This window comes from Pelodiscus sinensis, chromosome 3, assembly GCF_049634645.1.
Source record: "Pelodiscus sinensis isolate JC-2024 chromosome 3, ASM4963464v1, whole genome shotgun sequence".
NCBI classification, from domain to species: domain Eukaryota; kingdom Metazoa; phylum Chordata; order Testudines; family Trionychidae; genus Pelodiscus; species Pelodiscus sinensis.
In genome coordinates this window covers 100,759,121-100,881,016 of record NC_134713.1, presented here as the reverse complement: position 1 = coordinate 100,881,016, position 121,896 = coordinate 100,759,121, and the positions used below count along the sequence as shown (strand labels likewise).

Genomic DNA, 121,896 nt, shown 5'->3' with positions numbered 1-121,896 from the left:
CCCACTGTCTCAGTAGCAGCCCGAGGATTAAAAGGGAGTTGCAAGCATATAACTGGAGGCAAATTTTGACCGATGACAGCATACATGCACATACAGAATGCAGCATCTTGTTAGATGACTTAAGTTAGATCTTGACCAGTGTCTTACAAGATCTATTCAATCAGATGTCAAGAGCAAACTATTTGGTTTTGTTTAATGTTCGCCAGTCCTAATGTATCTGCCATTATTGCTGTCCATACTCGAGGACGATCTTAGCTGTTTCTTTAATAGCTTAAGTAAGTTGTTCATCAACAGAGATTCAGCTACAGGGATATGCAGCAGAATATGCTGGCTGCATGCTGTCATGAGTAACTGAAAGGTGTCATAGAGAGATGAACAGTAAAGAAAAAGAATGATGTGCCTAACACATAAATGTCTGCATAGGTAGGTCTTACCTGCTCTGAACCCCACATTATCATCACTGGAATCTTTGTTCCTGACAGTTCAAATCCCTGTTCTTGTATTTTCATTTCATTGTTAGTGAAAGATTTTCTGGTCCTAACCTCTTCTTACCTGAAACAAAAAGACAGACAAATGAAACTGCTGAAGAGCTGATATCAGAGATGAAAGCAAGTGGGTACGCTCGGGTGCACAGCTCTGACAAGAGCTGGCTGAGCTGTAGCAAAAGCCAGCAGGGAGCTGGCAGGGACCTGATTTGCAATTGGATGGTACCTGTAAGAAATTTTAGGTTACTTTCACCGCTATCTGATAGGATGCATCTACACAGCAGGGCTTAACTTGAAATAAGCTACCCAATTGCATAGCCTATTTCAAAATAGTTTATTTCAAAATTGGGAACATCTGCTCAGCATTTATATCAAACTAGCGCATTCTTCCTCCGACTTCTCTTACTCCTTGTACAATGAAGGTTACAGGAGTCAGAGTAAGAAGTCCTCCAGCTTGACAGTATTTCAACATTATTTTGAAATAACAGTAGTTATTTTGAAGTAATGTTTCTGTGTAGACATACCCATATAATCACACACACTGGGAAGCTGGAAGTCAACATTCATGTATTAGCCTCTGTACCAGAATAATTCTGACTAAGTTTGTTACCTTCCTCTTTTGTTGGGTGACAAGTACACTGTGGACAAATCCGATGGGGTGGGGAGGTGGGGATAACTACCTGAATGCTGAATTTATGCAAATCTATAGAGCCCTGTAGAAATCTATAGACCAGTGATAGCTGTGTATTTTAGGTTAAATGAGTTCTTGAAATGTGTGCATTGTTTATGCATGCCATTACACAAATTACTCCCAGCCACTTTGTTTAATGTGGTGTAATTAAAAAATTTCAAAACCAGACAAAAGTCCTGCATATACTGTACTAATTCTTTTGAAGCCACTAAATAAAGATTTACTATATGTTTAAATGCCTGTGGAACCAATTATAAAGTCACAGATAAAGCATTCTCCACCCCTTACCTCCAAGTTAAAACAGAAATCTATAACTTTTCATTTATCCTATGTCTCCACTATAAAATGAGATTTAAAAAGCAGCAATTGAGAGGGTTGAGTCTTCCACCATTGTAGAAGTCGTTCTTCACATAAATGTATCTCTCTTATTCTGGCTCTGCTTGCAAAGACAAATTAATCCCTGGTGTTAATCCATTGTGTTCAGTAGAATTACATCACATAAGGGTTTAGCTCAGGCAGCTTTTCCCTCCCTACATTTTATTGTTTTGAAATTTCAAACATACAGAACATCTGTTTTCTATTATGTCTAGCAAGAGACAAACATATCCATTACACTGAAAAATACCAACTCTGTTGACACACATAAAAATTACAGTGCATCTTCATTTTATTAAAATGTCCACATGGCAGAAAAATAAATGAAACCTCCAATAACGTAACTAACAGAGAGCATCAAAAAAAAGAAAGCAAGGAGGGAGGGAAGTTCTATATTTGATAGAGGAGACATTAAAAAGACAGGTGAGAGAAAACATTCATTTTGGTTCTGTTGTGAGTAAATGGAGATCTAATCACAGTACATTTCCTAGACAGAACGCAGCTCAAGATATAGGTTATGAAAGATGAAACTGGCTGCTCTTTCACATGACTCAACTTCAGAATTTGGGTTTAGTTTCTTTTTTCCATCCATCTTCCTTCAGAAATTCCTGTGCAGAGCATACATTCCAAAATAAAGTCTTGTTATTGTACATTCCCCAGAGTTTGGCTGAACAGAAGGCTAGCTGTGGAGACCCACTTCATCAATAAAGGCTTTTGAATGCCAGTACATTCAGTATATGGTTTTTTGCTGGCTGCAAAATTCTGACCAGCAAAAACTCATATCACTGTCCTTTATTTTTTCTCTCTGCTCTTTTAATTAAATCGTATCCTAGGAATCAGGAAGAATGAAATGACAGCACTTTTGGCAGTAGAATTAACATATGGTATAAAGTCATTGTATCCTGTGTTGCACCTTGGCAGCAAAAGTGGCAGTCATATTGTGCGTAAAAAGGTAACTCAATGCATCCATGCCACTTCAGAAAGATTGAAGGATGTGAAGTCTTGGTTTTCTTGGAAAAGTTTAGATAAATTGAGAAAAAGATTATCTTGGTTTTTTATTTAAAAGTGTCAGAAGTACCCAGCTCTTTCTAGTAGGAAATATTCCCAAATCAAAGAAAAGCCAAAGCCTCAGTGATATGGTGCTCTAACCACATGTATTTCATTAGCACCCGCACAGTGGAAGAACTGGCAACACAATGGCTCTGGAACCAAAAATCCCTTTGTCACTAGTCCAGCTATATGTCATTACACAAAAGTAATCTGCCTCTGGCCAAATTGTTAGACCTAAATCCTACAAACACTTAAGCAGCAAAAGTAGTCCCATTGAGTTCAGTAGGACTTTTCGCATGGGTAAAGTTTCTTCTAGAAACATTTGCAGGATAGAGGCCTGCTGTGTGTAGAGTTTATGTTATTAATGCCCTGGTGAGTTAAAATGCAGTGACCGTAAGTAGTTGCATGTATGTTTTGCAAATACAAATTTGTTGTTAATATCTACATTAAAATAAGAGACTTTGCCCAAGATTTCTTTGATACACTTCCTGGCTATGATGAGTCTGAAATAATCTATTGTCTGTTATCTGCCAATGGTTTAGATGAACAGAAAATGCTTGTCGTTAGTTACAGTACCTTCTTGGGTGGCTAAATATTTACTAACTATTGGTCTGGTCCTGCAAACCTTTACTCACATGGGTAGATATTTCCTAAATTGTGATCCACATTGTGCTTCAGAAAATTACTATTAATAGACTGGAATACTGAGAAAAAAGATTTGTGAGACTGGGCATTCATGTGTCTATTAAAGATATTTTCAAGGCCCTTTTTCCTGACACCATATGTAGGGCCCTACGAAATTCAGTCATGTAAAATGAGTGAAATCTGGTGTCCTCCTATGAATCTGGCCTTTTGTGTGCTTTTTCTCTATACTATATAGACCTCAAGGGGGAGCCCACCATTTCTCAAGTTGGGGATCCTGACCGATCACAAGGGCATTTTAGGAGGGTCACGGTATTGCCACCCTTACTTCTGTGTTGCCTGCAGAGTTCAACAACTGGAGAGTGGTGGTTGTAATGTTGGCTGGGTGCCCATCTCCAAAGGCAGTACCTCATCAACAGCAGCAAAGAAGTAAGGGTGGCAATACCATACCCAGGTCACCCTAACATCTATACTGCTGCTTTCTGAGCTGGGTAAAAATAGCAGCTGCCACGGGCCCTGCTCTGCAAGCTGCAATGCAGAAGTAAAAGTGAGAATCCCTCACCATGACATCCTTACTTCTGCATGGCTGTTGGTGGTAGCTTTGCTTTCAGAGCAAGATTCCTGGTCAGCAGCCACTGCTCTCCAGCTACCCAGCTCTGAACGTAATGCTGCTGCCAACAGCTGATACTGCAACCTCCATACAATAATCTTGAGACCCTCCCACACAACTCCCGTTTGAGTTAGGACCCCAATACTTCAACTCCATGAAATTTCAGAATTAAATATCTGAAATCATGAAATTTACCATTTTTAAAATCCTATGACTGTGAAATTGACCAAAATGGACCATGAATTTGGTAGGGCCTACCTATATCCAATGCAGATAGTGTGGCACTCATGTGTCTCTTAGGGTTGGTCTATAGTGCAGCTTTGAGGTCTGATAGCAGTGTGGATGCTGTGGCTGAGGCAGAGGCTTGGGCTTACTACCTAAGCTTGGGTCCAGGGGGGTCAGGTTGCATGTGACTCATGCAGCTAGCCCCCCCTCCCCCACGCTGCAATATAGACATATCCTCAGTGTGGGGCACCATTTTAGCCATCCCTGTTGATTTTGCATAATCAAAACTCAAATAACTCAAAAGTCTCTTTTTCTAAGGGTATGTCTAGACCCATGGTCACCAACCAGTAGATCGCGATCTACCGGTAGATCTCAGAGGCTCTAAGAGTAGCTCTTGAGCCTTCTCCGAACTGCGCATGCCTGCGCAGTACATTTACATTAGATTTCCTCATTTGAGGAGCAGCTACTCACGGAGCAACAGCACAGGTGAGTAGCTGCGAGGAATGGTGGGAATTTTTTTTTAAAGTAGCAGTATAAGGATTGGGGATAGCAAGTGATGGAGAAGAGGAGAATAGAGAGGGCGGGGCTTCAAGGAAGGGGCGGAGCAGTAGATCTTGGCTTGGTCTGTCATTTAAAAAGTGATCTTGGGTGTAAAAAGGTTGGAGACCACTGGTCTAGACTGAGTCACTATTTTGGGATACCGGAGGTATCCCAAAATAGCAACTCCGCATCTTTAAAAGCTCCCACTATTTCCTGAAATAGCGGGCACACTATTCTGGTGTCCCTGTAACCCTCGTTCCATGAGAGTTAAGGGATTTTTCAGAATAGTGCTTTATTTTGAAATTTGGTAGTCTCTACAGTACACCACCAAATTTCAAAATAAGATCGTTTCAACCTAGACTCGGAATAAGCTATGCAAGTTCTATGGCTTGTGTTTTGCAGGCAGTCAGACTAGATGATCATAATGCTTCCTTCTGGCTTTGGAATCTATACATTTTGCAGACAAAAAGCACAGGAAAGCAGCATGTTTCCAAGGTACCGTAAGATATATTTCTTATTACTTTGCCAGCTAACAGTTTACTGTTTTACAACAACTGATTAATTTCTTAAGATGTTTTTCAGTGGGCTTTTTTGGGGGGGGGGGGTGGAGGTAGTAGTGTTTATTTTTTAGAAGACATTCTTTCAGCCATATGTTGCCTCAGTCAATTATCAAAATGGTGCTTTTCAATTTGCTTGCTTACTTTTTGCACTAAAGGTATATTTTATGGGATTTACTCTTCTACATTTGCGTGCAGGGATCAACGTATCTTCATGGCCTGGAGCAGGGGTGTCCAACCCATTACAGATGAAGTACCAAAATAGTGGTGGATAGAGTGCAAAGAGCCATGTATGGGGGGGGGGGGCGAGGAAGAGTTATTGAGCAAAAAAAAAAAAGCCATGCTGGGGGAAAATAGGCACCGGTACACCATTCTGGGGCATACCATCACACAAAAAGCACTGGGAAGGGGTGAGAGGGACAGGGGTGAGAGGTGGGGAATTTGGGTGCAGGAGGAAATAGAGAAGAGGATGCTGGCTCAGGGAGGGGACTCCAGGCTGGAGAGTGTTGGGGTCAGGTGGAGTATTGGGGTGCTGAGCAAGACGCAGGTTTGTGGCTGTGAGGGTGCAGGAGTTTGGGCTGGGGTACATGAAGGGCTCAGAGCAGGGAGGCTGGGAGTATGATGGGCTCAGGACATAGCTTTTCAGTATGTGGAGGGTGCAGGAGTGTGTGGTAGAAGACTGGGGATGTGGGGGTGCAGGAGTTTGGGGATGTGAGAGGCTCAGGACAGGGGGTTCCAGTGTATAATAGGCACAGGTTTGGAGTCTGGGGTGGGAGGGGGGTGCAGGAGTGTTATGATGCTGCAGCCAGATGGGGGTTTGGCCCCAGTTGGCCAGGATTCATTTTTAAATAAAATATCATGTCAAACACAACATGTTTCAGCATTGTCTTTATTTATGAGAGGGGCAGGAAATCTGTTTTGAGTCAGGGGCTACTGACCCACAGAAAAGTCAGTTGGGGCCACACAAGTGAGATACAAAAAAACTACCCCTCCAAAATCCCCCAAGCCTCACTAATGTGGCCCCAACTGTGCTAGTGGGAGCAGGCACAGGATGCTGGGGCAGGAGGCTGGAGCATGTGACGGGGTGCTGGTGGTTGCTAGGGCAGGTAGCAGGGTGCTGGGGCAGGGGACAAGGTGATTTGTGGGTGCTGGGACAGGGGACAAGGTGCTGGGGCAGGGGGCCAATGGGTGCTGAGGCAGGGGCCTGGGGCAGAGGACAGGGTGCTGGTGGATGCCAGGGTAGGGGACAGGGTGCCGGGGCAGGGGGCCAATGGGTGCCAGTGGGTGCTGGGGCAGGGTACTTGTGGGGGTCTGGGTGGGGTGAGGGGACAAGGAACACTGGTACCTGGGATCCTGCAGCTGCACACCAAGGCCCAGGAAGTGCCCAGGAAGTGCACGGATTGCTCCCGTCCCCCAAACAGCACCTGAAATGCACAGTACCTGAAGTGCTGATCCATTGCGTGCCTGATGCCTTCCTGCACGGGGGAGGAGGAGGAAGAAGGGGGAGAGGGAGTCCTGGACTGCACCAGCAACAAATGCTCAGGCAGTAAGTGCCTTTTCCCTCCGCTCCCCATAGCAGCGCATGCCGCCCGAGCAGCTGGAGCCAGCACTCTGGGGACTTTATTCCCCTGCTGCCTTCCTGCGCGCGGGGAGGGGGGAGTCCTGGCCTGCTCCAACCCCAAACGCTCGGGCAGTGCGTGCTTTGCCCCTCCACTCCCCATGGCAGCGCACGCCACCAGAGCAGCCAGAGCCAGCGCAGTCCCGGACTCCCACCCCCTCCCCTGCGCACAGGAAGGCAGCAGGGAACAAAGACCGCAGCGTGAGACGGACTGGCATTTTAGGTACTGCGCCAGTTGTTGAGGGGGTGGAGGAGAGCAGCCCGCGTACTTCCGGGACCTGGCACGCAGCTGCAGAACTCCCCCCACCCCGCAGAAGCCTGCGCTACCTCCATTGTCCCTGAAGGTAGCATCAGCATGGCGTTCATCTTGGGGGTGGGGAGCAGCACCGATGAGCACAAGGGAGCCAGGGGCTGTTGGGGAGGGTGCAGGGGTGGCTTCATGAGCTGAACTCCCCAGCTGATCCCTGGTTCCATGGAAATGCCATGCTGGAGCCTGGGATCAGCTGGAGTCCCCAGCTAACCCCAGGCTCCATGTGCAGCAGTGCCACACAGCTGATCCCAGGCTCAGCTGTGTGGCACTGCTGCTTGGAAATACCCTCTCTTCACTCCCCTTTGCTGCCTCTATCTATTAGAGACAGGAAGAGAGGGACTTGACTAGGCGACTGACTATCTGATAAGCACTTGCTTATCAGATAGTTGACTAGTCCTTAATATTCTTACTGTAAACCCCAGTCATGGAAGCACAGTTTCATGGTGAGAGTGAGTTTCTGGCTGATGGAGACAGGGGCTACTGTGGGAGGAGGAAAGAAGAGGAGGGGACAAGCAAGGATAAGAATAGGGTTCCTGCTGAGGGAGGTGACTAGAATTTGCTATTCCATGAAGAGATATTTGACACTGCTGCTGTTCCTTACTCTTGGAGTGGTCATTTCTTCTCTTTCCCTCCACCTCTCCCAAATACTTTCCTTAAAATCCACATACTCTGTACATATTGATACAATTGTTGCACAAATAAAACCTTCATAGGACCCTCCCTCACTTTATTTATCACATCTTTTCTTGCAGCATTAGCTTGTAAATTCTTCATGGTGTGGATCTTGTCTCTTTCTCTATTCTGTAATTTGTCTATACTGGGGACAGAGGAGGAGAGAAGGAGATCAGGAAAGAAATTCTGGCAGCTTTCAGTGCTTCCAGCCATTACATTTTTACAAAATTTTCCATCAGTTGTTGAGCCTGCTCTCTCACATCTCCTCTTTAGAGACTGAGGCTTTCGCATTTGCCTTTGTGGAGAGCCTGAAGTAATAAACCCATGGCTTTGGTATTTGATTTGAAGCAGTTGTTACACCCTGTGTTGTGTGTATGCCATGGGAAGGAGCAATCCAAAGAGTTGAATAGTTAGAGAAGTGATGTATTTGGTATATATGCTGCTGAAAGCAGTAATATTAATGATGATTAAACATTTAGTAACAATGCTCAGTAGTGTTGTTATATTAAATGTTTGTCTCAAAATGGATGACAGGAGTGAGTTCACATGAGGATTACCTATTGTGTTCCCTCCCTCTGGGGCATTTGGTAATGGCCACTGTCGGTAGGCAGGATACTGGGCTAGATGGACCTTTGGTCTGACCCAGTATGGCCGTTCTTACATTAAAATGGTTCTTGAATTGTTAACCAAGCTTAGGCATTTACTTCATGATAAAAGTCTTTTTGACATTTTAAATTGTCAAAGAGAACATGGTTCTGGATTTTAGTGTACTCAATTTAAGGCTTAAGCATGCTTTATATTTTCAAAGCACAGTGTCAACATTAAACTATCAGTAAATAATCCTCAATAGTTTTGTGATATGGTAAGTGTATATATCCCCATTTTACACGAGATAATTAAGCCAAGGAAAAATTAAGTGATTTGCCTCACACATCACTCAAGTTAGTGTCAGACTTAGGACTGGAATCCAAAGTCTTGATGGCCAAGCTTTTCTCTCATTCACAAGAACCAAATGCTTCACTCTCTTTAACGTGACCTGTATTTAATCAATGGTGACATGTAAATTACAAGCTTTACCAGCAGAGCTTCTAACTCAGGGGCCTACAAGCTGAATTTAGCCCACTAAGCCTTTAGATCTGGCCCGTGGTCCACCCTCAAGCAGGCTCTCTGCCTGTGAAGCCCCAGGATACTCAAAATGGTTGGCTGCTGGGGCCATGTGCCTCTATGTGCCATGCACCTTTTGGGGGTAGGAAAGACTTTGAACATCCCCATCACAATCATTGTAGCTCCCATTCACCCCCCCATCAAATATTGCCCATCCCTGTTCTAACTCCACTACCTGTAAGAGTATTTCTCAAGAAAGGATGTAATTTGCTTGTGTCTGGTGTGAGCAGAAATGATCATATGAAGCCTCATGGAACTAATTCAGTTCTCAAATACACTACAGAACTCGCAACCTCCAAGAGTCAAGCTTTAGATCTCACTCAAAAGTTATCATCTCGGCCAGCAGAGACAGACAGCATCAGAAGTTCTCCTACATTGTGTTTTCTGGCAGAATTTAGTTTAAAACTCAAAGATTCCCAGTATCTGTTAAATATGCTTCATTTCGAGGATATCACTCATTTTATTCCCCAAGTTAGCAATGGTCCACAAGTTTGCTGGCTTCTTGCACTTATTGTTGAATATTATTTGTTCCAGGAACACAGAATGAAGGAATACAGGCGATAGAAAATCACACAAAACTTCAGATTTCCTTGTAAGCTTAATATTTTGCATTTCTCATTTTCATCTGCCATGTAGTGCCTATATTTAGGCCTGAGCAAATGACCAGAAAGTATAGCGCTTTTATAGATTTATACATCAGTTTGCTAAAACCGGCAGCTTCATAATGCATTATTTAGTGACCCCTAATTTTAATCATGTATGTGACTAAAATTGTTCTCATGGAAGAGTGCACGGTGAGAGAGGCCAGAGATGTCCAATATGGCATGGTAGTCTAACATGGTATATAAAACCATCCAGAAAATCTCCCAACAGACTCAAATGGTGGCTCAAAACAGACATGGATGGAATCTGCTCATAACCTCAGCCTAACCAACCCTGGAGTTGGAAAAAGAAGAGAGAGGAATGCAGCAAATTGCCTACTTTCTCCTCCCTCCCTGATGAAGGGGAACAGCCAGCAATGTTTCTATATGAAGGGGGGTGGGGACTTCAGCTCTCCTCCATCCTCCCTAACAGGCATTTGGAGCGTGGGGCTAGGGCAGTCATGGGTGGGGACAGGGAAACTTTAGCCAGCCCCTTCACCTGGTTGGTGATTCTATGCAACCCCATACACATTGCAAGAGGGGGTGAGGAGCTTCAGCAGCCCCTCCACTGCAGAACCAAAGGAAACTGCATACCGAATTCAGTGGTCCTAGCTCCTACTGTTTAGGAGCAGTTTTTGAACAGACAGACAGACAGACAGACAAACTTGCTGGCTCAGATAAATAAACAAGGACTCAGATAAATAAACAAGGAATCTCCGGCCCAGCAACATCCATGATCTGGCAAGACCATGGATGTTTCTGGAGCAGAAAGCCCTAGACCAGGAGACCAATGGCAGGGGGGCTGGCAGCAGCGGGGCTGTTGTCCGGAAGCCCATCTAGAGCCAGGGCCAGAACCAGTGGTGGCAGTGGGGCCAATGGCTTGCAGCCCATCTGGAGCTGGGGCCGAGGGCAGAGCCGCTGGAGGCAGCAGGGCCAGGACCTGTGTCTGGCAGCCCGGGTGGGCATGGAGCTGGTGGCAGCAGTAAGGCTGGGGCATTTCCTAGCTGGAAATGGCAGCCTAGACCGGCTGATAGAGGGGTGGGGATGGGCTGGCTACAGCTGGTGGTAGGGGGACTGAAGTGAAGCCAGTAGCAGAAGCAGTGGGCTGGGGGGGAAGGGTACCTTCCCTGGTCCGGAAAATTCCCTCATTCAGGACCAGTCAAGGTCCCAAGGGTGCCAGGGAGGTCCAACTTAAAGATATTTAACACGTGCCAAAATTATCCACCTATTTACCTCAGATTTTATTTTTACATGGGGTAGGAGATAACTGTGATGACTTTTGGGGTTGGTATTTTTAACTACAACCACTATATTTACATTATAATATTCTCTGTATTTATCAATCCATCACAATAAAATAACCTTTCTTTGTACATAGTTTCTGTAGATGAAAATCAAAATAGGAAGACTTTCTCAGACTGAGACTTGTGATAAGATTACAGAACAGTCTTGTGTAGCCAAGATATAAGATGGTTTCCTTTAAGAAATAAGTAGAAATTAGATTTTGACCTAAATTAGCTTAAGTGTAGAGGCATATGAGAAATCAAATATGATAATGTGAGAAAGTTAGATACATGTTGGAGACAGTATGATGTGAAAAACTGAAGTTAGCAAGAACATGACACAAGATCATATTACAGTTATGTTTTGGTTATAACTAACTTAAGTAAGGTTTTAACGCCTAGACTGTGTCTAGACTGGCATGATTTTCCAGAAATGCTTTTAACTGAAAAGTTTTCCGTTAAAAGCATTTTTTGAACAGAGTGTCTAGATTGGCACGGATGCTTTTCCACAAAAGCACCTTTTGCGGAAAAGCGTCTGTGCCAATCTAGACGCGCTTTTCCGCAAAAAAGCCCCGATCGCCATTTTCGCGATCGGGGCTTTTGCGCGGAAAACAAAGCTGAGCTGTCCACACTGGCCCTTTTGCGCAAAAGTTTTGCGCAAAAGGACTTTTGCCCGAACGGGAGCAGCATAGTATTTCCGCAAGAACACTGACAATCTTACATGAGATAGTCAGTGCTTTTGCGGAAATTCAAGCGGCCAGTGTAGACAGCTGGCAAGTTTTTTCAGGAAAAGCGGCTGATTTTCCAGAAAAACTGGCCAGTCTAGACACAGCCCTAGAGTTTTAGTCCCTATACTTATTTGAGAATTCTAAAATGTTTTATTAAAATGCTATCTATATTGGTAATATGGGAAGGACATTGGTACTGATGTTATTTTAAATAATGGGTAATGTAAAAAAAGCCAAAAAGGTGGTAGAAATATAATTATGGTAAAAATAGTTTAATATAAATTAGCATCCATTACAATAGATTACAAAAGGAATAGCTTTGTTAATTTGGAGAGATTGTCAATAAAGTACAGGATTATAAGGCTGTACTTGACTCTGTTGTAAGTGTACTGATTACCCACTGATAAACTCTCTCTTGAAAGTGTAAGCATTATTGTAGTACTGTGTAAATAATATTTGCATGTTCAAATATTTTCTCTTTAATAAAGCTTGGTTTTATCATTCCAAGTACTGCATAGGGGTCCTTTGCTAAATACATTGTCTGTAATCAACCCAAAGGCTCAAACATGAAAACTGAATTGGGTGTCATTGCAACCTTATCTTTAACAACTTATTAAGTGGGAACATTTCAATATAATAGTTACATATGACCCTATAAAGTTTCACCTACACTGGTCATCCTTGAAACTTTCCCTCAGCTGGAATGATTGCAAGAATTCAGATGCTCTGTTTCCAGGACTGGTGGAGTCTTTCCAAATGGTGGCACTTCTTAAGGGTTCCCGCAGTATCATGCGGAGGATTTCTTGCCTTGCCTTGCCGAGCCGACCGCTTGTGTTCCTGAACTACAACTACTGTAAAACAAATTTTCTACCTACTGAACAGGCGGAAGTTTAAACCTTAGAATGCTAAAAGCTTTAAAAAAATCAGTGCTATTGAAATAAGATTGGTACTAATTAAAACATTTTAATAAACGTATTATTCTGAAAGGATTTAATAGCAAAGGTGAACCTAGGATAAGCAAGACACTATTTCTGTTTTCTACATTCTATAGTACGTGGGTTGTTTGCGCAAGCTAAGCAGGGCAAGGCTTGCCTGGTATGCAAATAGAGTCCCCAGATATAGTTGCAGCATAATTGTGTATGACTCAGCAAGTGACACTCCTGGCTGAGTCAGTATTAAACTAATTCCCAGCATAGTGTTTCAGGGAACTGTGGGTGGAGATATCACCTTTCAGATAAAATGCAAAGTGAGTTCATGAACGCTTATTAAAAACTCTCATGCTACTTAAATCAAGGCTGCTAGTTTCAATGCCTGTGCCAAATTCCAATTAGGTTAATTATATTCTACTTATCTCAATCCTCCCTGAATCAATTAGATACAGCAATTTCACTGCTCTTAAACTGTTGCGTAACATTAATGTAGATTTTTGAAATAGCTGTTACATTAAGCTGATTCCAGAAATGATTTTATTTCAGGGAAATATTCATAAATTTTAAAGCTCATCAGCTTGGAATAGAAGCACCAGATAGAACATTATTTATTCATAAACAAAATGCTTATTACAAACATCACTTTTTCTTTTGTCTGAGGTTTAGGTTGGACATTAGGAAAAACTGCCTGTGAGGGTGCTTAAACACTGGAATAAATTACGTAGAGGTTGTGGAATCTCCATCATTGGAGATATTTAAGAGCAGGTAGGATAGACAGCTATCAGGGATCAGGGATTTTTTTCAAACTACAGGTCTCAATCCAGTATGGGGTCATGGAATGTCAGGCACTGGATCTTGCTGCTCCAGGGTGATCGGGCAACCAATAGGGGAATTAGGACAGGCAAACTGCAGATTGTGCTGCGCTCCAGAAGTGGCTGGCAGGCCAGGCTCCTAGATGGGAGGGGGAGAGTGCACAGGGCTCTATGCACTGCCTCTGCCCTGAACACTAACTCCACACTCCCACTGGCAGCAAACCTGCCACTGGCTGCTTCTAGGCCACAGCATGGTCTGTCTTAGCCTCCACCGCTGACTGGGAGCCACTCAAGATAAGCCTCTCCTGCTCCAGTCCTGACCTCACCCAAAGCCAAAGCTTCCTCTTACACCCAAAGCAGTCATCCTTTAGCCCACTCCAGAGCCCACACCAGTCAAATTATGTTTGGTCATGGGCATCAACAATTTTCTTCAACTTGGTCATAAGAAAAAAAAAGTTTGAAAACTACTGGTCTTGATGGTGTTTAGCCCTGCCATGAGGGCAGGGAACTAGACTTGACTTCTTGAGGTCTCTTCCAGTTCTAGTATTCTATGGGCCAAATTCAGTTACACAGATGCAAAACAATCTCTAATGAAGTCAGTGGGAATGGCGCACAGAATTCAGTTGTGTGGGGATGAAAAAAGGTAACATACTACATATAAAGCTAGTAGAAACTGAAATATCTCTAGCAGCTGTTTCAGAGGGATAGCTATGTTAGTCTGTTTCAGCAAAAACAATAGGAGATGTGTGGTGCCTTAAAGACTTACAAATGTAATTAGGCTAAACTTTCGTGGGCTGGAGTCTACTTCCTCAGGTGCACGAAACAGAAACTTCAGTTAGTCAGGGATATATATGCCTATGTAAAGATGAGAGTGTTACCTTACTATATGGAGAACCAGTGACAGCAAGGCCAATTTACTCAGGGTGGATGTGGCCCACTCCTACCTGTTGATAAGGTGAGAATACCAAAAGGGAGGGAAATTACTTTTTGTAGGGAGCTGGCCACTCCTATTCTAGAGTCAGACTCATTTTGATAGTGTCAAGTTTGCATATGTATTTCAGCTTGGCACTTTCACGTTGCAGGCAGTTTTTGAAGGTTATTTTGTTGAGTATGGCAACTTTCTGTCTGTTAAGTGTCTAAGGAGATTGAAGTGCTCTCCCACTGGTTTCTGAAAGTTATCATTCTTGATGTCTGATGTGTGATTTATTCTTCTCTGTAGAGACAGTCAGTTTGAAGAGGGACATTGATGACACATGACAGAACATATCACACTAGCAGTATAGCTACTAATCTAATAGCTGCATTTCTAACAGTTGGAAAAGAACTGTTGCTGAAAGGGAAAGAACTTTTTTGTACTACAAAATGCCTTGATACATTTAAAAAATATAAAGTTCAGCATTAGCTTACTTTTGAATTTACCAGTAACAGAATACTACAGTAATCTGTAGTTTGATTTAAGAACAAATGCTACTGAGACCCTCAAACAGCTTTAGGAACCTTTTAGTTCAACTCATTTTAAATTTCCCTCATTTTAAGTTTCCTTCACAGACACAACCATGATTTTCAACAGATTGGAAAAGGTAGGTGCTGCAACCACTGCTCAGCGCTGCTACACTGATGATGCTTCCTGGAGATCTTATATCTTGTCTGAATAACTTATAAATACAGTGTATAAATCTCTCAATTATTTCCTTCTAATCTAATCCATTGCATTGGCTCACAAAAAAAATTTCATGGAAGAATTTAAAGTTAAAAAGCCCCATTAGCACTGTACTTGTTTAAGGAATATTATTAAAACAAACATTTAATTTATAAGTAAAACTAACAGTAACACTTAGCTTCTTCCACGGGGTATTCTGAGGGTTTATTCTTTAATATTTATAAGTAGTTGTGTTATCCGCAGATGGAAAGTTCTACACCAATTTATATATTTTTATAGTCATTTCTAAATCACAACAGATTTCTCTAGATTGATAGTTCAACACTACATCATTTTTGTTAAAATCCAACTTTTCTAGTGACAAGACAACCCCTTCATATTAAAATACATGGTAGAATTTACCAGGAGCTTATCCTGATAGTGAGAAGGGTCTGTTCAACAAACAAAGAACTCTGATCTGCTCAAAGTACTGTAATGAAATATGAGCTCATTGCCAAGAGCTACAGAAAATTAGTCAGTAATATTTCAGAACTGTTTGATCTTAACATGCAATAATATTACTTAGACAGATGAACATTGTCTGTGATTGTATCCCATACTGGAAACATATAGTGAACTTGTTTGCTGTATTACTTTTTACTCAGTTAAAATGCTGAAGAATACACTACAAATTCTCACACTTCCTTTTCAAATATGCTATTAAATAGAGCTTGCAGTCTTAACAGGATGTGCCTTGTGCACCATATTTTACATACCATTAGGCTGCTTTTATGTACTTTAAATACATATATTTCCATCACTGGAAAATAGTGTGGGCATGAACAAATGTGCCCATATGATTTGGTATTTTGTAAAGAAAGAGGTGTATCAAGTTGTCTATCAATGTGCAGAAAGAATTAAGTTTGGCTTAACAGAGAAATCCTCAATGATCTTAAACACAAAAAGGAAGCTTATAAGAGGAAGAAATTTGGACACATGACTAAGGAGGAATATAAAAGCATTGCTCAAGCATGTAGGGGTATAATCAAGAAGACCAAAGTGCAATTGGATTTGCAGCTAGCAAGGGATGGAAAAGTAACTAGAAGGATTTCTACAGGTATGTTAGCAACAAGAAGATCATCAGGGAAAATGTGTGGGACCCTTACTGAATGGGGAAGGCAACCTAGTAACAGATGATGTGAAAAACAGCTGAAGTTCTCAATGCTTTTTTTGCCTGGGTCTTTTCAAAGTCAGTTCCCAAACTGCTGCACTGGACAATACAGTATGGGGAGGAGGTGAGCAGCCCTCAGTAGTAAAAGAACAGGTTAAAGATTATTTGGAAAAGCTGAACAGGTACAAGTCCATAAGGCTGGATCTAATGCATCTGAAGGTGCTGAGAAAGTTCGCTGATGTGATTGCAGAGCCACTGGCCATTATATTTGAAAACTCTTGATAACTGAGGGACATCCCAGAGAATTGGAAAAAGGGAAATGTAGAGCCCATCTTTAAAAAAAAGGGGTGGGGGGAGGGGAGGAGGAGGATTCTTGGAACTACAGACCAGTCAGCTGTATGCAGCCCCTCATGGAATCAGAGCAGGTCCTCAAGGAATCTATTTCGAAACTCATGGAGGAGAAGGTGGTGATCAGGAACAGTTAGCTTGGATTCACCAAGGGCAAGTCATACCTGACCAACCTAATTCCCTTCTATGATGAGAAAACTGGGTTAGTGGATGTAATAAATCTTGACTTTAGCAAAGCTCTGGATATGGTCTCTCACAGTATTCTTGACAGCAAGTTAAAGAAGTATGGCCTGGATGAGTGGACTATAAGGAGATTAGAAAGCTGGCTAGATCATCAGGCTCAAAAAATAGCAATCAACGACTCAATGTCTAGTTGGCAGCCGGTATCAAGCAGAGTACCTCAGGAGTCGGTCCGGGTACTAAGTTTGTTCAACATTTTCATTAACAAATCAGGATGATGGCTTGATTTGCAAGTTTGTGGCTGACACTAAGCTGGGGGAAAGGTAGATATGCAGGAGCATAGTGATACGGAACAGAGTGATCTAGGTAAATGGGAGGATTGGGCCAAAAGAAATCAGATGAGGTTCAAGGAGGAAAAATGTAGAGTCCTACACTTAAGATGGAAGACTCCAAAGCACTGATACTGGCTGGAGACCTGACTAGGCAGCAATTGTCCAGTAAAGGTCCTGGGAATTACAGTAGCAGAAAAGGTGGATATGAGTCAACAGTGTGCCATCTCTGCCAAAAAGGTTAATAGCATGTTGGGCTGCATTAATAGGAGCATTGCCAACAGGCTGAGGAAAGGGACTAATCCCTTCCTTTCAGAACTGGTGAGGCCACATATGGAGTACTGCATCCAATTTCATGCCCTCCACTACTGAAAGGATATGGACAAATTGGGGAGAGTCCAGCGGAGGCAATAAAAATGATTATGGGGCTGGGGCACATTTATGAGCAGAGATTGAGGGAACTGGGTTTATTTACTCTTCAGAAGAATGATGGGGATTTGATAGCAGCCATTAGCTACCTGAAAAGGGGGAGGGGATTCCAAAGAACATGGTAGTGGTGGCAGATGACAGAAAAAGCATCAATGGTAGTAAGTAGCAGCGGGGGAGATTTTGGTTGGATATTAGGGAAAAAATTAGTTCACCAGGAGGATGGTAAAATACTGAAATAAGTATTTTAAGGGAGGTGGTAGAATCCCTATCCTTAAAGGTTTTTAAAGCAAGGTTTGACAAAGCTCTTGCTGGAATTATTTTGTTTGGGTTGGTCCTGCTTTAAGCAGGGGATTGGACTAGATGACTTCCCGGGATGTCTTCCAACCCTAATCTACAGCCACTCAGAAATGTATTATACAAATCCGCAGACTCTATAGTGTACTAATATAAAGTTGTCATAATAATTTAAGAACATTTTATTCATTTGTTTTTATACAGCATGGATGCAGTTTTAACAATCAATAGTTCCATTATTCCCCATGACAAAGCTTATAAAGTGTTCAGAGTTCAAATTCCAAAATATTTTCATCAATTCTAAAATCTCCAAAGTCTCCACCAGAAAGAAAGCAGGCGAGGGAGAATACCAGCTCTGTCGCATTAACACTAGAGATGAACCTGAGCTGCAGAGTTTGGATCTAAATAGAGACTATGCAGGTATCCAAGTCCAGGCATTTGGTGGAGGGGACGTTTGTTGGTCAAAGAAATGGGGCAGCTCTGAAGCTTAAATCTAGATGCAAATGTCCTTAAAAATTCACAGTGTTAGGATGTGGGTTTTGGATTTAATTTTGGTTAACACCAATACCTTCTTTTAACCACCCTTAATATATACAATTTAAATTGTCCATGCAAAATGAGTATGAATCATTTACCAAAACTAATATTTAGCAGTTTGCAATGTGTGTAGGGGGACATCCAAATGTTTTTGCCCAAAGATTTTGGAGTTGAATGTTCCAGTACAATAATTTATCAATGCAATCTCAGTATTTTTCTCTTCAAACTTCCCACACCTTTAATATGATCTCAAGTAATATCAAAACACTTTAATTGTATATTTAAGTTGCATTTTTTTAAAAGGACTTTTCTGGATGTACATTAAGATCATTTCATGGCCTATCTAAATTTCAGCAATCCTAAAGCCATTTTTCTTTTTAATTTTTATTAACAGTGATAAATTCAGATTCAGTGCAAGTAGAGCACATTATTTTGCTTTTTCCAAAATATTGTAGCATTAATTGTAACTCTTAAACAGTGTTTGGAGTACATTATCCAGTATCTTGATCAAATCACTGTGCTCATATATTTCCAGTTCCACTGTGTGGAAAATGCAAGCAGGCTGAGGCTGCTGGTTAGTGTTACATTAGGGATCGGATATTGAGACACAGATTTCATAGTCATGGCCAATGGAATTGAGAGCTTTTATATAATTGCATTCTCCTGATAGGCAGAAGGTAAAGTAATGGACAGTTAGTTCTTTAGGCAAAAGACACAAATCTGTTGGATAAAAGATGTCATTCTCTGCCTGTAGTCAGTAACTTGAGAGCCTTCTGTAGATTCTCCACAGCAGTGCTCACATCTTCATACTGCAAAGCACTACCAGCATATTTGCAATATTTCTGAGCTCTGGCAAAGTCTTCTGGGGTCAAACGGATTTCCCCTGCAAAAACAGGATAATTAAAGTAAAAATCTGATCAAGCATTATGTTTAACTTAAAATGTTTGAAGTAATCTATTTATATTAGCAGACAGAGCATAAAAGGAAGTTCCGGTCATAGTTCATTATTTTAAGCTCATTTTTATGTATAACTGCCACTTTCTTTGGTATCATTCTAATACTATATGTGGACCTACAAACATGGACATTTATGTGCTCAAGTGCTTTTTATAAGTAAACCAATACCTTTGAGAAAGATCTGCCCTTTATCTGAGGTAGCTCAGAAGAGCTTTCAAACTATACTAAGTTAACTGTAATCATGTTACAACCTTCATGAAACAAGGACAGAGGTTTATGTGTTTATTGTGTGATTGCTTTACTCTCAGCACTCGCAGCTGAAGCCTCTCTTCCCCGTCTGTTATTTTTCCTAATACAGAAACATAGCCTATTGAGATATTTGCACAAATACGTCAGTTCTGCTTTTACCTCTTGACAAACAGGCTATCAACACAGCCACAATTTTTTTCAGTTTTATGTAATTACAGAAAACAAGACTGTTCTATTAATTCACCTATTTTTGAGAAACACCAGCCAAAAGTTGTCTTGTAACAAACCCAAACATTGAGCTGTACAGACTTCTCAAAAAACATACTGTCCTACTTTTCAAAGAAATGTTGGAGACATAAACCTTGATTTAGCAGAACACTTGAGCATGTGAAAAGCCCCTTGATGTGCTTAAAGTTAAGCATGTGCTTAAATGTACTGCATAGAGGGCTTAACCAATTCAATGAAAGTTAAAGCTCATGTAACCCTAATAATTTAAGGCCAGATTCTGAAATCTGTACTCATACTAAATAATTTATCTTTAAATAATCCCACTGCTATCAATGCTACTCAAGGTGAAACATGGTGGCCCTTAAGGATATACTCTGGCATATTTGCAAGAAATGTTTTGTTTATAAAACATGGGTTACATTGGAAATTAATGTGAATGTATTTAGGTCGGGGCTCCCATACTGCCTGCTATAACAAGTCATAATATTTTCCAATTTAACATGTCTATTTAGCATCATTTCATGTACAAGAGGGATTTAGTAATAGAAAATCTGCTTAAACTTGTAGTAAACATTGTAAACTTAATTATTTGAAAGTTTATACTAGACAAACATATGTTATAAGTTTTATCCTGTACAGTTCTGTTCAGAGAAAAAGATGTGGCTGAAACTCAAACTTTGTAGTTGATATTACATGAATATTTACTTCATGTAAGAGTAAGGGAGGGTGCATTGTGTGGCCAGGAAGGAGGTTGCAGGAGCAATGATGGATGCTGGGTGGGAGTTGGTGTCTGGACAGAGGGGAGGTACAGGAGCAGGGAAATGCGGGGGTCTGGGCATGAAGGGGTTGCTTTCTTGGCTTTGCACCCCTGTTGCTCCCAAACACAGCTTCCTACTGCTCCCACAGGCCAGCCAATGGGAGCAGTGGGGAAAGCCTCTGGACAGTGTGTACCTGTGCTGCCAGAGGGGGGTTGGAGTAGGGTACCTGGCTGGGGGGGAAAGGGGAGGAGGCGCAGGAATGGGGGAGAATGCAAGAGCAGGCTGGGTGTCTGGCCAGAAAGGAGGGTGTTTGGCCACAAGGAAGGGTGCAAGAGCAAGGGAAGGTGCAGAGTCTGGCCAGGAGCGAGGGTGCAGGAGCAATGGTGAACACAGAAGCAGGGCGGGGGGAAGATGTCTGATGGGGGAGGGGACGAGAAAATGAGCTCAAGGCGTGGACCACTAGTTGTTTGCAGACTGCACTTTGAGAACCATTGATATAGATGGACAATGCATATCAGCCAATCAAAACAAGTTATAAAAATAAGATTATTTTGGGAATATTAGCATCCACATAATAGACAAATCCAGATGATAATTACTACTGCTGTACAGGTTTCAGAGAGGTAGCTGTGTTAGTCTGTTTCAGAAAAAAACAACATGGAGTTTGGTGGCTCCGTAAAAAGTAGCAAATTTATTAGGACATAAGCTTTCGTGAGAGAACTCACTTCCTCAGATGCTTGAAGTGAAAAGGCAGGGATACACAGATGGGAGTGTAATATCAGTACTAATTAAATCAGGGTGGATGTGGCTCACCTCCAACAATGATGAGAAGGTGAGAATACCTGAAGGGAAATTATTTATTGTAACGAGAGAACTATTCCATGCCTCTTTCCAGACCCATTCTGATAGTGTCAAATTTGCATATGAATTCCATTTCAGCAGTTTTTCATTGCAGTCTGTTTTTGAAGGGTGGGTTTTTTGTTTTTTTTTTGATTGAGTAGAGACAGTCCGGTTTGGCAAAAGTACATGGCAGAGGGGGATTGCTGGCACGATATATGTGCAGGTGAACGAGCCTTTAATAGTATTAGCTCAGTGTTTCTGAAAGTGGGCTATGGGCCTGTGCTGCTTTGTTTACCTAAAGGGTTTGTAGCCACGCTGCTTCCCACAGCTCTCCCTAGCTGGAAGTGAAGAATTGGAGCCAATAGGAGCTGCAAGACTCCCTCGCTATGGACTCTCTAGGTAAACAAAGTGGTGCAAGCCTGCTAGCAGCTTTCCTACAGCAGGCTCAGGGCCCACTTTGAAAATCACTGGTATAGCTAATGTGGTTAGGTCCTGTGATGATGTCACTAAGGTGGATGTACAGACAACAGTGTTTGTTGCAGAGATTGCTTCCTGGGATAGTTTCTCTGTTATGGGGTGTGAAGTTGGTGGTATTTGTTTCAGAATGGGGGACTGTCTGTAAGTGAGGACTTCCCTTCCCCTTCAGGTATTCTCACATTCTCATCACTGTTGGAGATGAGCCACATCCACACTGATTTAATTAGCACTGATATTACATCCCATCTCTATTCCTGCCTTTCTTGCATTTTAAGCATCTAAGGAATTGAGCTGTATCTCATGAAAGCTCATGCCCCTTGTTAATCTTTAAGGTACTACCAGATTCCTTCTTGTTTTTACTGTTGTACAATGCGTAAACATTTAGTATCGTTGACATTTACCGTTAAATGCATGTCAGTGAAACAATCAGCCTTTCAAAACAAATAGCATATGACCAGGAAAGAAGCTCTTGAGGTTTAATTATATCCATAATGAAAACACACTCCACACCTGCACTTACTTTCATCTTCAAACTATAAAGCTTGTGATAGAATACCTGTTGAATATTCTGGCATCTGGTACCTGTCAAACCTGTAAGATTACTATATGACAGCAGTATACTTCAGGGCTTATTAGTGAATCATTAGACACAGTTTACACCTTTTAAAAAATGTACTCGTACATACACGGTATGTATACATTTGGCCATATTTCATAGCTTACGTGACATTTAACTAAGTCAAACCAGTTGGGCTGAATACCACCACACAGTGTGTTACAAATTTGAAAATTAAAAGAACAAGTTCCCCTAGACCATTTTTGTTTCATATTATAATGCCAAAAGAAACTAGAAAATCATTCTTTAGAAAACAGACAAGGCATCATTCCAGTATTCAAGTAATTTATTGGAAGAAAGCCTAAATTTGCAAATCTAATCTTATTTTTACAGCACCAGCTCTATTAATGTTTTCTTGGCAGGAAGCTTTATTTTTTATGATGCCTCCTTCAGATACCAGCATATCAACATGCCAGGAAAACGCTCTAGCAATTTTAAGTTATATACCAAAGTTTACCCAGTAAGGGCCTCATCTTACAAGGTGATGAGCAGCCTTGGGTCCTATGAAAGTCAGCATCTCACAAAGGAGAAAGAGTATAGAAAAAAGTCAAGTGTAATTTTCATAAGATATTTCATTTATTTGAAACGCTGTGGAATTCTAGAACTTCAATATTTACAGTTATTTCAAAACTGCCATTTAGATAGCTGGTCCATTTAGTAACTAATTTCAACCTATATAAAATGTAAAGGCCCCTCAAAAAATATTGAGACATGGGAAAAGCTGTGATGTTCCAATCCTGAAACAAACCAGACTCTGTGTTAATCCAAAAATAATATTAGTGTAGTAGTTATATTCATTTCTGAAATGTGATAGTCATTTCCAATCCAAAGCTGACTTCCACTAGTCACTGGATTCTTTTAACTCAGCAATTATGAACATGATACAGAAACTGAAGGGCATTTTGAGGAGGGATAAGAAAATCACATAGTAAGAAAGAAAAACACCGATATATTATTTAATTTTTATGGCTATTCACAAGCCTGGACAAGTTTAAGTAAACTGGTTTAAAACCGGAGTTTTAATGAAACCTGTGCATGGTGTACATAGACAAGGTCTTAGATGTATCCTACAGAAAATGAAAGTGGGGACTGTAATTAAAATGATTAGTATGTGTTAGCAGTGCTTTCACCATTCTTTAAATGTACAATCAATATTTATGGTTCAAAGATTCCAATTACTGGAAAGGAGTGAACATATCTTTTCCTATTAAAAAGAAAGTTAAGATATTAAAAATGTAACTAGACAATGTTTTTACTTATATCATTTGAATTAATATAGATTCATAGATTACAAGACCTGATGAAACCACTGTGATCATCTAGCCTGATTTCCTGGATAACACAGACCATAGAACCTTTCCAAAATAATTCTTAGACCATGTTTTTAAAAAACAAGAACAAACCCATCAGATCTTGTGATTTAAAAATTGCCGGTAATAAAGAAACCACCATGACTCTTGGTGAACTATTCCAATGGAAAAATATGTATATCCTATTTCCAGTCTGAATTGTCTAGATTCAACTTCCAGCCACTGGATCACGTTATATAAGATCAGAGAGATCCCATTTGTTCCTGAGTAGGTTTCCCATAGACTACAATCAAGTCACTCCTTAACCTCCTTTTTGTTAAGCTAAATAGACAGTGCTCACTAAGGGTATGTCTACACTACAGTTTTATTGGGGAAAAAATGGCAATTTCCTGACAAAACTTGAGTAATGTCCACACTGCAATTGCGTTCTTCTGCAAGATAATCAAGAGAACAGAGAGTTTTTTCCTGGCATTGGTAATCCTCATTCTATGAAGCAGCAGCCTTTTTGTGAAAGAGCTCTTTCGCAAAAAGGCGTGTGTGCACGGGGAAAAGGGAGTTCTTTGGAAAGAAGAGGAATGAGGAAAAAGCACAGGTACCCTGCTAGCCATTCTGTCCGTAGCAATCACAGCTTACACGCGTCCATTCAGTCTGGACGCTCTCTTTCGAAACAGCAGATCGCTTTTTCAATGCACTTTTGCAGCATGGATGCTCTCTTTCAGAAGAAGTTTTCTCAGAAGTTCTCTTCTGAAAAAGGCTTCTTCCGAAAGAAGCCTGCAGTCTAGACATAGCCTAATACTTCAACCTAACTTGTGCCTCTTCTCTCCAATTTATCAGCATGCTTCTTGAATTGTGAGCACCAGGACTGGAAGCAGTATTGCAGCAGCAGTAAAAATAGTGTCAAAGTAATCTCTTTACTCTTTCTTGCAATTTCAATTTATGCATCCAAGAATTCCATTATCCATTTTGCCACAGTGTCTCACTAGAATCTCATGTTCAGTTCATGATCCATCACAATGCTCTATTCTTCCCTCCACCCCCTAAGTTTTTCCTTCTTGGTATTCCCCCCTCATGTACATTTAGCCTACATTCTTTGTTCCCAGATGTATACATTTATTTAGCTATCTTATACATGTAATTATTTTTATGTTGCATAAGAAAAACCAAAATAATTATTAATTTCAAATATGATCACTTGTACAACAGGAAGGTATAGGTGGCTTCATTACATTATACCACTGGCAAAAGCAGTTTATTGGAGCATACACAGTTTATATAAAATGTCACATAACACTTCACTAACTCATTCACAGGTTAACAAAAACAATGACTAAACTAATGCATGCAGATGATGTACAAAAGTGGTATACAGTTCTGGCTTATTTGTACCAAGAAACTAAGTCAGTTTGATGATGTTTGACTATAGGAATCGGAAGTTTTAGATGTTAACGCTAAGCTATGTCTACATTAGCACTTACGTCCGTATAACTATGTCTCTGAGGTATGAAACCCCCTCACCCACCAAGAGACAAAAGTTACAATGATTTAAGTGCTAGTGTGGACAAAAATATGTTGACAGAAGAACTCCTTTCACCAATATAGCTATAGCTGCTTGTGGGGGCTGGAGTAATTATGCTGATGAGAGCTTGGTTCCATCGGCTTCAAGTAGCCACATTATACAGCTCACAGTGGCACAGCTACACTGGTTCACTGGTGCCACTGTAAATTCTCTACTGTAGCCTGTCACATTATTGGTTTTTAATGTGAGTAAGTAAATCACTGTTGCACCCACTATTGTGAGTGTTCCCCAAATTCGGTGCAAAGTGGGCCATGCGAGGTATCAAATGAAAACTTATGCTATGCTGGCTTTGTCTGGGCTACTCATATGCTTGTACGATCTGTGTGTGTAAAGTTATGAATAAGGGCTTTGTATTTATGTTTTAAATGTTTTCAGTCTGGGAGACAGCAGTAGGCATTGACCACCTATTGTGAAGGGTGGTTGCTCAATGCTGCATGGACAATGGCTCTTAAGGGTTGCCAATCGATACCTGAGGAGCACAGAGCCCCTTGCCTGAGAAAGACACACCTGGATATTCCATGGTTCCTTACCAAGAAAGGTCATAAATTGGTTTGGTAGTCATGACCAGCTCCATTTTGGGAGGTACCAGCAGCTAAAAGAACAATGGATTTCCCTCCACATGGGCAAGATTATAAAAGTATCCTGAGGGTGCCTCCATCTTGTCTTCACTCTTGCTCTCCACTTCAAAAGCACCTTTGCTAAGGACAGAAGGCCAGGAAGGAACATAGGATGTACTACAGAGACTTTTAAGCTGGCAGTTTGTTACATCTCTGCTAAGAGCCTACATCAAGAACTTGGCAATAGATGTATATAATGGATTTTCTTTAACAATCTTACTCTTGACCTTTTCTTTCTTTTATTAATAAACCTTTAGATTTTAGATTCTAAAGGACTGGCACAGCATCCTCCTTTGGAAGAAGATCTGAGGTATAAATTGACCTGAGGTTGTGGCTGGTCCTTTGGGATTGGGAGAACCTGTCTGGAGTTGGTGAGACTGGTTTTCATAACCTCTCATCAGTGTAAGTTGAGTGCTGGTTGTGGCGCAGGTAAAGCTGGAGTGTCTAGGGCAGTGTTTCTTAAAGTGTGTTCTGCGGCACACCGGTGTGCCACGGAGAGAACAGAAATCAAAATGGCCACCCTTAAAGGGACAAGTCTCACTTTTTTTTAATTGTTATTTTTTTTTGTTTGTCTTTTGCTCAATATCTTTTCTCTGGGGGCTTTTTTTGGTCAACAACTTTTCCCTGGGGAATGGCTGCCCTCGAAGGATTAAGCCTCCCCCCCTCCCCCCCCAACAAAAAAAAATCCTTGGTGTTCCCTATAAAAAAAATTGTTTGGTGTTCCTTGGTCTTAAAAAGTTTAAGAAACACTGGTCTAGAGGGATTTGCTTGTGCAACTTCTTGCTGGCTAGGATTGGCAGCTGGAGTGCTGTGTGAGACTGGTTTGGTGCCTTATAGAGGAGAACCCTGTCTTGGGCAGTAAGTAGCCCTGGTTCTAAGCAATTTGCCCTGATTTGACCCTCTCAGCAATGCTTCAGATTACCTGTTATATTACATAGCCATAACTTAAGACACTGACACTCCTTCCCTCCAAACTATGGGAGGATCCACACAGACACTCCAGCTGGGGGCACAGAAGTAACCAAAGCAATTTTGCTTTGTTCTGATAAACTCTGCCAGCCCTCTCCTCCTCCTACCTTCCCATCTCTTCACTTCATTTCATTTCACTTCACATCTAACCCTCCTGACTTCTCCTCCCTTTTTTGTTTCCTTTTTAGCGTATTACAACGCAAGTGAACAAGACTGATTCTCACCCATCTGTAAATAGTCATACTCATGATATTTGCATTTGCTGCCATCATAATGTTCATTAACATTTGCTTGTTTGTGGGAGGTCACTTTGTCAGAGTGTGAATTATAAAGGTAGACTAAGGGAAGCAGAGAGGCCAAGTGAAGGCAAAGGCTAAGTCTGGTTCCTTGAGGGCTGGGTTGCAGTTCCCTGTGGGCTGTGTGTGCACCACCTGCTCTGCTTATGCAATTATGTAGAGTGAGCTGAGGCAGGAGCCTCGTCTACATGGCCATGATGTTGGAATATAGCTAAAACAAAAATGATCAACATTACATCAAAACATACAAAGTATCCATCCTTAAATCAAACTATAATAAGTTCCCAAGCAGCATTTTTTTTTAAACTTTGCTTACTTGTACATTTTGATTCTTATTGATGGAAATATTTTTTCAATTTCTCTATTGATATTTCCTGACATTTGCCTACAAAAATCAAATCCTTCCAAGTCTAATTATACTCAAAGAGCAGACTGCAAAGTATTCTTTTAATATCCCATAGAACAATGTATTTTAAATTATTAATGTACCACAGAACCTTTAATTAGTTCTTTCTTGATAGAATTACAATATCAAAATTATATTTCCCCAAGTTTAATAAAATTATACTAACCACACAGAAATGGCAACATAACCTTTCTTACTATACCTCACTTTTGTACATGGAAGTACTCTGGCAGAAAAGTTAATGGACTTGTTCAGTGGCGTGTCAGTGCTAGGATTAGAATTTAGGAGGATTCTGGCTTTTGGTCAGACACCACCTTTCTCTAATTATGGTTTTTTTGCTAAGGTTAATTGATATGTATGAGAGAAAAATGAGATTATGAACAGAGAAATACTGTGGCAATGTATTCTAATATAATATCACAGACAGCAGCACTATATAAGAAAACATATTTTGGATTCAAAGCAAATTTTAAGTGATGGGTAATAACAGGCAGGCAGCATCATTAGACATCATATTAAGTTACCTCATTTGATACAGGGATTACCTACAAATCACGTATGCTGCCTCTGGCAGGTATTCTACAGCTGAGATACTACAGAAACACTATTATTATTATTAATTATTTATTACTGTTATTGTTATGTTATTATTTTAGGAAGGAAGTGAACAACAACTTTACACTGACCTTGTAGGAGCCATCTTAGGTAGAATGTCCAGTGATTAGTAAACACGGAATTTAGCAACATCACCAGACTCATCATTTTTACTGAACTGGATGCTTTTAAATTTCATTTGAAAAATAGTAGCACAGAGTCTATCACTGTAATAGTTCAATACCAAATCAGAGGAAGAGTATTTTGTGGATTATAGCAAACTGGGAGAGACTGCAATTGCTTTGTAGGAGAGGATTAGAATTCAAAATGATTGGGACAAACTGGAGAATTGATCTGAAGTAAATAGGATGAAATTCATTAAGGGTAAATGCAAAGTACTCCATGTAGGAAGGAATGATCAGTTTCTCATATACAAAATGAGAATTAACTGTCTAGAAAGGAGTACTGCAGAAATGGATCTAGTGGTCATAGTGAACAAGCTAAATGTGTGTCAATAGTGTGACACTTGCAAAAAAAGCAAACATCATTCTGGGATGTATCCACCAGGAGTATTGAAAACAAGACTCTTGAAGTATTTTTTCTGCTCCACTCTGTATTGATTAGACCTCAACTGAAGTATTGTATCCAGTTCTGGATGCCATATTTCAGGAAAGATGTGGAGAAATTGGAGAAGGTCCAATGATTAAAGGAAAACATGATTTATAAGGAAAATTTTAAAAATTAGGTTTAGTCTGGAAAAGAGAAGATTGAGAGGGGACAATATAATAGCTATCAAGTACCTAAAATGTTGTTATACGGAGGAAGTAGAAAAATTATTCTCTTTAATCTCTGATGACAGGACAAGAAGCAAGGGGCTCAAATTGCAGCAAAGGAGGTTTAGGTTGGGGTGGTTAAGCACTGGAATATACTGCCTAGGGAGACTGTGGAATCTCCATCACTGAATATTTTTAAGAGCAGGTTAGACGAACACCTGTTAGGGATGGTCAGATGGTTCTTGGTCCTGCTATGAATGCAAGGGACTGGACCTGCTGACCTCTCGAGGTCCCTTCTAGTTTTGTTTCTATGACATTGCCTATCTAATCACGTAAATCTACTTTCTGCACACCTGGGCTTTTCAGAAAACAAGATTCTAAGTACAGATCATGCTTTGGTTAGCTACGAAATTTAAGTAATAGCCAAATAGCTTATATCTCAGCATATTAATAACAGTTATAAAACCATTTCCATGTAAGTAACATTCATAATGTGCTAGATATTTACAAATGCAGAAAGACAGTCCAAGCCCCAAAGAGCAATACTCTTTATTAGTAAATTGTCAGCATTACTGAAATTTTATGGCTTTTTCCTCAAACTATTTGTTGTCAAAGCAAGTCGTAAGGAAAAACATACAAGCCAGCACCTTACCTGACGATTGAGCTTTATAAAGAGAAGGATCTACAACTGGGATATTCTGTGGAGCGGGTTGAATGGTATTACTTGTTTCACCTGCAAATCAGTGAAACAATGTGAAATTACACAATGTTATTTTAATTATAGATTTAAAAAGCAAATTGATTTGTTTACATTACTGTGTTAATAATCCAAAATGGGCCTTTAATGTAAATAATGAGATGGAAGGAAAATGTATAAATATTTCTGAAATTCTCCTAATCTACTTTTAAAAATAATTTATTGGCTATAAAAGTTTTAATATCTCTGTATAGCACCCTTCATAAAGACTTACATCAAGAATTTCACACAACTAACTGTGACATAGTAGGGGTGCTGTCTGCTCTGAAACCCGGGATTCCCTGCGCTGTGATGTGCAATTCCCACTGACTCACCCACATGTGTATTGGACCAGACACCTAGTCCCAGCTTGAGCAGATAACAAGTCTTTTCCCAGAGGGAGAGACAAAGGAAAGGAGGTTGAGACGGCCACCTGGTTGGGGGGCAGGGTCTGGGAGTGAGGCAGTTTCTGGCTGGGAAACATGAAGGGAACAGACTAAGCTGAGTGCTGAGGGGGCGATGGATCCCCTAACCCAAGGGGTCTGAGACACCCTGGCCCTGACTCCTGTAACCACATCACACCTGTGTTGTGCTATGCTGTATCCTGGAGAAGAAATAAACCTTCTCTATTCTACTGGCTGGTGGAGTCTGTTCTGGGTGTTACGAGTGTGCAGGATCGGGGAATCCCGAAGCGCCGTCACACTAACATTCACAAGTATGGAGAAGTTGGTGTGAAAAAAGGTCTAATGAGAATAAGTTGGTTACCATATTTAAGTTTTAAAACAAAATTAGTACAAGGAACTAGGAGAAAGCAGGGGAGAAGAGAACAAAAACAACGTTTGTTTATTTTCAAAGACATTATAATTTCATCTGAAAAAGAAGAGTTAAGCCATGATGAGATATAGAAAAGTTGTTCCACATGATGGTGACATCATGAAAGTGAACTTTTTTAAAATATGTGACTGTGCTCCTTTGAAAATACAATTTTCACTCCAGTGTCTTGTGCACTCAGTGAGAGAGACAGCATTTTTCTATCACGTCTTTCTCAGCTCTCCGAGATAAAGGTAGTTCTACATGAACCCAACTTCCTCCCATACATGTAGACAATCTCTTGTTACCATACAACCATGTCATTTACCTGGGGCATCCTAAATTACCAGTTGTGTCCCTCAGATAGTGAATCAGGGAACCCCATATGTTTGGTATAGGCTGCTCTGAATAGAATGGATAAGAAGTCATGAACCTATGATTGAGAGTCAGACCAACTACCTGTCCATGTAAAAAAGGTGTAGCTATAGAAAAACTCAGATGAAAAAAAGAGTGTCCACCTCAGTTAGCCAAGTTGAAGGAGCCCATGACCTTTTCGAATCACTGAGGTCAAACTGAGGTATGATGGTAGTAGATAAAATGTCTGAAGGAATTCATCACCAGAAATGAGAGATCCAAATAGCTAAAACAAAATCTAAAATTATGTGCTGGAATGTGAGAACTACGTGGGGCACTGGAAAACTGAGTCAAGTAGTCATTCAGACCTGGTCCAATATTAGTAATCCTGGTACGAGCAATAAGATGGACTGAATGTGGAATACTCTATTCAGATCGTATCACAGTACTCTATTAGTGATATTCCCGAAGGAAGAGTTGGAATACTCCTCAACCAAAAAGCAACCACAAGCTTTAAAAAAAAAATGGGAACCAGTCGACTCACGAGTTATAAGATATTTTGTTACAAATCATGCTAACTACCTACTACCCAATGTTACACGGTTACCAATGACCGTGATGAACAAGCAAAGGGAATATTTTGTAATAAGCTGTGAGACTTACTAAATCAAGGTTTATGCTAATGATGTAGTTCTGGTTATGAGGAACATAAACGCCCAAGTTGGTAATGACCATGTTGGATACAAACATTTCATAAATTTCTTGCTCTGGGGCAAGATAAATTTAGATATAAAGCATGTATAATTTGTGCCATTTGTGGGAACACTCTTCCATTGTCTCAGGGAATACAAACTAACATGGAAGTCAAATGACGAAATTGCTGAGAAACAACTGGATTATGCTGCCTAAAAGATGGTAGAGAAAAATCACTGCAGGGTTCAAGATCTTTTACAAATGTTGACATAGAAAGTAACCACTACCTTGTCATTGGAACAGTTAGAAAAAAAGCTGAAAAAAACCCCTAAAGAGAGATAGTATTTGATGTAAAGAAACTGTCTGACCTGGGAATCAGGAGGGAGTTAAAAATCGACCTCTCCAATTAATTAGAAAAGCTGCAGGTGACAAATGATGGTACAGAGGAAAAATGGGCTTTCTTTAGAGATGTCTGCTGGTAAGATGCAATAATTTCATTTGGACCAAGAGGATCAACGACAGAAAAGTGGATACAGCTACGTGCATGGAAAACAAAAGAGGAAAGAAAAGTCTTTAAAAAAAGGGAGGTAAGCATGGGTGTCACAAGCAGAAAGAAAAATGCATTCTGCAAAGGGTTCATGTACAGGAAGATAAAGAAACAAAGAAGTTATACCAGAAAGGGGTAGGTATGTGTGTGTGTGTGTGTGAGATTGAGGGGGGCATTGGTTAAAGATGACACTAGATAACTCTTTCAGACGTATAAGCAATTGTTAACATAGCTCCTAAGCTACATTAAAATGATAAAATAAAAAAGATGGAAGATTGCTAATGGAAGCAGAACAAAAGGAACAATGGTAACAACACTTTAATGAACTACTATACCAACCAGAGACTACAATTTGTATTGATGGACGTGAAGAAGGTGAATAATTAAATATTTCACTGCTAGAAAATTCAGAAACAGAAAGAGAAAGATATTAATCAGCTAAAAATGACAAAAGTACTTGCTAAGATAAGAATACTGCTGAAATGCTTAAAGCTAATGAGTATGTGGTAGTAATCTTTGTAATATAGTTTGGGAGAAAGAATGTTACAGAACAAAATCAGAAAGGTCATAGATAAAAAATATGCATAACAAGCAGTCAAGCCTTAGACCAAAAAGATAGTGTGTGAACTACTTCTTTACCATCAGATGAAACTGGGAGGAGTGGAAACTGCTTTGGAGGATAGGGTCATAATTCAAAATGACCTGGTCAAACTGGAGAAATGGTCTGAGGTAAATAGGATGAAGTTTAATAAGGACAAATGCAAAAGTACTCCACTTAGGAAGGAACAATCAGTTTCACACATACAGCAGACTGAGAAGCGACTGTCTAGGAAGGGATCTAGGGGTTATAGTGGACCACAAGCTAAATATGAGCCAACCGTATGCTGCTGTTGCAAAAAAAGCAAACATGATTCTGGGATGCATTAACAGGAGTGTTGCGAGCAAGACACGAGAAGTCATTTTGCCACTCTACTCTGTGCTAATTAGGCCTCAATTGGAGTAGTGTGTCCAGTTCTGGGCACCACATTTCAAGAAAGATGTGGAGAAATTGGAGAAGGTCCATAGAAGAGCAACAAGAGTGATTAAAGGTCTAGAGAAAACGGCCTATGAAGAAAGACTGAAATAACTGGGCTTATTTAGTCTAGAAAGGAGAAGACTGAGAAGGCATGATACCGGTTTTCAGATATCTAAAAGTGTGTCACAAGGAAGAGAGAAAAATTGTTGTCCTTGGCCTCTGAGGATAGGACAAGCAGCAATGGGCTTAAATTGCAGCAAGGGTGGTTTAGGTTGGACATTAGGAAAAACTTCCTGTTAGAGTGGTTAAACATTGGAATAAGTTGCCTATGGAGGTTGTGGAATCTCCATCTCTGGAGACAGTTAAGAGCAGGTTAGATCAGGGATGATCTATACGGTACTGGGTCCTGGACTCAATGACCTCTCGAGGTCCCTTCCATTTCTAGTGTTCTATGCTTCTATGAAATGTCTAACTGAGCAGGGGTTCACTTACCACAGAAGATTAATCTTGAACTTTGTATATTTAACGAAAGCTTTCGACTACATTCATAGAAGTCCTGTGGCACCTTATAGACTAACAGATTTATTGGAGCATAAGCTTTCTTTTATCTCATGAAGTGGGTCTTTGCCCACCAAAGCTCATGCTCCAATAAATCTGTTAGTCTATAAGTTGCCACAGGACTTCTCATTGTTTATGCACATTACGACTAACACGGCTACCCCTCTAATACATTCATAGAGTTACTATGGACAACTTTGTGACAATATAGACTTCCTAGGAAGAAAGGTCAAGATAATATATGAAGGTTCAAAATGGACAGAATGTGAAGAGAATGGTTTGCTATCATTACTGGAGTGCAGTAGGGTTGCATTTTATCACCTCATCATTTCTGTTCTGTGAAAAACAACATGATGCCAAGAGCAACATTAAAGGAAGATATAGACGTTACGTGTATTACAGGAAAACTTCAAAGATGACATTGTTCTCTTGGACACAAATGATGATGCTATGAAAAAGAGTCTCAATGTCAAATGTGAGGCTGCTAAAATTAGATAAAGGATAAGTAAAAAAAAACAAAAGTCATGATCATTGAATAATGGTCAGTAATAAAGGTGCATGTATTATTGATAGACAAGAATATGGAATAATTAGCTAGACTGGGGATGGGGAACCTAAGGCCTGGGGGATCCAGCCCTTGAGGCTTGGGGCTCTCCCTCCAGCACTGGGGAGTCCACATTGGTGCTCCAGCCCTCCTGCTATCCCTCTGTGGGGTAGGAGCACACAAAATCTACTAGTCTGGAGCCCCTTAAAATTCTGGTGTGTGAAGGGAGTGTGGGGAGTGTCTTTCTCCTTCTCAGTCGGGGGTCACATCAGTGAGCCCCGACCCAAAAAAGACTGAACTAGACCCTGAACTAGACTGTGTATCTTGGATACAGAATGAGTGTTAATGACCAATTCCATAAGGAGATGGAAGCAAGAACTGGGATGGTAAGAGGGGCTTTTTCAATACTGGTAAAGATGCAGAGGAATACGGTGGGATAAAGTAACTAACACTGACTTGTTACCAAGGACTGGCAAACTGATTGTAGAGAATGAGCAAGGGAAGAAAAAAAAGCATATTCCTAAACAAGCCCTTGTCCTTGATGGACCAGGACAGCTATAACCCTATGTGATTGAAGGGGGCAGGAGTGGAGAAAGGAATAGCTAGCTACTCTATATAAGAAAGTTTGTGTCTGCCTCTTTGTCCCACCTGTTCCTGCTGAAGCTGAAGCTGCCATCTAGAGGTACTGCTCCCCAAATCCCAAGCCACTGTGCCACTGCGGTGGAGAGGACTGGGGTAGAACTACCTCTCTTTCCAGAGCAGCCTGCACACTGCTGGGTAAATCTTCTAGCATACAATATTGCAGCTTATTATACTTCATACATAACCAGAGAAGAGGTTACTGTGGAATGACAAAGCACCTTACAAGTAAAAGTAAATCTGTGTTCTTGGATATAAACACAACATACCTGTGCTCTTGGATATAAACACAACATACCTGTGCTATGAGGTACTTCAGCTGGAGTGTTGGCTGGAGCATGTGCACCAGGTGGAATATGTATGCCAGTATAATTACTAGCTGGCATGTTTGGATCATATGTAGAAGATGATGGCTGAGGTACCTGCGTAGGTAGAACAGATGAGCCAGCTTTTTCATTTTGAGCATCTGTTAAAAATACAGAAAAGGACTCTAAATTCTTATTTTATGCAAGAATATAAACTGCCATTTATGTCTGCAACAATAAGCCTCCTTGACTTCTCTATCTGGATAACATCTTATAAAGTTATAAAATGAATGGTTTAACAACTACAACAAAAATCAAATGATGACCTACAGAAGTATAAGTATATCATGGGATATATTCTGGAAGCTCACAAACACCTCTGTACTGTCTCTCTCTGTCTCCATTCTGGACAAGAGTATTGCCGCAGGGCTCCTTTCCTGGAAGCAAAGTCTTTGTCCTCTCAGGGCCTTTCTGGTCCCAGTTCTTCCACTATGCCATTATAGTTCAATTGCCCCCTCTGGGGTACCTCAATGTCCAACTCACTTCCCCCAGTTACTAGTGAGGGCGGAGGTGGACCCAGACCCACACTCTATTCTTTCGCAATTCAATCAGACAGAAAGTCGTGCTTTGCCCCAGGCTGGAACATACTCAGTGTGCACAGTATTTTCAGAGATTTTAGCTGGAAAAGGTTTCACAAGTCTCCAGGCATTTGTGAACTGTAATTTTGTTTTGTTTTTACAAGGCATGTGGCTTGGCCAAATTTGGATAGTTTTTCATGGGGAAGGCAAATGGCACATACCTGACACAAAGGCCATCTTCCACTGACAAATCTGAATCCAATCTAAAACATGGGGGGGGGGGGGAGGAGGGAGGAGGGGGGGAGAAGGGGAATACAGCTTTTCAAAGAAAAAGCTACCGGAATTTTTTGAAACACAGGCAAAGCAAAAACAAAACAAAAAAATGCTAGCTTCATTCTCAGAAGTAGCCGAACCATTTTGGATGAAATTATCTAGAACAATTCAGTGAGAGAAAAACACGTAACACAGAAAATTTCAAGCCAAATAGTTAAAGTTCGCAAAGTTTTCCACTACAGATTTAGGTCAATGTAAGGGGGCTTATGTCAATCTAATTATGTCAGTGTACACATTATAGCCTGGCTTCCACTGAGATAAGTGCCCTATTATACCAACCTAACAACTAGGGATGTTAAGGACTAGTCAACTATCCGATAAGCAAGTCCTTATCAGATAGTCAACAAGATAGTCTACGAGTTGCTTCTTCAACTCCCCCCTTGCTGCCTATCACAGGGGTGGACAAAAAGGCCTTTGTGGGCCTGGGGATGGGGGAGTGTGGGAAGTCTCCCAGCCAGAGGCATGGGCACCTAAGGGAAGGGGGGGGGGGGGGCAGATCAGCAAAGACACTCCCCCACCCCAGACCCTTCATAGTCTGGGGGTGGGGAACCCGGAAGTATTGTGGTCCTGCCCCTTCCGCTTGAGACACTGCCCATTCCCGAACGGCCCAGACCACTTCAGAAATTTTTAGGTGGCACTTGGCAAAAATTTATTGTCCACCCCTGCTCTACCAGATAGAGGCAGCAAGCGGGAGGGGGGGAGAAATGGGGGTACTTCAAAGCGGCAACGCCATAGGCAGCCCAGAGTCAGCTGGACTTCCCAGCTAACCCCCAGGCTCTGTGCAACGCTAAGCCCGGGATCAGCTATGTGGCACTGCCCCTTTGAAATGCCATGGTGGCATTTCAAAGGGGCAGCGCCGCACTATCAGCTAATCAAATAGTTGTTGCAAAAATGTATCGACCATTCAATTAGTGAAATGCATGGTACTTAACATCCTTACTTATAACAAGAGACACCAGTGTAGTTAGGAAAATGTAGCACCTGTGTAGACACTGCGGGTAACTTGTATTGATTCTAAGCTATCATTCTTGTCAAGTTCCACACTAGGGCGATGAAATTGACAAGAAAGTAGCTCACAGCTTAGGCTGTTACCTTCAGTGAGTGGGGTATTCCAACTAGAGCCCAGCTGCCTCCTGCTAGGCACTTTGGTTTCAGCCAGGCTGCTGCCCAGGTTCCCTGTTCTTACCCCATGCCACCAACCCTAACATCCCTAATGTATACCTCAAGCAAACCACACATACACAAACAAAAACACACAAACACCCAGTAAGAGGACTAAAAAATGTCATCATGTCTAAACAACTGGCAAAAAGTATCTTTAAGTGGAAGTCAAATCCTACTAAATAAAATTTAAAAAGTGCGTAAACTCTGACAGATCAAGTGTAATCGTATAATTAGGCAGACAAAAAGAATTCAAAGAGCAACTACCAAAAGAAAAAAAAAACGATGTATTTTTGTGTAAGTACATGAGAGCCAGGAGGACTGCTAAAAGTTCAGTGTGGCAATTGGCCAGTAGATGATAGAAGTGCTAAAGTAACACTGAAGGAAAACAAGCTGTTGCAGAGACCTTAAAGCAGTGGTTCTCAAAATTTATTTTTTGCAGACCATTTGAAAATTGCTGTAGGTCTCAGAGGACCACTTAATGATCTTTCCAAATGTTGTTTGTACCAGCTAACTATTGTAATGCACTCTAGATAAAATCGCTATTTATAAATACTCCTTAATAATAATTAACCCTTTTTGTTCACATAACTCATTTTAATTACGGATGTAAGCGAGTAGTCAAGTAGTCGACTTATCAGGTAGTTGAATCAACTACTCGCTTCTCCCTTTCCCTTATTGCCTCTGTATTAGAGGCAGCAAATGGGGGAAGTGCAGGAATCTGTACTGTGGGAAGCTGGCTTAAAAGCCAGTTCCCCCAGCATCGCTGCTTCTTCCCCAGCCCCTCCCCCTCACAATGCAGTGAAGCAACAGGAGAGACAGCACAGCAAAGGGGTACAGAGACAGCAGCACCTGCTGAGACATTAGCACGAGGTGGGGGTGGCAAGGGAGGCTGCCGCGAAGCAGCCCGTCTGCGACGACCCAGGCTAGCTGTGGACGGAGGCTGCTCCGGCACCAGCCCCTGTCTGCAGGAGATCCTTAGCCCCCGCCCTGGATCCACTGCAGATAGGGGCTGCTGGACCCCAGGTGAACAGGGACTGAGCCGGGCTTGCTCAGTCCCAGCTCACGCCGGGTCCGGGACTTACATCTGCTGCACTACTGCAGTTTAAATGTAGTAGGAGCTCGGCTGCTTGCATGCCCAGCTCTTCCTACATTTAAATTGCAAATTTGCAGCGGTGGTAGCTCCTGGACCAAACCAGAGCCAGGACTGAGCTGGGTTTAATTAGTCCCAGTTTGTGCTGGTTCTGGGACTTTCCCCAGCTGTGGCTCTGTAGTTTAAATGTAGCAGGAGCCAGGCTGCCTGCACACTTGTCTCTTGCTACATTTAAACTGCAGAACCACAGCTGGGGTTGCTCCTAGACACAGCACGAGCTGGGACTGAGTAAGTGTTCCCTTATTGACTAACCCAGTAGTTGATAAAAATTTTACCCACGTCTTAACATTCTTAATTTTAATATTAGTAGTCTTACTTTTAATGTGATGCATGTGCTTGTTTTTGTGGATACCAATTTAAATAAATATACATTTTGCTTCTGGATTAAATGTATACATTTATAGTTCTACAGCCAATGCGATTAAAATACGATTATTCTATATTTGTTGTCTTTAAAAGTCACATTTTTATTGCCAATAAGGGTTGTTAATGGTTAACCCATAAGCCTCACCCTTAATGAGCAAGGCTTAGCAGTTATGGTTAATTGGTGGGAGCTGAAGCACCTCTCCCCCCACATTTAACTAGTTAATTAGTTAAATGGGATTTTTACAACCTAATTGCCACATAGTGTTGAATCTAGATTTATACACAGTGGCAGCAACAATTCCATCGATATTACATATTGGCAAATATAATAAGGATGTTAAGGTGTAGTTGACTCTCCAATAAGCAAATAGAGGCAGCAAAGGGGGTGGGGGAGGAAGGAGGATAATTCAAAGCAGCAGCACTGCACAGAGCCCAGGGTCAGCTGGGACTCCCTAGCTGACCCAGGCTCCATGTGACATTTCTGCAGAACCCCAGAGTCAGCTGGGGACTCCCCAGCTGATCCCAGGCTCCATGTAATGCTGCCGCTTTGAAATGTTGCGCAGCTGACCCCATCTTTGCGTGGCATTTCAAAGCAGCAGCGCAGCATGGAGCCAGGGATCAGCAGGGGATTCTGATGCCCCGCTAACCTTAGGCTCCATGCGGGCACTTCCACTTTGAAATGCACAAGAGCCCCTACCGGGGCTCTTGTGCATTTCAAAGTAGGAATGCTGAAGTGCCTATCAACAAGTCAAGTAGTTGATGGAAATTCCATTGACTACTCGACTAGTAAATTAATTGATATTTAATATCCTTAATATAAACAAATAACTTTCTGCTTTGAAGGTAGTGATCTATATTTTAAGCAGATCATAAAAATAACAGAATTCTGGAACACTGCCATAAGTGTTTGACACACAACAAGTTTTTAATTAAAAGCATATACCATATGAAATGCATGCATACAGCTTAGGATATCATATTGAATATAGGTATAGAAACCATATTTTTGAGTTGTCAGGAACTCCCAACTGAAACTCTAAAGGCTATCTCCTCTTTCCAAATGATCATTTAGTAAGTTCAGTTTCCATATACATTTTATTTTCTTATCTTGGTGCACTGTTTAACTCCAGTTTACCACAAAATATAGTTCTAAAAACATTTAAACCCATATTTTCATCCATGGCTTTGTCTACTCTGCAACTTTTATTGTCAAAACCTGCCTTCTGGCGACAAAACTGTGAGAGCATATACACTGCAATGGGACTTTTGTCAAGAAAAATGCCCAATTTTGGTGACAAAAAACTTCCACCCCTAGGAGAGACTTTTTCCTTTTCCCCTTCCTTTATTGTCGACAAAGACCCAGTGTGGACTCTGCTGTTTGTTTTGTGGACAGAACTGCCTTTGGACAGTATCCCATAACGCCTGCACTGATGGCTGCGCTCAGCTTTGATCACTGTTGCCCTGCAGGCATCCGCCTCTCCTATTTCAAAACTCCAGGAAGTATCTGACAGCTGAGTGAGCTGCTCCATTTGGGGAACAAACCAAGAGCAAATCATTGGATTGCTCCTGTTCTTCCCTGCACTAGGAACACAGCAGCAGGCAAACTGCTGCTGCAGTGGGAGGAGGACAGATTGCTGTGTTGTTTTGACAATCCTTAGCTGGGAAAGCTCACAGAGCTATTCATAATGCCACTCCTGGCAGCGGAAGCGACTGTGGGAGAACTGAGGGGGAATCCCAAGATGTTCAGGGATCAACTCTGCCTTCCCACAACATGACACTGTGAAATATATACCCACAGTGCATTGCTCACATTGTCAATGATCGTGCTCACAGTATGGATGTGATCTGTCAACAGAAGGAATAAATGTGCACACCCTCTAACCATTTTTGGTGTTTTAATTTTTGGAAGTTAACAATTTCGGTGACAAAACTTGGCAGTGTAGACACATCCTAAGTCAGGCAAGAAAGGTGCTCAAGTACCTTTTCCTCCCAGAGGAGTTAAAGTTTACTGCTTCTACAAATTGCTCCTTATTCTAACAAAGACTGCAAAGTCTCCTTGGAACTTTCTAATGTCCATGTCAGTAGTTCATGGTATTTTATAGTATTTATACCTTATTCAAAGAGGATTTTTTTAAAATTTGTAAATATACAGCTTTTAATTATGTTTTTCTTGACTGTTATAAAAGTTTAATAGATGACCTACAGGTACTCCTGAATGACCTTCATATGTACTCCATGACTCGTATTCTAACCACATTGTTACGGGGTCCGTGAGCCCACCCCGTCCTGGGCAGTCACACTCCCACGGTTGCCGTCCCGGAAGGTCCCAGTCTCGGTGCCGCGGCGCCGGGTCGGCCCTCCCGGTGGTTGCCCCGAGGCTCCCGCGAGCGAGGAGGTGAGGGGGGTCCGGGCCCTCCCTCTCTCCAGACCCCAGCCCAGGGCCCTAAGGCAGGGGAGATGCTCTTCTCTCCCCCGACCTGGCTGATGGGGCACAGAGCCGCAACGCATCAACCCTCGGGCTCCAGTACACCCGCCCTGGGCTGCTTCCTCACGCCCTCGCTCGTCCGCTCACCAGCTGGCTGGTCTCGCCGCCTCCTCGGTGTCTCTCAGTCTCTGCCTCCAGCGTCCTCCTTCTCCTCCTCCCCTGCTTCTGCCTCTCCTGACTTTATACCTGGGGAAGGTGCCGCCCCGCCCCTCCAGAGCACTCACACCTGTGCTCATCCACGGCCCCAGCTTCTCCTCCCCAGCTGTTTCCCCTCACCCCCAGCGTTCTCTCCCTCTCCTGCAGCTGTGGGGCATAGGGCCGGCTGGGGCGCCCGCGGGGCTGCCCGCCCCGAGGCTGGTGGGGTGCCGTCCCTGCCCGGTTGTCCCCACTAACCTTGCCGGGGGGGGGTTCTTCCCCCGCGCTGTCCCGGGCTGCGTCCCTGGAGCCGCCAGCCTGGCGGCATGTCCCGGCTGCCCTGCTGCCTGCGTCCCCGGCGGCAGCAGGTCCAGCCGTGGCGTCTCTTCCTGCCCCGCTGGGGGGGCCCTCCTCGGTGCGGGGTTGCCTCACCCCGTCACCGCCCTCCCCTGTGTTGCTCGGGGTCCCGCCCGCTCGCCCGCCTGCCGAGCGGCGTGTCCCGGTTACCCCACCGGACGCGTCCTCGGCAGCGGCGAGACAAGCCGCGCCGCTTTCCCCTGCCTCGCTGGGGGGGGCCCTTCCAGTGCGGGGTTGCCTCACCCCGTCACACACCTCCCCCCGTAAGTCGAGCTCTGGGGGTCCTTTCGTCCCCTCAGCCTCCTTTATACTTCGCGATAGGAAGTCCGCGTTCTGGTGCGCCGCCCCCGGGCGGTGTACCACTTGGAAACAGTATGGTTGGAGAGCTAAATACCACCGCATTATTCGTGCATTAGTCTCTTTCATCGACTGGATCCACTTCAACGGTGCGTGGTCTGTGATCAACAGGAACCGGTCCCCTAGAAGGTAATAACGTAAAGCCTCAATGGCCCATTTAACTGCCAGGGCCTCTTTCTCAATAGTCGCATAGTTCTTTTCCCGATTGAACAGTTTGCGACTCAGGTATAGTATGGGATGCTCCCCCCCTTCGACTTCCTGCGCTAACACTGCCCCGAGCCCCACCTCTGAGGCGTCCGTCTGCAGGATGAATGGTCTTGAAAAGTCGGGTTGTCGTAATATAGGGGCGGACACCAGGCGTCGTTTGATCGTGTCAAATGCCTGCCTGCCCCTTTCGGTCCATCTTACTTTTTGGGGTTGGTTGTTCCGCGTCATGTCTGTCAACGGGGCCGCTAGGGTGGCGAAGTCGGCTATAAATCGTCTGTAGTACCCCGCTAACCCCAGGAACTGACGTATCTGTCTCTTGGTTGTGGGTAAAGGCCAATCCCGTACCGCACTCACCTTGTCGACTAAGGGCTTTAGGCGCCCTCCCCCCACGGTGTAGCCTAGATATGACACTTCCCGGCGTCCGAATTTGCATTTCTTTGGGTTTGCTGTTAAACCCGCCTCCGCTAAGGTTTTGAGGATGGCCTGCACATGTTTCAGGTGTTGCTCCCAGGTTGTGCTAAATATGACGATGTCGTCAATATACGCGACGGCGAAGGCCTGGTGCTGCCGCAGTATTCGGTCCATGAGCCGTTGGAATGTTGCCGCGGCGCCATGGAGCCCGAATGGCATCGTCACAAATTGGTACAGCCCAAAGGGAGTGGCAAAGGCGGTCTTTTCCCTGGCTCCGGGGGTCAGAGGAATTTGCCAGTAGCCTTTCGTGAGGTCAATCGTGGAGAGGTACTGGGCTTCTCCAATACGCTCGAGCAACTCCTCCACCCGGGGCATGGGGTAGGCGTCGAAGCGCGAGATCGCATTCACCCCCCGGAAGTCTATACAGAACCGTAATGTCTTGTCTGCCTTTGGAACCAGCACTATCGGGCTCCGCCAGTCACTATGCGATTCTTCTACCACCCCCCACTGTAACATCAGCTGTAACTCCTGTTTCACGGGCTCCCATAACTTCCGTGGTAATGGCCTGAGCGGGTTGCGGACTCTCTTCCCGGGCTCCGTGTCTATCTCACGGGCGGCGAGGGTCGTCTTACCTGGATGGCTTGTTAGTACGTGTGGAAACGTCTGTAGCAGCTGTTCCATCTCTTTCCTCTGCGCGGGCGCCAGTTCTCCCTCTATCCAGGGTTTTTCCTCTGGCTCACACCAAGGGCCGAGGTCTAACTCGAGGGGCCGCGGATCCACCAATAGTGCTTCTCGGGGCTTCCACCTCTTTAAGAGGTTTACATGGTATATTTGGGTGTCCTTCCTTTTTCCTTGTAACCTCAGTTCATAGTCCACCTTCCCAACCCTCCGGAGAACCTCAAATGGGCCCTGCCACCTCGCCATCAGCTTGGAATCTCGGTCTGGCAATAGCAACAGGACCCGATCTCCTGGTGCGAATTCCCTCAAACGGGCCCCCTGGTTGTAGCGTCTTTCCTGGTGCTCCTGAGCCCTTTCTAGATTGCTTTTCGCTAACTCCCCCAGTGCTCTCAACCTTTCCCGGAGTTGCAGCACATAGTGGACTGTCCCCCGGGCCCTCGACTCTTGCTCCTCCCAGTTCTCTTTCACCAGGTCTAATATTCCCCATGGTTGCCGCCCGTACAACAATTCAAATGGGGAATACCCCGAGGAGGCCTGGGGCACTTCCCTGACAGCAAACAACAGGGCCGGCAACATCTTATCCCATTCCCGGGGGTCGTCATGTATAAACCGTCTTATCATTGCTTTCAGCGTCTTGTTAAATCGTTCTACTAGGCCATCCGTTTGGGGGTGGTACACGGAGGTGCGTAAGGTTTTAATCCGCAGCATCCGACAGAGTTCGCTCATTACCCGGGATGTGACATTTGGGCCCTGATCCGTTAACACCTCCCGAGGGAGCCCTACCCTCGCGAAGATTTTTACCAGCTCTCCCGCGATCACGGACGCCGTGGTGGACCGCAATGGGACGGCCTCGGGATACCGAGTTGCGTAGTCTATTAAAACCAATATAAATTGGTGCCCCCGTCCTGACTTCTCGACCGGCCCTACCAGGTCGAAAGCCACCCGCTCGAAAGGGACACCCACCACCGGGAGCGGGATGAGCGGGGCCCTCGGGATCCCTGCTGGGGCCGTCAGCTGGCACTGTGGGCAGGAGTCACAAAAGTCCCGGACAGCCCGATATACCCCTGGCCAGAAGAACCTTTGCAGCACGCGCTGTTGGGTCTTCTCCCGCCCCAGGTGCCCGGCCCAGGGGTGGGCGTGCGCCAATTCCAAGACCCGCCACCTATACCTGGTGGGGACTAATAGCTGGCGGACCGTCTCACGCCCCTCCCTCTCCTGGGTCACCCGGTATAATCGATCCCCGCGTACCTCAAATCGGGGATTCTGGCCATAGGTCTCCTGAGGCCCGTCTCCTTCACCCGGGGCCGTAGCTTGGTCCCAGGCTCGCTGAAGCGAGGGGTCTTCCCGCTGAAGCTGGATGAAGTCCCCTTCGTCTACCTCCAGATTAGACAGCTGGGTATCCTCTCCGGTACCGGCCGGCGTAGCCCCTCCCGTAGGGTGCCCGCTAGTCGGGGCCTGGGCTTCTTCCCCCTGCGCCACCTCCGGCACCCTTTCCCCGGGGTCGTCCTCGGGTGATGTCACGGCCTGCCCCCATTGTCGGAGCAAGGGGCCCAGGCCCGGCCAGTCGTATCCCAGCAGGGCGGGGTACGCCAGGTTTGGGGCTAACGCCACTCGCCACGTCTCGGTATGCCGTCCGTCCTCTATCTGGACCCAAGCCGTCGGATAAGGGCGGACGTCCCCGTGGACACACTGCATCCAGATGGGCCCTCCCGTAGCTGCTCCCCCTTCGACCAGGTCTGCCCGTACCATCGTCTGTCCGCAGCCGGAGTCCACCAGTGCCTCCACAATACGGCCCCCCCACTTTTACCCTGGCCATCACCTTACTCGGCAGGGGTTTCGCCTTCTGGGCCTCCGAGGTCATCACCCTTCCGAAAGTACAGTCCATTACAGGGCACTCCCGGCGGAAGTGGCCCTCCTGCCCGCACTGGAAGCAGACCAGCTTATTAGGTGGCCCCACCTTCCGTCCGTTGTCTCCCTCGGGGGCGAGCCCCCTCTTCTCCGCCCTGGGTTCTTCTGCTGGGTTCCGCCATACGGGTGCTAACTTCCGTCCCCAGACGGGCCCCGGTTCCGCCGACTGCCTTCGCTCTCCCCTCCCGGCGGGGCCCTTACTTGCAATTGACGCTCTCCCGGGCGGACCACTCACCGGATTCTTCCCGCGCTCCTCCGTTCCTTCTGCGGCCACAAAATCCTCCATCAACGTCACTGCTTCAGCTAACGTGGAGGGCCGGTGACGCCGAACCCACCTCTGTCCTTCCCCCGGGAGCACCTGTATAAACTGTTCCAAAATGACGAGCTCCGCCACCTGCATCCCCGTCTTGGGCTCGGGTTCCAGCCACCGCATCCCGGACTCTTTCAGGCGATGGGCCACTGCGCGGGGCCGGTCTCCTGGCCGGTATCGTTCTTGCCGGAACCGCTGGCGGTACGTTTCGGGGGTTATCCCTACCTGGTCTAATATGGCCTCCTTCACTTTATAGTAGTGGAGCGCCTCCCTCGCGGGCAACCCCCGATATGCCATCTGGGCCGGTCCGGACAAGTAGGGAGCTACTATAGTCGCCCAGTGTTCTTCCGGCCATCTTGCCGCCGTGGCCACTCGCTCAAAGGTTACGAGGAAGGCCTCCACGTCATCCGCTGGGCCTAACTTAGCTAAACGAACGGGCGGCTGGACCCCTCCCGCTGTGTCTTCTTCCCCTGGCCAGGGGGCTTCCCCTCTCCCTCGGCGGGCCCCTACCGCCTGTTGGTGTTCCGTGAGCTCTCTAACCAGTTGCCGTTGTTGCTCTTGAAACTGCGCCGCCAGCTGTTGCACGATCTGCGTCTGTTGTTGCTGCTGCTGCCGCTGGTTTTCCATCACCCACTCCAACACCTTTGCCGGCTCCATCTGGGCGGCCCCCTTAGAGAGAAGACCACAAACCTCCACCCTTATCCGTGCCCACGAGCCACCCCTGCTCCGCTAGCGCCCCCCTTCCGTTCGGGGGCCCCCTGCCCACGTTCTCCACCACGTGTTACGGGGTCCGTGAGCCCACCCCGTCCTGGGCAGTCACACTCCCACGGTTGCCGTCCCGGAAGGTCCCAGTCTCGGTGCCGCGGCGCCGGGTCGGCCCTCCCGGTGGTTGCCCCGAGGCTCCCGCGAGCGAGGAGGTGAGGGGGGTCCGGGCCCTCCCTCTCTCCAGACCCCAGCCCAGGGCCCTAAGGCGGGGGAGATGCTCTTCTCTCCCCCGACCTGGCTGATGGGGCACAGAGCCGCAACGCATCAACCCTCGGGCTCCAGTACACCCGCCCTGGGCTGCTTCCTCACGCCCTCGCTCGTCCGCTCACCAGCTGGCTGGTCTCGCCGCCTCCTCGGTGTCTCTCAGTCTCTGCCTCCAGCGTCCTCCTTCTCCTCCTCCCCTGCTTCTGCCTCTCCTGACTTTATACCTGGGGAAGGTGCCGCCCCGCCCCTCCAGAGCACTCACACCTGTGCTCATCCACGGCCCCAGCTTCTCCTCCCCAGCTGTTTCCCCTCACCCCCAGCATTCTCTCCCTCTCCTGCAGCTGTGGGGCATAGGGCCGGCTGGGGCGCCCGCGGGGCTGCCCGCCCCGAGGCTGGTGGGGTGCCGTCCCTGCCCGGTTGTCCCCACTAACCTTGCCGGGGGGGGGGTTCTTCCCCCGCGCTGTCCCGGGCTGCGTCCCTGGAGCCGCCAGCCTGGCGGCATGTCCCGGCTGCCCTGCTGCCTGCGTCCCCGGCGGCAGCAGGTCCAGCCGTGGCGTCTCTTCCTGCCCCGCTGGGGGGGCCCTCCTCGGTGCGGGGTTGCCTCACCCCGTCACCGCCCTCCCCTGTGTTGCTCGGGGTCCCGCCCGCTCGCCCGCCTGCCGAGCGGCGTGTCCCGGTTACCCCACCGGACGCGTCCTCGGCGGCGGCGAGACAAGCCGCGCCGCTTTCCCCTGCCTCGCTGGGGGGGGCCCTTCCAGTGCGGGGTTGCCTCACCCCGTCACACACATTAATAAATCAAGTGTGTCATTTTAAGTTTCCATGGTCTTGCGGCTACTGACAAAAGCTTCCATTAAATTCAAGAGCAGAATTACATAGAGAACTCCTATGTTACTGTACGAACAGCTCCAAGATTTACAGTATGATTTTCAAGAATCATAGGGAGCACAACATGTATGGAAAATATGGTAATAATTTGTCAAGATATAGATGGCTAGTTTCATTCTATTTAAACATGTAACTTTTCATTTGCAAGAGGAAGAAGAAAGTGAGCAAGCCGAAAGGAATGGGGAAAGTCCAGCAGTATGTTTAAACAATGTTGCTTTTCTTTCTGAGATGAACAAAGCAAGAATTATGACAAGTTCTTTTTCCAGAATCTTCTACTGAAAAAAAAAAATCTATTTACATATGATCTTTGGCTATACAATGCCCAACATGTTATGGCATGTATGCCACATCTGGTACAATGTTAATAAATCTCTCAAAAGAAGTATTTTATCATTTCATCATCCATATATAAAAATACAATGTGGAGGTCCACTATGAATAGCTTTCATTTTTATATCATTACCAAAGATACCATCCCCATTAGTTTACTTTTTCTTATAACCCTAACAATGGGAGCTGCAATTTTCATTTTTCCCTGATAATATATCGAGTGAAAAGTAGTGGTTTTAGCATAGTAGTAAGAGTGAAAAATTACTGCATTCCAATCTTCCTTCTAACAGCTTTTGTGGCCTTGGGCAAGTCACTTATTAGTTTCCTTGCTTGTTTTCTAGTCTGTAAAATAAGGAGGCATAAACCATGTACATGCCTCACTTTAAGGATCAAGGACTGCATAGTAAAATAAAACTAAATCATAATCATTTTGGAGAGTAGTTTAAAAATAATACGAATAGAGGTATCTTGTATGTTTATAAGAAAAAAGGGACAGTGAAATATAGGTAGTTAAACAGAGAAAGGATGAATTTTAAATAGTTGTTTAAATAGAAAGCCTGCAAACATTATAAAAGTGCCATATAAGCTGTAAACTATAACAGATTGTTTAAAAAAACGGACACAGAAAAATTCCACAAAAACCCTTGATGTGCTAAAGATGCTATTCTAAAAAGGTTAAAAAAAACCAAAACAACCTTGCAGATGCCCCAGCCAGAGCAAAGCCTTTGGGGCTTGCCCAGCTGTGGCCACCCCTTCCTCCCTTTTCTCCTCATGCTGGGAAGGAGTTCTGGTGCTTGCGCCGATGTGGACACCTCTTCCTCCCTAAAGGTACCCCATGCAGGGAAGAGGCTGGAGGGTGGGATTCTCTTCCCTCCCACTCCTGCAAGGTATTTCCACACTTCCCTCCAGTCCCACTTGCCCCCTTAATTGTTAAGGCTCCAGTCTGCCAGAAGCTGTTCCCTGCTGCAGCCAGCCTATTCAGGGAAGGGGCAGGGGGGCGGGGAGAGAATCTGGCCCCACTGCCGCCTCCTCTTCTTCCTCAAAGTTGCCCCATGCAGGGAACTAGCTCAGGAGCTTCCCTTTCCTCCCACTCTGGGACCAGATCCCCTCCCTCCTTCTCTCTCCTCTGGTCCTGCACACCTGCTCACAGTAAAAGGAGTTTTGCTGACAGCCTTTGCAGCCACCTGAGCCTGGGAAGCAGCTCCAGCATTTTTTTTCCACTGCCGCCTAATGGAATGCCATAGGGCTCCAGCATCTGGAGCCTCTCCCTCTCACCAGATCTCCTGTGTGCGCCTCTTCCACATGCAGGAGAGGACCCGGAAGTATTCAGCCATGCTTCGGGGGAGGTTGGGTCACGTTTTTAAAGTGGCTCCAGGGATCCCCCACAGCATTTCATGGCTGCAGGACCCCCCAAAGACCAAATTAAATTGTTTGGCAAGCTGCATCCACCCCGTGGGCGGGGGGTTCCCCCACTCTTAGCATTAGCCAATCTGTTATTCAAGAGAGCTTGGAAGAAATGTATCCTGACAGCAGATGGTTCTATGATCACGACTACAGCATTTCTTGCACCTCTCTCTGAAGCATCTAGTACTGGCCACAATAGGAAATTCTACTAAACAAATCACTGATTTCATCCAGTATATCAATTCTTATGTTAAAGAACCAATTATCTGATCTCTTCTCAAGGTGGAAGTTGTGCCTATACCTCTTTTTCTCTGATTAAATGGGAAGGGAATCCTCAAAACATAAGATTACAGTTCAGAGTGGTTGAAAAGCAGGTCATATGTCCACTTCCTAATGTTTAACATAGGTGTATCTCCATATGAGTCTCTCATAGAACCGGAAGGGATCTTGAGGGGTCATTGAGTCCAGTCCTCTGCCCTCACAGCAGCACCAAGTACCATCCCTGACAGATTTGCCCCAGATGGCCCCCTCAAGGATTGAACTCACAACCCTGGGTTTAGCAAGCCAATGCTCAAACTACTGAGCTATCCCTCCCCTGTACTCATGGACAACCTGTGGCCCAAGTGCAACATTCAGCCAATTAAGGTTCTACGTGTGGCCTGAGACACATTTTGTTTTGGTTGCTCATGTGCAGGGTTACCAGCAGGGCTCAACAAATCCACTCATCTACTCATCCGTGGCGAGTAGATTTCAGCCAGTCGCCCCATTCACTGGAGGTCCATGCATGCACATTGCGGGTCTCACGCATGGTTTTCGCCACAATCATCGAGCCCCGGTTATCAGATTCTGCTGGTTTGTCATTTTTTTTCCTACTGGTATTACTACTGTGACATGCACATAAAGCAAGGGCAGGTAAAGTGAGGTGAATGCTGATTGTATACAACATTGACTGTAAGAGCCGTGCGCTCCTTCTGCATCCAATCCAAGTGCTGTCATGGTTCAATTAGCACTTCCTGCAAATTTGAGGTATGCAAGTACAATTAGCAAAACAACCTTTTCCCAGGAGACTGTTTTGGTTACAAAAGTCGTGGCCAACTGAGATGAAGGAAGGTCCACTCATGTGGCCCACTCATTAACCTAAGCTGCTCATTAGCCTAGGCTGCCCATTGCTGGTTTAGCACATTTGAACCACAGAAGTCTAAAGATAATATTTTTAGAATCATTTTCCATAAAAGAACTATATTGTCTACCAGAGAGCTAGGTAGAAAACCAAAAACCTTAATACATATCCTGTATCAACAGATTCAGAACTTTACATTGCTACATGACTACCTACCATATGCCGATTTGCCTTAGTGTCAAAAAGGCTATGTGGTACAATGGATTCGGTTACCAGACCTTTAGTTTCAGAAAATTTGTATTAAATTCCAGCTTGAGGCATTTATGAAATGAGTTTCATTAACATTAGTTTCTAGTTGACACTTATACAAAATCACAACATTCCATATACAAGATACATTATTTTTATTGCTACCAGTCAAGAGAAAAGTCCAATAAAAACATAAAGATAACAGAAAAGAAAAACAGAAAAATACTATGAATCAGTCACCCAAGAAGGAAAATGATGATGATAAGATCCCTTTGGAGAACATATATAACAATATTCATTTTAATTCACTAGCCCATCCAATCTATTAATATTACTTGATTTGAAAAAGCAATGTACAGGGCTTGCCAAGCGGCAGTGAGCCTCGCTCGCCAGCTGCGCGGTTCTGCAAGCTGCGCATGAGCAGATCGCACGGCGCTGGCTGTGCCAGCTTGTAATCTACTTGCCACAGGCGAGTAGATTACACGATTTGTCGAGTCTGGCAACGTACATACCATAATCTTCCTCTTCCATTCCAACAGGTCCAGGCTGAGGAGTCTCTCCATTCTTTAGACAGTTATGAATATATGCAGCCTTCCATCTGGCATACTTTCTGTGTTGAACATTCTGGGGAGGTTAAAAAAAAAAAGTCAAAACCTACCGTAAGTTAATTTTTGTGATTTTATAGATTAAGAAAACACACTGATCTTCAACCTACTATTTTAAGCAGGATTTACATTTTCCACTCCTCCTTCCAAATGAAGAAAAAAGTTATAACTTTCTCTGCAAATACCCAATACCACTAGAAACAATTTATTCAGGTGAGTAAACCAGGGAACTAATAAAGACAAACATTTAAAGGGATCTCAGCAAGAGGTGAAAATATGGGAAGTCTTCAATTAATGCAATACCTCCAGTAAGGGGTAAAACAGACACCCTAGTCACTTAGTATATTGGGCAGCTCGTTAGGTACTAAAAAATTATAGTTTTTTGTAACTGTCCGTATGGTAAAGAAATAAAGTAAATACTTTGATAATTTCAGAAGATCATTAGCTAAAATTTCACATTTCTAAGAAATTCAACCAATTCATCTCTAACCAAAAATATTGGAATTTTTATAAGATAGAAAATTTTACATAGAGCTTTAAATTATGCCTGTATAAAAGAGGCTATGTCTAGAAGCTCTGGTGACATCAGAAAGGCACTCTAAAGTTTACTTTAGCATCTTATAATGGAGCTAAAATCAACAGATGGAAGAGCAGCTTTGATATAGATAGCTGATTATCTTTTATAAACTCTGCGCATAAAAACAAACGACAAAATTGACTTTATAAGATAATGGCAAACTACTTTCAATCACTACAGGAAAAGAGTACCATGTATTTAACGAATATTAGTATCTTCAAAAAGAGTTTAAATAAATATTTTCCCCAAAATTAACATTGGAATCATTAAAGTAATATAAGGGTTTTAATTTTCTTTAAAAATAATGCTTCTTTTTAATTTAGCTTACATGGGTTTGACCTTAGCTTTTGAAAAAATGGGATCAGAATAACCTACAGAAAAGACAAGGAGCTCTCACTTATCACTTTTACTGTTCAATAACTGAATTGCCTGCATGGCCAAAATAAACAATAGGAACCAAAATACCTTCAAATCTAAGTGACCAAGTCAAATCAGTACAAAAGGGTGCAATTTTTCAGTATTAAGTGGAGGTTAGAACTCGGGAAAATGATCTATATACAGTAAACTTCCGATAATCCGGCACCTTTAGGACCCGGGGGTGCTGGATTATCAGATATGCCAGACTATCGGAAGGGGGGGGCTATGAGGGCTCTGGGGTGGGGTGGATGCCACCCCAGAACCCTCATAGCCCCCCCTTCCGATAGTCCGGATCTGCCCCAGGCGTCCTTGATTCAGCCGCTGCTGGTCAGTTTCAGCAGCGGCTGAATCAGGATGCCTGCAGCAGAGCAGCTGGGGTGCTGCCAGGTTGGTCCGGTAGCGCCGACCTGTGGCGCTGCGAGACCAACCCGGCAGCACCCCAACTGCTCTTCGGGACGCCTGGGGCAGAGCAGCTGGGGTGCTGCCAGTTTGGTCCCGCGGCGCCAAGGGGTGGCGCTACTGAACCAACCCGGCAGCACCCCAGCTGCTCTGCCCCAGGCGTCCCCAAGTCAGCCACCGCTGAAACTGATCAGCGGAAGCCAGAGGCAGAGCTGCTCTGTCCCCGGCTTCCCCGATTCAGCCGCTGGTCAGTTTTAGCAGCAGCTGAATCGGGGAAGCTGGGGGCAGAGTAGCTCCAATGGTCCGGCTGCCCGGAGCACTTCCGGGTTCCTGATGGTGCCGGACCATCAGATGCCGGACCATCGGAGTTTTACTGTATATTTCTTGTAGCTTTCAGAACTGAACATATGTGATAAAATGAAAAGTATCTGGACTGTTTTATTTCCCCTTGGACAGATGCAATAGATTTTAAATTACCAAAAAAAACCCCAAACAATACCCATCCTGCCCCAAAAAAAGATGACTTTCCATTTACCAGGGAAGTTTTTGTTGGTTAGAAAAGAAAAATCAGTTATATAAACTCACTTACTTAAGGTGGGTGAAATTTTGTTAGGAATGGACTACTCTCACAGATATGAGATTACCTATTTTGGTGAACTAGACTGGATCTATGTGCACATGTAAAGGAGGAGTGCAAGGATTACTGGAGTAACTCTGCCAATCCAGTAAATCAGAATTTGGGTTTGGAAACCATCCTTTTTATTCTGCTCTACATTTCACCGTACCTTTGGAGCAAGATTTCCATTGATGATCAAACCATACTGACAAGGTGTTGCTGGTCAGTATAATCAGAGACTAGAGAAAAAACTAGTATAAGGTACTTGATCTCTCAAGTTTTTCTTCTGACAATCATAGGGCTATAAATGTCTAGGGCAGACAGATTATTCACAATACATGTCTTTTAATCTATGCCTTATGGTCCTTCCTGAGGTTTTCATTCATGGTTCTGGGGAAGTGAAAGATCCAAAGCTGTATTTTGTAAAATTCATAGCACCATTAGTTGTGAAATAGTCAGACATCAGTGACAAAACTGGATAAATGCTTTTCATATTTTAGCTGGTCTTTGTCCAATTGGGTGCTAGAATGTGTCAGATGTAGGCTGTCAACTAATCTAACCTACAGAAAATACCATACTGTGAATATGGACTTATTTAAGAATGCATACTGTAGTGTTTTATCCATGTCTGACCCAGGATATTAGAGACACAAGGTGGGTGAGGTAGTTTCTTTCATTGGACCTACTTCTGTTGATGAGAGTCACAAACTTTTGAGTTGACACAATAGCCTTCTTCGGGTCTGGGAAAGTCTTCAGCATAACTATGAAAAATCCATACCCTTGAGCAATGTACTGCAGTTATACCAACCATAACCCAATGCTCAAGATGGTGTCATGTTAGTGGAAGAGTTTCTGACATAGCTACTACCTCTCTCAGAGATGGAATTATTTTTGACTTAGAGCATCTTCACCAGATTTTACAGGTGCAGCTGCCCTAATATACATTTGTAATGTACATATGTTCAAACTAAAGAGTGTCACAGCTAAATAAAAGATTGAAGAAATAGTGTAGCATAAGTAGTTAGCACATATTTTAAGGGGCCATTCAAGGAGAAGTTGCCCATTATTAACCTTACTGTCATAGGACAAAAAGGTATTTTTTTCCACAAATGCTACTAAAACCACATATCCATCTAATGCTGAGACACCAAGTGTTTTAACATTTTAGCATCTTATTTTGATCTTCCAGGTACTCTAAAATGTTTTTGACTAGATCTGAAATTCTGCATGAGATGATCTGCAGTGCCTTTCCTATTATCTTATGGTCCAAAGATTTCAACATTTCTATCATACTTTTCCATCGGGACTCTAATTTAGTTTCAGAAATCACTTCTTCTATTTCTTTATTAGGAAATAAAACTGAACATGAAACACCTCACTTAGACTCGATCTACTCTTGTATATCCCAGTCTAAATCTCCTGCTGCAAGAGTAAGCAAGAACAGCTGACTGTTTCACTGGCAGGCAGCGTTCTCTCTAATTTTTTCTGTCCATGTGCAAAAGGAATTTTATTATGTACACCAATATGGAGGACATGTGTTATACCTCACCTCCATATTGGTGCACATAAAATTCATTCCACACATTAGCAATGTGTAGTAGAAGTGGAGCCAAGGGGTTCAGTGTGTGGAAAAGGACTTGGGGTTGGGGCAGAGGATTGGAGTGGGGGCTGGGACTCTAGCTATGGGTGTGGGTTCTAGGGTGGAGTTAAGGATGAGGGGTTTGACGTACAGGTTTGTCAAGGGAGAGAAGACTACCCCCAGCCCTCTCTCACTGCAGCAGCTCAGGACCAATAGAGAGGCACCTCTCCACAGATGTGGCAGCTTCTGAGGTGCAGGGCTGGGCCAGTCCAGGCCAGGCAAGGGGCGTCATTCCAAAGCCGCTACTCCAAGGCCTGGCAGGTCCAGGCTAGATACCTCTCCCCAATGCGTAAGATAGGGAAGGTTGAGGCAAGCAGGTAGAGGACCTTCTCCTCATCATTGCAGGTCCATGCTGGGGGAAAGACATCCCCCCTGTGGCAGCCCTGAGTCCCTGTGTGAGACTTAATAGGCCATGAAGCTTAGGGGGAATTTAGTTGGCAGACACCCTTTCTTTAAAATAATACTAGTGGCTTTTTTTTTTTTTTTTAATAGCAGGTATTATGTTCAGTCAGTTCTGAAGAAATCTGCTGTAAAAAGCTGCAATAATGAAGTCTACTTCAGTTACTTTTAAATTTTAGTAAGGATGTTAGATAATGTGTAGATGAATAGTCATGTAATCACATTAAATCTTAGCAGCTACACAACTACTGGATAGTCTGCAGGGGTTGGGCTGGTAGCTGGTGCGCTCCCAGCCCCACTCCCAGGGAGCCCCTTGCCATCCTGCGCTGCCACCTCTGTATCAGAAGCAGCAGCGCAAGGTGCCATGTGGGAGCCAGTCCACCAGGGGAGACAGTATAAAAACCAGCTCCCTGTGCAGATCAGCTGCCTGCTGTCCACACTGCTGCCTCTGATACAGAGGCAGCAGCACTGGGTGGCAGCAGCCCGTCCACAGGGGGTCTGAGCTCCACAAACCAGCGTCTGTCTGCAGGGAGCTTGGATCCCCCATGGACAGGGGGTGCTGCTGCAAACCAACCTCTGTCTGTGGGGTGCCGGAGCAGCCTCTGTCCATGGGGAGCTGAGACCCTCTGCAGACAGGGGCTGCTGCTGTGGATCAGCCTCTGTATGCAGCAGACCCAAGCTGCTGAGGACATAGGCTGCTTCATGGTAACCCTCCCAATGTGGCTGCCTATGACAGAGGCAGCAGTGTGGGGGGAGGTGAAGGGGACAGGCGTCATCGCAGAGCTGGTGTGGGGGGGAGGGCCTGGCTTTTAAGCACCACTGGAGCTGATACACCCAGGGAACCTGCTTGAAAGAAGGCTTCCCATGTGTATTATCTCCAGCCTGCCCCCCATCAGAGGCAGCAGCGCACCGGAAGGGGGGGGGGGGGGAGAGAAGAGGAGGGGTGCTACACACTGACATCCCTAATATTTAGTTTAGAAATTGCTTTCCAGAAACTAGTCCTGGAGGTGCTCGACATGCTTATAAAGTGACAATTTGCAACATTGGCAGTACATTTGTGAACTGAACTTTGGTACTTTATGACATCAAACATTCTTTTTAAAGAATATCTATTATTTTTGCACCAAACATGTATTTTGTATGTTAAAATATATAGTGCAACCTCAATTATTAGTGGTGAGAAATGCTTTTCTTTAAATGGGAGGAGGAGGAACAGGACTTACGCTTTCCCATTTTCCCTCCCCAGTTCTAATGGAGATCCTCCCTAGTACAATATTTTATCCTCATATACATACATAGTATGTTCAGTACTAACTGATAAACACTTGTACAGATGTAAAATGTCTATGCATAAAGAATAGTAACACAACCTGTATATTACATGTATGGGGGAAATTCTGGATGAGATTCCCTAAGAACCTATGATCAAAAGAGTGAAGTTGTAGACAGTGATTAAACCCATCTACAGTCAGATCTACACTGGCAGAGGAAAATCTCTATAAGATATGAATCTCCAGCTATGCAAATTGTGTAGCTGGAGTCGATGTAACTTTCATTGATTTTCTGGGACAGCCTCACAGCATCACCAAGGTTAACGGGGGCACCTTGAGTTCAATTTTGCAGGTCTTTACTAGAGCTGCTAAATCAAACCATGGAAGATTGATAGCCAGAGCATCAATCCTCTAGTAAGTGGAAACATAGCCTACACTCATATTCACAATTAACAGTTAATATATTCAGATCCAAATAGTAAAACAAAGATTTAACAGACTAAAACAGTATCTTTGTATCACGGATGGAAAGTAGTAATCAATGACATACTGTATGCCTGTGTAACTTACCTCTTCAGTGAGCTCCCCAAATACTGACAAAACATCCATCAGGAGACTTGCAGTATAAAAGGACTTTATCATGTTTCTACAAGAAACAAACATCATGCTAACTTTAGTTTCTTATACTGAATATCATTAGTGTCAGATTTTTAAGGTAAGAATTTTGGGGCCTAAAAGTCTCTAGAAATAGATTATTCAATTCACATCTTTAGCTTTTATAATCTTTCACTGAAATTGGGTGTCATTTTTTCCCAATGAGTTTAATCTGGACAGACCTACATGAATATTATTTTAATAAGGCAGTTTTAAAATAATAATACAGACTGAAAAAGGAACTATTTGACATTTATTACTATGGCAATATTAAGAATTTTGCTTATTGATGGTGATCTATGAGTTTGGGAGATACTATACACTTAAAAAAAATCACATGATGTAACCTCTCCACTCAAAATTTCTTACCTTTGCTACAAACACTACCTTATTAAAAGGAAAAAAATTAAAGAATTTGAATTTAATGTACTTACCACTGAGTTTTGATGTTTCTTTTAGATTGAGCCATGAAAAATAATTAAATCAGTTTCACTTTTGTTTATAGTCAAATTCACTAACCTTAACTCTGTCATAACATTGTATTATGAAACATCACAGGAAAATGTTTATTTGTTAAAAACAATTGCCACTGAAATTTAAAATAAATGAACATAGTTTAAAAACTTCATAATTCTTGGAATCAGGGATAAATTTAAATTGTTAATGCCTCTAACTCAAAGGCAAAATACATATTTTTCAAAACTAATCTGGTGTTTTTCTGTGTAGATACCAATGTTTAAGACATTCTAATATAGTTTCATAAAAAAATGAGTTATTTTTATTATCCAGAAATACTATACATTAGTCTACATAACTCTGACTTTAGTGATGTGTTATCATAGATATTCCAGTAGTACATCAATGGAAATGCCTTTGATATATTTGATTATGACAATTCAACATTGGCTACAGGTGTCTCTCCCTAGGTCAACATAAGGCTGTTTTCAAAATGAGGTGAATAATTTGCCAATAAGGGGTAGCGACAAACAGATTTAAAAAAAATCACCAAGAGCAACGTGCAGATAAGAACCCTATGTTTCTCCATGAATCAGGAAAGGACAGAGTTTGGATATTTGAGTTTCTGGACCCTAGATTTATTACTTAGGATAGTTAATGAAGGCAAAAAATACTTTTATTCTTCACTTACTTGTGAAATCTCTCAGCTCTATCTTCATTGTCTGCATATAGAAACATTTTCAAAGCATAAGTCTCCACATGGGCACAGCCAACTATTTCCTGAGTAATAGCTTCATTATCACCCAGTTGCTTTTTCATCTGAAGTAAGTTAAAAACATATATCTGGTTATTGACTAGCTTCCAGCAATTGAATAGCAAGGACATAGGATCAATTTGCTAATTCAAAACAATCCAGATGCAATTAAACACAGAAACACGATTAGTAACTTTACATCAGTTTCTTATTATATGACAGAGAAAGGCCTTTTGGGGGGAGAAAATATTATGAACTAGTAGCTTGGAACGATGTGTATTAAGATAAAAGCTTAATGGTCTTTAGAAATATTGAAAGAAATATGCAGATATGCTGTTTTGAGAGAGTATTTAGAGTACTTCATTTTTTCCTCTAGCTGCAAAACCGTATGTTTTGAATTTTGAGTAAGGAATGAACACTACGCAATTCATAATCTAATGTGTGTTTCATAGAATCAGCCTTTTTGTTCTGCTCATTATAGTATTTAATAAAAACGCAGATTTAATGAAAAGGGAGTCCCAGCTGTAACCTGACTGCTCTAATGACCTAAAGATTTACTGGAATGCTCAGTTTAAACAGCGAAGTGCAATTTAAAAGACCTCTTTTCAAAGATGTTACAGAGTACAAGAAGCCTCAGGTTTCCTAATAAAATCCGTAAAGTAAATAACACTGGTACAGTTACAACAGGTGGATGTAGAGCTTCTGAATAGACTTACTGTCTGCATTTAAAAGAAATCTCAGTTTATTCGTACAGAACAAAAAACAGGAATACTAACACACAACTTCTATATTCCCAAAAACTGTAAATGCAACTTTGAATGGTAGGTAGGTTTTTTTTCCCCAAAGTGCACACACATGAACAAAGTTAAATTTTACAGGGCAGAAATCTATAATATTAGGAACATCTACAGTAATGTTAAAAAAAGTACCCAAAAACAGACAATCAAGAGCTTTAGCCCTAAAATATAAATGTTATTGCAAATAATTTTTTTTCTTTACAAAATTAAACTGTAGCACAGCCTGCAGCATGAGATGGCAGCCAGCTCACCAAGAGCAGGACAGGACAGGCAGCCAGAATTGGTGCACACTGGGAGCCAGATTATACCATAGTGTAAGTTGTGGTTAAGCTATTCTGCCTTTAGTGCAAGCCAGCTCCCGGTGCGCACCACCTCCAGCTGCTGGCCCCGCTCTTGGAGAGCTGGCTGTGCTGCAGGCTCTGCATTATAAATCTTATACTGTAGAGCCTGTGGGGCATAAGCCTACTCCCAGGAGCAGGGCCGGAAGCTGGCACTCACTCACAGAAGCATTTAACTGGAATGGATAAGCTGATGCGTATCAGTTAACTGTTTAAACACTTACATCCCTATTATTCAGCATCTGCACTTGATTAAGCATGATAACTGTGTGCACTTCACCATCAATGACAAAGTCTAAGCTATAACATCCACTGAAGCTGAAAAAGCCCTGAGAAATATTTAAGCCAAGACCAGAAAGACCATTTCTGTGCCTCTCCTGTCTAGTGCAAACCAACTGTGCCTATTAACAAATGATCAACACCTCCTTCAAAGAAGCTAAAATGCCAAATTACCTAAAAATGCTAGTCTGTGAAAGCTTAAAAACCATCTGATGCTTAAGAATCTTCCAACTATAGTTGTGTCTCCAGCTCCCCATTCCTAGGCAAAAGAGAGAAAAGGGCAACAATCAACTAACAAAAAAAAACCATCTGCCAACATCCTGGATTCTCCTCAAATGAACTTCAGATTCATGGGTACCCCATGGAGACAACCACAGTAACAAGAAGCACATTTCTTCAGTTATGGTAATGAGTAGAGGTCACATCTCATTGCTCAAATTATCTGACCTTTTTTCAGATATGAACCAAAAGGTGCTATTTGCTTACTTAGCTATCACTGCTGAAATAGATGGTGCTATTGCTCCAATCATTCATTTCCAAGAGTATTCAGAAAGTGGTGATGGGAAGCTGTTCCTCTCCAAGACACCAAAGTTAAACCATTTCCCCTTCTTTTCAGCTTCTACATAAGAATATTTGAAGACGTAGCAAGATTCAACAGGCTCCAACACCAACGTGTCAATTACACTTTGCTGTATATACCATTTTCCAAACAGAAAAGCTGTTCAAGACTGTCATAATGCCAACAAGACAGGAACTACTGAATAGCTATCTAACTTAGACTTAACTAAGGCAAGTTTGAGGCAGTGCTGTTGTGACATTATATGATGAAAATATCACTACAGGTTGGACCTCCCTGGTCTGGCACCCTCGAGACCTGACTAATCCTGGATGAGGGATTTTGCTGGACCAGGGAAGGTCATTTCTGGGCCCCCTGCTGCTGGCTCCCCACATTCAACCCCCCTCCCCAGGCTTCCTGGCTCCCCCTTCAGCCCAGCTGAGCCATACACTTGCTTCCGGTCCCTGCAAAGCATGGGCTCCCAGTACCACCCCCTCCCCGCCCCCCCCCGTCGTCACCCCCGCCCACCACCACCACCCCACCGCAGCAGTCTGGGACTTGCTGATTCTGGAATATCTGTGGTTTGGTTTCAGGACCAGAGTGCTGCAGTTTATAGAGATGAAACCAGTATAATAACCACTGTTACTGGTACCATTATAATTGCAACAAAACCTATACCAAATATGACAAGCGTTAAGCATCCTGCAGGCTAAATGACCTAGAAGTCAAGCTATAGAGACATGTAAACAAAGTATAAAATGGTCATTAGTGACATTCAATGCTAGATAGGCTAGAATTTTGACATGCAAACTCTTGTTGCTAGTAGGAATGTAGATACAAAGGCAGCAGCACATAGTAGCTTCTGCCTTGGCTTCACATTCAAATAGTGTAATACTTTGTGAATCTATATGACCCATCACTAAGCTAAGGTATCAGATAACAGTGGTATTAAAAAAATTCACTGAAGTTTGCTAGTAAACTTGATTGTTTATTCTCTGTCTAAGACTACCCTACACAGCATGCACTGACAGGGCTGTGAGGATTATGTTGCTAAAAATTAAGTAGCATAAACACTGTTTGTCTGCACTTTTGCAGACAAAAATCTTCCACCCACTTTGGAAGTTTGCAGACAATGCATTATTTACAGTAGTTCTTGCCCAAGCAAAGCTTCTGTATTTCAGGGAAGGGTTTTTTTAAGCACCTGTGAACCATAAAAACTGTCTTGCTCAATTGCCAATGTACACAAAACCTCAGATAAGGCTCTGGCCACAGTGATCAATGCATTAATCACCTTCAGATTGGATTATCATAATTCACTCTGTTCTAGGATAGAACATTATGATAATGCAGATACAGGCAGTCCCCGGGTTACGTACAAGATAGGGACTGTAGGTTTGTTCTTAAGTTGAATTTGTATGTAAGTCGGAACTGGTACATATTGTAGGGGAAACTCTAGCCAAACATTTTTTTTAGTTTTGGATAGCATAGGGAAAGGTTAACTCCCCTCTAATGTTTGTTTTGCTGTCTGTTCCCCTGTTCAGAAGATTTCACATCTATTTCTGTCCCTGTGACAAACTCAGGACTAAAGGAGTAACTCATCAAATACCAAACAGCTCTGCACCATGCTTTGAGCTAATAGCTTTATTTCCACACACCACCCAGGGTTCTAGGAGGAGGGTCCTTTTTTTGCTAACACAATGAGGCCAGCACTTTGTTTGTTTTGGTGGAGTCTTTGTTTGCCCAGGGAGCCCAGCATGTATAGGGGGAGGAGGGGCGGAGAGGCTGCTTTTGTCTGCTGTTCGGCAGCCTGTTGCTCAGGGGAGGGGGCAGCCTGTTGCTGGCAGGGGGTGAGGGGGGAGGCGTGCAGGATGCGAGGCCGCGGGGGGGGGGGAGGGCAGCGGGCGTGGGGAGGCACTTTTCCTCTGCCCGGCAGCTCTGCGGGATCCCTGTCCCTGTGGCCAGCTGCTGCAGGCAGAGGCCAGTTGGAGCCGGCCGAAGAGGAGGAGGAGGTGGATTCTAGGACCCAGGTGAGCGAGCCCCGGGGACGCTGCTGCGCTCCGGGAGCCCGGCATGTATAGAGGGGAGGAGGGGCAGAGAGGCTGCTTTTGTCAGTTCGGCAGCCTGTTGCTCAGGGGAGGGGGCAGCCTGTTGCTGGCAGGGGGGGGGGGGGGGGAGGCAGCGGGCATGGGGAGGCACTTTTCCTCTGCCCAGCAGCTCTGCAGGACCCCAGTCGGAGCCGGCCTGAGGAGGAGGAGGATCCTAGGACTCAGGTGAGCAAGCCCCGGGAATGCTGCTGCGCATGTGCGGGAGTTGCCTCACCCCGTTCGTATCTAGGGATCCGACGTAAGTCGGATCCACGTAAGTCGGGGACTGCCTCTACTTCACCTTGGGCTGCCTCTTTCCTCAGTGACACAGACCCCATTTTCATTATCTGTTCAGAGCTCCAGTATGAGATCAGATTAACCCAGAGGAGGACTACTTTGAGGGCACTTTTCGTAAGATCCTTTCATAACTGGCATGATGGTGATAATTATTTTCCAAGCATAGCCTTCCTTCCACCAGGGAGAAGAAAAGGGCAGACGCCTCCATGAAGAGCAACAGGAATTTTAAATTAGAATTCATAAGGTGGCATTCTATAATTTTACTGATGTATTTAACAATATATTTTCTTTTTTAATTTACTCCTCTTGAGTTTAAGATTTTTTTTTGGCACAGTATTGGTCCTTGCTTCTCAGAGGCTCAGATAATTATTTACATAATAAATGAGTAAGATTAAGGTTTCCACTTTAATCTTGACTGATCGAGTTCAGAAATTATGACAGATCTTAACATTTTAGATTATGTTAGTTGATCTTACCACTATGAGAAAAGTTCTACCAGCAAGACATGTAGGGTAAGATTTTCAAAAGCAGTCAGCATAGGGTTAACCACATCCACTATCATTTTATCGTTTTATCCAATGAGGACTTTTGAAAATCCTGTCCTCTTAGGGTCATCTAATTTCTCAGTAGAGTTTAAATAAAATATCATTGTAGAGTGTACTTCACATGGAATTGTATGGTAAACTTTTTTTGTATTAGATTTCTGTTAGGTTTATGTAAATATATGTAGACCCTTTGCCCTCATTCAATCCTGCTGGCATGCAATTTAAAAATAATACATTACAACAATTAACCAGTATGCCTGCACAAAAAGATTTCTTTCATTAATTAATGAAAAGGGAAAGACAATTCCAATTGTTTAAATAAGACTAAAAAAAGCAAGGCAATACCAGATTATCTAGTAGTATAGCCCCCCCTCTCCGTCCCCCCCCAAAACCCCCACCACCAAACACACACACACAAAAACCCCAACAACTTACAGCTTCCAACTGATCCATCAGCTTGGATAAAAATTTACGGCATTCTGGTGTTTTACTGTCAAGCTTCATCCCAGTCTGCATAGCATACAAACGACCTTTAAAAGAGAGATGCTGAAAGGTCACAAATGCACACAGTGTGAGTTTATCTACATATATAGATTCCCCCCAAAACAGATATTCTGAGGAACAAATTCATGTTTACATTGTTAAATCATAACTTTAATCCTTTTGAGTAGTCAAGTATATTCATTATTGCAGACTTAAGGCAAACTGGATTCTGCAAAGATTTATGTATGTGCTTTACTTTGATTTCAGCCAGTAAGTTTTTGCAGAATTGAGATCTAAACTATAACTATACAGAAGTATTTGCAAACTATCACCATCCTTATTTCATCTCCGATTGGCCTGGGGACCGGGGAGCATGGGAAGTCTCCTCCCAGCCAGGGGCATGGCCACCTAAGGCGGGGGAGAAAGGCGCTCCCCCACCCCCAGACCAATCACGGTCTTGGAGCGGGGAAACTTCAGAAATTTCTGAAATGGCCCCAACAAAAAATTATTGCCCATCCCTTGCCTAGGCCATGTTGAGCCAGCCATATTAATAATCTTTTCCATTTTGAGGAACTTTCTGCTGTATTCCACAATTTCCTAAAAATGTAAGAAGTCCCTTTCCATGACACACAGCCAACATCAAATCATTTATGTTCAGTGACTTAAGGCCTTAACACTGGAACTGTGGGCTACCATTTGTAGTCCTTCTCTGAGCTAGGGCCTAGGTTTATTGACTTTTGGTTTAAAGGCTCTGCCTAACTGAGGCCTGAGTCCTTGTGAACTATTTGTTGCCCTGCCCTAAGCTAGGGCCTACATTTAGTGATGGTTTATTTAAAAGGCTGAACACAGGGACCATCCTTAGCCGCTGAACTATCGTTGCCTGCCCTGAGTGAGGGCCAGGGCTGACTGACTGTGTGCTTGGCCTGTACAGGTCTGAGCCATGGAACCAGTGCTGCAGCTGATTCCCCATGTATAACTGAAGGCGAAGTAGCCGCCCACTGACCCATAAAGGGAGGTATCCCTCACTGAGCATTGACTGGGCTACACATGATAATAAATTGTAATGGTACTGATCATATAGTGATTGGCCTGTATACTGCCACTCATGCTCCAAAACTTTGTAAAAGGCATTTCTGGAGTTCCTCCCTACTAATGTTCAGATCTAATGAAAGAGGGTTCCCTGCTCAAAGCAGGACAAAGGAGTGGCCTGGTGATGGCAAGGAGTACCACCTCTCTTGGAAGGACAGTGTTGATGGATGCAGGTCCAATGCTAGTACCAGTTATAACGCGGAAACATGGGGCACATTCTTCAAATGTGTATTTTGGTACTTGAAAGAGCTCATTCATTGGTGTTTGTACCAGGGCATGTCTCAGCATCAACATCAGTGCCAGAACCATGGTCTCACAAGCCTCAGCATCAAGGAGGGTTTGAGAAGACTTGTCTTTCGATGAATGTTTCAACTCCCCCTTATAGGACAAGCTTATCAGCCCTGTGAGCTACATACAATAATCTTGAGGCAGTTCAAAAGCCAGATGTACCTGCTGAGGCATGTGGTGTCAGCCCTGCACGAGGCACCTGACGGAAGCCCCAAACCCTGGTCGCTTAAACCCAATTATGCTGAAGCCCTATCACCCTGCCCCTATCTGGGAAGCAAATAATGGAGGGAGGGGAAAGAGGAGGTTTCACAAGCCACACTTTAACTGTAAAAGAGCACATGCAGCTTGCAAGCCACAATTTGGCTACTCATGCTCTATACCTGGGGTCAGCAACTTACGGCAGGGGCAGCGTGGCCACAGCTGCTAAAGGGCGGGTATGCTACATGGGGGAGTGGGATGCCCCCGAGCCAGCTGCTGGGGGCAGGCTGGAGCCAGGCTAAGGTATGAGGAGGGGCGCTTGCTCTGGAGTGTGAGTGAGGATGAATGCTGTCCAGGCTGCAGCTCCAGGGCTGGGCAGTGGTAGGAACAGCTGAGGGCAGAGGAAAACATGTGAGGTCCCCCTGTCCCAAAGCTGTGTTGGCCCCTGGGTTCCTACTAAGTGATTGGGCAACAAAACAGCAAATGAAATATAATGTTGATAAATGTAAAGTAATGCACATTGGAAAAAATAATCCCAACTATATATACAATATCATGGAGACTAATTTGGCTACAACTATTCAAGAGAGATCTTGGAGTCATCATGGATAGTTCTCTGAAAACATCCACTCAACATGCAACAGCAGTCAAAAAGCAAACAGAACGTTAAGAATCATTAAAAATGGGATAGAGAATACCTAATTGCCTTTATATAAAACCATGGAAGACCCACATCTTGAATACTGCATACAGATGTGGTCACCTCAACTCAAACAAGATACTGGCATTGGAAAAGGTTCAGAAAAGGACACCAAAAATGATTAAGGGGTTTGGAACGGGTCCCATTGAAGAGAGATTAGAAATACTTGGACTTTTCAGCTTAGAAAAGAGGAGACTAAGGGGGGATATGATAGAGGTCTATAAAATCATGAGTGGAATGGAAAAAGTGAATAAGGAAAAAAGTTATTTACTTAATTCGACAATATAGGAACTAGGGGTCACCAAATGAAATTAATAGGCATCAGGTTTAACACAGACAAAAGGACGTTTTTCTTTACTCAGTGCACAGTGAAACTCTGGAACTCCTTTCCAGAGGATGTGGTGAAGGTTAGGACTTTATCAGGGTTAAAAAAAAAGCTAGATAGATTCATTGGAGGCTAGGTCCATCAATGGCTATTAGACAAGATGGGTAGGAATGGTGACCCTAGCCTCTGTTTCTCTGGAGATGGGAGACAGGGGAGGAATCGCATGAGGATTACCTGTTGTGTTCCGTCCCTCTGGGACATCTAGTACTGGCCACTGTTGGCAGACAGGATACTGGGCTGGATGGATCATTGGTCTGACCCAGTATGGCCGTTCTTATGGGTTCCTGGCAAGAAGGTGAGGGTGCCATGGATCCCACCCATCAGTTCTGGACACCCCGTGGTCACCCACTCACCTACCCCCGCCTTTCCCATTTCCCTGAACCTCCACCCTCCAGCCATCCTGACCCCAAACCCATATAGGCAGTCGAGCATTATGCCTCCCGCAAGACTGGAGCCAGTGCTGGCTTCCTGGCTGGGGGAGAGCGTAGCCAGACAGGAACCCCCCCCCGTAACATCCATTTTTGCTTTCCTGGAGCATATAGGGCACACAGAGCAGTAAAACAGCATAGTCTTTGAAAGCCTTGAACAGAAGGCCCGGATATGGCAGGCTGCTGTGACCCTGAATGGCTGTAAATAGAGATACGCCAATTGCTGACCAAGAGGCTGCTGAGGAGTGCCCTTGACTGAAACCCATATTGATACGAACACATAGCCGTCCGCGGGGGGGGGGGGGGGGAGGAGAATCTCTCGCCCAGTAAAAAAATGTCCAGTACTCACCATTTAGTTCTCTCTCTTGCAAGTGTAAATTAAGTTGAAACTTGCTTGTAAGAACTGGCGCCACAAAAACGGACCAGTACAATTTGGCATCTTAGATAAGAAAGAGTACACGGGCCCCTATGGGTATAAAGATGGGTCCAGCAGCACACTTACTCTGAGTGTCAATCTACCATCTATCTGCTGGTCAGGTTAGGTGTTTGGCCTCCTGAGGTTCTATGGGGACGCCCGCCTCGTATTCGTCTTTCCTAGGAATTGAGGGACCGGCCCTGGCTTGACCCGCTGGAGTCAAGAGGCACAGAAGGGGGTAAAAATTGTACCTGGAAGTAGTCCTTTGTATTAAGTGTACACATAGACTTAGAGCTCTTTAAAGATTAAGCTGTCACTTGGTACCATTATTTTTATTTTCTATCTTTATTTTCTTTGTAACCATTTTTTTAAGATCTATATTTGCTAGCAGTTAAATAGAGCAATAGCCATTGTAACCATATGATTTATAAGCCTTAATAAACCTGTAATTGGTTAAGCTTTAACCTGACTCCTTCAGTTGCTGTAACAGAACCAAGCACAATTTAAAAACTTCAGCCGGTCATAAGGGACAGGTATAGGGGGAGCTTGAGCGTTGGATCGTGTCGCTTCCAGAAGACAGATCCGTTGGGGCATCTCTCAACCTCCCTGGCTGCCCACTGCGAAGGGATCCTGTATCCTAGCAGTTGAAATCTGAGATGTAATAAGCTTTTCCTATAAACTCTGGGACGTCTGTCAGCCTGCTGGCTGCCCTCCGCGACAGGACCCCGGTCCTAGCGGTAAAGACACAGACGTTAAACTTCTCGGGGCGCCCTTCATCCTCCTAGGCTGCCCGCTGCGACGGGACCTTGTGTTTCAGCAGTTAAAGACTTGGGTGTGACACACACACAAACACACTGCCCTGACTATCGGCTGACAGAGAGCCCCGAGGTTCCATGCCACATTCTGCGTCCAGGGAAGCGTGAGCATGCTGCTCTTCCCTTCCCCACAAGGAGTCCAGGGCAGGAGACCAAGCCCGGTGCTTGGTGGTGATGAGAGTCCCTTTACCCATCCCAGGAGAGCGGCATGGCCCAGGGCAGGAAGGTTAAATCTTGGCATGCTACTTCAGAAAGGTTACTGACTAGGGATGTAAGTGACTATCCGATAAGCAAAAGCTTATCGGATAGTTGACTGGTCCCTCAACTAGTCATCCCCCCCCCCACACCCTGCTGCCTCTATTAGAGGCAGCAAGGAGGGAGGAGCAGAGCCTGTGCTGGGGTGAGTCTGTTTAAAAGCTGGTTTCCCCTCCACCCCCTCCCAGCACGGTCTCTGCAGGGGGAAGGAGGGTAACGGGGACTGGGCACTGCACCTCTGCTTTTTAAATGTACTAAGAATAGGGTTGTCAAGCGATTAAAAAATTTAATGACGATTAAATGCACAACGCCGGGTTCCATGCAGCCCCGCCCCTTTGAAGTGCCAGGTCAACGTTTCCAAGGGGCAGTGCAAGGCATTCCGTGTGGCATTTCAGTGGAAACCGGGATCAGCTGGGGACTCCCCAGCTGATCCTGGGTTCCGGGTAAATGCTGCGGGGAGCCCTGGATCAGCTGGGGAGTCCCCAGTGGACCTCAGGCTCCATGGCAGCTGCCCCTTTAAAACTCTGCCTTCGTGCATTTGAAAGGGGCTCCATGGCAGTTGCCCATTTGAAATGCCACAGCCTCTGATCCCAGGCTCCCCGCAGCATTTTCCCAGAACCCGGGATCAGCTGGGAAAATGTGCGGAGGTAGCATTTTAAAGGGGAAATCACCACACAGCTAATCCCTGCTCAGCTGTGAGGTAGATGCCCCTTTGAAACGCCACCTCCACTTGAAACGCCACCTCCACTGAAGCCTGGGGTCAGCTGGGGAGTCCCCAACTTATCCCAGGCTCTGCGTTGCGCTGACCCTTTGAAGTGCCAGAGCAGCACTTCAATGGGTCAATGCAGCATTAAAGCCTGTGATTAACGCATTTAAAAAATTAACGTGTTAATCCTGCTCTGCGTTAATTGCACGTGTTAGAGCATGTGAATTAACAGGCCTAATTAAGAGCCTACTGACTTTTAATACATTTAAAAATCAGAAGTGCAGCGGTTGGGGGAGGGGGTATGAGCCAGGATAGCTGATTCCTGGCTTGAGCTGATTCTCTCCCCCTCACCCCTACTGCACACCAGCCATATAAATGCATTAACAGACTCAGAGATATTAAGAGCTGGAAATCAGCTGGGGCAGGAGCTAACCCTGCTGCAGCTTCCCCGCTTATTGACTAATTGATTACTCGATTAGACTAAATTTAACATCTCTTTTGCTGACCCCTGGTCTATACTGTGTAAAAAGCATAATCTGTAGTAGCTGACACAGAATCCATATTTTTAACATTTTATTTCTTCCCCCCGGCTTGGTTATCTTATTTATGTAATTTATAGTAATAGGACAAAGACTCAGTTTCTTTTTTCCATATTTTTAAAATAATATACAAACCAATAATTTGATGTAATGTTTGGGGAGATAAAGGAAATTTGGAGATTTTTTACAACGATATGTCATATAATGGTTGAAACTAAAAAAGTAAATGGTCACAACTATGATTTTTCATTGAAAGAATAGAACACACTCAATTTACTATAGAATAAATATCACCATAAAGTACATTTTATTTTTAGTATTCACTGTACACTAAATTGGAAACTTTCTTGAGAACTCCAGTGAATTAATACTGAAGTTATCAATCAGTCCCTGCTGCACATCATAATATATTAAATCCAGTAAAACTGTATGGAATGTGTGGGGAAGGGTAACAAGAGGTTTGGCAACAGGCAAAGGGAAAATACAACACCCATTTTGAACACAGATAAAATCAGACCTGGCATATTGAACTGGCTGTGTCAGTGAAAAAGGGCTCCAAACTTCCTCCAGTGATTCTGAAGTAGAACAGAATCAACTTTGAGAACAGGGATTAGGTTTGAACAGTGAATCTCATAATTTAAGTCCTTCTAGAGTTTAGGAAATGTACCTCACATGGACCAAATTAAGGTTGTAAAAGTCTAGTCAAGTAACTACACAACTAGTCTCCTCCTGCTTCTCCCTGCCCATCCGCCCCCCCCCCCCCCCCTTTGCTGCCTCTATTAGAGGCAGAAATGGGGAAAAAGCAGGAGCTGGCACTGGGGGAGAGCCAGCTTAAAAGCCACATTCCTGTAGCACCATCTCTGTGGGGGTGGCCAGGGAAGTAAAGGCATAGCAGGGGTCCAAGCGCGAGCTGGGAATCAGCTGTCCCAGCTCACGCCTTGTCCCAAATGCTGTGTGTTTGCTTTTAAAAGCTTTTAAAGTTATTTTTAAAGTTACAGACTAACATAGCTACCCCTCAGAGACATAAATATGAGTAAGACATTTTAGTGTTTGTGGTCCCAGATAAAACTAAAAACATTTTTAACACACAGTAGATTTTTTTCCAGTAGTTTCACTCCCCTCCTCCTCCATGATCAGATCCATGAGCCATCTAGTACAATAATCTCTGACAACAGCATCAGAGAGCTTTCAAGAAATCCCGCTTAGGCAGATACAGAATGACCTCTCCCCCAGATTAGGTGGTCTTCTAATTTCTAATAGAGTTTGGCATTAAAGCTGGTAGCATGAGGTTTAACATAGAGATGTAAAATCCTGTTTAACTGGCTAACTGTTTAAACATAGTGTTTACCTGGTTAACCAGTTAAAGGAGCCTCTCCCCTCATAGAGGCCGGGCTGAAGCGCTCACCCTGTCACAGCTGCCCCCATTTGGGGGCGGGGGATGGGCATTAATCCATTTACATCTCTAGTTTAATATATCCTCCAAGATGTGTTCAAATAAAAACCTAAAACATAACCCCCCCCCGATATTCTTGTTATGCATATAAATATCTAAGCTCTGTCTCTTTTTTTTATTCAACATCATTATTAATGATCTATTTAAGATTTATGCAAACTATTTCTTGGTTTTCAATTTTGAATGTGTGTTGCCTTTCAATTTATTGGACTGTCCCCTTTCTACCAAGATAGGAAGAAAACAGAAATGTCTCATCAATCTCCTCTATTCCATTAATTGTTTTAGGAGACATCAAAAAAGTATACAAGGTAAACAATCCTGACCCTCTCAATCTCCTTTTGTATGAAAGTGTTTCCATACTGTAATTTGTGACCCTTCTCTAACATCCCCCTAGAAAATCTCATAAAATATCATTTTAAAATTGATTGGCTAAAGTATTTCAGTTGGGGTAAACTATAAGCACTGTATTTTTCTCAATCCTATTGCTTATGTGAACTCAGGTCCTGATCCTACAAAGACATACTTAATGACATACTTAATTTTAGTACAAGAAGTCCAATAGTGAGGTTGAGCATGCATGTAAGTATTTGAAGGATAAGGGTTTCACATATTTGTTATTTTGATGGCAATGAGCAGATATCTCCATTAAGCTGTAGGCAGTGATGCCCACATCTTTTTCTTGAGTCCATAGTGATTCTTTACTGAAATTTGTAATACACACCTAAATAACCCAAAGACAAGAGGAGACATCAGATAGAGATAGGGAAACCATATCTGATGTGCCCAAAATAGAACTCGAAGGATGATTATCACCTTGTCTCCGGTAATCTTCACGAGCACCTTGGGAATTAGTGCTCATTGGTCCATCATCCTTGTATTGACATGGTACTCATATGGGCATGCCATCCAAGGAAGGATGCGTCGGTAGTTATGTGCACAGATGGTTGGTCTCGATGAAAAGGTACACCTGCTAACAGACTGCGAGGATTGGTCCACCATGAAAAAGACTGTAAAACGTGAGGTGGAGGAGAGACCCGCATGTTCAGTTGCTTCTTGTGATGAGCGTAGACCGTCACAAGCCAATGCTGAAATCAGCAAAGGTGCAAGCAGGTATAGTAGAAGACATAAGTTGCAGCAGCCATGTGACCCATAAGTAGGAGACGGGTGAGTATGGGGACTGTAAGGCTGATGGTAACCAACTCTTGGATTTCTTGGAATCGCTGCACAGGGAGGTATGCCCTTGCCGATACCAAATCCAGCTGCGCACCTATGAATTCTAGAGATTGTGTAGGTTGTAGCGTTGATTTCTGTATGTTGAATATAAGGCTCAGCTAGTCGAATGCTCATTTGGTCGTTGCAACCATGTGATGAATATCTAGTTCCGATGTGCCTTTCAATAAGCAATCATTGAGATACGGAAAAATGATCACTACTTGTCTGCGAAGGTAAGCCACGACAACAGCTCACATCTTTGAAAATGCTCTGGGAGCTGGGCAATGGCCGAATGGTAGTACCCAGTATTGATAATGATCTGTACCCACCATGAAATGAAGGAACTGTCTGTGCGCGGGGGTGAATACTTATGTGGTAATAGGCACCCTGCAGGTCAAGGACTGAAAACCAGTCTCCCTTCTCTAACACTGGAATTATTGATGGTAGGGTAACCATCTTGAATTGTTGCTTTCGTAAATATTGATTCAGTCTGGGGAGGTTTAAAATAGGCCTCCATCCTCCTGTCTTCTTTGGTGTGAAAATAATGGGAATAAAACTCTTTACCTCTGAAGTCCTTGGGTACTTTTCCACTGCTCCTAGGCTTAACAGTCACTGCACCTCCTGCTTTAGTAGGTCTTCGTAAGAGGGGTCCTTGAAGAGGGACAGAGAGGGACAGGAGGTGGGGGGGAAGTGTGGTAAAGGGGATGGTATATCCTGATGTGATAATTTCAAGGACCCAACCATCTGTTGTGATGGCAGCGCAGCAATGGCAGAAAGGCTTTAAACGGTGATAGAAGACTGTGGTAGACTGTGGTGCTCCGAGAGAGATGGGAATATTTTGCAGACCCTCAACCAACAGGTCAACTTGCTGCTTGTTCACCTGGTTGTCGGTATTATGAGCACCCTGTGGTCGTCTCCTTTGTGGGTGCTGCTTGCTCTAAGATTGGTCAAAAGGGTGCTGTTGGTATCTGGAGTACGACAACTCCCGCTGCCTTTGATATGGGGTGTATCGCTTTTGACGGTACAGGGGGAGTATACATCCCCAGTGTTTGCAGTGTTGTCCTAGAGTCTTTACTAGAATGCAACACCTCATCTGTCTTTTCAGCAAATAATTTTTGCTTGTCGAAAGAAAGATCTTCGACCTTTGACTGCAGGTCACAAGGGACTCTTTCCCCCCCACCCCCAAATCAGTTGTAGCCAGGAGGCTCTCCTCATAACTACTGAGGGCACTGTAGCCCTGGCTGAAGTGTCTGCTATGTTAAACGCTATTTGGAGGGCTGTCCTAAAAGAAGCATAGCCCTCCTGAACTATGGACTTTAGAATGGGTCTCAGAGTCTGGTAAGTGTTTTAGAAGGGACGTGAGTTTAGTGTAATTTTTGAAATTATGATTAGAAAGCAATGCTGCATAGTTGGCTATTGTGACGTAATGGGGGTACCTGGCTGGTTTCTACGCTGCTGGCTCTGGGGTAACCCCCACTGGCTGCAGCTGGTACCGCGGCCCAGAAGGACAGGCCATGAGTCACTATGTAAAGAGGGTATCCCAACTGGTTTGACCAGTCACCCCCCCCCCCCCCCATGGAGAGGAACAAAGGAAGGTGGAATGCGGCCCTGGCTGGGGACAGGGCTGGAAGAGGAGAGTTAGTTCCTGGCTGGAAAGCAGGGGAGAAGGAGCTGGGGAGGGGGGCTGGGACTCCCCTATCTCAAGGGGGGCACTGAGGCCTCTTAGCCCCAGTTCCTGTAACCAGATTACATCTGTGCTGTGCCATACTCTGGAGGAGCAATAAACCACCTCTATTCTACTGGCTGGTGGAGTCTGTTCATGCCATTTCGGGGGTGCAGGAGACGGGGGACCCCAACGCGCCGTCACAGCTATATGCAGGAGTAAGGCCAAAGAAGAATACAGTTTCTTGCTAAAGATCTATGTATTTATTATCCGTGTTCGCTGTGTTTTTGTATTGAAGGAGTTTGGACCTGTGCTGGGCCACGACTACCAGCAACGAATTTGGTTGAGGGTGGGAGAATAAGTCATCAGCTCCCTTTGGAGGAACAAAATATCTTTTGTTTGCCCTTTTGTTAGTTGGCAGTGCTGATGCTGGAGTCTGCCAAATTTCATTAGCTGCTTCCATGATGGCCTCATCAATCAGTATTGCAATTTTTTTCCTCATTGTGATGGTTGAAGATTAAGCAACTTGGGTTGCTTTTCTGATACGTACGTTACGGTGATGTCCTGAAATACAGCCACCCTCTTAAAAAGCTCCTGCAATTGCCTAAGATCACCAGGAGGGGATTGGTCACCAGAGATGGCCGCTTCGTCAGGGGATGATGACAATTGATCAGTTGGTGAGATGTCGGGTGAGTGTTCCTCCACGTCAACCTCTGATAGTTGCCCTTCCTCTGGTTCAGAAGAGTGAGCCGTAGAGGGGGCACTGAGTGGTGATCTCGTGACCCTGGTCTATGAGAGGGTTGAGGGGAAACTGAGGGAGCACGGGAAGACTGGTGACGGTGACAGTGAGAATAGTCATAGGCAGGGTAGTGATAAATATGGTGAGGTGGGTCTAGAGTAGTATCAGTAGTATGCGGGGCTATGCCGTCTATGGTAACATCGTGCTGGAGAAAGATAATGAGATGGATATCCGGTCCTGTGATGCATCTGGTGGTGTACCGGAAGATGTGGAGACTGTGGTGAGTGTGGTGATCCCCTTGAAGGAGGAGGAGGAGAATGATGTGGGTATCTCGTGCAGGGGGACAGTGATGAACGGTATCTCAATGTGTGACATCTGGTTTGCCCACAAGGGGAACGAACCGTCTGTTGGCAGGTGAGTAGAATACAGAGACAGCAGCGCCAAAGACTGTTCCCGTGAAAACGTCAGTGGTTCCGAGCTCGTTGGTGGTATTGAAGAGCACTCATAAGGTGTTTTCTTCAGTGCTGGAGGGTTGTATGAGACGTACAGTGCCAAGGATGCACATGCTGTCTGTGTCGAAGCCCTCGGTGTCGGAGAGGTGGTAATATGAATGGCCGGTGCTGAAGTGCGCAGCGCCGAGGGCTGCAATGCTGATGTCGTCGACACGAGTAGTCAGTGTCAACGTTGTCAATGCCGAAGTCATTGGCACATGTGACGCTGATGTTGCCAGCACCAAAGTAATCAGTGCAGTCACCGGCAGTGCCGACTGATGGACCGTTATGACCGCTGACGGTGCAATTGTAGATTTGTGTCAGGGTTTCAGCTCTGAGTGACACTTATGCAGTGCCAGATGTGCCGGGCTTATCACTGACACTTACACGTGTTGATGGTAAAGTGCAAGTTGGCGACTCTCTTTTCAGGCCAGAGCTGACTACAGGGAAATGGCCTTTCTTTTTTCTGCTCTCAGAGACTGTGGAGTGGAGACAATGAGAGAATGTTCCTTCAGTTTAAGCGCCTTGTCAAAAAGGAACATCTTTAGTTTCACCTCCCCGTCCTTATGCACGCTGACCATCAACTTGCAATGGGTGCATTTTTGAGGCACACAAACCTCGCTGAAGCACTTAATGCACTTGGCTTGTCCGTCCGATGCAAGCATGGCATCATGGCATGTGGTGCATTTCGTAGAACAGGGAATCTGGCACAGCGAACTATAAACTACTTGACGAAACAAACTTTTTAAAAACTATATTAACTAACTAACTGACTGTAACTATAAGAACTATGACTAACTGTGAATAAACTATATACTATATTCCTGTCAGGATTTCTCTGAGGAGAGAAGCTCACTCCATCTGTGACCTTGGGTGGCGAAGAAGGAACTTACGGAAGCTGGAACACTCAAGAGAACAAAAGGGCACGAACGGCACAGAGCACGTGCCGCGCATGTGCAGTCTGGCAGGTCACTACTCAAGAAAACTATCTCTGGCGCCGGGACGATCTAACACCTTCAGTGGAGCACCCACGGGGACATACTTGATTCCTAATAGCCTCATAAGGAAGCTAAATTGCTTAATACCACTCAACACAGATTGAGTTCTTCTTTATGCTTTATATTAGAATGTTATTTTAAAAAGTGTCTCTTTTTAAAACAATGAAAACATTTTACACAAGATGTCATTTTTACATTGAGATATTATGAAGCTTATTTCCCAATTACTTCTATTCAGTTGAACAGGCAATCAACAATACTCTGTAAACTCAAGAACTAAGCTTAAAATGAAGGAAGCCACTTCATAATGTTAACTTTTTAATAAAAAATATACTCAGTTGAAAACCAAGCAGCTGTAATTTATGAAATAAAAGCCATAATTTAAAGTCACAAATTCCAGCTGCGAGAACACACAAATTTCCAAAACCATATCTAAACTTGTTAGACTTACAAATTTTCATCACTACTTGTAAGAAAGATATGGGGACATTTGAAGATGAATAAAAGATGTTGATTTCTGTACTACTTTTTTTCCCCATCTCGCCCATTTCAGGCAATTTGCTTAATTTAGAATTACCAAACTATACTACCTTTGATCCCATTTACTTAAAGCTAACAAAAAATTTCAACAGCTCAAATTCCATCTATTCAAACAAAACTAAATCAACATGCAGAGAATGGTATGATGGAGAGGTAAAGAAAGGTTTCTTCAGTAAGCTACTCCCACCATTAGTTATACTGCAAATAGGAGTACTTGCTAGAAATATATTATTGAAAATGCTTTAAACCTGTTTATACATAAAGACAGACATGTGTATTATTAATCATTAACAGTTTGTTTCTATTTTGTTTCTTGATTTTATAAGGCAGGTCATTATCTTCAAAGTAATAATGACTTGGCAAGTAATAATTTGCAGAAAAATGTTTTTCCAAGCAACTGAACATTTATGTTTCAGTTTGTTGTCCTTAATCTTTGTTCAGTAAATACTAAGTAGTGGATGTGCTGGAAGCAATTATGCAAGCAGCATTCCACAAACCATTCTGCTTTGTTGTGTCATGCAATATTAGTTTATTGCTCCTTAGCAATGCACAGTACAGTTTTACTATGAATAGTTTGTCTTTCAATTGTGCATAGCACTAATTTCTATAACATAATAAATTATTCTGGATTTCAGCAGGATGACAAACTTTGTTCTTTTTAAAATGAAGTTGTCTTAAATAAAAAATAAAATAGCAGCAAATAAAGTTCTAGTCACAGAATCATTATTATTGGTATCTGCTAGCTTCCAATTCTGTCCCACCACATGCTTCTACTGTTGTCTTGAGATCAAGTGTAAAGACAAATGAATAGTTCTCTCTCCAGGAGGGAGACTTTTTTTAAGTTGTATTTTTTTTTAAATTGAAATTTGACTTTTCTTTATATTATAATGAACTTTTCTTTTTAAAAAAAAATCAGTTCAAAATGAAATCTGAATTTAATAAAATATATTAAGGTCTGACCTTATTATGAACTCTTAAAATATTTAATATGTGAATCTATGACTGAGTCACCATTTGAGTTAAGGTATGCTTTTTAAAATTAAAAAAAAGCAGAGGAAAAAATCTAATATTTGAGATCAAGCTTTTACTTATATGGCACAATAATAACTCACGTACTATAGGACTTGATCCTGAGGCAGACCCAGAGACTGTGCTACTGAGTGCAAAAGACTGGGAAAGACAACACAGACATTGGAAGTTAGTATCTCGTGAAGTGAGAGGCGATCACATATCATATCAGTATCATCCATTAAGTTCACCTGAGTGCTCTCTCACTTCTGTTTTATAGCATGTTCATACCTCTGACTGGCTCAGTTCTCAAATGACGAATATTTATGAGTCAGCTCACCATAGAAGCTTATTCTCCAGCTCCTAGAAGAAGAATGACGTGCCCAGTAACTACAACCCCTTGCTCTGGATGGTTCTAAGGCACGTCAAGTAAATGGCCTTGCATGTATACACAGAATAAGATACACCCAAATTGAAATCCAATTAGTTGAAATTCATCCACTTCACACTGTCTCCAAATGAATCAAATATTGAAGTGCAAAAGGCAAGTGGGTTACAGGAAGGATGTCTTTCTTTAGTCTTGTTGTTAGTATGTTATTTTCTATCAGGGGAGGGAGAGGAATTGAAAAGGGATGGATCCAGTTTATGTAACAAGGGAGAAGGGACAAAGTAGGCAAAAGGAAAAAAAAAAGCAATACTGGTATTCAAGCAGGATCCCATTGGAAGAAGGAACAGTATTCTTCAGATTGTAGCGCTAGTGTTAATATCAACACCTGGGGACCAAGAAAAAAGCTGCTTTGTCTACAGATTGTGAAAAAGACCCAAAAAGTTGGGAATGTTTTCAAGAAATCCCTATACCGCTGGATAAAACTAGAATGCATGCCAAATGTAAACAGTGCAACAGAGATACAAGTTCTAACTGACAGAATAAAACACCATCATGAATAATGATCCTCAAAAATAAATGATCTGAAGATGATGTGGACATGTCTGAACAATCTGAATCAAATGGATAATAAACTTATTTTTGCATCATTCTTATGGACTAGCTACCATATCCTAGTATTCTAATACATGATAATTTGTCATAGATTCTTGTAATAAAATTGTGTTGTGGGTGGATTACTTACAAATTTCAAAATGTTTGTATGCAAATATAATTAGCATATTCATTTGTTATAGAAATATTTATCAACTATATTATTACTGTTACTGCTAGAGTACTGAAATTTATTATTCCTCAATGTAATGAAATGCCCTAAGTAAAGATTTCCTGCTTTAAAATAATTTGAGATATTTATGAATTTTCTCTTTTAAAATATTTTTCAACATGACTGAAAGAGATAAGGGTTTAAATAGATTTAGATAGTCCATATATTTATTATCTTCCTATAAAACTTGGTTTAGAATAAATTATATAATTTAAAACTGTACTACAAATAGCTGCAGTAGGATAAATTTTGCATCTGTGATCGCTTTCTTTACGCAATACACTAAGTAATATTCAGTGAATGATTTCCTTTACCACTTTATTTCAGGGTCCATCTTAGACAGAAGGAGCTATGAATATCTGCCATCTGCAACTAAACACACACCAGATAGTGACACCTGTATCTGACACACACCTGTATCTGACAACAACAACAAATGAATTGTCTTCATTGTCCACTAAAATCATGGATGAGTTGTAGTCAGGACCATGAAATTACAGCAAGATTCCATAGATGAAAAGATTGCTTGGTTCATTTATGAAACAAATATTCCCCTTTCATCTTGTTCAGAACAAACATTTCATTGACATAATTTAGTCATTACAACCGGCTACACCCCACCCAGCAGAGCAGACATTGCTGGAAGTGTATATATATCTATTGCTGGATAGGCATTTCATACTAGTGTATGAAAAAGAAATTGAACTACATGCAAAAGACATAGATGGGGAATTCGTTAATCTGAGTCTTGGTGAGTGAAGCAATGCACACAATGATCCTGTTGTACTTGTCTGACAACAGAAGATGTTCTATCTTAAAGAAATAACTGATACATTAAAAAACGATTATACAGCGGAATACTAAAAAGAGGTTGCAGTAAAAACTATACATTGCAAACAAAAATAAGTATCAAGTATGTATCTTTGATGCAGACAATGCTACAAAGTAGCAAAGATGAGAAGAAATCTATAAAATAATGAAAAAAACCTGAAATGTACAACATATCAGCATCAAGCTCAACTGATGCACATTTTAGCCAAAGACTTAAAGTAAAACTCCAGGAATAAAAAAATATTGTTGAAACAGAAAATTATTTCTGTAACAAACACTTTATTTCAGCTCACTGGAGAGCAACAGTATTCAAACTATTTCTCCCCCAAGATGTACAATGGAATTCAGTGGTTAAATGTTTTGAGATTTTATTAAGAACTGGCCTACACTGATGACAATTCATGAAGAAAATAGAACTATCACAGACCAAGCAGCCAACAGTGCACTACAAAGAAGTATGGAAGACAAGCTGAATATAATGAAACCTATTCCCATAGCCTGGAACAAACTGCAGAAGGATTGCTGGTACTATTGAAATTTGAACAATGGAACTATATCATGATGAAGTACTAAACTGGCTTCTTACAGCTGTAGCCTCTCTCACAGGCATAGAAAGGCAATTTTCTTCATGTGAACTAGTTCATTCAAAGGTCAGAAATCCATTGGGTGTTGATAAGGGCAGGAAAATGTATCTCTCAGTCTATGAATAAAAACAAGGAGGGATATTTACTAACTTTAAAAATTTGAAACAGTAAGTAACTTAGGAGACTTATCTCATTTTCAAGAGACTTTAGGCAAATAGGAACTGAAGATGCAGTCACTTTTTATTAGGCATATTTGAAAATTTTCCTAGGACCACCTGAAATAAACAATTTTATTTTTGGTTAACTTTAATTTAGAGTTAATATCTCTGTTTATTATATCATTTAGTTGTAAACGTGAAACATGTTCTGACAAGAAAAAAATGTGATGACAACATTAAGGTTGTTTTAATGCAAATAAACTGTAGATGCTGTTTTGTTCATGTAATTAAATTCCAGTTACCATCCTAATCCATCTTGACACAGATAATAAGCAAAAAGTCAGCTTTTGGTAATTTGGTAAGTTTAATTTCAACATATTAAAATATACAGCTCATCAGAATCGGAAAATATTAAGCTATAGAGTTACTTAAATAAATGTATGTTGTTACAGTATAGTCTCTTAGATAACAAAGAGATGTACCAAACCTAGATCAAAAACTTTATTTAACTGTAAGTGAACATGAGAATGCAACATTGCTCAGAAAATAACTGAAGTACAAATGGAAAAGTTGATTAACATTGATTGTTTAAATCAAGGATTTAAATTGTCTGGATTTAAAAACAAGCCACCTTACCTTCTAGACTCATTCTGTCCTTTACAAATGTGGACAAAAGTTCTGTAGGAACAGAGATTACTTATTTCACATATGCCTCTGAGAAGTCAATAATGTAAAATAGGGTGCATCTACACAGCACCCTAAACTCAAAATTTAAACTATGCAAATTTCATATATTATTTTGACTGAATTTTGAAATAGGCGATTTTGAAATCTGTCACATCTACGCAGTGCCAAATTTCAAAATAATGTGCTATTTTAGACATCCCTTAACCCTTGTGGAATTAGGGTTACCGGGATGCCAAAACAGCGTGCCCGTTATTTTAGAAAATATTTCAATGGGCGGCTTGTGAAGATGCAGGGTAGGTATCCTGAAATAGCCGTGCAGTGCAGATGCACCCATAGTGACAGAAAATAGCAACCCTGAGCTTGGATCAGATTTTATTCTATGCCCAAAAGAAAAAAGGCTCAACACTGCTTGACTCCTCAATCTCAATCCTCCCTTAAAACATTTGGTAATAACATCTTTGTAAACGGCTACAATATATGTGGACATGTATGTGAGCTCAGGCTATTGCAAATGCATCATTATAAAAAGAATGGTCACCTATTAAAATAAACAATGTTTATTCCACTATGTAATTACTGTAAATTAGCGTATCTAACCCACGGGTTATACACGTTTTTACAAACTCCGCCCTAACCCTAACCCTAACCCCCCACGGGGTATACACATTTATTTTTACTCATGGGGCCTGGAGGCTCTCCATTCCCCTGCCCGGAGGAGGGTGGGTTGTGCCTTGCTGTGGCTGCACGCAGCCTGGGGATGAGTGCGGCTCCCCTCCTACAGGCCGGCCAGCGTGCCTGAGCTGCGCTTTCTGCTCTCCTGCCTGGAGAAGGGTGGGTTGTGCCTGGCTGCGGTTGCGTGGGGCCTGGGCGTGAGTGCAGTGAATGCAGTGAGTGGATGAATGCAGGACCCGCAGGCTATCCACATCCGTGGGTAATCTAAGGGTTCTTTTACACAAAAAAGAAAAACTGTGCGTTATACACTGGAGAGAGATATGCGGCTGTACCGGAGGCTCCGGGACCTAAGCTTTGTGGGGGGGACGAGGGGCGAGATCAGGTTGGGAGTATGCTCCCTTATAGTACCTCCGGGTACAATGGCATATCCGATAATCTGGCACCACCTAGGTCCCAAAGGTGCCAGATTATCGGAAGTCAAGAGAGCGACACATATACAGGGCTCGACAAATAATGCAATCTACTCGCCCGTGGGTTCAGCAAGCCCTGTGTATGTATGTATATGTATATAAAGACCCTTGGAGGGCTTCCCCCTCCATTACATAACACTGGAGATGTAGATGGACTAAAAACCAAACAGTAAAAGTTTGACTGAAGAAGTGTTTGAGTTTGAGAAATTTTTTAGTAAAACAATAAATCCTCCCCAAAGATGATAAAACTTGTAATCCCAGATATTTCCAAAGAAAAATACAAACAGAAGACAACTTTTTTTTCTTCTTATGGAAGAAAAAATAGCCCGGCTACCTTTAGAAGTTAAAAAAACCCAACAATCCAATTAAAAAAACCCTTCTATTTTCAGTTCATGGTTAATAGTATTCCAAATTCCGGAATGGAGAGAGATCATTTACACCACCACATTTAAAGTTTACCACAATTTTTTATATATGTGGGGTGGGCTCATTTTTCAAAACAACATGTAGGAGATACATATTGTACTATTAATACCACAAACTTGATTCTGTTTCAAAAACACTGTGTGCACAAAGTAATTTACATGTGCACCTTATTGAAACTTATAAACAACTATTTTAGAACATACTATTCTCTAAAGAATAACAGCTTGTTAAATACAGTGAATTAATTGAAAAAACCAGTTATGTTTACAATTACTAACATATGTTGCAACTCTGAAGTTCAGATGCTAATGCAAATAGGCTGCATTAAAAATCCTAGAAAAAGAATGATCTATTCACTCTGATCTATCCCAGCTCTGACCTTTTGTTACAGACAAACTTCTGGTCCTCCTACATAAAGTTTGAATAAAACTATAAGTCTGATCTAGGTAGCTTAAATACTGTGCAGCTACAGAACTATCAACATATTTAGACCGATTAAAATTGTATTCTATTGTTGAACAAACCCTGGATTTTTTTTTTTAAGTAATGAATTTAAAATTACTGGTTTTCACTACAGGACACTTCTGGTTATCATGATGAATAACCTGTTCATCTACTCTGAAAGGAGACAGAAATAGGACAGATTTAAGCTCTCAATCAAAAGAAAGAAACCAGGGGGATTGCCCCCAAAAGTACAGTAAACTTCTGATAATCCGGCACCTTTAGGACCCAGGGGGTGCCAGATTATCAAATATGCTGAACTATCAGAAGGGGGGGCTACGAGGGGTCTAGGATGGGGTCGGGGGGATGCCACCCCAGATCCCTTATAGCCTCCCCTTCCAATAGTCCGTCTCTGCCCCAGGCGTCCCCGATTCAGCCACTGCTGGTCAGTTTCAGCAGTGGCTGAATCAGGGATGCCTGGGGCAGAGAATATGGGGTGCTGCCTGGTTGGTCCCGCAGCGCCGCCTCTCGGCACTGAGACACCAACCCGGCAGCAACCCAGCTGCTCTTGGGGATGCCTGGGACAGAGCAGTTGGGGTGCTGCCGGGTCGGTCCCACAGCGCCGAAGAGTGGCACTACGGGACCAACCCGGCAGCACCCCAGCTGCTCTGCCCCAGGCGTCCCCGATTCAGCCGCTGCTGAAACGGATGAGCGGCTGACTCCAGGAAGCCCGGGACAGAGCAGCACCTCAGCTGCTCTGCCCCCGGCTTCCCCAATTCAGCTGCTGGTCAATTTCAGAAGTGGCTGAATCGGGGAATCCAGGCGCAGAGCAGCTCCTATTGTCCGGTAGCCAGAGTACTTCCAGGTTCCTGACGGTGCCGGACCGTCAGGAGTGCCGGAGCATTGGATGCCGGACCAATGGAGTTTTACTGTACTATGAAGATGCTAGCTATGGTCAGAGCAAACATAAGAAAAGCATAAAATATGAGAAAGATGACAATGGACAATAACTTATCTATAGACTTGCAAACAATAAGGTACCTAAAAGGTATCAAATTTTAATCTCTTAAATGGTCAGTATTAATATCTGCAACTTTAAAAGTCAGATTATTACATTTCACAAAACAACCAAAACAACACACTAACTCCAAGAGTCAATCTACTGAACTTCCTAAAACCTTACTTCAGCTTTAACCATCAGATATTCTAAACATCCCAAATACTTGAAACAGAGCTAACAATAGCAAATCAATAGCTTTCCAAATCAAATGCAATGTGCTTTCATGGGACAGTACTGAGAGTATCCAATTCAGGATGAAGTACTGAGAAAAAGGGCAAGCACAGCCCAATATTGGCTTTACTCCATTTCTATAGAACACCAAACCAGTCATAAAAGAACTTTTCACGCCACACTGGTTAACAAGATGTCAGAAAAGCAGTTCCTTCAGATACTCCAGTTTTTTTTGTATCACCAACAGAGGCATTGCTCATTAGGACGTGTGGTAATTAAAACCAGACTCATCAAAAAAAAGATTATTCCTGTCCCAAAGGCCTAGCCACACACCCAGATCAAAATATAGCTTAGATCTCGCCCCAAAACACACTGTTGCCAAGACTTAAGTATTTAAAGGTTTATTTATAAAAAGGAAAAATAGGGTGAGAGTTGAAATTGGTGAAAGGAACCAAATGAATACAACTGCAAAGTTCTTGGTTCAGTGGTGATAGACTAAATTGCTGGCTTAAGTCAAGTCTCAGGTCCTTCCAACAATATGGAAGTAACCACTGTCCCATTGTTAAACATGGATAGTCTTGAGGCTGGAGCAGGAAAAAAGCAAGATAGAAACATCTCCACGTCTTTTTATCACTTCTGCCATGTGGGAGGAATCCCATTGTCCTTACTGTGGAAAAGTACAGTAACAAGATGGTGTCCAGTCACAAGAGCTGTCACATGGACAAATCACCTGCCCATGCATGACTTAGTTCTTCACAGGCAGAGGCAACTGCCCACATGCCAATTTAAACATCCCTAAAAAGGCTCATCAGATGTGGATTTTGAGTCAAATACTTCCGATGGACCATTCTATTTTAACAGTTCCTCCGAGACGTGCTAACTAAATACTTTGTGGATATTGCTCTAGGAGTAAACATTTGAAATCAGGTATAGAGCCAAGACTCAGAACTTCAAATACAAAAATGATGCATTCCTGAAAATAGCACTATCATAACAAGCAAATCATAACTTTTTCACAGAACCTTAAAATGCCACATTTTGTGCAAGATTTTTTGCAAATATATAACTGCGGTTGCAACAATGATCTATTAGGGATGTTAATGTGTAGTCGACTAAACAATTAACTGATAAGTCTGGGCTTATCAATTAATCCTATTGACTACACACACTTCCCCCCCCCCAACTTTGCTGCCTCTATATCGTTCCTTGTCTCTTGATACAAGAAAAAAAATGAGACTGGTTCTACTGCATTTTAAAATTGCATATCAAGTTGTATTTTTCAGAACAGTTAATTATTTTGGTTATATGATCATGTGATATATACAGTAATTTTGTGTCCTGCAAACTTAGAATATAAACGATGCGAACACTTATTTGCTATCTGGACATCTACCAAATTCAGAGGTTTAAATTAATTCAGTTTACAACTAACAGGGGCCATGTCTGCCAACCTTAAAGAAATTGGAGAATAATAAAAAGTGGAAAAAACCTTTTGAAAATGTTGGTTAGGGGCTTTTTATCTGTTCCACTCAGTTTTTCAATCAAACAATGTCCAGTTAAGATTTTTGGGAGAAGTAAGCAACTTTAAATCTGGTATGTTTTTTCTTCCCTTGCATTTGAGGAAAATCACTAATGCATGGGGTGAGTAACGGACCATCTACATAGCAGGGCTTAGCTCCATTTCTGTAACTTATTTTGAGTTATGTCAACTGCATAGCTTATACCGAAATAGCTTATTTCAAAATTGGGAGCATCTCTACAGCACTTATTTTGAAACAGAGCACACTTCCTCTGACTTTCTCTAACAATGAGGTTTACAGGAGTCAGAGTAAGAAGTCCTCCAGCTTGGTAGTATTTTGATATTATTTCAAAATAACTGCCTGCTGTGTAGACGTGGACTAAGGGCTTTTTGCAACTGTGATGAGTTCAAAAAATTAATTTAAAGATTGTGGGACAGAGAGAAAGGATAGCAGAAAAAACCAGGGATTTAATTCTTTTCACATTTGTTTTATGCCCGTATAAGTCCACTGATTTCAACAGAGATACTTCATATTTGTATAATTGTGGTACCTATATCTCTGCTTCTTAGAAGTTACTACAATACACCATATAACTTGTACTATTTTATAATTATACTGCATTAACTGGCTATGGAAATACTATTTACCTATGCACAATGGAGAGTGTTGAAAGAATTCAGGGACAACAGTATTGCTTTCATTACTTGCATAGCTCTCAATACCTTTGAATTAGAGTGACTGTAACAAGAACATAATTTAGTTAATAGATATAATCTTGAAGTTTTACAGACTAATTTGAAAGGAGCAAGCAGTTGAAAGGTTGAAAAAAAAATATTAGTGTTGAAGAAATTTCCTTCACCAAACCTCTACAACAAAAGTGAACACTTAGAGAAGCAAGTAATTCTCTCTCTAGCACTGTTTAGTTTGGAGGCAGACTGCTCTTGAATATTACTTGAAGACAACTTTTTCTATAGGTAATGAACAGGACAGAGATTTACTATCAGAGTCTGCCTCCTTGTGTTTCGAAAATGACATCCCTTAAAGAAGGCATGCAAATCTATTAATCTAAGCTCCACCCATAGCCATACATACATATTTTAGAGTGTGTCTCACTGCGAGTCCATTTGTGCTAAAATTCCTCCTAAATGGTAAGAGCTGGAGCCACAAAATTTGGTATGCACCTTCTTCTTACTCCAACTTAAAGCAAGGTCAGGGTTTGGTTGTGCCAGGAAAAAGAGTAATGTCAGGAACGGGACTAATTTCCAGAAACTGAAAATGGAGGAGAAGAGAAGGGAGACGTAATACTGAAAGCGTGCAATGGGGGAGAGGGGAAGACACGAGCCCACAGGGAGAAGCTTTACTGCAGAGGGACTACTAGGGGCAGCCACATCAGCAAGAGACTGGCCAGATGAGGACAGGGCTCTTCAATTGATCAGGTAAGTGGCCCCTCCTTCCCCCAGCCCCAGCTCCTCTCCCCTAGAGGCGGCCCCTCCCACTCAACTAGGACCCGTATGGCTCCCCCAGGAAGTTCCCTCCACAGAGGCCAGGGCCAGGAATTATGGTCTGGCCCAGGACAGGCTGCGGGCCACGGAAAGGCTCCTGCAGGCCAGGAGTAGCTCCTGGAGCCTCTTCCTCCCCACAGAAACCTTGCAGGCTGTGGGGCGTCTGCTATAGCACATGGCCAGAACCCAGAGCCAGCTTCATCCCCAAAAAGCATGTGGCCCACAGGCTACAAGCCAGGGCCAGTGCACATAATTCCAGCCCCACCCCAGGAAGAACCACCCAACCAGGGACTGCAGCCCCACTCCTGCAGGAGAAGCCTCCAGCTAGAGAGGGCAGCCCAGTCCCTCCAGGGCCACACAGCATCACTCTTGCTCCCTAGGCAGCCCCAGTAAGTACCTTCTTCTAGTCCCCTGCCTGACTCCTGAACCTCCCCTCATACATCTTGACCTGAGGTGTAATTTTTAAAATTATTATAGTCTAAATGTACATATTTCTGTTTGCTGTTTTTGTGAAAAAAAACCCCAATATGTTACAACTTGTGCTACTTCACCACTACACTATGCTTCTTGATTTTTAGCTACTTAATTTCTTTACAGACTGAAAGCCACTAAACTAAGAGAATGTCTATAACACAGAAGGGGGCAAATTATGGCTTACAAGCCATATCTGGTCCATCAGACACTTCAGTCCAGCCCCTAAGGTACCGACAGAGAGTGGGGTTGAGATATCATTGGTGAGATGCCAGCCCAACTCCCAGGTACTGTGGTGTGCAGAAGTGGCTAGCATCCAGCCTTCTCCCCTTCCTGCAGCTTCAGCTGCCCCTGAGCTTGGGCAGCATAGTGGTGGCGGTGCAGCTGGGCAGCACGATGAGAGGGCAAAGTGCGGAGGGGTTGGGGGGAAGAGGGGAGTCTGGATAGGAGGTGGAGATCCTAGGGGGATGGAAAAGTTGGAAAATGGGCAGAGACCAGGCTACACTTGGTTGTTTGGGGAGGCACAGGATCCCCCAGCCTTTCTTACCCAGCCCTCCATACAATTTCTGTATCTGATGTGATCCCCAAGCCAAAAAGTTTGCCCACCCCTGTTCTAAGGCAGAAGTTCTCAAACCGTGGTCCAACGAGCTCCATTCAGGTGATCCATAGATAGTTCCCTCTAAGGTCTGCACCTAGGAGGCCGCAGATGAGAATGAAGGACTGCCCAGCTATGTGCCTGGACCCTGAACTACAGATGTCTATGCTTAAGTAGATAACAGGTAAGCATCACCCTCATCAGGTGAAGTCTAATGGCTAATGGTTAACGGGATGGCCCAGCTGGGATGCCAGGCTGGAGCAGCTCTCTGTCCTTGGTGGGCACCACCCTGCCTCTAGCTGCCTCCTATGGGTGAGGGACGCTCCAGCTTGGCTGTAGCAGCCCCTACCCATGGCGGAGGGCTCTCCAATCCAGATAGCCTGCCCATCCCCATTTAAGCAGTTAACTGGTTAAACGTTATATGTAATCAGTTAACTGATGAAACGGGATGTTACATCCCTATCCTGGACCGTCACATGTAAGATGAGTAAAGCATGCAAATCCATGGATATCTGTGGCTCATTTTTAAGAATACAGATGTGGATACAAATTTTAGAAACCCTTCATTATGGATATCTGGTTTATATTTGTAGGTATCTGCATCTGTAGACATGGATACGCATAGATCATTTTTGAAGATCCAGATACTAATTTTGTATCCCTGCAGGGTTCTAAAGGCGAGGGTGGCAGCCTTGCAGGGGAGGCGGAAATAGGGCTGGTGTGAAGGAAATAGAAGGTAGGTAGGGGGCAGTGGGATAAGAAGAGGGGCAGGAGGAATTTGGAACATGAAGGTTTGTGGAAGCCAGGCTGTGGCTGATGGAGAGATACAGCCTTCCCAGTCTCAGCTCTACGGCTGTTGTGGCAGGAAAGAGAGCCCCCTGATATTAATATAGGAGTTGCGTGTTATCAGTAGAATAAAAAACCTTAATATTAAGGTTTTCTTAATATAGTGCTTTCATATAAAACACTTTACAACAGTTTAACGGTACAAACAACATTTGAAAATATTAAGAGGTCTGCTGAGAAACTCAGCAATTTTCAAGAGGTCCATGAAAAAAAAAGTTTGAGAACTGCTGATTTAGAGGCAGAAAATCACACCACCAGTTCAAGTATCAAACTCTGTTCATAACACAAACTTAACACCCATTATTAGTTGAAATGGAGGAGAGGGAAGGGAGCAGTAGGAAGTTACATACAGCAGTAATATCAAGGAGTGTTTCAACTCAACAATGGGCAGAAATGCCCTTAGGCTCTGGTACTGCCAACATTCATAAGCATGCTTAATTTACTATCTTGAACAGTCACAAGAAGTCACTCGGAGCACTCACAGTAAAATTAAACATACATTTGCAGGATCAAAGACTCCTTGATCCCTCAATTTCTTGTCCATGCATGAAATGCCATTGACATGGAGTTCAAAGGGGCTCTACAGCAGCAGTTACAAACCACGGGTCACCGTGAACGCCTGTCTGCTGGGCCGCGGCACACTGCCAACCAATGCCCCCAGCTCTGCAGTTTAAAAGTAGTAGAATCTGGGTGTGCAGGCAAACCGGCTCCTACTACATTTAAACTGCAGAACTGTAGCGGGGATAGGTCCTGGACCGACGCAAACCAGGACTGTCCAGTCCCAGCTCACGCCAGGTCCAGAAGCTCCTGTTCTCAGTGGCTGGGCTGGCCATGAGTACAGGCTGCCACAGCTGCTCTGAACAGAGGCTGCTTCATGGCAGCAGCTCCTCTCCGCAGGAAGCCTCTGCCTACTACTAGCAGAGGCTGCATTGCGGCAGTCCCCACCCCATCCCAATCCAAATCCCACCCCACTGCTGTGTCTGATGGGGAGGTGGCACTAGGGAGATGGTGCTGGAGGGAACCGGCTTCTAAACCAGCTCTTCCCCAGCACTGGCTCCTGTACCCCCTTGCTGCCTCTCATACAGAGGCCGCTAGGAGGGAGGAGAAGCGAGTAGTGAAGTACTCAACTTGAGTAGTATCACAGGGGTAGCCGTGTTAGTCTGGATCTGCAAAAGCAACAAGGAGTCCTGTAGCACCTTATAGACTAAGAGATGTATTGGAGCATAAGCTTTCGTGGGCAAAGACCCACTTCATCAGAGGCATGTAGTGGAAATTTCCAGAGGCAGGTATAAATATGCAGGCAAGAATCAGGCTAGAGATAATGAGGTAAATTCAACCAGGGAGGATGAGGCCCACTTCTAGCAGCTGATCTGGAAGTGTGAACACCAAGAGAGTAGAAACTGCTTTTGTAATTGGCTAGCCATTTACAGTCTGGCTGTGTCTACACTGGGCCACTTATTCCGGAAAATCAGCCGCTTTTCTGGAATAAGCTGCGAGCTGTCTACACTGGCCCTTGAATTTCTGGAAAAGCAACGATGCTCTACTGTACAAAATCAGCCGCTATTCAGGAAAAACTATTCTGCTCCCGCTCGGGCATAAGTCCTTATTCCGGAACACTCTTCCAGAAAAGGGCCAGTGTAGACAGCCCAGTAGTCTTTTCCAGAAAAAAGCCCCGATCGCGAAAATGGCGATCGGGGCTCTTTTCCGGAAAAGCGCGTCTACATTGGCCACAGACGCTTTTCCGGGAAAAGGGCTTTTCTGGAAAAGCAGCCTGCCAATGTAGACACTCCTTTTCCGGAAAAACTGAAAACGGAATAGTATTCCGTTTGAAGCATTTCCGGAAATTCATGCCAGTGTAGACACAGCCTCTGTGTTTAATCCTGAGCTGATGGGTGTCAAATTTGCAGATGAACTGTAGCTCGTTTCTCTCTGAAGTCTGTTCCTAAAGTTTTTTTGCTGCAGGATGGCTACCTTTAAATCTGCTATTGTGTGTCCAGGGAGACTGAAGTGTTCTCCTACAGGTTTTTGTATATTACCATTCCCAGGGCTTGACAAACTACGTAATCTACTGGCCTGTGGCAAGTAGATTACAACCCGGAAGAGCAGGGTTCGGGCGATCTGCGCATGCACAGATTGCCAGACAGCGTGGCTGGTGAGCAGGGCTCGCCACGGCTCAGCGAGCCCTAGCCATTCCTAATATCTGATTTGTGTCCATATATTCTTTTGCGTAGGGACTGTCCAGTTTAGGGTTACTGTGGTGCAGTGTTGGTGGTGAAAATATGCTTCAGGTAGGCGGGTTGTCTGTGGGTGAGGACTGGCCTACCTCCCAAGGTCTATGAAACTGAGGGATCATTGTCCAGGATGGGTTGTAGATCACTGGTGATGCGTTGGAGAGGTTTTAGCTAAGGACTGTAGGTGATGACCAGTGGTGTTCTGTTGGTTTCTTTTTTGGGCTTGTCCCGCAGCAGGATGCTTCTAGGTACACGTCTGGCTCTGTACCACAGTAACTCTAATCAGGAACCAATCCCACATAAATGGACACAAATCTGAAAATTTGACACCATCAGCTCAGGATTAAACAAAGACTGTGAATGGCTAGCCAATTACAAAAGCAGTTTCTACTCTCTTGGTGTTCACACCTCCAGATCAGCTGCTAGAAATGGGCCTCATCCTCCCTGACTGAATGTATCTCATTATCTCTAGCCTGATTCGTGCCTGCATATTTATACCTACTCCTGGAAATTTCCACTACATGCATCTGACAAAGTGGGTCTTTGCCCACGAAAGCTTATGCTCCAATACATCTGTTAGTCTATAAGGTGCTACAGGACTCCTTGTCAACTTGACTACTCGTTTACAGCCCTAATATGAAACACTACTCAAAGTTTTGAAATAATTGTAGTGATATCTGATACTTTTGCTCTGTGACATTTAAAAGGATTCAGAATCTAAATAGCATATGGTTTTGAAAACAAGATGTCATCACTTTTTACTTTAATTTGTAATGTAATGAGAAATGTTATGTCATTGGAACATTTTTCAGCTATGTTCAATAAGACAGTAAGCACACTTACATGGCGAGATGCGAAAGTCAAGGACTTACTTACACTAATTTAAAGCACAAGCAGGGATATACCACAAATCATATAAAATTTACTAGCACTTTCTCTCATCTCTCAAGTATTTTATTCACTCAAGTTGAAATATCACAAAATACACTGAATTATCAGAACATATTATACTGTAATAAGAAGTTCGTTTTTTTCCTACGTGCTCCTGAGGACTCTAGATTTTAGAACCAATACATAAATCAAGAAAACATGAGAAATTAGTATTGGTTAGCCGCGTTATTCTGAATGTGCATAATCAACGAGAAGTCCTGTGGCACTTCATAGATTAACAGATTTACTGGAGCATAAGCTTCCGTGGGCAAAGACCCACTTTCTCAGATGCATAACATATTGGTTAGTCAAACATTTCTGCATTTAGTTTCATCAGAACAAAAACTGCATTTACTTGCTTACATGAAACTATGATATGTATGAAATAGTTAGATATTGTGTTATATCTGATAAAAATGGAAGCACTTTCGGATTAGCTAGTGCTTCCTGTCACATAAGATGTCTTTGAATTGTTTTACTAGAATCATCCAGAAAAGACTATTAGAAACATTCAGTTTTCCTGTTATTTTACAGGTGCCTTGATTCAACTTGCTGACATTTTATTATTAGCATATTATTCATGAGCAGGATATGAAGACTAGGATCAATCTTGTGACTCTGAGTTGCCTATGTTTTTCAAAACACTGCAAGCCTGCATTTTCAGTTCAACTCTGTATACAAATAAATACTTCGTATTGGCTAAAAAGGTCCTTTTCCTATTTACTCCTTTATGAAAATATACTGTTGCAAGCTAACCTCCAAAAAATTACCTCAAAATTATCTCAAAGGGAAAGAATAAGTCATTCAAGAGACAAAAGCAGTAAGGCCTGCAATACACCTAAAACTTAGTTTGACCTAGCTATGTTGCTCAATAATGTGAATAATTCACATCTTTGAGAGATAATTAGGCCAGCCTAAGCCCCCATATAGACACCACTAACTCAAAGGACAAATTCTTGTTGCCCTACTACTGCTTCTCAAAGCAGTGGGTTAACTACAAGTACAGAAAAACCCTTCTGTCATTGTAACATGGGTCTATATCGGGGCTGGCAAAGGGGCTTCTGTAGGGGAGCATGCAGTCTCCTCCCCCACCAAGGGTGAATGGTGGCTAGAGAGAAATGTTGGCTGTTTTAAAACAGCTGGCGGTTCTCTCTAACTCCCATGTGCCCCTGGCTTGGCAGGGACAGAGGGCGGGAGACTGTGTGCTCCTCCCACCCCTAGGCCCTGATTGGTCTGGAGGTGGGGGAGCATGCAAGGTCTCCTCCTGCTGTGGCACCTAGAGGGAACTGCCAGCTGTTTTAAAACAACTGGCAATTGTCTCCAGGCACTGAGGAGACTTCACATACTCCCCCATCCCCAAGCCAATCAGGGTCTGTGGGTAGGGGAGCACGAGAAGTCTCCTGGCCTTACCCCTTCTGGGGCAGCCTGGGGCCACTTCAGAAACATATGAAGTGGCTCCTTTCTAAGAATTATTGCCCATCCCTGGTCTATATTGTAGCAGCACAGCTGCAGCACTGCAATTATGCTGCTGCCCTTGTAAACAAGTCCTAGGATAATATAACCCCCTACTCTACTGCAGATGAGCAAGGGCCATTCTATGCTACAATGCTACTCCAGCCCATTTGCACTGATGCAGTTGTGCCGCTGTAGCGCACATGCTCTAGGAGGACACACTATTCTGACGCTAAGAGCACTGTCCTACCCCGTGGTGATAAATAATGATGTGAACAGTTAATGACTTGGTGATTAAGATGATCTGAATTCGCCTCTGTTTCTCTATTTTTTGAGTCAACTTTTACCCATTTGTCTATTGCAAAGAGGCACCTGAAAGCTGCCACCACTGACTCTATTTAACCTCTTGTGACAATTATTGCAACTTGCCAGGTGGCCCAGTTACTACATTGAGGTGACCGTGGGGCACGCAGGCCGTGCTTTGCTAGATGTGTGGGCATAAATAACGCGGGGAACGGGGGACGATCCGAACCGGGCGCTCCGCGCATTAACAGCCACAGGGCGCCAGACGAGCTGATACGTTATAAGCCAGTGTCTGTGCCGGCAGCGGGGGGAGCGGCCCGGCGATAGCCGGGGTCGGGCTGGCAGAGCACGCGGGAGGCTGCAGCGCTGCTGGGGGCGGGGCAGAGTCACGGGCTGGGCGGGGCTGGCGAGGCCCGGAGGATCCGTGCGGGGGGGGGAGGGGCTCACGCGCTTGCGGAGTGTGGGCGGGGCTAGCGCGGCCCTTGCCGCTTCACTCACAGTAATAGGCCACCACCGGCTCCCGCTTGTCCAGCTCCTGCGCCGTTCGCAGATGATGCTGGAGGCTCTTGAACTGCGCAGGCAGCGGTGGAAGGGCCGGGGACGCCATGACGCCCCAGAGCGGAGCCGCGGCGGCAGCACGAATACCAACAACTACCACGCCCGACCCGCGCGCTCCGCTTCCGCTTCCGGTGCTGGGACAGCGCCCGGCCGACCTAGGCGCGCGCGCGTGCGTGGATTGGCGGGAGGGGCGTTCAGGGGGCGGGGCTCTTCACTCCAGCAGCAGCGCCAGCTGGTGAGCGGCAGGGAGGGGCGGGGCAGCCCTGCCGAGTGACGCAGCGGAGCGCGCGGCCCGCCTGAACAATTGCGTTAGAATTCGGGGTGGCTCCAGGGGGCGTGTCGCTGCCGCTGCCGTCTCCTCCTCCTCGTGGAATGTGGCACGAGGCCTGCCCAGTGCAACTCTACTACTAAGGGAAGCCACATGGGCCCCTGGCGTGAAGGCTGCTCTTGCCAGGGGAAAGCCCGCTCCACTTTGCGTGGAAAGAGTTGGAATTGACTTGCTGTTGCTATGTACCCTTGCCGGCTCATCTTTGCCTTCCTACAGCAAACCTGTGAAAGTTGGGGGTTAGATAGCTTTCACAGGCGCAAAAGGGTAATTGAAGGTAAAACTCTCAGTAAAAGTCAATCCTAAGCATCTCCCTTCTAGCGTCTACCTTTAAAAAACATAAAGGTTAGTTTTATTTGCAAACCAATCATTATAGTCATTATCTTTATTGGTAACACTTCTGATTTAGCCCAAGGGAATGCAATGGAGGATGTCTTTCTTATACAGTCAACTTACAGCCCAGGATGCATCACTGACTGTGCTGACTCCTGAGCTTCCTGCTCATCTTAACTTTTTTCCCACACCAACATCATTAACCTGCAAACTAGACCATAGCCCAGGCTTCCGCTCTCTATTGCCCTCTAGCCCAGGGGTGAGCAATAATTTTTGACTGAGGGGGCCACTTCAAGATTTTGGAATGTGGTTGAGGGCCACACTCTTCCATGATATTAATGGAGGAGGTGTGGGGTCTAGAACGGAGGTTAGGTGCCGAAGGGAGCTTGGGGTAATTGAGGGAGTTTGGATGAAGGAGGCAGTTGTGACATGTGACACTAGACTGGGGTACATGGGGTTGAATTGTGACCTAGGCAGGGAATTGGGGTACAGGAAAAGATTGCAGGGGTTTGGGTTGTGAGCTAGGGCAAGGAGGGGACTGTGATCTGGGGGAGGGGATTGGGGTGCCAGATCTGGAAGGGAATATGGGAGCAGAGGATTTGGGTATGTGGAAGTGGGGGGGCAGGAGTGGAGGGCTGAGGGCTGGGGAAAGGAGAGGCTGGGGTGCCAGAGGCAGGTTCTGACCAGGAGATGAATCAGCCTCCCTGTCTGTCCCACCCCCGCACAGGTTGCAACCATGTGCTCTGTGAATAACTATGAGCCCCTTGTGATTTGTGGCACCATTGGCCAATTTCTGGCCAGAAGCCAGCCAGTGGGATTGTGCAGGGGATGGAAGCAGCTCCTAAAGATTTCCCCCCTCTCCTCTGGCTCAGTTTTTAAAGTGAAACTGCCCTCCAGGCATGTTTCTGAGCAGCGTGCAGGTTGGGTGAGGTAAGCGGGGAGCCTGCCTGGGGCTCCCTGCAGAATCTGCGGGCTGGATCCAGTGGCTTGGGGGCCGGATCCAGACTGTGGGCTGCATTTTGCCCAGGCCTGCTCTAGCCTCTACTGATAAACTAAAGATCTTCAGAGGAGCCCTCAGATGACTCAATGTGGACAGTTCGTTTGATCAGTGGTGCAATCCCCAAGGGGGTCCCGGCCATCTTCCTGGGGGCGGGGAGGGGTCATCACAGCGCTTTGATCTGAGCCGGTCAGCATTTTGTTTGCTTGGCTTGGCGTCTGATGTACATGCGGTGGGGGCGGGGGGAATGACAGGGGAACGGAATAAAGGGGACGCAATAAAATGTTTCTGGGGTTGTGGGTTTTTTGCTCAACAAAAATTTTCCTGGTTCTGGGGGTCGTAAATGAAAAAAGGTTGAGCACCACTTCCTTAGATGAAGCTGCTCATTGACAAACCCTAGCAGATTCACCAGCCTAGGACAGTGTGCGTTCTTAGTTACCCTTCTTAGAAAACATTACCTTCAAGCCTCTGTGGCTTCCCTGTTCCTGCTCTCTTATTGGGGTATGGTGGGAGAGGCTAGGGCAAAGGAAAACTGGGCTCTAAAGCTGCTTAAGAAATGGAGCTTGTAATTCACTATACAGTGGTCACTTTTTCTGGAGAAACTTTGTACTCTACTACCTCCTTCAGTTATCTCCCCTATTGCATATTTAAATAGATTTGTTTTAATTTATTTTATTACATTTTACCAATGTAAAATACCTATACATGTTTCAGTCTGTCATGAGTTGGAACGTAGAGGGGACTGAATATGATGGAGTGGTCAGGAGACTGGATGGGATAGAAAGCTGTAAATGGACTGGGGTACTGTGGTGTTGTGCTGGAGATTGGGTGCACTGCACCAAGTATGTATTTGATACATGGCTAGTTACATACTAGCAATGCCTAAAAATCTTCACTTTTGTTCTCAGTACTTAGTGTTGCCTTGTTATGTCAAAATCAGATATCATACGAAGCCGGTTTCTCTGAAACAGAACTGCAAATGGAAAGCAGTGGATACACTATGGCTGTGTCTAGATTGGCATGATTTTCCGGAAATGCTTTTAACGGAAAAGTTTTCCGTTAAAAGCATTTTCGGAACAGAGCATCTAGATTGGCACGGACCCTTTTCCGCAAAAGCACTTTTTGCGGAAAAGTGTCCATGCCAATCTAGACGCGCTTTTCTACAAAAAAGCCCCGATCGCCATTTTCGCTATCGGGGCTTTTTTGCGGAAAACAAATCTGAGCTGTCTACACTGGCCCTTTTGCGCAAAAGCGACATTTGCCTGAACGGGAGCAGAATAGTATTTCCACAAGAAGCACTGATTTCTTACAGTAGGAAGTCAGTGCTTTTGAGGAAATTCAAGCGGCCAGTGTAGACAGCTGGCAAGTTTTTCCGGAAAAGCGGCTGATTTTCTGGAAAAACTGGGCAGTCTAGACACAGCCTATCTGTGGTTCCTTCAGGGTTAATGCTCTGCAGCAGCCTTTTGTAATTTACACGTGCCTATACCAATGCAAGTGAATTGGGCTTACAGTATGACATTTATACAGGGACCAGATTATTGATTGAATTTTACATTTTTCTTTCTGTGTATTATTTATTTTAGATCTTGTGCAGTAATACATTTCACACATGGAAACATATTTACATTTTGATGTCTGGGAACTGGAAAGGGAGTACTCCAGGTATTCAAGTGAGAGTACATCTGCAACATTTGTTTTCCATTTACATTAAGAAAATACTTGTTGTCTCTGATACAATATTATTAATTATTCCTAACTCTGAGGCCATATAAATCACCTTCATGAAGAAGTGAGCCTATGTAAAACAGATTTTGAAAATGGTTTAAGAATGAATTATGGATCCAATTCTTCACTCCTTACTGAATCAAAACTACTATTCAGTTCAATGGGAGTTTTCTTGACTATAAAGTGTGGGATTACATTCTATAGGAGGATTATTAACCCTTAAGGCACTACATACAGTTGAATACAGTACACACAGGCTGTGTCTAGACTGGCATGATTTTGTGGAAATACTTTTAATGGAAAAGTTTTTCCGTTAAAAGTATTTCCGCAAAAGGGCATCTAGATTGGCACAGATGCTTTTGCGCAAAAGCATCCGTGGTCAGTCTAGATACGATTTTGCGCAAGAAAGCCCCGATCGCCATTTTAGCCATCGGGGCTTTTTTGCGCAAAACAATTCTTACCTGTCTAGACTGGCCCTCTTGAGCAAGTATTCTTGTGCAAAAGGGCTTTTTCCCGAGCGAGAGCATGAAAGTATTTGCGCAAGAAACACTGATTTTGTACATTACAAAGTCAGTGCTCTTGCATAAATTCAAGCGGCCAGTGTAGACCGCTGGCAAGTTTTTGCACGAAAGCAGCTGCTTTTGCGCAAAATCTTGCCAGTCTAGATGCACCCATAGGCTACGTCTAGACTGGCATGATTTTCTGCAAATGCTTTTAACGGAAAAGTTTTTCCGTTAAAAGCATTTGCAGAAAAGAGTGTCTAAATTGGCATGGACGCTTTTCCGCGAAAATATTTTGGCGGAAAAGCGTCCGTGCCGATCTAGATGCGGTTTTGTGCAAGAAAGCCACGATCGCCATTTTTGCGATCAGGGCTTTTTTGCGCAAAACAATACCGCGTTGTCTACACTGGCCCTCTTGTGCAAAAGCATTTGCGCAAGAGGGCTTTTGCCCGAATGGAAGCAGCATAGCATTTCCACAAGGACACTGACAATCTTACATGAGATTGTCAGTGTTCTTGCGGAAATTCAAGCGGCCAGTGTAAACAGCTGGCAAGTTTGCTTTTGCGGAAAAACTTGCCGATCTAGACGCGGCCATAGTGTTTAGAAATGAGAGCTGGTGAAAAATATTATCTACTGGATCGGGTGGCCCACACACAAGTGAAAAGCAACAAGAGAAAAAGAAAAAACCTTCACTAACGTGGCCCCTGACTGACAAAGACACTCCCTGCCTTCCCCTGACACACGAGAGCCTAGGAGAGTCCCAGGCTAGTAGATCTTGTGTGTGCCAGGACCACGATGGGGTGCTGGTGGGGCTGGAGCGCCAGTGCAGACTCCCCAATGTTAGGGGCTAGATTCAGGCAACCTGGGGGCTGCATCTGGCCCCTGGGCCTTAGGTTCCCCACCCATGTTCTAGATCAATGTGTATCCTGTTTGCATTGTCATAGTAGAGTTTAACAAGAAAATGAATTAATTCAATCTGTACAAAATAGTTGCTTCCCTAAATAATTTCAAAAAATAAACTAGAATATTTTGACTACTATATTATGATACCGTATTATACACCACTTCTACTGATTATATGAAATAATGTAAGCTATAAAAATGAAAACAAAATTTTCTTTTGAAGTAAAACATTTTTTTTAAATTGATTTGTATATATATATTTTTTTACCTAGAATTTCTTTTGTAGGACATTTCAGCAATGGCTTTGTTTTGATTTGGAATAAAAACAAATTTTAAGCTGTCAAAATTCTCAAAAAATTTGGGAGTTTGAACCTCAGGCCAGGAGACACTGTGGTATAGGGGCTTGGTTAGTGGCCTGAGGCTTAGGTGAGGTAGGTTGTATTTCTGGCTCTGACCAGGAAGTGCTTGAGCACCATCTTTGCTTAAACTTGAACATTTTTCTTTGCCTTAGTTTCCCCATTGTTAAAAGGAGAATACTCATAGGGTATGTCTACGCTACAGCGTTATTTTGAAATATATTATTTCAAAATAACGTGTCTACACACAAAATGAATTTTGAAATAGTGAGTCCACACTGATTGGATGCTAAATCACATTTAAGGTCAGCCAGAACTGGTTCCGGCAGGGCATCAGATCAGAAGTTACAGTAAAACTCCGGTGGTCCGGTACGCCTGATGGTCCGGCACCAACTGCAACCCGGAAGTGCTCCGGCAGCTGCTTCAAGTTGTTAGAGTAATTGATTAACTGAGGCTGGATCCACAGCCGACACGCAGTTAATGTAATTTTCCTCTCTACTGCCGGGGGGGGGGGGGGGGGCAGGGGAAAGTAGGGGTCAGTGGGAGAGGGGGAAGAGGAGGGGGCAAGGGTGTGCCAAAGCAGCCACATTCAGGATGTTCTGGTCAGTTACAGTCACTCCGGCTGGATCCACAGCCGACACGCAGTTAATGTAACTTTCCTCTCTACTGCGGGGGAGGGGGGGCGGTGGGAACACGTAGATCCGCAGGTGACAGGCTGCTGCTGAAACTCACAAGAGATCATCTCCCCTCCCTGTCCCTGCTGCTTTTACCAGTAGACCGATAGGCCAGGATCAAAAGATCAAGTGAGTGAGCTTGCGCAAAAAACCAGAGGCAGCAGTTGAACCCAGTGAACTGGAAGGCATTGAGTCAGTCTGCCATTAGCATTGTGACCCACTGGAGAGTGCTGTTTTGACTTTTGAATATTTTTGTCCATCAGAGTGTATATAGTGATGGAGTCAAAAGTGAATGAAGGTGCTAGTAGTAGTGGTAAGAAAACTTTAAAAAGGAAGCATATAACCCTGACACTGAACCAGAAATTAGAAATTATAAAGATGCTAGAAAGAGGCATAAATCGGAACGTTATGATGAGTAAATTTAACGTTGGATCTTCGACAATCTATGACATAAAGAAACAGAAGGATAAATTGCGAGCATTTGTTGCTGAAAGTGAAGCACCTACTAAACGTACTGAGCTACGGCAAACTCGGAAAATGCCTAAGATGGCACAGTTGGATGTAGCTTTGTTTAAGTGGTTTAGTGCAAAGCGTTCTGAAGGTAAGCCCATTACTGGGCCAGTGCTCATAGAAAAAGCAAAACAGTTTCACAGTCAAATGAATATTAGCGAATCATGTGTGTTTTCAGAAGGTTGGTTGCGTAATTTTAAGGATCGGCATGGGATCCATAAATTAGATATCAGTGGTGAGCAAAAGTCTGCCAATCATGTAGCTGCTGAGGAGTATAGTGCTATTTTTGAGCAGTTGGTGGAGGAACACAGGTTGTCACCTTGTCAAATGTACAATGCTGATGAAAGTGGGCTCTTATGGCGTTTTTTGCCAAACTGTACTCTAGTTGGCGGTGGTGAAAAGGCTGCTCATGGCTTCAAAATGAACAAAGACCGCATTACAGTTCTGGTATGCGCAAATGCATCTGGCACGCATAAACTTAAGCTTCTTGTCATAGGGAAGTACAAAAAACCAAGGGCATTTAAAACTCTTATGAGTTTGCCAGTGATTTATGAGGCACAGTGGAATGCTTGGATGACGTCAGAAATCTTTAAGGACTGTTTTTTTTTAATCATTTTGTGCTCACAGTTAAGGAGAATTTTAGAAAGAAGGGTCTACCGGAGGATAGTAAAGCTGTTCTTTTGCTCGATAACTGTCGAGCACATCCGCCCGCTTCAGAGCTTGTAAGTGGAAATATCTTCACTACATATTTGCCACCAAACGTGACGTCTTTGATCCAACCGATGGATCAAGGTGTGATACAGAACTTTAAGTTTTTCTACAGGGGGACTTTTGTCCAAAAGTTGGTAAACTCAGACTGCAGTGTTTCTGAATTTCAATCTGATTTCAACCTTAAAGACGCTGTGTACGCGGCTGCATTGGCTTAGAAAGACGTAAAGAAGGTTACTGTACGAAAATGTTGGAGGAAACTTTGGCCTAGCATCATGTTTTGTGATGATTCTTCTGATGAAGAGGAATTTTGTGGATTTAATGTTAGGCCTAAGCACATTAGTAACATACAAGAAATAATTGAAAATGTCTCTGAGAAGAATGCTGTTGCAAAGCTCTCAGAAAATGACATTGAACAATGGCTTGCCATGGACAAAGATGAACCAGTTGTAGAAATTTTGAGTGATGCTACGATCATTGAAAGTGTTTTGAATCCACAAAAACCTCAAGAAGAAGAAGAAGAGGAAGTGATGGAGAGAGCAAAATATACCTGGCGAGAGGCAACTGAATTTATTTCCAAATTTGTAGAATTTGCAGAGTCTTGCAGCCAATATAATGCAGCTGAAGTGATGAACCTTCATATTATTCTGAATAACTTTTATGCTAAGAAGTCACAGTCCTCTAAGCAAGCTGATCTCAGGGATATGTTTGCAAGGGCACAGAAGACAGTTCAGCCTTTTTCTTCACCACCACCACCACCAGAGCCTACTGTTGTTGACACTCCCATAGAAGCAGAGGAGGATATTGAAGAGGGGGATGATAACAGGGATGAAGCAGAACTGGTTTCATCGGATGATGAGTAATTGTGCAGCATGGCAAAATAAAGTTACAGATTTAAGTTTCAGGGGTTTGTTAAAATTTGCATTTTTTAGTGTTTAAGTGAATAATTAACAGACTGTATATATATCAGCAGTGTATATATCCGCACACCCCCACCCCACCGACCCCTACCTTCCCCTGCCCCCCCCCTCCTCCCGGCAGTAGAGAGGAAAGTTACATTAACTGCGTATTGGCTGTGGATCCAGCTGGAGTGACTGTAACTGACCAGAACGTCCTGAATGCGGCTGCTTTGGCACATCCTCGCCCCCTCCTCCTCCCCCTCCCCCTCTCCCACCGACCCCTACCTTCCCCTGGCCCCCCCCCCCCCCCGGCAGTAGAGAGGAAAATTACATTAACTGCGTGTCGGCTGTGGATCCAGCCGGAGTGACTGTAACTGACCAGAACATCCTGAATGTGGCTGCCTGCCTGTCACTGCCTCTCCTCTTCCGCCGCTCGCAGGCTCTGCCTCCCTGCAGCAGGAGGGAGGGTTTGGCACACCCCCGCCCCCTCCCACGCTTCCCCTCCGACGAGACCCGCCCCTGCCAGAGTACCTCCTGATAGTCTGGCATTTCTGATAATCCGGCACCACCTGGGTCCCAAGGGTGCCGGATTATCGGAAGTCTACTGTACCTTGTTGCCAGGGCAACCAGCAGGGCATCCTGGGAAGCGGTGGAGGCCCCCTATTTCGAAATAAGTGTCTACACAGCGCTTATTTCGAAGTAGCAATTTTGAAATTGGTGCTATTCCTCGTGGAATGAGGTTTACCAATTTTGAAATAAGCCTTCCACTATTTTGAATTAATTTCGAAATAGCAGTTGGCTTGTGTATATGCTAGGAAATTTATTTTGAAATAACGGCTGTTATTTCAAAATAACTTCGCTGTGTAGACATACCCATAGGCTGTGTCCAGACTCAGGGGTTTTTTCGGGAAAAGTAGCCTTTTCCCGAAAAAACTTCCCCTGCGTCCAGACTCAAGCCGCGTTCTTTCGAAATAATTTCGAAAGAACGCGGCTTTTCTTTCGATGGCGGTAAACCTCGTTTCACGAGGAAGAACGCCTTCTTTTGAAAGTTCCTCTTTTGAAAGAAGGCGTTCTTCAATGTAAATAGGGCTTCCTCGAAAGAGAGCATCCAGACTCGCTGGGTGCTCTCTTTCGAAAAAGCGGATTGCTCGTTCGAAAGATCCGCCTGCAGTCTAGACGCGATCTTTCGAAAGAGGCTCTTTCGAAAGATGCTTTCGAAAGAGCCTCTTTCGAAAGAAGCCTGCAGTCTAGACATAGCCATAGTGATCAGCTCTTCTTTTCAAAGCACTTTGAGATTTATTGATGAAAAGTACTATATAAAATGTAGGAAGTATTATTTGTAATTAACATGAGGTTAGCTGGTCTATTTTAAAATAATTTGAATTTCATCACTTAAACAGAAATATACTAGGGGAAAACACTGGCAAATTTTAATGACTGATTCATATTTTGTGTATGCAGTTGAATTGGGTTGTCAATAGAGTCACACACATTTTGTATTTTTATACATAAAAAGGTGTATTGTACCTGAGATTACAAATTTGAGAACATATCCTGTATATATGTAAAACAGCTGGATGGATATTTGATATATACAACAAAGTATGTATGTATATACTGACCAAAGTACATATTATATTATGCAAGCAACAAAGAAGGGCAGTCCCTTGTATTATTTCAAAATATCAAATAAATAATTAGTTAAATATATCTGATAAAACATATCACATTCGTTTATAATATCAAAACAAGAAAAATATCATTTGTTTCCATGGGAAGAGTCACAAGATTTATCTGCAATACAAAAAAAGGTTATAATTTAGGATCTCATTATTATCCATCTTATAAAAATAAAGAACTAGGTAACCTGTACATAGTTTGGATGGAAGTGAATCCCAACAGTGACCATGTAGTTGACTTAAAGTCAACAGGACTACCTGTATGGATCACAATTACAACAAGATCTGCAAAACTGGACCTGTTGGGACAAACATGAATGAAATGAACAGGATTTGGCCTCAGCATAAAAAATGTACTATGATTCTCCAGAATTTTCAAAGGTACATTAACTTTGAAAGATCCTTAAGACTGTATGTTTTACAGCAACTTTTTCTCTGCTCTTATTTGTTAACTTTTGGGCCTGGTCTATACTAGAGTGGAAGGTCGACTTAAGATGTGCAACTCCAGCTATGTTAATTAAGTAGCTGGGACTGATGTATCTTAAATCACGTTTCCATGCTGTCCACAAAGCAGGAGGCCAATGAGAGCAAACACTCCCTTTGGCTTCCCTTGCTCCTTGTGAGGAGCAGGAATGCCGGCACTGACAAGGGCACCCCCTGAGTTATATTTAATGGTTCTTTACTAAACCCGCTAAATCGAACCCCAGATCAACTGTGGCAGCGTCAATCTTTCACGTAGTGTAAACATGGCCTTAGATTAATTAAATTTCATAAATAACTTAAGCTTTCCCCCCTCAGCTTACTCTCTATCCTATGAGCCTCACCCAGTGCCAACTGATGTCTCCCATTGGCTTCAGTGGGTACTGGACCAGAACTTAAGGGCAGTTTAATTCAAGAGAATGTGTCAGAAAGTCTCTTGTTTTCTTGAGAAGTTATCAAAAGCGGGCACACACTGAAATAAGATAGCTTTCCTTTTATAAATCAGAACTCAGTGGCAAAAAACCTCCAACAAAGAAAAAAAGGCGATTATTAGCACTCAGAGGCTGTGTCTAGACTGGCATGTTTTTCCGCAAAATCATCTGCTTTTGCGGAAAAACTTGCCAGCTGTCTACACTGGCCTCTTGAATTTCTGGAAAAGCACTGACGATCTCATGTAAAATCATCAGTGCTTTTCCGGAAAAACTATGCTGCTCCCGTTCGGGCAAAAGTCTTTTTCCGAAGGACTTTTGCACAAAAGGACCAGTGTAGACAGCATAGTACTGTTTTCCACAAAAAAGCCCCGATCGTGAAAAAGGCGATTAGGGCTTTTTTGCGGAAAATCGCGTCTAGATTGGCCACGGACGCTTTTCCGCAAAAAGTGCTTTTGCAGAAAAGCATCCTTCCAATCTAGACGCGCTTTTCCAAAAATGCTTTTAACTGAAAACTTTTCCATTAAAAGCATTTTCGGAAATTCATGCCAGTGTAGACGTAGCCAGAAGGTATGTCTACACAGCAGTGTTATTTCAGAATAACTGATTTTATTCTGAAATAACATAACCCGGATCTACATTACAAGCAATTATTTTGACATATTGTCAAAATAATGTTGAGCTGGAGGACTTCTTCCTCTGACTCCTGTAACCCTCATTTTACAAGGAGTATGGGAAGTCGGAGGAAGAGGGCTCTTTTTTGGACTTCTTGCTATGTAGACCGTGCCAAAAGCCAAAATAAGCTATTTCAACTTAAGCTACCCAATTGATGTAGCTCAAGTTGCGTAGCTTATTTTGGCTTTAGCCCTGCTGTGTACACGTGCCCTAACTGAAAACATTTTAAAAGGAAAACGCCTCCTTTCTTTCCATGCAGTCTCCAAAGAACAAAATTAATTTTCACGTTAAACTTTCCATTAATTACAAGATGGAAACTGGAGTGTAAGAGAACATATGGTATATTTTCTCTAAAAGTCTAAGATATTAATTCAGGGAATATTTTTAATGCATGGAAATTTTATGATTATTTTTATTTAACAGTAATATATTGTGCAATGGGGAGCAGGAACAGTATGGATAAATAAATAAATACATTTACAAGGCCCAGTCCTTCAGGCCATTCTAAGGCAAAACTCTTGTTGAAATCAATGCACAACGGGCCTCAAAAGCAGTAGTGTCATCTTGACAGCTCTTTTGAATTTTCTTTTTCAAAAGTTAACTCAAATAGCCTATTCTTTGCCACACAATATAATGAATATGTATGAATTGTTAAATGCTACAATCTGAGGCAAGTTTGGGATCCATACTCTTTTACTTCATAAGTAATTATGAACCATAAATATAAGCTCTGACTCATTACAAAGAAGAGGAAGAGGGGCTAAGTTTTATCTTACATATAAAGGAGAGCAGACTGGAGGATTCAAGGAAGCACAAGCTAGCATTTGTTTTAAAAGTGGAATTTACATCTATCATTGGGTACAAATAAAATAGATTTGGCTGTTGCATAGTAGGTTTGAACATCGGTTTATAATAAAATCATAGGACTAACCAGGAGTCTTAGTGAAGACCAGGAATATTGTTGTTCAGGAATCAAGTTGCAACACTAGAGCTACGTGTGAACATTTAGAGCATTTGCTTGTACCATATCAGGCCTAAGCATTACATCTTACTTCATGAGCATTAAAATTCACTGAACCAGAGGTTAATCATGAGCTCATTTAAATAATTTGGAATGGCTTTCCCCTGCAGATTAATAATCACTCAATTTACTTATAAACTTCTTCCAAACACATGTATGCAGTTAAGTAGCAAGTTCCAACAAGAGGTAAGTAAAATAAACTTCACCCCCTGCCCTAACCACCACATTGCTTTAAATGGCATTGAAGTGGCAATCACTCACATGTAAGTAAGGTGAAGCAAAATGCAGGACAATGTAGGACTTTAAAGACTAACAAGATGGTTTATTAGATGATGAGCTTTCGTGGGCCAGACCCACTTCCTCAGATCAAATAGTGGAAGAAAATAGTCACAACCATATATACCAAAGGATACAATTAAAAAAATGAACACCTATGAAAAGGACAAATCACATTTCAGAACAGGAGGCGGATGCAGGGGGGGGGGGGAAGGGAGGAAGGAAGGTAAGTGTCTGTGAATTGATGATATTAGAGGTGGGGAGAGTGGGATGTCTGTGAGCTAATGGTATTAGAGGTGATAATTGGGGAAGCTATCTTGGTAATGGGTAAGATAGTTTGAGTATTTATTCATTCCTTCTCGGAGAGTGTCGAATTTTAACATGAATGACAGTTCAGAGGATTCCCTTTCAAGTGCAGATGTAAAAGGTCTTTGTAGCAGAATGCAGGTGGTTAAGTCATTGAGAGAGTGTCCTTTCTGGTTAAAATGGCAAGAAACTGTTTTTTCTTTGTGATCTTGTCTGATATCTGTTTTGTGGGCATTAATCCTTTGCCGAAGTGTCTGAGATGTTTGTCCAATGTACATCTGCTATCTTACCCATTACCAAGATAGCTTCCCCAATTATCACCTCTAATACCATTAGCTCACAGACATCCCACTCTCCCCACCTCTAATATCATCAATTCACAGACACTTACCTTCCTTCCTTCCCCCCTCCCTGCATCCCCCTCCTGTTCTGAAATGTGATTTGTCCTTTTCATATGTGTTCATTTTTTTTAATTGTATCCTTTGGTGTATATTGTTGTGACTATTTTCTTCCACTATTTGATCTGAGGAAGTGGGTTTGGCCCACGAAAGCTCATCATCTAATAAACCATCTTGTTAGTCTTTAAAGTGCTACATTGTCCTGCATTTTGCTTCAGCTACCCCAGACTAACACGGCTACATTTCTATCACTATGTAAGTAAGGATTATTCTATATAAGTAATGCCTTTTGGAGCTGACCCTTACTTATGTATTTGACAACAGTAATATTCAAAAAGCTTATGGAAGGGAAGTTCCTGTACAAAACTGTAGAGGTGAACAAGAAGTGGTCTTGTTTCAAACTGAGATACCTATTGTACATAAAAAAAAAATCCACCACACACAACAGTGAAAACAGATGACACATAAATAGTAGTTCAATATGACAACAGTGTCACTGGTTATTTAAAAAACCGAGCCTCCTACATAGTATCTCAAAAATCTCAGCAACACACAAAATTACTGTAATCACAGTGAAAGTATACATAGCAATGAGGAAAATTGTCTTTTCGAAATGTTCTGGCACCATGCATCTGGTGATATTAAACTTTTTGTCGAGGGCTCCTGCATCACACCGGTAGAGTGGATTCACTTGAAAGCCAAAGAGATGACTCTGAAGCCAAAAAGCCACAACTTCAAGGACAATCCTTAACAGAACAGAGAGGATATAAAAAACAGTATAGGTGGGCTTTTGGAGAATATCTTCCTGTTCGATGTTTCTACATGCAGCATAAAGATGAAACACTGCTCCAGGTATCAGAACTGTCACTAGCTGTAATGCCCAGAATACCTATAGTGGAGCAGAAACTTCGCTGTCAGATCACATACAACTGCACTGTGCCTGCTAAAACAGGTTCACACCCAAATTTCTTGTGAGAAGTTTTATGTGTATGGTATACATTAAAAACAATTAAAAGGTCATTTAATATAAGAATAATCACCAGTACTACTTCTTGCTATTTTACATTTCATTTACATGTAAACGTTCTTTAAATTGAAGACCGGTATGAATAAAGTAGGTTGCAGTCAATAAATCCTGGTCCTGTATTACCCTAATTCACATGAATATTCCTTATTTGTCTAGCTACAGGCACTTACATGACCAAAGTAAGAAGCCCGAACGTTTAAAGGTGCTAGAGATTCTAAATTCCACTGAGTTCAGTGTAACGCTGGATGTAAGATCTCAGCCTGAATGCCTCACATTCACTGATGGATTTTATCCTCATAAATTACATTTAATGAGTAAGTTAAATATTATCTCTATTTTCTTTTACAGGTGGAGGCACTAAGACAGTTTAGGGGACTTGCTACAATTTCCCTCACAGAAAGTCTGTAGCTGAACTAGGAATTGAACAGAGGCCTTCTGAGTACCAAGCCAATATCCCTGTCTACTAGGCCAACTTTCTTGTTTGTCACAGCGCAAGGTGAACAAGGATGACTTGAAAGATGAAGGAGTAAAACAGAATATGGCCTTTATTGTCCACAAATATTTCCACGTTAGAGAACGTTAATTATAGTGCATTTATGTGTTGATCTGCAACCTTTAGTCTCCTGAGTTGAAATCAGTTTGACTACTTGCAAGAGTAGGATGGATCATGTGAATAAATGTTAAACGATTAGTCCCTTACTTTTTCATAAATGGAAGTTTATTAGAGAAGATTATGTTACACTGATGTATAAACTAGTATTTCTCAATCTTTCTGATAGCAGGGACCGTTTTTTTTACCTTTCTAACCTGTGTCAGGGAAATCTCAGGGTGCGTCTACACTGCACCCACAGCTCAAAACAAGCAATGTAATTTGAGCTACGCATATTGTATAGCTTATTTCAAGTCAATTTTTAATAGCTTATTTCAAAATTTGGCACTGTCTGCTCAGCACTTATTTAGAAATAAACTGCTTTTCCAAAACATCCCTTACTCCTTGTGGAATGAGGTTTACAGGGATATCGGAATAGTGAGCCTGTTATATTTTGAAATAACAGGCGCACTTAAAAGATGCAGAATAGCTATTTTGAGATTCCTCCAGTATCCCAAAATAGCATTGCAGTGTAGACGTAGCCTCAGGGACCAGCCCTAGCCCACCAACCAGTTGAAAAACACTGGCTGAAGTACCACCATATTCTATTTAATTACTACTCTTTGTGTGAAATGGGAAAATCAATTTACTTTCTGAACCATTTATCTAAATAATATTGATGATAATTTTTTTCTAAATAATTGGTTGTTTCAATTAAAAAGAAAATTTACCTGTGGAGTTATGGGTCTGAACTGGTTGTAACAGAAGAGATTAACTTCCCTCTTGTCTGGCTCACAGCTGAAGTGCAAGGCCTCATTTCCATAAACTGCAAAGCCCAAAACTCCAAGGAAAAACATTCGAACTGAGCCAAAGAAAAGGGTATGGAATTGGCCAATCACTGTTGGAGGCCTGAGCTGTAACAGTTGCAGGATTATGCAGTAGGAAAGACAAAGGCAAAGATGAACAAGTTATTCTTCCAGATTCAGGTTACCTAGAAAATTTATTTCAGGTTCAAAAACATCCTTCTCACTCCTTTCCCTACCTTTTAAAATAACTATTATATGAAAGGTGTTGTGTGCATTAAACCAAATATTGACTTGAAATATAACCAAAGTTTCTGTTAGGGATTGATTGTACTTACAGTTTCTAGTACACTCTCATTTATATTGCATCTGTCAGTTACTCTTTTTAACAACTACAGTTTTCTGATGTCAGTAGTGGTTTTTACATATTAGTTACATGCATAAAACTCAGTATTCTACAACTACAGACATGCAAGGCAGATGGAAAAGGTATCTTTCAATAAAGAGATAATTAGTTTTTATTGTTCTATTTAATTAAACTAAGATTATTTAATATTTAGTGTGAAAAGTTAATCATTTAGATCTCTCAAAAGTGGCATTGCTATGAGCAAGGCTAAGCAATGTTACCTGTTTGAACTATTATATTGAGTAGCAGTGCTACACCTTTATTTTCTAGTAAGAAAGCACAGATCATGCAGTTTTAAGTCTGCCTTTACAGAGCATGCTGTTCTGTTCCTCCATATTTGACTATCAGAATTTTCATCTTCACCCATATATATTTGTCATAGTAAAGAAAGCACATTATTTATTTTCCCAGTACTTGTCCTTTCATCATTCACTTCATACTCACACATCCTTCATAGAAGTTCTTGATATAATTTAAAGACATGTCTTGGAAGATGTTATCCTAGTGCAATTGTAGAGTAATTCATGTCCCTCATTGCCAATTTGCTGTCATCAGACTCAGTCGGATGCTATTGCTCTCTCATGACCCTTGCTGTACAAAACACTTGTCATTGCACATTTCACTTTTTTTTTTCTGGGGCCCCAATCAACCTTACTCTTTCAGGACTGGGGAAAAAAAGAGCCCAAACAAAAGCAGGGTACATGTGGTCTGCTTAATAATCCCCAATGAACGCAGTCAGCAGAACCATCCAATACCACAACACATTCACACAATAGCAACGGGGACGTGCAAGTGGTAATGAGCTCCCAACGCCACTGTGGTACTTGAGAAGTATAAAGTAACACAAAAAAGTGCCCCTGAGTGGTTTCAATCGGGGTGTATTCCCGGGAGAGACTTATTTTCTGTGCTCACGCCATTGTCACAAAAGAAATCAGTGAAACCTTAAGAAACCTTGAGGCATCTCACGCCAGGAATCTGCCTAGCGATCCGCAGCTGGAAGAGACGCTCTCGTAAGTGAAATCCTGGGAAGGGCAAGGCATTCTTTGTGAGGTTATTTCTTACATCTGCGTTCTCCCAACGCCTTTCTGCTGGCTCACAAACAGGAGCTCCCCTGGTCCTCCCGATAGCCAGTAATAAGATCCTGCCCATTTGCTAACACCACCCTCCTCCCCCTGAATATTTCATTATTACACCTTTTCCCTCTCTATAGTTCCTCTCCAGCCTGACCCATCCAGAGATTTCAAATAAGTGCCAGGAAAAGCAGCCCAAGAAGTAGTCTCCGGCTGCCCTGCAGCCAGAGGAGGCAGAGCCATGCTTTTATCAGTGTCCCTAGGTAAATACTGAGAAGGAAGGGAAAGCCCCGTGAATCTCCAACAGAGACCAACTTTCCAGTCTCCTTTACTGCAGACCTGAACCCCGCAGAGAGTAGCCACAACAGAGGGAGCAACCGCAATGGGACAGTAATAGTACGCACCAGCCGCAGCCCCGGCGTTGTGTTGTTGGGGCGCCCCATTCACTTGGCGCTCAAGTCAGGAGGAGCTGCTGTCAGGTCCTGCTTCTCCGCTGCAGCCAGTTGGGTCGGTCCAGGGAGAGGAGCAGGGACCATCCTGGAAGCAAGATGCTGTCAGGCCAGCAATGCCTCACCCGCCCTGCGCGCGCTCACCAGGGAGGGAGAGAGAGGCATCTGTTGTCAGCGCTCCAATAATCATCCACAGCCCAACACGTCGCTCCTCCCTGCCCCGCTCCCATCTCTCATCGGGGGCTACTGCGCACTCACATTCAAATTGCTCTAGCAGGGCAAAGGGGGAAAGCTGGCTCTCCCTGGATGCTGGCAATTTCTGCCCCCAAATTCCAAATTCCACTGCTGAAATGGAGACCACTTTGAGCCGCTCACAGTGAACTAAAGTATCTCGGAACTGGGCGACTCTTTACACAACCTGTTGCATCTCCCCCTCTTGCAGGCTGCCTGGCCATTTATGAAACATCTCTGGTCAAATATTTGTTTCCAGTCCCTTGTTATAATCACGTAAATACTGGTAACGTTGTTGCTTCACTGATCTGTTTAGCACGTTCAAATAATCTGTAAAATGTGCAGCTCCCTTTTCTCATTCAGATCAGGTCAGACTTTTTTTTTATCAGATGGGAAATAGAATCATAGAACCATAGAGCTGGAAGAGACCTCAGAAGGTCAGCAAGTCCAGCCCCCTGCTCTAGGCAGGACCAATCCCAACTAAATCAACCCGGCCAGGGCTTTGTCAAGCCCAGACTTAAACACCTCTAGGGATGGAGACTCCACTACTTCCCTAGGTAACCCATTCCAGTGCTTCACTACCCTCCTAGTGAAATAGTTTTTCCTAATATCCAACCTGGACCTCTCCCACCACAACTTAAGACCATTGCTCCTTGTTCTGCCATCTGTCACTACTGAGAACCACCTCTCTCCATCCTCTTTGGAATCTCCCTTCAGGAAGTTGAAGGCTGCTATCAAATCCCCCCTCACTCTTCACTTATGCAGACTAAACAGACCCAACTCCCTCAGCCTCTCCTCATAGGTCATATGCTCCAACCCCCTAATCATTTTGGTTGCCCTCCGCTGGACCCTCTCCAATGCATCCACACCCTTTTTGTAGTGGGGGGCCCGGAACTGGACACAATACTCCAAATGTTGCCTCACCAGAGCCGAATAAAGGGGAATAATGACATCTCTGGATCTGCTGGCAATGTTCCTCTTAATGCAACCTAAAATGCCATTGCAAAATGCAGGACAATGTAGCACTTTAAAGACTAACAAGATGGTTTATTAGATGATGAGCTTTCGTGGGCCAGACCCACTTCCTCAGATCAAATAGTGGAAGAAAATAGTCACAACCATATATACCAAAGGATACAATTAAAAAAATGAACACATATGAAAAGGACAAATCACATTTCAGAACAGGAGGGAGATGCGAGGGGAGGGGGAGGGGAAGGAAGGAAGGTAAGTGTCTGTGAATTGATGATATTAGAGGTAGGGAGAGTGGGATGTTTGTGAGTTAATGGTATTAAGGGTCGGCGCTACCGGACCAACCCAGCAGCACCCCAGCTGCTCTGCTGCAGGCGTCCCCTATTCAGCCGCTGCTGAAACTGACCAGCAGCGGCTGAATCGGGGACTCCTGGGGCAGAGCCGGACTATCAGAAGGGAGGGCTATGAGGGGATCTGGGGTAGCATTTCCCCCACCCACCCCAGACCCCTCATAGCTCCCCCCTTCTAATAGTCCGGAATATTTGATAATCCGGCACCCTCTGGATCCTAAAGGTGCCGGATTATCGAAAGTTTACTGTACTTAGCTGGTTGGTCCCCAGCCTGTAACAGTGCTTGGTATTCTTCCGTCCCAAGTGAAGGACTCTGCACTTGTTCTTGTTGAACCTCATCAGATTTCTTGTGGCCCAATCCTCCAGTTTGTCTAAGTCACTCTGGACCCTATCTCTGCCCTCAAGCATATCTACCTCTCCCCCTAGCTTAGTGTCATCTGCAAACTTGCTGAGGGTGCAATCCATCCCCTTATCCAGGTCATTAATAAAGATATTGAACAAAACTGGTCCTAGAACCAAACCTTGGGGCACTCCACTAGAAACCGACCGCCATCCTGACATCGAGCTGTTGATCATTACCTGCTGGGCCCGGCCTTCTAGCCATCTTTCTATCCATCTTACTGTTCATTTATCCAATCCACATTCCCTTAACTTGCTGGCAAGAATATTGTGGGAGACCATATCCACTGACTTTCCCACATCCACAGAGCCAGTTACATCATCATAGAAGCTAAATGGAGACCTGTGCTGAACAGAAATTATGTTTGGATGGTACTCAAGGCAATACTGGGAGGCTGCAGAGAAAATTTGGTGGTTTTTTAATGTAAAAAGAATAGTTACACATATATTAAATATATTTCCACATTACATAACTTCACCTTGAGCAGGATTGATGGCTTGTAATATGATTTAAATGATAACATTTATAATAGCAATTTTAAATAGGCTTGTGAAATATAGCAGAAACTGGATGGATTCCAAAAAGCTTCAGATCTAAGGACTTATATTCAATTACATGAAATTATAAATTCTTGAATAATAAATAGCATTATTTATTAGTTGCACAACACCTAAAGCATGCACCTAAAGTCTCAGAGGGGTAGCTGTTTTGTCTGTAACTTTAAAAACTAGCAGTCCTGTAGCACCAGAGAGCGAGAGAGAGACAGAGAGAGAGAGAGAGAATCATGAGCTGTTGTGGGCAAAACCCACTGCCTAAAACTTTCCTACATAGTTGAAAGCACATCTGAAGGACATGGAACAGCCCCTGAAAGTTTTACCGTTTTAAGTATAAGATATCATTTGTGATGAAACATTTTTATATATCCTAACTTACAAAGTTTGAAGAGCAGGAAATAAGGGAGTGGGCATTTTAGGGTGAATTTAAAAGAGGATGAGAAATAAATCAGAAGCCAGAGGAAAAAAGGGTAAAATAAGCACAATGAGAGTTAGAAGAAGGTGATCACAGACTTCAGAACAAGACGCTTTTAAATAGAAATTAAGTCACTTAAATGAGTATGACATTTTAATCATCTTCCAGTTTTGACATTCTTGACAATGAACACTTGTATGCTGAGCAGATGTAAAATTGCTTCAGAGGGGTAGCCGAGTTAGTCTGTACAGGATAAACTTTAAAAACAACAAATAGTATGATAGCACTTTAAAGACTAACAAAACATGTAGGCTATGTCTAGACTGGCAAGTTTTTCTGGAAAATCAGCTGCTTTTGCTGAAAAACTTGCCAGCTGTCTACACAGGCCGCTTGAATTTCCAGAAAAGTACTGACGATCTCATGTAAAATCATCAGTGCTTTTCCGGAAATACTATGCTGCTCCCGTTCAGGCAAAAGACTTTTTCCGAAAGACTTCTGCGCAAAAGGGCCAGTGTAGACAGCACAATACTGTTTTCCGCAAAAAAGCCCCGATCGCGAAAATGGCGATCGGGGCTTTTTTGTAGAAAACCGCGTCTAGATTGGCCATGGTCGCTTTTCCGCAAAAAGTGCTTTTGCAGAAAAGAATCCTGCCAATCTAGATGTGCTTTTCCGAAAATGCTTTTAACGGAAAACTTTTCCTTTAAAAGCATTTTCGGAAAATCATGCCAGTGTAGACATAGCCGTAGATTGTATCATGAGTTATTGTGGGCACAGCCCACTTCTTCAGATGATCAGAGTGTTGTATGTCCAGAACCAAAATAAATAGGGGAGAAGGGAAGGGGGGGGGGGGAGAGGAAGGAAAAAATGGAAGTGGGGGAACAAAAGGAGGCAGTGGGTATATAAATATCAATGAGAAAACCGAGCTGGGATGTAACAGGCAAAACTGATAGTCCATAAGCACCTAAAAACTGGATAGTTAAAAGAAGCAGATAAGGACCATTAGTTAGCAATTAGAGAGGAAGAGTACTAACACCAGAATCTACACAGACAAAGAACCATTGGCACCTTCATTGTTTGGTTGGTTGATAATGTCCCAGCCATCCTGTATCTTGATTCAAACCATTGGCATGAGAATTAAGCTTATGAATTAATTGTAGTTCCAACCCTTCCATGTGTGTTTGGCTTCTGGAATTGGTCTGTAACAAAACAGAAACTTGAAGATCTCTTCATGAATGACCAGGCAAATTAAAGTGTTCATCAACAGGTTTTTGTATGTTCCCTTTATGGATCTCTGATTTGTGTCCATTAATTTTTTCCATTGATTCATTATCTCCATTGATTCTTGTTATCATGCCTGCTTTACACCCACTCTCCATAGATGCAAATAATAACACAAGGTTATTATAATACAGGGCAGGGGAGTACTAAGCCTCATGTTGGATAGCCTTATGTCTCTCTACTTTCTCCTTCTTCTCTGCTAAATCCCTTAATTTATTCTTCGTTAGCCCTTTTCTCTTAACTCCACCTCCTTCGTCTGTTCACTAAGTATTAACAATTGGAGCAGTTTCTATTTTACTGGTTTGCACTTAGTTTTCACAAATGGGGAAAGACCCCTGGGGAGGATTTTTTGTTGTCTTAGTTCCTAAGCAATGGCAATGATACCAGGTCTTTCAGTTTCCATTACAAAGGACCATTTTCATGTTTAAGTTGGCCTAAAGCATTTCTTTTTCAGAAAACATCATGTCTAATGTCCACCAAATAAATTAAAATTGGAGAAAAATGGGATTAAGGGTCCTCAAAGGCCACTAGGATAAGTTCTGAAAATGTAGGCCTGGTCTACGTGAGGGGACAAAGTTGAACTAAAATACGCAACTCCAGCTACGTGACTGGCGTAGTTGGAGTTGTCATATTTTAGTCTGAATTTTTGTGGGAGGTCGACAGGAGAAACTTTCATGTTGACTTTCCTTACTTCTTGTGTCCTGGTGGAATACCAGAGTTGACTAGCAGTTGATTCAGTGTGTCTTTACTTGGCGAGATCAATCTCCACAGAGTCAATCTCCTGGTAAGCGAAGATAAGATTTACCTTCTTATCCTTCCTTCCTTTTTTAGAAGACTAGTTACCTCGCAAATAATATATTTTCCATTAGATTTTATTAATGCCACTGCAGTCCGGTCTGTAATGGCTATATCTACATTAGGAGTGAGGGGTGTAGTTTCCAGATGGCAAAGACATACTTACCTTGCTTTCAGTTATGATAAGAGGAAGGTGTACACTGAATTTGATGGTTCTAGCTCTTACGGTTTAGGAGAAGTTCTTTAACCAACAGACAGGCACACAGATAAATTCTCTCAAATATATAGTAGATTAGTGACTACTTTAATCTAGAAAAGAGAAAAACTAAAATTTGGCCTAATGCAGAAGAGTTCTTAATGACTACCAAAGGCATTAGCTTCCAAATTACTGATTTGAAAGTACATCTAAGTAACTGAATGTTCTTACTAAGCACCTAATGCAAAACCCACTGTAATGAATGAGGTTCTTCCATTGACTTCAGTGGGTGTCAGATTGTATCTATCTTGAAACCTATGCAAAATTAGTTCTTGATTTAGTTCGTGTTCACAAGTATCCTCAAATAATAATTCTCTTGTTTATTCTCTGTATATTTATCTCAGAATACATATAAAAGTTTCTTAAAGAAAAAAAATTAAGCAAGAACATAATCTCAGTAAGGTTGTACAATGAATGTTATTTGATTTTTTTGTAGTTTGTCTGACTCATGTTAATAGATAGATGTAAAAACCCCAAGCCTCTCCCATCCCCCATTTTGCCTACTGCATCTATAATGACAATTAGGTTTGCATCTTGCAATCAATATTTACATGATATAAAGAGGATTAAAATATACAGCGGCTCTATAGGTTAATATATTTTTTTTAAAAATAAATAACATTAATAAAATGCCTACACTTTCCCCTGATCAAAATCACAGTTGGAGTTTGGTTTATATGCACATAAACAGATTTTAATACTTATACCTCCAAATTATTCAATTAGCTCAGCATGCTACCCTTCAGTTTAGTGTCATTAGTACTTTCTTCACTTAATCCCTTTAGGATTCACACTGCCTGTGAAAATACACTGTTTAATGTAGCCAATAAAATAGGATTCTGTGTGTAGTGGTTAGGGCCCTTTTTAAATAAAAAGAAAAATATAATAAAAAGCCATCCAGAAGAAGTCAAATCTACCTCATTTGTAACCTGAAAACTATGGAAAAACCACCTGGAAAAGTGATCATTGAGATTATATTTTATTTCCCCACAACCAGAGATAGTAATACATTTTGGGGTTTGGGCTAGAATCAAGTTTTATGTATTTTAGAAAAAAGACCCTTAGTAGGTCACATAGATATCAAGGCTAGTAGGGACCAATGTGATCATCTAGTTTGACCTAACAGACTAAATTTCATGATTCTGTTGGCACTTGACAGAAAACCAGAGGGAATGTGATATTTCTTTTCCTTCTTCCTTTGATATAAAGTGAAATAGTTAGCTGTTAGCATGTGAGTCAACACTCATTGAGGTGAACGGAGCAGTTCACATGCCTTGGTTCTATTGTTTCAGGCTCTTTGTAAATACGGGTAAATCTCATTGAACTGGTTACATTTAGATCACCTTTCATGTTTCTTTTTAACCTAATAGCCGGAGACTTAGGCTAGGTTTACACCATAGACCTGTATCAGTATAACATCCATACCCCTGACTGCCAAAGTTACACCAATTAACTCTCTGTGGGTGTATCTAAACAGCACCCTAAACTCGAAATAAGATATGCAATTTGAGCTACGCAAATTGTGTATCTTATCTTGAATCTATTTCAAAAAAGCTTATTTTGAAATTTGGCATGTCTACACAGTGCCAAATTTTGAAATACTGGACTATTTTGAGCCATTCCTTATCCCTCATGAATCCCTTATCCCTCAAAAAATATTTTGAAATAATGAGCAGCTTGTGTAGATGCGGGGTAGCTATTTCAGTATACCTCCAGTATCCCAAAATAGCTGTGCAGTGTAGACATACCCTGTGTAGACAGCACTATGTTGATGGGAGAGCTTCTCCTGTCAGCATAATAGTGTCTTTGCTAAAGCACTACAGAAATGCAGACGAACCTGTGCAGTTTTACCACTGTAGTGCTGTACATGAAGACAAGCCCTTTTTATAAAAAAAGTAAAAAATAACATTTATGAGAATAAGTATCATAAGAGCACAATGTACTCTATCCTTGCCCAAATTGAGCCCTGATTCAGAATGTATATTTATGGTTTACAATATATAATATTTATGGTAGGAGTTATAAAGGTTTGATTATTGCATGTTCTTTTTTATAAGTACCTGAGAACGCAATTTAGTTTTGAAATAGCTTTAAATAACAAAGTAAAGGTTTACATTATTTGAATGTCTACAATGGTTCATTATTTATCTGTCCCCAAACGTAATAATAATCTATTCTGTATACCATCCGAACAAACTAATTCCAACTAAACAAAGCAAAACTAAAACAAAAAACACAACATCCCACCCCAGTAGATGGAATCTGGGGTGAAAGATATTATAATTCATGTACATAGAGCTGCCTATAGCTGGCTTTTCCCCTTTTCTCTTACAGAGAGAGCAGGAAATTACACCACTCTAGTTCTTTTGGACCTAGACTTACAATATTATGAAGATATGTACAATTTGCTCTCTGTGACAACTCATTTTAGTGCAGGGATGGGACTTGGGAGAGACCAAAACTGATTTTTTTTTTGTTTAGCCAAGAAAGAATTAAGTTCAAAGAACCCAGCAGAGCATTTGAGCGCCACACGGGAGCTCAAATATCAGAGCAGAGACCTCATAATCATATTTTAACTATCCACATTGTCTACAGAGATTAGTGACTCAATTGTGTGGAGCTTGAGAGAGTTCCATTGATTTCTCCCTCTAATTTGACTTCTGCTTTGAATGATTTAAAACAGTTTTCTCCTTTCTTCAGAATTCATCAGTCTGTATAACCATCTAGTTTATCACTCTTTTGTGTTTTAACCTACATAAGAAACAAAAGTAAATGTTCAATTAATCTAATCTTGGAAGCCCTGATCCTGTAAAAACACCTACTAAATCAGAGACGCCTAGAAACTCAGGGCTGGAAGGGACCTTGTATTCTGAGTATCGGGGAGTGGGTGCTGGCACTCCAGCCTCCTCCCACTCTTTGTCTCCCCACTCCCTCCGGGGCTGGACCATACAAACCTGGGCCCCTTAGGCTCTGGTGTGGGAAGGGAATGTGGGGTGTGTCTTTCTCCTTCTCAGGAGCCACATCAGTGAGGACTTTGTTTTATTTTGTTTAATTTTTTTGCTTCTCACTTGTGTGCGGTCACTGACTGATTTTTCTGTGGGCCAGTGGCCCTGACCCAAAAAGGGTTCCTCACTCCTGTGATAGGGGACTCAGATGTTATGAATAAGATTAATGCACACAGCAACTCCCAATTACTAAATATATTATAAACACTAAACATATGAGAATTCTAATGCATATTTTAATACTAACACAAAAATGAGCCAGACTAATTCCAGCTACGTATTTGTCAGTGGTCTGTTGAGACAAGAGGATGTTAGTATGAGCTTGCACATGGTCTGTCAGTATCACAGAAACCTCTTCTAGTGCTTAACTATTTTTAGAGTTAAAAAGTTTTTCTAATATCTAATTACAATGGCTGTGTCTAGACTGCATCCCTTTTCTGTAAAAGGGATGCAAATTAGACACATTGCAATTGCAAATGAAGCGGGGATTTAAATAAACATGGCTGCCGCTTTTTCCAGCTCGGAGCTTTGCTGGAAAAAAGCGCTAGTCTAGACGGGGATCTTTCGGAAAATAAAGCCTTTTCCGAAAGATCCCTTATTCCTTTTTTTAAGAGGAATAAGGGATCTTTTGGAAAAGGCTTTATTTTCCGAAAGATTCCCGTCTAGACGGGCGCTTTTTTCCGGCAAAGCTCCAAGCTGGAAAAAGCGGCAGCCATGTTTATGCAAATGAAGAGGGGGGATTTAAATCCCCGCTTCATTTGCAATTGCGATGTGTCTACAGAAAAGGGATGTAGTCTAGATACAGCCAATATGTACTGCTGCAATCTAAGATGATTACTTCTTGTCTTATCCTCAGTAGACATGCAGAACAATTGAGTACCACGCTTTTTTATAATATGCTTTTACATATTTGAAGACTGTTTTCAGATTCTAAGCTCAGTCTTCTCTTTCCTAGATTACACATTCCTTTTTCTTCAACCTTACCTCATAGGTCATGTTTTTCACACCTCTGATTACTCTTGTAGCTCTCTGGACTCTCTCCAACTGGTAATGTATGTAGGCTTCCCCACTGAACTCCTCAGATGCTCAATATGTCAAGATATTCTTTACCTTAAAGAAAGTAAGCAAAGATATGGGGCTTTTTTGGCCATTTTATCTTTGCTTACTTTCTTTAAGGTAAAGAATATCTTGACATATTGAGCATCTGAGGAGTTTATTTAAATTTGAGGAGTGTCTCCCAATTGTTATATTTTCTTTCAGAAAAGGTACTTGACAAATCAACATACAAGGCACACTTTTTGCATCATTTTTCAGATGCCTTGGATGTCTATGCAGAAGTCAGCAGGAGTTTTGCTATTGGGGTCCAAATTTCAT

At 43.0% G+C, this 121,896-nt stretch overlaps 3 protein-coding genes across 4 annotated transcripts; all 3 read right to left on the bottom strand.

Annotated features, from left to right (window-relative positions):
• Positions 1–17,877: 17,877 nt before the first annotated feature.
• VTA1 (vesicle trafficking 1) lies at positions 17,878–94,882 on the bottom strand. 2 transcript variants are annotated; one of them, XM_075924313.1, is made up of 8 exons: positions 94,670–94,882; positions 63,641–63,735; positions 58,247–58,374; positions 57,016–57,091; positions 51,035–51,146; positions 35,120–35,287; positions 29,578–29,658; positions 17,878–19,142 (listed from the first exon to the last, which is right to left on the bottom strand). In XM_075924313.1, the coding sequence occupies exons 1-8, from the start codon at positions 94,776–94,778 to the stop codon at positions 18,997–18,999; spliced, it is 915 nt and encodes a 304-aa protein (XP_075780428.1). In that variant the 5' UTR covers positions 94,779–94,882; the 3' UTR covers positions 17,878–18,996. The 2 variants fall into 2 exon arrangements, with proteins under 2 accessions (XP_075780428.1, XP_075780429.1); XM_075924314.1 differs by lacking the exon at positions 94,670–94,882 and adding an exon at positions 81,031–81,058.
• Positions 42,036–46,328, bottom strand: LOC142827898 (uncharacterized). The gene is made up of 2 exons (XM_075924311.1): positions 44,596–46,328; positions 42,036–42,173 (listed from the first exon to the last, which is right to left on the bottom strand). Exon 1 carries the CDS (start codon positions 46,220–46,222, stop codon positions 44,792–44,794), a length of 1,431 nt encoding a protein of 476 aa, XP_075780426.1. The 5' UTR covers positions 46,223–46,328; the 3' UTR covers positions 42,036–42,173; positions 44,596–44,791.
• A 13,085-nt stretch (positions 94,883–107,967) lies between the features above and the next one.
• On the bottom strand, positions 107,968–112,396 carry GJE1 (gap junction protein epsilon 1). The gene is made up of 3 exons (XM_014580361.3): positions 112,222–112,396; positions 110,270–110,452; positions 107,968–108,811 (listed from the first exon to the last, which is right to left on the bottom strand). The coding sequence occupies exons 1-3, from the start codon at positions 112,258–112,260 to the stop codon at positions 108,416–108,418; spliced, it is 618 nt and encodes a 205-aa protein (XP_014435847.1). The 5' UTR covers positions 112,261–112,396; the 3' UTR covers positions 107,968–108,415.
• Positions 112,397–121,896: the final 9,500 nt, after the last annotated feature.

Coding starts and splice junctions, on each gene's coding strand:
- LOC142827898 (XM_075924311.1), bottom strand. CDS start 46,222: ATGGAGCCGGCAAAGGTGTTGGAGTGGGTGATGGAAAACCAGCGGCAG.
- GJE1 (XM_014580361.3), bottom strand. CDS start 112,260: ATGGGGCGCCCCAACAACACAACGCCGGGGCTGCGGCTG. Junction 110,453..112,221: donor CAACGCCGGGGCTGCGGCTG/GTGCGTACTATT, acceptor CAACTGTTACAG/CTCAGGCCTCCAACAGTGAT. Junction 108,812..110,269: donor TCAGACCCATAACTCCACAG/GTAAATTTTCTT, acceptor GCTCCACTATAG/GTATTCTGGGCATTACAGCT.
- VTA1 (XM_075924313.1), bottom strand. CDS start 94,778: ATGGCGTCCCCGGCCCTTCCACCGCTGCCTGCGCAGTTCAAGAGCCTC. Junction 35,288..51,034: donor AATGGAAGAGGAAGATTATG/GTATGTACGTTG, acceptor TATTTTTAACAG/ATGCTCAAAATGAAAAAGCT. Junction 19,143..29,577: donor TTATAAAGCTCAATCGTCAG/GTAAGGTGCTGG, acceptor CTGTTTTTGCAG/GGGAAATCCGTTTGACCCCA.